A 144179-nucleotide genomic window follows, 5' to 3' on the forward strand; every position below is an offset into this window, starting at 1 on the left:
GAAGGAAAAGTTTCCACACGTTAGGAAGCCCCTTCACTGGTGGAGACTGCGGGGTGGCGGCGGGGAAGCTTCGGAGCCATGGAGGGGAGCGCGGCAACAGGGGTGTAAAGGGCAAAGCGGAGAGATTCCTGCACAGAGGATCAGTGCCAACCAGCACTCACCAGCCAGAGACGCTTGTCTGCTCACATGCTGGGGTGGGTGGGGGCTGGGAGCTGAGGCTCAGACTTTGGAGGTCAGATCCCAGGGAGAGGACTGGGGTTGGCTGCAGGGGGTTAGTGCGCCTGCAGGGGGTTAGTGCGCCACGGCTAGCTGGGAGGGAGGCCGAGAAAAAGTCTGTACCTGCCTAAGAGGCAAGATACCATTGTTTGAAGGGTGCGCGCGGAGAGGGGATTCAGAGCACTGCCTACACGAGCTCCAGAGACGGGCGTGAGCCAGAGCTATCAGCGCGGACACCAGAGATGGGCATGACACGCTAAGGCTGCTGCTACAGCCACCAAGAAGCCTGTGTGCGAGCACAGGTCACTCTCCACACCTCCCCTCCTGGGAGCCTGTGCAGTCCACCCTTGCCAGGGTCCTGTGATCCAGGGATAACTTCCCCGGGAGAAGATACGGCACACCTCAGCATGCAACATCACGCTGGCCTCTGCCGCTGCAGGCTTGCCCCACATTCTGTGCCCCTCCCTCCCCTCCGGCCTGAGTGAGCCAGAGCCCCCTAATCAGCTGCTACTTCAATCCCGTCCTGTCTGAGCAAAGAACAGACACCCTCAGGAAACCTACACACAGAGGCTGGGCCAAATCCAAAGCTGAACCCCAGGAGTTGTGCAAACAAAGAACAGAAAGGGAAATCTCTCCCAGAAGCCACAGAAGCAGCAGATTAAATTTCCACAATCAACTTGATGTACCCTGCACCTGTGGAATACCTGAATAGACAACGAATCATCCCAAAATTGAGGTGATGGACTTTGGGAGAACGATATATATATATTTTTCCTATTTCTCTTTTTGTAGTGTGTATGTGTATGCTTCTTTGTGTGATTTTGTCTGTATAGTTTTGCTTTTACCATTTGTCCTAGGGTTCTGTCTGTCCATTTTTTGTTTTTTTGTATACTTTTTAGTGCTTGTTATCATTGGTGGATTTGTTTTTTGGTTTGGTTGCTCTCTGTTTTAGTTCTTTCTTTATTTTCTTTTTTGTATTACTTTTTAATTTTTAAAATTTTTAATAATTATTTTTTATTTTAAAAACTTTATTTTATTTTTTTCTTTCCATCTTCTTTTCTCCCTTTTCTTCTCAGCTGTATGGCTGACAGGGTCCTGGGCCTCTGACGAGGTGTCACACCTGTGCCTCTTAGGTGGGAGAACCAAGTTCAGAACATTCCTCCACCAGAGACCTCCCAGCTCCACATAATATCAAATGGTGAATGCTCTCCCAGAGATCTCCATCTCAACGCTAAGAAGCAGCTGAACTCAAGGACCAGCAAGCTACAGTGCTGGACACCCTATGCCAAACAACTAGCAAGACAGGAGCACAACCCTACCCATTAACAGAGAGGTTGCCTAAAATTATAATAAGCCACAGACACCCCAAAACACACCACCAGACGTGGACCTGCCCACCAGAAAGACAAGACCCAGCCTCATCCACCAGAACACAGACACTAGTCTCCTCCACCAGGAAGCCTACACAACCCACTGAACCAAACTTACCAACTGGGGGCAGACTCCAAAAACAACGGAAACTACAAACCTGTAACCTGGGAAAAGAGGACGCGAAACACAGTAAGTTAAGCAAAATGAGAAGACAGAGAAACACACAGCAGATAAAGGAGCAAGGTAAAAACCCACCAGACCAAACAAATGAAGAGAAAATAGGCAGTCTACCTGAAAAAGAATTCAGAGTAACGATAGTAAAGATGATCCAAAATCCAGGAAATAGAATGGAGAAAATACAAGAAATGTTTAACAAGGACCTAGAAGAACTAAAGAGCAAACAAACAATGATGAACAACACAATAAATGAAATTAAAAATTCTCTGGAAGGAATCAATAGCAGAATAACTGAGGCAGAAGAACAGATAAGTGACCTGGAACATAAAATAGTGGAAATAATGACTGCAGAGCAGAATAAAGAAAAAAGAATGAAAAGAATTGAGGACAGCCTTAGAGACATCTGGGACATCATTAAATGCACCAACATTTGAATTATAAGGGTCCCATAAGAAGAAGAGAAAAAGAAAGGGACTGAGAAAATATTTGAAGAGATTATAGTTGAAAACTTCCCTACTATAGGAAAGCAAAGAGTCAGTCAACTCCAGGAAGCGCAGAGTCCCATACAGGATGATTCCAAGGAGAAACATGCCAAGAGACATATTACTCATACTATCAAAAATTAAATACAAAGAAAAAATATTAAAAGCAGCAAGGGAAAAACAATATAACATACAAGGGAATCCCCATAAGGTTAACAGCTAATCTTTCAACAGAAAGTCTGCAAGCCAGAAGGTTGTGGCAGGACATATTTTAAGTGATGAAAGGGAAAAACCTACAACCAAGATTACTCTACCCAGCAACGATCTCATTCAGATTCGATGGAGAAATTAAAACCTTTACAGATAAGCAAAAGCTAAGAGAATAAAGCACTACCCAATCAGCTTTACAACAAATGCTAAAGGAACTTCTCTAGGCAGGAAGGAAAAGACCTACAGTAACAGACTCAAAACAATTAAGAAAATGGTAATAGGAACATACATATCAATAATTACCTTAAATGTAAATGGATAAAATGCTCCCACCAAAAGACATAGACTGGATGAATGGATACAAAAAGTAGACCCATATATATGCTGTCTACAAGAGACCCACTTCAGAACTAGGGACACATACAGACTGAAAGTGAGGGAATGGAAAAAGATTTTCCATGCAAATGAAAATCAAACGAAAGCTGGAGTAGGAATTCTCATATCAGACAAAATAGACTTTAAAACAAAGACTATTAAAAGAGACAAAGAAGGACACTACATAATGATCAAGGGATCAAACCAAGAAGAAGATATAACAATTGTAAATATTTATACACCCAACATAGGAGTACCTCAATACATAAGGCGAACACTAACAGCCATAAAAGGGGAAATTGACAGTAACACAATCATAGTAGGGAACTTTAACACCCCACTTTCACCAATGGACAGATGATCCAAAATGAAAATAAATAAGGAAATGCATGCTTTAAATTACACAGTAAACAAGATGGACTTAATTGATATTTATAGGACATTCCATCTGAAAACAACAGAATACAGCTTCTTGTCAAGTGCTCATGGAACATTCTCCAGGATAGATCATATATTGGGTCACAAATCAAGCCTTGGTAAATATAGGAAAATTGAAATTGTATCACATATCTTTTCCGACAACAACGCTATGAGACTAGATATCAATTACAGGAAAAAAATCTGTAAAAAATACAAACACATGGAGGCTAAACAATACATTACTTAATAACCAAGAGATCACTGAAGAAACCAAAGGGGAAATCAAAAATACCTAGAAACAAATGACAGTGAAAACATGATGACCCAAAATCTACGGGACGCAGCAAAAGCAGTTCTAAGAGGGAAGTTTATAGCAATACAATCTTACGCTAAGAAACAAGAAACATCTCAAATAAACAACCTAACCTTACACCTAAATCAATTAGAGAAAGAAGACCAAAAAAACCCAAAGTTAGCAGATGGAAAGAAATCATAAAGATCAAATCAGAAATAAATGAAAAAGAAATGAAGGAAACAATTGCAAAGATCAGTAAAACTAAAAGCTGGTTCTTTGAGAAGATAAACAAAATTGATAAACCATTAGCCAGACTCATCAAGACAAAAAAGGGTGAAGACTCAAATCAATAGAATTAGAAATTAAAAAGGTGAAGTCACAACTGACACTGCAGAAATACAAAGGATCATGAGAGATTACTACAAGCAACTATATGCCAGTAAAATGGACAACCTGGAAGAGATGGACAAATTCTTAGAAAAGCACAACCTTCCGAGACTGAACAAGGAAGAAATAGAAAATATAAACAAACCAATCACAAGCACTGAAATTGAAACTGTGATTAAAAATCTTACAACAAGCAAAAGCCCAGGACAAGATGGCTTCACAGGCAAATTCTATCAAACATTTAGAGAAGAGCTAACACCTATCCTTCTCAGACTCTTCCAATATATAACAGAGGGAGGAACACTCCCAAACGCATACTACGAGGCCACCATCACCCTGATACCAAAACAGACAGAGATGTCACAAAGAAAGAAAACTACAGGCCAATATCACTGATGAATATAGATGCAAAAATCCTCAAGAAAATATTAGCAAACAGAATCCAGCAACACATTAAAAGGATCATACACCATGATGAAGTAGGGTTTATCCCAGGAATGCAAGGATTCTTCAATATATGCAAATCAATCAACATGATACATCATATTAACAAATTAAAGGTTAAAAACCATATGATCATCTCAATAGATGCAGAAAAAGCTTTTGACAAAATTCTCACCCATTTATGATAAAAAACCTCCAGAAAGTAGGCATAGAGGGAACTTACCTCAACATGATAAAGTCATGTGTGACAAACTCACACATGTCACATATGTGACAAACTCACAGCCAACATCATTCTCAATGGTGAAAAGCTGAAAGCATTTCCACTAAGATCAGGAACACAAGGTTGCCCACTCTCACCATTATTATTCAACATAGTTTTGGAAGTTTTAGCCACAGCAATCAGAGGAGAAAAAGAAATAAAAGGAATCCAAATGGGAAAAGAAGAAGTAAAGTTGTCACTGTTTGTAGATGACATGATACTATACATAGAGAATCCTAAAGACACAAGCAGAAAACTACTAGAGCTAATCAATGAATTTGGTTAAGTAGCAGGATACAAAATTAATGCACAGAAATCTCTTGCATTCCTGTACACTACTGATGAAAAATCTGAAAGAGAAATTAAGGAAACAGTCTCATTTACCACTGTAACAAAAAGAATAAGATACCCAGGTATCAACCTACCTAAGGAGACAAAAGACCTGTATGCAGAAAACTATAAGACACAAATGAAAGAAATTAAACATGATACAAACAGCTGGAGAGATATACCATGTTCTTGGATTGGAAGAATCAACATTGTGAAAATGACTATACTACCCGAAGCAATCAACAGATTCAATCCCATCCCTATCAAACTACCAATGCAATTTTTCACAGAACTAGAACAAACTATTTCACAATTTGTATGGAAACACAAAAGACCCCAAACAGCCAAAGCAAGCTTGAGAAAGAAAAACAGAGCTGGAGGGATCAGGCTCCATGACTTCACACTATACTACAAAGCTACAGTAATCAAGACAGTATGGGTCCGGCACAAAAACAGAAATATAGATCAATGCAACAGGATAGAAAGCCCAGAGATAAACCCATGCACATATGGTCAACTTATCTTTGATAAAGGAGGCAAGAATATACAATGGAGAAAAGACAGCCTCTTCAATAAGTGGTGCTGGGACAACTGGACAGCTACATGTAAAAGAATGAAATTAGAACACTACCTAACACTATACCCAAAAATAAACTCAAAATTGATTAAAGACCTAAATGTTAAGGCCAGACACTATAAAACTCTTAGAGGAAAACACAGGCAGAACACTCTAAGACATTGATCACAGCAAGATCCTTTTTGACCCACCTCCTAGAGAAATGGAAATAAAAACAAAAATAAACAAATGGGACCTAATGAAACTTAACAGCTTTTGCACAGCAAAGGAAAACATAAACAAGATGAAAAGACAACCCTCAGAATGGGAGAAAATATTTGCAAATGAAGCAAATGACAAGGGGTAAATCTCCAAAATTTACAAGGAGCTCATGCAGCTTAATATCAAAAAAACAAACAACCCAATCCAAAAATGGGCAGAAGACCTAAATCGACATTTCTCCAAAGAAGATATACAGATTGCACAAAAAGCACACGAAAGAATGCTCAACATCACTAATCATTAGAGAAATGCAAATCAAAGCTATAATGAGGTATCACATCATACCAGTCAGCATAGCCATCAGCAAAAAATCTACAAACAATAAATGCTGGAGAGGGTGTGGAGAAAAGGGAACCCTCTTGCACTGTTGGTGGGAATGTAAATTGATACAGCCACTATGGAGATCAGTATGGAGTTTCTTAAAAAACTAAAAATAGAACTACTATATGACCCAGCAATCCCACTACTGGGCATATACCCTGAGAAAATCATAATTCAAAAAGAGTCATGTACCACAATGTTCACTGCAGCTCTATTTACAATAGCCAGAACATGGAAGCAACCTAAGTGTCCATCAACAGATGAATGGATAAAGAAGATGTGGCACATGTATACAATGCAGTATTACTCAGCCATAAAAAGAAACAAAATTGAGTTATTTGTAGTGAGGTGGATGGACCTAGAGTCTGTCATACAGAGTGAAGTAAGTCAGAAAGAGAAAAACAAATACCGTTTGCTAACACATATATATGGAATCTGGAAAAAAAAATGGTTATGAAGTACCTAGGGGCAGGAAAGGAATAAAGACGCAGTCATAGAGAATGGACTTGAGGACACGGAGTGGGGAAGGGTAAGCTGGGACGAATTGAGAGAGTGGTATGGACTTACATATACTACCAAATATAAAATAGATAGCTAGTGGGAAGCAGCTGCGTAGCACAGGGAGATCAGCTCAGTGCTTTGTGACCACCTAGATGGGTGGGATAGGGAGGGTGGGAGTGAGATGCAAGAGGGAGGAGATATGGGGATATATGTATATGTACAGCTGATTCACTTTGTTATAAGGCAGAAAATAACCCCCCACTGTAAAGCAATTTTACTCCAATAAAGGCGTTAAAAAAAAAAAAAGAGACCCCACAACCTTGCTCTGTCCACTATTTTAGGACACAGGGAGAAGTTGGCTCTCTGTGAAACAGGAAACAGGTCCTAACCAGAGACTTGATCTTAGACTTCCTAGCCTCCTAGTTACTCGTAGCTCCCAGAACTGTGAGAAATAAATTTGTTTTTTATAAGCCACCCACTCTATGGTTCTTCAGTATATAGGCCCAAACAGGCTAAGGACTGGAATTCTTTCAAAACATAAACGAATAGATTATTTTTGTGCTCTTCGAATTTTTCAATAAAACAGAGATTGAAGGACTAATTCAAATACTTTTCTTCACTCCAAAAAACACAGTGACAGTAAAACCTGAAGGAAGAAGCAACCGCAATGGTAAAAGCCCTAAAATTGGGTCCCTGCAGCAAAGGACTGGGTAGAGTTCCACAAAATTCACTGCAACAAAGACATGAAAATGTTCACTCCACACCTCCTCTAGGTAATGAAAGTCTTAACGTATTCGAAGAAAAAAATAGACATCATTTCTCAGAGGGAATTCATGATAAGCCATTGCAGCTACAGGAAGAAAACGGAATACAACCAGTTGAAATAAAGTGTGTGTGGAAGACTCAATCTGAGGTGCAGTGAAAAAAGTGGAAAAACGCTGATTTTGGAAGAGACACTGAGAAATCTGTCGTACCAGATGCAGAGCAACCGGAAGCCCTACACGTTGCTTGTCGGAATATAGAATGGTACAGCCCTTGAGAAAAGTTTGTTTCTTATAAAGTTAAATATAGACTTATATGTGATTAGCAGAATAATGACACCTCCCTCACCACCCCTACCCGTCCCAAAAGTGCCTATTCCCTAAGCCCTGGAACCTGTCAATATGTTACACAGAAAGGAGGAATTAAGGTGGTAGATGCAATTGTTTGCTTATCAGTTGACCTTAAAGTAAGATTATTCTGGATTATATGGTGACCCAATATAATCCCAAAAGTCCTATAAAGTGGGAGACAGAGGCAGAAGAGTAGGTCAGGGTAAGAGAAAAATTTGAAGATGCTACAGTGTTGGTTTTGAAGAATGAGAAAGTGACCGATAGGATAAGGAATGCAGACAGCAAAAAAGAGAATTTTCCACTAGCAACCCCAGAAAGAATGCAGCCCTGTTCACATCTTTTATTTTTATTTTTATTTTTTTTTGCGGTATGCGGGCCTCTCACTGTTGTGGTATCTCCCGTTGCGGAGCACAGACTCCGAACGCGCAGGCTCCGAACGCGCAGGCTCAGCGGCCATGGCTCATGGGCCCAGCTGCTCTGCGGCATGTGGGATCCTCCCGCACCGGGGCACGAACCCGTGTCCCCTGCATCGGCAGGCGGACTCTCAACCACTGCGCCACCAGGGAAGCCCTGACATCTTGATTTTAGCCCAGTGAACCTTATTTTGGACCTCTGATCTCCAGAAATGTAAAATAATTTTTTGCTGTTTTACTAAATATATAATAATTTGTTGTAGCAGCAATAAAAAACTAATTCATCATATGGCCCAGTAATCCCACTCCTAGGTGTTTAGCCAAGATAAATAAAAGAATGTTCACACAAAAAACCTGTACATGATTCTTTATAGTAATGTTGTACATAATCACCAGAACTGGAAATAAACCAAATGTTCTTCAGTTAGGGAATGGATAAAAATTTGGTGTTGTATCTGTACAATGAAATATTACTCAGGAAAAAAAAAAGGAACAAATCATTGAGACATATAAAAACCTTGACTGAATGCCAAATGCATTTTGATAAGTTAGTTGCAAAAGACAAAACTATTGTATAATTCCATACACATAACTTGCTGAAAAAGGCAAAACTATGCAGGTGGGGAATAGATCAGGGGCTGCAATTAGATAAGAAACCAAAATGAGGTAAACCACTGAGCAAAGGAAGCAAAATAATTTTATGTGTACTTCCAAAACCAAAAATAAAAATCTAACAAACTCTTTAAAATAGTAAGAGAATATGTTTATTTCTGCATGTTATTACTTACTAAATTTATTTTAATATGTAATTATATACATATAGTACATCAAATATATGTGTATTATATGTAACGTGTATATATATATATATATATATATATATATATATATAAACCTTAAATTTAAAGTTCTATCTGGTCTTTGTTCTCTGTTTCTGGCTCATGCCTTGGAATTCCCTTGGAATTTCCTGAGTGATAGGTGTGTCTCCTTTATGATAATGAAGTGACTCATGATAGCTTTAGTATGGGAGTGGTCACTACAAAGACCAACTATATAATTAGAAGGTTGGAACTCTGGGCCCATCCAATATCTGGGGAGGGGAGGATGTCTGATGATTGAGTTCAATCACTTGGCCATTGAATAAATAAATCTTGCCTATGTAATGAGATCCCAATATAAACTATGGACACCAGCACTCTGTGGAGTTTCCTGGTTGGTGCCACTTATATGCTGTGAAGGTGATATGTCCTGACTCCATGGGAGAAGGTACGGAAGCTCCATGTCCAGAACCTCCCCAGACCTTGCTCTATGCACCTCTTCTGTCTGGCTGTTCCTGAGTTGCATCCTTCATAATAAAACTACAATCATGAAGATAGCATTTTCAGTGAGTTCTGTGAGTCATTCTGGTGAATCTGAAGAGAGTATTGGAAGCCCTCAATTTGTAAATGGCCAGGCAGAAGGTCAGAGGCTTGAGGAAACCCAAAATTAGCAGCTGGCATCTGAAATGGGGGCATTCTTGTGAAGGCCTTTGTGGGGTCTGCACTAACTCTGGGTAGTTGGTGTCAGAGAATTGGTGTCAGCACAGTAAACATAAAATGATTTTATTCATAACTTTTAGAATGGGATTATTAGAACTACCAGATTTTGCAAAAAGAAGTTAAGGTTTTGGAGAGTAAGAGGAAAACAAATGGATAAGTTGAATTTTTTTTACAAGTATTAAAACTAGACTACAATGCATGTGAATTTAACATATAACAAATGGTATTTCAAATTACTGGCAGAAAAACTTGTTAGTGGTATTTTTTATAGGTGTTTGGATGCCGAAAACAAACTTTACAGAAAAATAAATTATTGTTGGCTCAACTTTGAATATAAAAATAAAATTATAAAATTATTAGGAACATAAGTCTGAACTCATTCATAATCTCAGTGATGGAAACCTTTTTTCTTTCAAAAGAGGACATAAACTTCAAAAGCCAGAAATAGGGCTTCCGTGGTGCCGCAATGGTTGAGAGTCTGCCTGCCGATGCAGGGGACACGGGTTCGTGCCCCGGTGTGGGAAGATCCCACATGCCGCACAGCGGCTGGGCCCGTGAGCCATGGCCGCTGAGCCTACGCGTCCGGAGCCTGTGCTCCGCAACGGGAGAGGCCACAACAGTGAGAGGCCCGTGTACTGCAAAAAAAAAAAAAAAAAAAAAGCCAGAAATAAAAGAATTATTCAATTTTCTCCATAAATAAAATTTTAAATTTCTGTTTAACAAAAATTATTATAAAAGTGGGAAAATGATAAACTTAGTTTAAGATACTTTTCAAGTAGATCAAAGAAAGCTAATTAATTAAAACGGGAAAATCTTACAAATTAATAATAAAAAGGGATAAATAGCCAAAGTATATGGACAGCTCATCACATAAAAGAAATAAAAATATGCACAGAGTCCATGTTATTAGCCTCATCCTCCAAGATCACTAAAGTAAAGCAAACCAAATAACAACGGGAAAATATTTTTCTTCATAATAAGGGCAAAGGTTAAAACATTTGATAACGCTTAGCATTTGCAAATTCGTAGGCTAAAGTATGATCTCCTCTTCAACTTTTTAGAGCTACGCTCACGCATTTGGCAGCCATTAGACAAATGTGACCATTAAAAATTAATTAAAATTAAATAAAAATTAAAAATCAGTTCCTCAGTCATTACTAGCCATATTTCAAGCCACATGTGGGTAGAGTTTATCTTACCAGACAACACAGACTCATAGAACATTTTCATCAACACAGAGTGCTCTTTTGGAAAGCACTATTCTAGAGAATAATTTACTTGTATTAAAATTAAAAGCACACAGAGACAAACACAAAGACGTACACACAGGTTTTACTCAAGCAAATTCACTACTATTTCCTATATAGATACACTTTCAAAAGTGTACCTATACACTACATTAAGTGTATCTATAAATTACATTAAGCTCTATGAAAATGATCTTTATTATTATTATCACAATATTATTTGTGATAGTAAAACATGGAAAACAATTCAAAGAACATCACTGAGGGAGTAGTTAAATAAAGTATGGTATCCCAAAACAATGGATTATTTTTCAATTGTTAAAAAGAATGTACTTATGATAACTAGAAAATAGTAGTACATTTTTGGAGAAGGCCTTTGTGTTGAGACGACTTCTATTTTTCATTTTATACCTTCCTGTACAGTTTGAATTATTTACTTTGTATGCTGCTTTTACATAAATAAATTGATAGAAAATATACATGACTCTGCAAATACATAAACAAAGCCATATTGATCCAGCCAAAAGGATTATTGAGCTGATAAAGCAAACTTTATATTAAGCCAAAAATAATGTGATTATGAATTGTAAGACTGAATTATTCATATTATTGATCAAAACCTATCCTTCTGCTTGTTAGTAGAATGTATGTGTTGTTGGATATTGGTTATGAGATCACACCAAATTTACATGCATACTTGTGAACTCAAACATTTTAGTCCTCATTCAGCCTCTGAGAGCTAAGTTCATAGAAATTAGTACCCATGATAGTACCATTCTAGGGGGGAAAAGGGAGAAGAAAAGGGTATCCTATAGGGGACACCTCAGGTAAATGTTCTCAGTAAACTTAAATAATGTAATTTTCTTTCCTCAAAGACTGCTATAAAATGCACATTTGTAGATGGCTGGCTGGGTTTGACTGGGTTTTGTTTTAAAGGACTTACTTGTTTTATTTGAGCAGCAGCTTTGGTTCTTTGATCTTCAGGAAAAAGAAGGAGGGTAATACACTGGGGACTCCTGATCAATATCCCTATTACTTTATTCTGAAAGAAAGAAAATTGACAATTAGATTTGAAAAGAAACCTATTTCAGCAGTACAATTTTTTTTTTTTTCGGTACACGGGCCTCTCACTGTTGTGGCCTCTCCCATTGCGGAGCACAGGCTCCTGACGCACAGGCTCAGTGGCCATGGCTCACGGGCCCAGCCACTCTGCGGCATGTGGAATCCTCCCGGACCGGGGCACGAACCCGTGTCCCCTGCATCGGCAGGCGGACTCTCAACCACTGCGCCACCAGGGAAGCCCAGCAGTACAATTTTACATTCCCAGATTTAAATAGATTTTTCTTTGCTCTTCTGTCACCCAATAACACTTTAAACCCAGAAATAATTTTATGGATATGTTTGAATCATGATATATGGGATACCAGATTGAGGTTAATGTATTACTCTAGAGCTCTGCATGTCTGGAGAAGGCGATTTTATTTCATTTCATTCTGGTTATCCAAAAGCATTTTTTTTAGTGAAACTGACATTTAATGTTGTAATGTTATATCTGATCAATGAAGCTTTTATTTATATCAAGGGCTTTCATGCTGAGAAAATAAAAGTACAATCTACATCTCCTCCTCTCTTATCAGGGCATATTTTCCAGGAATGACTTTCCATATTAATCAATTTAAAAGTTTACTGGAATGAGTGAATGAATGAATGAATGAATATATAATGCCTTAGTACTTCGAACTTCTCAGGTTGACTGCAAAGTAAAAACGTCAGGATCAACTCCTATCCCTTCACCAATACTGTTCTTGCTAAATTTTTTCATGCTAAATCCATTCAAACAAACTTAGTCCTCAGTTTACTTAATCATTCCAACAGCATCACATAAAGGTGACATTTTTCTTAATCCTTGAAATTTATCCTTTCTTCGCTTCATGATATTAGCCATTTATCTGTTTGTCTGTTCTTTGTCTGTCACCTTTTTATACCGTCTTTGTAATACGGACATGTAAATACCTGTGGAACAAGGCTAATTTCAATACTCTTACCTAATCTCCCACTCTGCATTCTTCTTCAAATTGATTTTATCCCACTCGCTAACTGTAAATGTCCTCATTATGCTAATAACTCACTTCATTATATATACGCCTCCAAATTCTTTTCTGAAGTCCAAAATCGCAGATTCAAGATCTAATTACTTTGCATCGATACTGAGATTTCTCACAACCATCTTTAACTACACATCTTCAGAAATAAAAGTTTACCTTTCTCCATCAAAATTTTTCCTCCCCTATTAATACACGTATCTTTAAACTGTACACCTGTATCCTCATGTGCTCAAGAAAAAAAAACTGGCAATCATCCTAGAAATCTATTCTTCAAATCATATACACACATTTTATTCATTCCACACCTCTAACATGTCTGCGTTTTATTGCCTGTAATAAAACCTGTCATCTTTATTACCTGCAATCCTACACAACCACATCATCTTTTACCTAAATTCCAAAAATTCCTTCTAGTGACCTTTTTGCTGCTATTCAAATATTCTTGTTTTGGTTTGGTTTTTTGCGTTATGCGGGCCTCTCACTGTTGTGGCCTCTCCCATTGCGGAGCACAGGCTCCGGACGCTAAGGCCCAGTGGCCATGGCCCGCGGGCCTAGCCGCTCCACGGCACGTGGGATCCTCCCAGACCAGGGCACGAACCCGTGTCCCCTGCATCGGCAGGTGAACCCTCAACCACTGCACCACCAGGGAAGCCCTCAAATATTCTTTATAGTTCCCAATAAAAGCAAAGATCAATTAGATTTTTTAACCATTATAACTCAAGTACCTATTCTAAAACTTAAATATTTTTGATGGATGAATGAAGCCATCTAATTAAAACATTACTTAAAATTCCTTTTCATGAAATGTTGTTAGTGACAAAAAAGTGTTGTATTAGTGAGCATAATTCCATTTATACATGTACTTTTTTATTTCCTGCCCATGGGTGGCTTTCACTATTTAATATTTCTTTCAATTTGATGGCAATATACCTGCACCTTGCTTTGGATAAAAGAGAAGCACTCCTAGGAGTTTGATGCATTGGATGCTGAAGTCCTGCCATTCCCTGCTGCACAAAACAAGGTGAGCAGCTTACCCTCTACTGCCTCATCAGCAAGAAGTGGGTAGAAGGAGGCAAGAGGAAGGAAGCAACGGGAGTTACAGTCTCCGTGGTGGATTGGTTTCTTGTAAACAAGTCCTTATTTCTTCCTCGCCATAGTATTATACATGCTCAGTGGAGCCAGGGTATGCTCTCTCACCTCCTGGGTATCAGGTGCAGCCAGATGACTTCTTTTGGCCAAGCCAATGGTACGTGAGTGGAAGTGACAATGTGCCAGTGTCAAGACAAAGATTTAGGGATCTTTGCGTGTTTCTACACACCCTTTCTCGGCATTGCTGTGCCATGAGAAGAACCTTCTTGTGGTAGCTGAAGTGACAGATGAATGAACCAAACCTCTTGTTTAATGTGAGGACAATAAAATTGTGTACAAATATTTGCAAATCAATTCACATAACTTAATTTCTCTTGGTCCTGCCCACAGCTACCTACATTTTACCAGCTTGTCCCAAATGTAGTAATAACTCATTTTACTTTAGTTTTATATATGTGTATAATAGCTGTACCACTGGTACGCAACTAGCAGCAATGCATGACATAGTATATATTAAGAAAATCATAGTTATAGAAAAAAATAAGTTGTCTAATTTACTTACTTTGGTCTCTTTATGACTTTTATTTGTACATTTTATTACTGCAATACAGACAAAATTGAAGACCAGGATTGGACTGTGGTAAATTCAACAATGTAATGTCACTTATTGCCCATATGGTTTCTGGTGAGAATTATTCTCAACATCACGCTCTATCAAGCTATAACGTCAATTATTGTAAAAATCCTTTTTACACACATATGAAAATACAATATCATGAGTCTAAAATGTTTCTGACACAATTTCATAAGAGGCAGAAACTTTTATAATGTCACTCTCCCCTGCACTGTAAGTCACAGCATTAAAATTGGTGATTTTGCCATATTCTGCCTTCCTATGTTAAACAGTTTGTTTTCACATCCAAAAGGATTCTTGAGAAAAAATATTTTTTCTCTATTTTTTAATTTCGCTTTTAGTTCTAGAATGGCAACTAAGGCTCTGTATAGGAATGATGGGGTCTGGATATGATAAAGAATTTAAGAATAGAAGACATAGAGGAGTTTTGTTATAAATAAAGGAAAAAGGAAAAAAGGCTAAGTGGAACTTTGCTTTAAATGTGAGACAAGTGTAGGTTCAAAAACAAGCAACATGATAGGAAAGGAGTTGGAGGATCAAGCTACAGTAAAATCAGTGAGTGAAGTTTGTGAAGCGGTGTGAGATGAGTGCCGAATAATCTTCGACTACAGAATTATGGCAACATTTCATAAGTTAACTTTTTAAAATTTATTTGCCAGTGAAAAGCCTACCTTTTGCATATTCCTATCTATCACAAAGATTTTGTCCACTGATACTTTCTGAAATTTGTATTATTTAGAATTCTATTATAATATTGAATAAATTTTGACACTATATTTTCCCTTTCTCCCTTAGAGATTCTGGTAGTCCAGCACCGCACTTTCTAACCCCAGAGTGAGAACTGCTGATACTAGGAGCTTATCTCTTACTATATGCAGAAGAGGAGAGAGAGAGAAAGAGGGAGAGAGGAGTTTTTGAATCAAGAAGCAGGGGTACAATTTCTATTAACTTTAAGACTGTATTTTCTTGTCATTTTCTGGCAGCCATAAACTGTATATTCAAATCTAACCTGTATAGCTGAAATTAGTCAAAATTTCTTCTAAATTTTAGCAATAAATTTACTGCCAGATGTAATCTCTATTATTGAAAGAAGTTGTTTGGTTTTTTTTTTTTTTCTATTTCATGTATCTTAAAGAGACAGTAGAAATTATTTTGGTAATATTAGAAATACACCATTTTCAATATGATATATTATTTTTAAAGATACTTTAAAATACGACTTACACTTTAAAAGCAGACATAAAAGATGCTGTACAACAATTAATCTTCTTCTTTTCTCTGCCTTGTTAATTACTGGAAAAAGGTGATAAAGGATTAACAATAAATGTAGATTTTTAATTTTGTATTTTAAGGTAACATTCAATTTATAAATAATCATTTGTAAATTCATAAACATTTTTAATTGCATATATATTTAGGGCCAAAATAAATTTTAGAATAATTTTAAGAGAATATTTATATTTACATTTAGAATCTTGCATCAAAATCTAATTTAGAGGTAACTATACCTATTTTCCTCAATTTTTAATATTTACATATTTAAGCACTGTTATGGACTGAATTCTGAACTCCATTCCCCTTTACTCATATATTGAAACCCTTACCCCAATGCCTTAGAATGTGACTATATTTAGAGATAAGGCCTTAAAGAATTAATAAAGTGAAAATGAAGCCTTTAGGGTGGGACTTAATCCAATCTGGCCATACAGAGGGCCACCTGGGATGTAGCACACAGAGAGAAGAGAACATGTGAGGACACAGGAAGATGGTGGCCACCTCTAAGCCAAGGACAGAGGCCTCAGAGGAAAACAAACATGAAAACACCTTAATCCTGGACTTCTATTTTTCAGAGCTGTGGGAAAATAAATTTCTGTCCTGTAAGTCACACAGTCTGTGCCATTTTGTTATGGCTGCTCCTGTTAACTAATACAAGTATTATTCAGCAAATAAAGCTTCAGAAATCTACATAAAAATTCATTTTCCATTTGCTGCTAAAATTTCAACTTCAGAACATGGCAAAAAGGGGGCTATTTATAATATTTTATGATTATTAACTATATGAAATAAAAATAAGATAACAAAAGTTTTATCCACTAATGAGTATGTTACAGAGGAGTTATAATACAAAGAATATATTTGCCATACATAATTCAGAGAAGGTTATTTTATGTTAGGTGATTGTTCAGATAACCTATTTGACTTTTCCTAATTAAAATTAAACCATGTCCTCTTTTCAACAGTATTTACGACCTGCTTATTGCTATAGTCGTTGTGAAACGTTAGATACAGATGAACATATTATTGATAAAGTGAGCTGACAGAGTCCTAAAAAAAAGAGTCTCGGTCTTCAGCTCTCATTGATATTTCTGGTTATAATCATCTTATTTTATCATAATATTAATTCATGCATTAATTTATTTTTAATTGAACACTTTTCACAGATAGCAAGATAAATATTGCAGAAATAAGACATGGTCACTTATTTCAAGGGAACTCATAGTCACCTTGAGTATGAAGGACATATGAAGGAACAATAGCAAACAAGTTTTATAGTTGCTAAGTTATATTCAGAATGAAGGTACTAGGGACTGAAAGGTCAATTCTGGAAGAATTGGGCAGTAGACTATGATAGTTTGACTTGAAAATTAGCTAGGACATCTAAAAATTCACTTCTTCTGTTTGGAACAAGACAACTTGAATCAAGAATGAATACTTAAATGTAGCCCCAGAAATGGAACTAGCTATTAGTTGAACACTGACAATGGTTTGAACAGTGCAATTCAGATCTGGAAATCCTTTCTACAGAAAAATCTGTTTCAGCAGATTGGGGAGGATGGGATTTGTTTCTTGATCAATGGTGAAAAACATGTATGGTTACCACAGTTACCCTAGGAAATAGAAGACAAAAATAATAATATCGCGCAACTTGATGTAAAATTTTACTTAGTCTCCCACAATTGTATGAGTTTATAAACTCATAGCAATGTTGATTTTGTATATGGATATGGAACAGAAAGTTAAAACTAGAGGAAGACCAATGTAATTGTAAAAAATACATTTGGCTTTCCCCTCTAGGGAAAAGTACAAAATATTTCAACAAATACTTTCTTAAATATTCAGATTTAAAGTGATATAGATGCAAATATCTATGTGATGATTAAATGGAAAAATATAGTCAATTAATAGGAATTTTGTTATTATACATTATTTGTCCTGAATGTGATAATTTCCTCTGCTAGGAGAGATACAATAATTAATACAAAATAGCACCTATTTTACTTTCAATAATTTATTTTTTTACGTATTTCTCACATAATCTTAGACAAGTAAAATTTTCACAGGGCTAGCCACAAGTTTTTAGTTCCATTAACATAATAAGGAATAAAATGTTATTAAAGTCCTCATTTTTCTTTTAATTCCTCTTCTCAAAGGTGGAAAAAAGAAAATGTAATCCCCAGTGTCAACATTATGTACAACAAAAAATTTACGATGATTACAATGAGCAGCAAAACCAAAAGATTGATGCAAAACATAGGCTAGGTTTATTAAAGTTCTACCTTGAGGAAATGGAATTTTATCTACAGTTTCTTTTCACTAGCCACACTCAAAAGAACATACAGGGCTTCCCTGGTGGCGCAGTGGTTGAGAGTCCACTGCCGATGCAGGGGACACGGATTCGTGCCCCGGTCCCGGAAGTTCTCACATGCCGCGGAGCGGCTGGGCCCATGAGCCATGGCTACTGAGCCTGGGCGTACGGAGCCTGTGCTCGGCAACGGGAGAGGCCACAACAGTGAGAGGCCCGCGTACCGCAAAAACCAAAACCAAAACCAAAAAAAAAAAAAACAAAAAACAAAACAAAACAAAAAGAACATACACAGCAAAACACACACACACAAACTTACTGCATTTAAGCCCACACACTACACACAAATACACAGAAACACCTGCCAGCGACCACACACAATAGAAGCTACAACTCAGATACTATCCGTGAGCTTTCAAATTTGTATCAGGACACACAAATGCTTATATTTCAACAGGAAGGTAACAATTCCAAGGTCGATCGATCTAAAAGGTAATACTAGACTTCAGTATGATTCAGTTACAGCAACAAACAACACTGCAATACGAATACAATTTCAATAATGTCTTGTCCTTGAATATACACATATAAACAGATAATTAAATATAGTGCAGTAAATACTATCACAGAACAATGTATAAAATCCCATGGAAACAGAGAGAAAAGAAAAATTAATTTTGATTTATACTTTCAGAGAAAATGAAAAAAAAAAAACAAAGTATATATTTGAATTTTACCATGAAGATTGGGTTCATTTAATAAAAAACTAAAGAGAGGAATGGTAGTCAGAATAAACATCAAAATCAAAGCCACAGAGTGGGAAAGTTATGGGATTATGTAATGTGTTAACAGTGAGTAGAGTAATGGCTTGAAAGTACATAACTTAGCTCCACAGGAGTGTAGAGATAAAGAAGCTAAGAAATGAGATTTGAAAGGTAACCTAAGGTCAGATTTTGAAGGGTCTCATCTGACAAGTTCAGGGGTGTATGCCTTATCCTATAGAGTAGGAAATGAGAAAACATGGAAGGATGTCTTTTTATATACATAGAGTAGAATACATAAAACATACATGTCCATAAAGCAAAACATAGACCATCAAATTCACATTTGAAACTCCCGAAATTCCCCACCTATATAAATCAAATCTCTTTCTCTCCCCTGTTAAAGGCAATCTACTATGTTGGCATTAAAAAAAAAAAAGTACTAATACTTATATATGCAACCCTAAATGATATAGTTTAGGCTGTTTCTGATCTTTTATGACTTGCTTTTTGTTTTTCTCAAAATTATGTCTGTTGTGAGATTCATCATTTCTTTGTGTGTGTGTAGCTTTGGTTCATTCTTATGGATTGTTGTATGATAGTTCATGCATATATTCATACACACATCTTCTGGAGGTCGTACATGTAAAATTTTCTCTAGCTTATGTACCTAGGTGTAGAATGGCTGGTTAAATGTTTCTGCATTTTTAACTTACATAAACAATGCCAAAATCTTTCCAATGTGATCCTACCAATTTACACAACTCCCACTAGAGTATGAAAGTTATCATTGCCCCTTAACTTCACCAACATTTTGTAGAGTTTTTTGTTTTGTTTTGTTTTTTACATTTTTTGCCTGTTTTGTTGTGTGATGGTCCTAACTGAGTTTTAAATTTCCTCTCCACTTGTTATCAGTAAAGTCAATCATCATTTCATATATTTATTTTCCATTTGGATTGCAAAATACTTATTCAAATGTTCTGCCTATTTTTTTCACTGGGTTTCCTATTTTTCTTCCTTATACATATTCTTTGGTTAACTATTACTTTGTTGATTATATTTGTGACCTATATCTTCTCTGACTTTGGATTTTACCCCTGTTTTGAAATTTTCTGATGGCCATAGTCTAGTTTTATAGCACTCGATTTCTATACTTTCTACCTCCTTTTCTTTTGTTAGTAGGTTATCTAGGACTTCCAGTACAATGCTGAAAAGAGTGTTGAGAGACAACATCCTTGCCTTGTTCCTGAACTTACAGGATAGATTCAAATTTCTCAGTGGTAAGTATGCTGTTAGCTGTAGGGTTTCTGTACATATTATTTATCAAGTTCAGGAAGTTTCCCTCTATTCCTAGTTATTGAGAGTTTTTGCCATGAGTGGGTGCTGGATTTTGTCAAATGTTTTGCTGCATCTATTGATAGGATCATGTGATTTTCTTTGTTAGCTTTCTGATTTGATGGATTACATTAGTTGTTTTGTTTTGTTTTGTTTTGTATGCATTGGGTCTTTGCTGCTGTGCGTGGGCTTTCCTCTAGTTGTGGCGAGCAGGGGCTACTCTTCGTTGAGGTGCGCAGGCTTCTTGCGGCGGTGGCTTCTTTTGTTGCGGAGCATGGGCTCTAGGCGCACGGGCTTCAGTAGTTGCAACATGTGGGCTCAGTAGTTGCAGTACCTGGGCCCTAGAGCACATGGGCTTCAGTAGTTGCGGTGCATGGGCTTCAGTAGTTGTGGCACACAGGATTAATTGCTCCACTAAGCCTCCATGGGCATGTGGGATCTTCCTGGACCAGGGATTGAACCCGTGTCCCCTGCATTGGCAGGTGGATTCTTAACCACTGAGCCACCAGGGAAGTCCACATTAGTTGATTTTTGAATGCTAAACCAGCCTCACATACCTGGGATAAATCTCCTTTGGTCGTGATGTATAATTCTTCTTAAACTTTGTTTAGTTCTATTAGCTAATACTCTGTTGAGGAATTTTGCATCTATATTTGTGAAAGAGACTGGACTATAGTTTTCTTTTCTTTTAATGCCTTTATTTTGTTTTGGTGTTAGAGCAATGCAATGAAATATGGGGCATTTCCTCTGCTTGGTAGATTTTACCGCTGAACCCTCTTAGGTTTGGGACTTTCTGTTTTGAAATGTTATTAATTCAAGTTTTTAAGCAGATATAGGCCTATTCACATTATATATTTCTTCTTGTGTGATTTTTGGAAGAATTTCTTATTTCTCTTGTCCATTCGTTCTTGCACAATGTCTCATTTACCCATTAGAGTCCGTAGCACATGAATCATAGCTTGCTTTTTAATTCTGACTTAATGAACATTTTAAATTCCTGGTCCGATAGTGTCAAAATTCCTGCCCTAGCTGAGTCTGGCTCTCCTCCTTGCTCTATCTCTTCATACTTTTTGCCTTGTACTATGTCTTGTAACTTTTTAATTGATAGTTGAATGTGACCTACAAGAATTATTCTGAATAGGCCTTTTGTAATATGGTGTTAAGATGTAGTGGAAGGGGGGCATTCCATAGCCCTGAATTAGGTCTCAGCCTTTTTGTGAGCCTGTGCCTCTGGACTGTGAATTTCACACATGCTTTTCTGTTTTATCTCCCCCTCCTCCCTAGGTGGGGAGGATGGCTAATGTGGCTCAATTTAGATATTTTCCTCCTTTTAGATGAAAGTCTAGATGGGGCTGGAGTTGGGTATTTCCCTTCCCCAAGGTCAGTGAGTTCCGGTAACACAGATTTTGGAGGGCAGAACTTGTTATGAACAGAATGTTGTTATTTCAAAATGGCTGCTTTTCCCTGTCTCCTGCTGGAATCAGGAGGGGACTTTTCTTCAGTCTTCATAGTGAGAAGCCCATAGTAGGGCTACTGAATGTCAAAGTCACAAAGAAAGGTGTGGGGATCCACTAAGACTCGGCTCTCCTGAAATTTTTAATTCTTGAGCTGGTTCGCATTAAGCCTCCAGAAATTCATCAATTACAGTTCAGGTATTCTTACTTTGTTATTGGTTCCCTCAGAGGTTTTAGTTCTTGGATTTCTGCTCAGGTAAATTGTGATTCTCTGTACTCTCCCGTTGATGTCTCTAATTTTGTGAGTAACTGTTTGCCTGTGACCTCATTTCTCCTATGTAGCTAAGAGTTGTTGCTTTTTCAGTTTGTTAAGATCTTTACTTGTCCTTAGGTTGAAGTGGTAACTTTCAAGCTACTTAACAGAAGTCTCCTCTTTCTTCCATTTTTGCCATTGATTTAATTGACTGCTCCAACATCTGGCAGCTCAGCACACTCTCTCCAACTCAGCTGGGTTTCTGACAAATTGGTGCTGTGAGCAGGGAAGCTGATTAAACACAATGCCATTTGGAAAGAGCTAAAGCCTGAATATCCCTTTGGGATATCACCTTTGGGAGTTGTTAGTGGAGTCCATGGAGCATGCTAGAAGGGTGCTAGCAAATCATCTGCAAGAATCTGAGGGTTCCAGGGGGCACTTAATGAAGAGGCCTTGGGAAGTGCTAGCAGAGACTATGGGACACTCCACCAGCCATACCAGTGGGTCTTGGGGATTGCTAGCAGAAGCCATGGGGGCATTCTTGGAGGATGCTAGAGGATTGTTTTTATAAGCTTTTCAGTTCTGAGGGGGACCACTGGTCTTTCTCATTAGCCCCCGACTCTCCAGCTGAGCTTGTCCAGTTAGGTCTAATTAGAGATCCCACATAGGGGTTCAGCAAAAACAAGTGAAGCAGTTTCCTAACCACTGCTTAGACCCCTCCACCAATGTGGTCAGAGACAGTCAGAGGGGCTCTTACACGCTGAGCAACTCTAAGCAGTAGCTGTCGCTGCAGCTGATAAATACCTTGCAGTTTAGCAAGATGTTGAAACATCAGGAGAAAAACAAAAAAAGAGTGTATACAGCCTTTTGGTTTACTTTGCTTAGCATCCTGAAGAGACCTTAGAGCTTTAGTTAGATTTCTCTGGAGGCCTGTCTCTGCTCTAACCAGCCTGCCCTACACTGTTCAATGGGAGTCCCAGCTAAGAAACAGCCGTGCACCCAACAGGGCTGTTCTACTTCACTCTCCCTTCCACTCTCCTGCCCCCAAAAAGTTGTAGCCAAATCCTGTCAGATGACCTTAAAAATGGAAAAGTAATGAAAAGAAAATTGCACTTCTTGGGCCTCTTAGATACCAGGCCACAGGTGACTGCTTTCCCTGGCACCAAAAGGAGGGAAAAACAGATAATGGTCTCTGGGTCTGAGGCCACCACCACTGGGACCTTTACCAAGACTGACTATGGGTGGGCTCTTCTGGATGCTACAAATAATTGTCAAGGTCCCTATATCTAAATATATTATTGGTATGGATGTACTCTCTGTGTCCTCTTTGTCCCAGCCCTAACGTAAGCGCTACAGTTAGAACCATTATAAAGGGGCGTGTGGAAGACTGCGAACCTACCTGACTCACTGCCTATAGTCCACAGGCTGCATTTTACTGGAGCCACTGGCAAGCATCTGACTGACATATAATAGAAGCCCCCCCCCCCCCGCCCCGTGGAGATGAGGTATTTGAGTAAAAATCAGTTTGGCTCCTTGTAAGGTTTTTGTTCCCCATACAAATGCTCACCAGAGGGGCCCCCAAGCTGACAAGGAAAAACATAAGCAGTGAGCAGATCACGCTCGCCAAATAAATTCAGGGACTGAAGTGTTGTTCTCCACCCCAGAACAAACAGATATGCGAACAGACGGATTCATGAGAGGACAGCCCATGGAAATTCAGATAGCATCTTAGACTGGGCTTGCACACGTGGACTGCCACTGTCCTCAGAAACAGCATGGAGTAGCTATCCTGGCTGCCAGACCCCGGCCAGGCTAAATACACTGCCCAGAGGTAGATGCCACGAGACCATGCACCAGGATATTCTTGGCAGGTAGATCACATTGAGCCTCCTGCCCCATCCAAAAGGCTTCACTTGGTCCTGAGTGCAGTTGAGGACCAAATGGCCACGTTGTCCAAGCCCTACAAGACTTCATTTGTTTCCTGTTGGGGTTTCCTATGTATACTGCATCCAAAAGCAGGCCCAGATTTGCAGCCCAAGCTACAGATCAATGGGTTCAGTCATTGGACGTACCACAGACTCTCCATGATCCACATCACCCCCAAGCTACGGTGATTAAAGGACACGCTTTAATGGACAATTAAAGGATAGAGTTTAGTGCCGATGGGAGAGCTCGTTTCTGAGATTAGGTTATACAAAAGTTTCCGTCTGCTCTCCCTCTCTTGCTCTCTTGTTTGCTGGCTCTGTGGGAAAGCCAGCTGACATGTTGTGAGATATGCTATACAGAAAGGCTACATTGGCAAGGAATTGGAGGAGTTAATCAACAGTCAATGGAAGACTGAGGACCTCAGTCCAACAGACACTGAGAAATTGAATCTTGCCAAACCCACACGAATGAGGTTAGAGGATTATCCCCCCCATCAAGCCTCAGATAAACCCTTGTGCAAGAGTCCCCCAACTAAACTGCACCCAGTTTTCTAAGTCTCAGAAACTGTAACATAATACTGTTTGTTTTAGGTAACTAAATTTGGTGGTAATTCATTACACAGCAACAGGTAAAAAAATACAAACATAGGACTTCCCTGGTGGCACAGTGGTTAAGAATCCACCTGCCAGTGCAGGGGACACGGGTTTGATCCCTGGTCCAGGAAGATCCCACAGGCTGCGGAGCAACTAAGCCCGTGCACCACAACTACTGAGCCTGCGCTCTAGAGCCCGTGAGCCACAACTACTGAAGCCCGTGCACCCAGAGCCCGTGCTCTGCAACAAGAGAAGCCACCGCAATGAGAAGCCTGCACACCGCAACAAAGAGTAGCCCCTGCTTGCCGCAACTAGAGAAAGCCCGCACGCAGCAACGAAGACCCAATGCAGCCAAAAATAAATAAATAAACTTATTTTAAAAAAACCATAAAAGTACAAGAAAGAAAATTGCAGGAAATCTCAAATGTGCTAAATATAACAGCACATAGATGCAACAGTGCTAAATATAATAGTGAATAAGAGAAATTGTGCAGAAAAATACTGCAGCATAATCACAGTAATGTGTTTTACATTAGAGAACTGAACAACATGATTTACCATAAAAAAAGCAATTCAAAATGAAAAAAATGATCACTATGACATAGAAGTATCTAATAAAATTCAACAGCTGCTGTAGATAACATGATAAACTGCTAATCAACATTATTAAATTAACAGAGGAATTTACAAAAATCTTACAGCAAGCATTATATTGAATGGTAAAAGTATTTATTTTAAGAATGTTAAAGTATTTAAGATCAGAAACAAAACATATATGTCAATTAGCTAGTCAACATTTTACTTGAGGATTTAGCCAGCAAAGTAAAAGAAATTAAAAGTAATAAAATTAGTAGATGATTGGAAAGAAGAAATAAAAGTGTGATTATTTTCTAACTGCAAAAGATCGGTTTATTCAACTACATTGAATTTAAAAATATTCGTTTATAAAAATTACCAAAAAGTGAGTGAAATGCTTGAAGTCACAGACTAGAGAAATATACCAAACACATAATTAGCTAAAAGTATGTATGGATCATATACAGATTCAATTCAATAATAAAAAGGAAAATCAGAAGGAAAATTGGCAAAAATATACAAATAGGCACTTAGTAAAGGAAGACATACAAATGGCACATAATGTGCAATACCACTTACCTCACTGTTTTTCAGGAAAATGTAAATTAAACTCACAACAGTATGTCATTTCACACCAACCAGATTTACAAAAATTAAAAGTCAGACAATATTTTGGGTTGTAGATGACGTGAAGTAATACGAATGCCAAACTGTGATAGTATAAACTAGCAAAATTAACTTCGAAAATAAATTACATTACTACTAAAGTTGACAAATCAAGACAGCAATTGCATTCCATAGCACTAGGAAACAAACAGTAGAATATTCCTCAGAGCATTCTTCTTCATACCAAAGTATAGGAATCAGCCTATATGATTCCTAACACTAGTGTGGCTAAAATCATTATATGCACACAATGGAATATTCCACTCTAATCAAAAGGAATTCTGTGAGATACATCCACTTGGATGAATATCCTAATCATGTAATTGAATCACAGATGAATTCCTCCAGTAAAGTCCAAAAACAGGAAAAACTACGTAATGTATACCTGTGGACACAAATAGTTAAGACTTATTAGTAAAAACAAGAGAACACAAATTTCAGGGGTTAAGAAAAAGGTCTGCATTGAGGGGCACACTTGAAGTTCTTAAAATGCTGATAATATTTTGTCTCTTAGTCTAATAATGTATAGAAGGATATATATGTTATTATTATTCTTTAAACTATATGCATATATTTTAGTATATACATTTCACAATAAGAACTTTTACAAACTTTTAAGTGAGTTTTTAACTTTATGAGGTTTTGAAAGTATTTACCTCATTTTTATTCAAAATCATCTGTTGTCAGGCTCCAGAAAAGTATTTTCTAGCAAAAACATCTACTTTCAAATCGTTGCTTTTGAAATGAGTAACATCTTCACCATCTCTGATGAAACAGAAATGCCAAACTGAGATTTTATTGAAGGCATTCTTCACCTTATGAGATATGTCACATAGTATTTTTTAAACTATTTTTGAAGTTTTTTTGTGAACTCATTACTTCAAAGAAGATTATTCTCTATTCTTTACAGGATCCAGAGGGATCTAGATTTATTCTTTGTTAAAAAGGAAAATACAGGTATTCACATCATGTTAATATCACAAATGCAAGAAATACAGAATCAGAAAGAGAAGAAAAATGCAGTTTCTTTGGGTTTTCAACTTACCCCTCTGAAAGCCATGCCAAAATGTTCTGTCACCAACTAAACTCTGTGTGTGCATAAAGTTGAGATCTAGAAACTGCTCTAGTGTAATCAGAATGCTAACTCAGGAATTATGGAAGCAATAATTGTAATTATTTAGTAACATTTAAAAGCCAACTGATTTGTCTAAAATATTTTTGCCCAAATTATTAGTAAAAGAGTCTGTGTAAAAACAAACACACAAGGAATTTTAAATGAATTCATTTAAATCAGTTTACTCCATGTGAATTCATTCATAGCAATGTCTACAATTATTTCTCTCACTTTTCAGCTGAAAAACAGTATTTTGAAGTTAGTTATAAACATTTAGACAGACTTTCAAATATATACATCAACTATTTTCTTTAAAATAGTTCTTCATGTGGGTGGCATTTATTCACGTTTCTAAGTTCAATGCAAGATCATAGGTAAATTAAGAAAAGTGGTTATGCAAATATGCTTCTGAGTGATACATAGTAGAGTAATAGGTAATCGCTTATTGTTTTCTCAAATTATTTGAGGTATTTAATTACATTATAATGCTTTTACAGGTTTTAAAATAAAAACAAACAAACAAATAAGACAAATGTACATCCACGTCAAGATTAAGATGAGAAGTGGCTGCATCTCTTCTGAGAACCTAACAAACCATTTATTATTTTTAAGTGCCTTATCCAAATCTTTACACACTATGGCTAATTCCAAATGTTTCGATCTGACTGTGTTCAATTGGTTGGAGCATCGTGTTAAAAAAGATTCATGATTTTAACTCCATAAATGTGTCCTCTTTTTCTTACTATTCTTCATTCACATGGTGAAAACAACAAAGCAGCCAATTGATATGTGTGTGTGTGTGTGTGTGTGTGTGTGTGTGTGTTTATATATATATATGTAATCACGAGTGCAAACAAGTTCTAATGTTTCCGTGTTCCGCAAAACAATTACAAAAAGGTACGAATTATAAATGGTACCTGAAAATGCACCAAACCATTGTGGGGATGAGATTGGCAGGTCTTTGCTAAAAGATCAGAAAATGAAATGTACATAATAGGAATAACTTATTTTATTGACAAACTGCTAAAGAAGTCTATAATGTTTTCCTTAAATATATGAAAAAAAATGTAAGGTTGATGTCTGGTGTTTAATATTGAGTCTATCCCAAATTCTTAGCTATTTATTTACATAAAAATATGAGGAAATGGCAGACATACTTATTACCATGAGCCCAATGTTACAGGGATAATCTAATACTGTAGTTTGATAGGAAATGTCTATAACAATGAGGCAAATGTATCAGAATCAAGAAAAATTTTAAATGCTTCACCATGTAAAATTGTCAAGTCTAACTTTATAAAATAACAACTTGGCTCTGGACTGGGCATTTTTCTGAACACCTCATAAGGATCAGTGTTGAGGAAACAGCATTTGCTTGTTCCTGTCACCAATCTATTGGTTTTCAACATGCAATCAGAGACAAGACGGTTCAGAATAATTGGTATGGAAGTAATGGGGAGTAGAATTGTCATAGTGTATCTCTACTGTATTCTTCTTTATGATATCATGAAGAAGGTACTGATTGATAAATGAGAAAGTTAAAGCACAGAGAAGTCCGTAAATTGTCAAAGGCCACACAGGTACAAAATAAGAGACAGGATTCTAAGCCTGCAAGTCAGCCTCCAGAACTCACACTATTCTAAAGTCCTCAAATAAGTCTTTTGAAATAATTTGAAGAGTAGGGAAACCTCATTTTCATGTTTCAGTAGAAGAAGGAAGAATGTAACTTTGAAATGTATCCACTATATCAGCCATAAAATCTTCAGAAAACTAGAAGCTTCAAAAGGTAAGAAGACAGAGTGTTTATCAAACAGTAAAACAAAGGAAAAGGAAATAGAGTGAGAAAGGATGAAAGAATGAGATAATATTGTAAATAGATCATATAGGAAAAGTTTATGATGATAAAGATGCAATATAACATGAGTTAATATATGGAAAACATTTAGTAAAACACCTAGCACAAAGACAGTATGCCAGTAAACGTTAGCTATTATAATTTGTATAAATCCCGTGTCTCTAAAGAAAGCAAATCTGATCCAGACTTCGTTGTTGTTATTTGTTAGTTTATTTTTGTTTTCAAATTGGCAGAGTACAGATTGACAATTCTTGTCCTCTATGACAGCCAACACCACTTTTCCTATCTGAATCCTGAGAGCAGGTTTATGTTCGTGACTCCACTTTTAATAGTAATTTCTAACAGCCATTTTGTAATTAATAGATGGTGAATTTTTCTTTTCTAAACTGTCTTTTTCAATGATTCTTAAGTTAATGGAATCGTGACCACTTTGATTTAAAGATTCACTGCAAATATGATCTTATCTTTTTTCATTCCCTCATTTCCAGTTCTTTACTTGTAAATATCCCTCACTTTTTTTTTTTTTTTACTTATTTGATGCATATATATTGAGCACGTACCAAAAGCCAGGAATGTTGTGTTATTTTCCCTGCTATGTGTTCGACTATGTTCTGGCATTGGATATTGATGGAAAACAGTATATCTGAATTGAAAAGGAGATTCTGGATGCAAATGGAAAAATTCAGAATAATCTAAGGGAAGGAAAACTGAGAAAGATAATGAAACTCAGACATATCCTGTCAAATATTTTCATTTATAAGAAATAAAAATAAGGGAAGAAACAAACCACATTTTAATAAGAATAAATATCAAAATGGCCTCACAAGTGTCTTCACAAATAAATGAGAAATGTGAAGCAATATCTACAAAGTATGTTTGGGGAAAATTTTGTGACTTAAGAATACTCTGACTTGTCAAGTTGTCATTCACAAACACTTGTCATTTAAAATAAAGTCGTCTTAGATATTCAAGATTTCAAGAAAACACAATTCAAGTGACTTCTAAAAACTTTTGTTAACTGAATATTTTTCAATCTACTTGAGGGAAAAATCAAACTTAGTACCTTAAGAATGCAAAAGAAATCACTGTATAAAAGCAATTAAAAAGAAAACTAAATCTAGAAAAATATTTTTCATCTGGTTAGAAATCTGAATGTAAATGTCAATAAATACCACTGACTGAATTAATGTGAATGAAAAATCCACATTATAGTAATAATGATAGAGACATACTAAACAGGAGCAGAAAATGATATCACCAATGATAAAGTATTACTAACATATTCATGTAATATTGGCACCAATTAAATGATACATATTTTATCTTAATTTAAAAATTACAAAGCACAGTTAAAGGAAATTTTTCAAATTTTTAATCACTGATAAAAATTTAAATAGGTTAAATAATTTTCAAAACACTGGAAAAGAAAAGAGCAAAGCATATTATGATCCTTACACCAAAGGAGTAAAAAGAGAAAATGTGTAAAAATAAAATTTTAAATACGTTTCACAAGACTCATACATGAAGCAGAAACCAACACACCATTTTAAAGCAATTATACTCCAGTAAAGATGTTAAAAAAAAGACTCATATATGAGTTATATCAGTGAGTATAGATAGTTTAATATCTCCCATTTAAAATATTCACTTAGGAAATTAAGAAAACCACTGACAGAACAATTGAAAAAAATAAACTTAAAAATAACCAGAAAAGACCAGCAACATATGAGGAATTGTTAAATTCCCTACTAATTAAAGAAATGCAGGGCTTCCCTGGTGGTGCAGTGGTTGAGAGTCCGCCTGCCGATGGAGGGGATGTGGGTTCGTGCCCCGGTCTGGGACGGTCCCACATGCCGCGGAGCAGCTGGCCCCATGAGCCATGGCCGCTGAGCCTGCGCGTCCGGAGCCTGTGCTCCGCAGCGGAAGAGGCCACAACTGTGAGAGGCCCGTGTACCGCAAAAAAAAAAAAAAAGAAATGCAAATTACAGTAGCAAGGAAACACTATTTTCGATTGTCTAGTTGAAAGACTGTATGTTTAAATACTATCTAATTATTTGATGTGATGTTTTCTACATATTACATTATTACCTATTATAGACAGGTAACATTTTCTCTACAGAAAATAACTGTAATCTGTACAAAGAGCAGAATTGTATTCATGTGTTCAAAGAATGAAAACTTAAGCCATTTAGATCACACAGTTTCTAGGTGGTGGCATTTGTATGCTTTTCATTATCTTACTTGCATCCTTTTGATAATTTCCAGATTTTAAAAATAAATGTTTCTTTTGAATCAAAGTAGCTTATATTGATTGTTATAAAAAATAAGAAAATAACACCTTGAGATGATTAAAGTATAGTTTTCTAAGAAGCAGATGGCAAGGCTAATAGTAATTTATCTTTAGAACTTCATAACTAGCAACTTTCAGTCTATTATACAGAAGTGAATTTTATTTTTAATCTTTGATTCTCTAGATATACGGAAGAAAAAATGACCTTTACTTTTAAGGACATTATTAAACAGTATATTAATTCAATTTTACTGTAGCTCCAATTCTAACACTTCTACTTTGCATGTTTGTTATATGTCCCCTGTTTGTTCTACCACTTTGAAAAACAACCTGACAATCTCTTTTTCTCTTAAGAATATTATATCATGTTGAAAGTATTGCACAAAACTAAAATATTGCAAATGAGCTCAAACAAAGATCCCACTAAATTTAGAGCTTACTAAACGAAAGTTTTCAGTTGCAGGTGAATCAAACTCAAAACAAATGATCTTAAAGGCAAACAGTAAGAGAATGGGCTTATATAATCAAAACTATGGGTTTAGGCTGGTTTGAGATACAGCAGGGTCCAGCTTAGTTGATGTCACCCATTATCCACCTATTGCTCTCACATTCTGCCATCTTTTAGCTCTGTTTTGTAACATGTAAGTTTGATTCTCCAGCAGGTTCCCTGTAGATGCCCCCGCCCAACACACACACACACACACACACACACACACACATACACAGGGGTTGCACAGTTTTTATATCCCCTAATCAAAGAAAAGTAGAGGCCCTCTTGCCATTCATTTTATTCTCCCAAATGGAAATCTGAGCCTGCCTGGGAATGTGCCCAACAAACCAATCACTGTACCCAAGGGCTGACTTGGGTCAAGTAACTCTGTATAAAGTTGTAACCACTTAACTACCAGTCCTACCAGAGTTATAGGAAGGAAGAAATGCCAAAATACAATTATAGTAGGGAGAAATATCATCCTTGAGAAATTTAGTCTTTTACTTATTCTTAGTGGCCAATACTCTAAAACAGGGGTCCCGGCTATTGTAAATAGAGATGCAACGAACATTGTGGTACATGACTCTTTTTGAATTATGGTTTTCTCAGGCTATATGCCCAGTAGTGGGATTGCTGGGTCATATGGTAGTTCTATTTTTAGTTTTTTAAGGAACCTCCATACTGCTCTCCATAATGGCTGTACCAATTTACATTCCCACCAACAGTGTAGGAGGGTTCCCTTTTCTCCACACCCTCTCCAGCATTTATTGTTTGTAGGTTTTTTGATGATGGCCATTCTGACTGGTGTGAGGTTAAAAAATAAATTAAAAATAAAAAAATAATACAATACAACACAATACAATAAAACAGGGGTCCCCAACCTCCAGGCCGCAGACTGGTATCGTCTGTGGCCTGTTAGGAACCCGGCCACACAGCAAGAGGTGAGCGGCGAGTGAGCAAAGCTACACCTGCCGCTCCCCATTGCTTGCAGTACCGCCTGAACCGTCCTCCTCGCCCACACTCTCCGTTCGTGGAAAAACTGTCTTCCACGAAACCAGTCCCTGGTGCCAAAAAGGTTGGGGACTGCTGCCAGAAGGTCAAAACATGCATGTGACTTCATTTTTAAGACTGCCTTTGTCAAGAAACTTAGACTCTGCCTCTCGGACAGGGAGAGGAGATCAGTAGACACTTTTCTCCTAGCTCATCTTCCCCTTCCTATTGGATAAGTGTGGCAACATGTCCGAGGCGCACTTGTCGATTTTGCTGAAGTCACTACTTCATGATTATCCTGGATATTCCAGATGTTCTCTACCTCATTAACACACGTACTTCTCCCTGTTCCTCACCTAAGGACATGAGTTACTAAAGACAGGGACAAATAGTATCTTCTCTGATATATTTTGGTTTGGTGAGAAGAGATCTTATTGGTAAACTATGGATGGTTTATCACTAGTAGACCTTGTCTGTCGTCTATCATGAAGCATGAAGTTCCCACAAGGTCAGTTAGTAGCTCCCACCTGTGAGATCCCATGCCTAACCACCAAGAGGCACAGAGCCATAACTAAGTTAGTATATTTTGCTCTGTATACTTCACTTAGTGAATTATAATGGAAACTTAACCTAAGTTCTTACTAGTTTAGTGACTACTGTTCAGTGTCCAAAAAGCCCAAGAGATCATCAGTGTATACACAGTGATGCTTCTGGGTAATACTTCAGTTTCTAATCATTTCGTTTATCACATCCTCAGAGTCTGAGACAGTAAAAACAGTAACATAACCGTTCATTTTTAACACATACAGAAAATAATAATCTTATCAGTGGCAGATTCACTGATGATATCCTCTTTCTCTGAAGGACAGCTCAATATAGCTCTCCTTCAAGGGACCAACTTTTATCATTTACTGTTCATCTTGAAGTCCTAAAAACACATCCATTAGAATAGAAATTTCCCTTCACAATTCCTTCAGAATTGGGGAATATGTGTTACTAGTATTTAGGGATTAGGGAATTTAAGAAAAATAGAATCTCTGGTGATCTCACATGTCTCCTAGGGCTTATATTTCCATAGTTTTACAAGTTGAATAGATCACTGAATGAATATAATTTGATACAGCTCATGAAAAAGCTATGCAGGAAAATATATACATCAAGATTTCCAGGTCTGAAAGAAATAAGTGTAAGCAAGAAAACCGGAGCAAGCCAAACTTCTAATCTAATCATAAGGAGGTTTACCATTCTAACTTGGACAGGCAGTATATTTAAAACATGTGTCAGTCTTTTTAATTCTATCCAGTAGACAAAAAGTATTTTCTGATAAAGGTCATTAGATGAAGCATATTTTCCTAAGATGGAGCTCTAAAAATATTCTAGTTCATCAGTACAGTTGCTTTACACACCACTGATTGTTTCGGTTAAGCTACTGGCATTTTAAAATCATTGATTAAACACCCATGGTGTGTTAAACAATTATGAGATATACAACTCTGATCCAGATATATTTAATTGCTGTTGGCAAGCCTTACTTAAAAATAAACATACATTTAAGAAAATACAACACCAATAAAACCAATGAACATATTCTAGAACTAGAATTAAATAACAAATAATTAATACTGAAAATTCAACAGAAACAGGAAAAGGAAAAATCCCTAATCTTGCTGGAATCTCTGTCACTGCCTGTCAAAAACAAAAGTGCGAACGCTTTGATGAGTCCAGTCAGTGCAATGCATGGATCAAAGTGTCAGACTGATCTGATCAAAGCGAACAAAATGAAGTGGTAATGTCATGCACCAGATTTGAAACCTCGGCAATGATGAGAGGTTCTCACAGGATAGAAGAGGGAAGCTTGGATTAGTGCACCTTGTTTGTACTGTGAAGGCATCAAAGTGGCAAATGTGCCTGGATCAAATGGGGCAGAATGCAATGGGTAATGGAACACTCACAGCTCACTAGAATTTAAGCAGAGATGTTGATGATGTGGTGGAGGTCGATGCACACATCCATCTGGCAGCTGGAAAGTAGAAAAGCAAAGCAAAAGGGGAAAAACAGAAACAATTTTCATCACTTGGAAGTTAGCTGGTTATGGCACAACCGAAGGATCAAACAGCATTTTCAATTATTGCATACGATGTGAACATTACATCACTGTTTAAATCGGGCAATATGGTAATATTTTTTGTTTGTTTGTTGTTAATTGTGTTTCATGTATTCCTTATTCATTCTCAGTAGTTCTAGCCTGCTTGTTAATTTCCAAAGTAGATTACCTTTGAGCTTTCATACATGTAAATCTTTATTTGCTAGAAATATTTTTGTGTGTGTCTTATCTCCTTGGAGTATATTACATGGGTAAGATTCATTTTACTGTAAAATTTCACTTACTGTGTTTGCAGGGATTTTGCATTCCTTGGGAATCAATTCCATTTGCAAGCTAAGTCTTAAGGCATCTGTCTAACTCATTTGATTCAATCTCTTTTTTCCCTCATTTAGGAGTTACCGTCCTTGTAATTAACAAATAAGCTTATTACTGGAATACTGAAATATTTAAAATATTCTCTAATATAGAGCATGGTGATAATGTTTCAGATAAAAACATAGGAAGGTATTTAATTGTATTAACATTAAATTAAATTAAATATTATGTCTATCATTATTATGACTAATACTAATAACTATAGAATGCAACTTCTATGTTTGAAGATGTGTATTAGTTGCTTTATATTTTTTCTTACTCATCCTTACAACAGTTCCATAAGTGAGTATTGCCATAACAGGATAAGGTTTTCTGGTAATATGGAGAAGAAGTAAATATATTTTTTTAAATGGAAGGGAAATCAATAATTGCGACCAAGAGGGCAGAGTTGTGTTGCTTGCTTACAATCCACAATTTGTTCCTCACCTTTGCTGTGGCTGCCTCTCTACAGGAGGAGTAACCCAGCTGTTCCACTGAGTTTGGATGTGGCCCCGTGACTTGTTTTAGCCAATGGGATATTATCAGACATGACCAGCACATAGATGTTAAGTGGGGTCATACAGTTTGGCTTTCACTCTCGCCTTTTCACCCTTCACTTTGAGAACCGTATGCTCCAGATAGCCACTGCTCCAAGAGAATGAGCAGATGAAGCAGACAGGAATCAAATGAGAAGCCTCAGTCAAATGAACAAATAAGCTAATCTCTAAACTGAGCCCAACAGAGCCATGACCTACCCACTGAATGACAAGCAACACAAATTGTCTACTAAATATTATGCATTAGTTTGGCAATAGGTCTCTAAAACAGTATTATGCCCATCCGTATGTACTCATAAAGAGGTCACAGGTCAAATAGGCACAATTCATTAATTGAATGCATTTATTCTTTTAAGCAGAGATCATAGTTGCTACCTAGGTATTATTACTTCCTCCACTATTATCAGCTCTCCTATTTTCCCCAAAAGTGCTTTGCATGGGTTACTAACTTGACAAATCTCTGTAGAATTTATTTAGAGACTGGTTCTCACAAGAGCAACAGGGGGTGGAAAAACCTACTGCCTATACCTCTTGAGTATTGATACTCACAGAGTGATGCTGATTGTACATCTGTTCTCTCAGGTCTTTAGGAAATCTGTGTCTTGTTTTTTTAATCTTATATTTTTTCCTCTATTATTTCACATTGTTTTTGAAGGCAAATCTTTATAACAAAATTACCAAATAATTGTCTCTATATTACTTATTTTTTTTTTATCATTTACAGTGTAGAGCTCAAATGTGGGCAGATGAATAAAGAGGCAGATTTATGTTTTAAATATGCTATTGATGTGTTTCAGTAAGTGAGGAAAATCTCTACTCATGATGAAGATATAGGGTTCTAAAACCTGATCCAAACAATGGTTCAACCCATTGCAACAAATCTCCTTCTTCAGTGATTAAAACTGATATTTGGGGTATATGAAGAAAACCAGAAAAAATTTAAAAATTTTTCCTCAACAATGAGCTGATTAGGGGATTTATAAAAGTTAGACATCTTAGGTATATAAACATTGTAGCATAAAACCAAATAGTGGTAAACACTGAAGTGAGGGAAGAACAAATTCTGTTTATTCTTTTGGATACTGTTTTATATTAACCTTAAGACCGTAAATTATAAGATAACAATTAATTTTTTAAATTATTAATTCAAATGTCTGTCAATACTTGAAATGTATTATAATTTGTTTATTAATAAAGATGATGAAACTTCCTTTAACAAAAAGTGACAATATTAGCATACATAATACTTTAACTGATAAATTTATTAGTGTAAATTATTAAACTCCTCTGAATATGTCTACTGATATCCTGACTCATACATATAACTGCGCCAGGAAGTGCTCATAAAACTTAACCACACAATAAAGATCAGCAGTTTGTTAAGACTCTTTGAAATAAGAAAACTTATAGCCCATAATATTAGATTATAACATTTATTAATTTAGTCACTAAATTTTGTACTAATTGTCCTGAAGAGCATTGGGCATTTTGTTAGTAAAAAGATAGCTCATGTTGCATAAATTTGGACATACCACAAGTGAAATTATACTCTCAAACCCAAATGACTGAAGTAACATTTAAGATGATATAATAGGATTATATCAATTTATAATTCCCATTCCACAAGATCACAGTTATGTATAGTGTATTTCAATTTTCAAGTGTTTTTTTCTTCATAAGTAATTAAAAATCAGTGTTCAAACCAACTTCAATATTAGAAGGTTAGCTCATGATTAAAATTGACAAAATTTATAAGAAGGATTAAAAAAATCCATTATAATAAATTATATTTATTGTAATGTAAAATCTAACACATTAGATTTATCCTCAAATATAAGTGAAGATTTTAGAGTATATTAAAAAAAGAGTGGTATTTTCTGACTTATACCAGAGTATCTATACACGTGTCCATAAGTATATATCTTACATACTTTAACTTTGTTGCTGTAACTATAACTTTAAATGCAACTATTTCCAATAAAATATACTTTAAAACTCATACATAATAGATAATTAGTAAAATTTGAATGGAGGGCTTCCTTGGTGGCACAGTGGTTGAGAGTCCGCCTGCCGATGCAGAGGACACGGGTTCGTGCCCCCGTCCGGGAAGATCCCACATGCCGCGGAGCGGCTGGGCCTGTGAGCCATGGCCGCTGAGCCTGCACGTCCGGAGCCTGTGCTCCGCAACGGGAGAGGCCACACAGTGAGAGGCCCGCGTACCGCCAAAAAAAAAAAAAAAAAATTTGAATGGAACCTGAAATATTTGGGGCTATGTTCATAATGGTTTCTGTTTATGTTAGAAAAGAACCTTGTAATGTTAAAAAAAAAAAAAGTGTTTACCATGATTCATGATAAGTTAAGGCATGAATTTAGGAAAAAAACTTTTATTTTTCTATTTACATTTTGTTATTTCTTGGCATACACAGGGAATGTTTAAGCCACTATATTTAATTTATTTGAGGTTAATATTTTTTTCTTAAAACATTGGAATAAACATTTTCTAAAAATGTTATTATAGTTGGTTTAGTTAAAACTACTGAAATGAATGTTATATAAAATATAAAATTGATAGTATATATTATTTGATACAAATTATTTCAACAGCAGTCTTAACATGTAGTTTTTAAACTTCCAGAAACATGTAAAAATTGAATAAGTTATACCCTAGTAAATTTCTACACCCATTCCTTCACATATTTATTTCCCTCTCATCAATTTTGTATTGAGTGCCCATAATGAAATGTGTACTTATGAAATGAAAAGAGCATCTCTACAAAGCCAGATAGATGCTTTCAATTTGAACTTCAGTTTGATCATCTGTAAACATGTGAAATGTGAGAGCTCACTCTTTCCTCTAAAGATGAGATAAGTTATATCAAAGGATTTAGCAGAATACAAAACATGTGGTAGGCATCTGCAGGAATTTAGTATTTATTAATCATTATTATTTGTCTCTGCAAAGTCCCACTATTTTCTCTGGCCTAGTGGGCTTGCTTTTACAAGTGTACTTTCTGTAGAAAATGGCTTAATATTGTTAGCCCAGATTCCAATGGGAATTTAATTAAACTCATAGGCATTGGGCTTGGTTGAACTAGTCATATGAACACAAATTTTAAAAAAAGCTACTATGAAATTCAGACAAACATATGTTTGCCATTGAATCTGTTAAAATCCTTAGATATTCGAGGGCAACTTGTCTCAGTCTATTGAAGTAACTGTTGGGATTTATAAGTTTGATGTTTGGAGATGCTGGGCATTCACATCTATCACATTCACTGCCTCAGAGTAACATCGTAAGATAATGTAAGATAATACAGTGTTATATGTCAATTATATCTCAATAAAACTAGAAAATATTAAGAAGTAAAAATGAAAAAGTAAAAGAGGAAAAAAGGACTCTTGTAAAGCCAGATGTCAAGGGGAATAATAAAGCTTGCTCCATAATTCAGCTGGCTGTCTCTGATGATAATTTTATTCAAATACTTACACCATAGGGAATTACACTTTTGTGTATTATCTACAGCCTTGCTACTTAGAAACCTAAAGTTAGCTTTTCCTTCATTTATGTGTGATTACAAATATAAACTAGGCAGCCATGACCCTAAAAGCAAAAATTAAATCTAGTATTCATCCTCTTTGAAATTTACAGTGAAAATATTTTGGAGAGCACAGAGCTTTCTTTTCTTATTAATCTTTCAAAACTGAGCAGTATCTATGTCTATTAAATGATTTTCATTATACTTCTTTAAAATTTCAGTCCTGTATTTTATGCCTATGAGGGTTCAATCACCTGGTCAAGGCAATCATTTTGCTTTATGTCTGTTGTAGTTTTTACGTGTGGAAAGCTTCTGGTATTATTTGTTGAAGTGGCCATTTGTTGGAATGAATACCAAACTGTTGCTTTTACAGGATCAATTTCCTTTATAATTGCTACTAGCATTTACAGTCATCTCCGAAACTGCACCTAGAAAATTGGCTGATAGATTCGTATGCAGAATAATCAAAAGAGCTACTGGAGATAATGACATTTCTTTATAGGGAATTGCTTGAGAAGATTTTCCCTTTTAGCAAGATGACTACCACATATGGTTAGAAAGTTTAGAAAGGGTTTTCCTTCCCTTTTTGGCCTAAGGCAAAACTATAAGCTCAAATAGGCTCTGTCCCTTGTAAGAAGTTTGCTTTCTTCAGCAATTCTTAGTTTAATGGGCATAACAGAAGAACTGGATTCTATTGTGTAAAACAGCAGGTCAGCATTTACTCATGTACTGACTGTTCTTGAAAGAAAAAATTAGATTTTCTTGCACACAACAGTTAAAACACTTTCTTTTACTAAGTGTATTAGTTAGTGTTTTACAAGGCTGATGAGAAGTGACAAGATTAGGATTTTCTCTTTTTCACATGCACTGCCTTCAATTTCTTTTCACACATCCATGTGAGTGCAGTGTGACAGTAAAAAGAAGTCCATGTTCTTTTTACTAAACTGCGTGAACTTAAAACCCTCCCAGCTTTATCTTTTTCTCACATTATTAGCATTGTTTTATAGGCAATTTCTTTGGTTTTTAGGTCTAATTTGATAAAGAAATATGTCAGGAAAGTACAGAAATTAGATAGCTGTGAAATAAAATTCATATTTTATGGCAAGACAGGAAAAATTTAACTATAAAAATTTTCTCTGCCCTTTGGCCACCTCTCTCCCCGCACTGTGCATCGTGTATCTGTATCATGCATCAACCAAACCTCCCTCATTGGCGGAAATACCCGCTCCACCATAAAGAGCAACCTTCTCCTAGCACCAACAAGACAACTCCTTAAGAGATAACGTTCCTTCTTGATCTTGTAAGGGGTCACATGACCCACCACTTTGTACTTACAGATCTGGATTGTGCAAACTGTCTACATCATTTAATGCAGCGGTCCCCAACCTTTCTGGCACTAGGGACCGGTTTCGTGGAGGACAATTTTTCCACGGACGGGGCGGGGTAGTGGTTCAGGAGGTACTGTGAGCGATGGGGAGTGATGGTGAACGGCAGATGAAATTTTGCTCGCTCGCCCGCCGCTTACCTCCTGCTGTGTGGTCCGGTCCCTAACAGGCCGCTGACCGGTACCAGTCCACCGCCCGGGTGTTGGGGACCCCTGATTTAATGTACAGCTCTCTGTCTCAGAAACGTATATAACTGTGCCTTGACCTCTAATGGGCAGAACAGCTTTCATAGCTTTCTGAGAGGCTGTTCCCGGGTTATAATCCTCAATTTGGCTCAAATAAAATTTTCCATTTCTTTCTTAGATTGACTGATTAATTTTTTCATCGACACAGAAAACATTAAAATTTCCTAAGCTGAATATTGGTTAGTGTTCCATCTTAATACTGCCAAACAGAATTTCACTCCCCTCATCTCTTCTTTCCTGTAACTTTCCTGGGCTTATCTCCAGGAAAGATACGATACTATTTTATACTATACTATCTTAACCTCTTCTCATTTTCCCAGGGTGGAATCAGGGTTTTGGATCATGGTAAAACTGATGTTGGTTTGGGGAAAGAGAAGACAGCAATCCAATGCTATAGCCCATTGTTACTGTCAGTTTTCCCCCTGATTTCTGTCATTTTTGTCCTACAGACACAAAGACACACACACACACACACACACACACACACACACACACGTGCACGCACACATGCAAGACCCCAGCTTGCCTTCTACAATGGTGCTATCCAATAAAAATATAATACAAGACACAAATGCAAGTTGCATACCTAATTTCAAAATTTCTACTAGTCACATTAGAAACAATAAAAATAAACAGGAAAGGTTAATTTTAAAAGGTATATTATTTTAAACCAGTAGATCCCAAATATTATCATTTCAGCATGTAATCAATGTACCAATACTATATGATAACTGACATTGCTTTTTCTACCTGAAGTCTTCAAACTCCGGTTTACTTTATGCTTGAATTACTGCAGGGCACAGATGAGGGAAGGGCAGAGCTGGCAGTACTGAGCCAAAGGATGTCTGGAGAACACCTACACTTGGCTCCACCCATTTTCTGAATCCAGTTATCCAGTACAACTATAAATTCTATGAACTACCTGCTACCTATCCGACAAATTATTTTTTATCTTAAAGGTTTTTCTGTTTTGTTTTATTTACAGGTGTTTTGCCACCAGGAACCCTGATTGATATGAACTCCTATCTCTTTCAAGGGCTCCTTTTTCTCTACATACATTTAAACCATCCTTAATAAGCAAAACCATTATTAGTTTGTTATAAATAAACTGGAATTAGCCATGCTTATCAAATTAACAGCCTAATTAACTAGATATAATGCCACATGTATAATATATGGATTGAGCTGAAATGGAATGTTAAGGCTCTATTTTTAACCTTACTCTTCATTTCCCTCCTAAGCAGATTTCTTTTGATACTACCACATAAGTATTGCTCCTTTCCAGTGTCTTCTCTCTTTTATACTTACTTCAACTTAACTTTCACGTGCACGATGGCAAAAAAAGCACACTTAATTTCCCTTTTCCAACACATTCTTTATGTGATATTGGGTATTTATCTGAAAAGTAAAAAGGTGATTCTGATATACCTTGTCTACAATACTTCAAAGCCAATATCCTCCTGGCCCCTATACAATAGGATAATATCCAAATTCCTTAGATTGACTTTTAAGGGGTATCAATATTGGACCTCTTACCTTTATATACAGAATCATTTCTAGATGACCATTGTCTCAAAAATGAGTCATATGATCTTTTGTGACACATTTTTGTCACAGAACAAGACACATGCTTCCCACTGTTACCACTGAGTTAAACACTGTTTACAAACTTCTACCATATTTGACTGTAGCATTATAGTATTCATTTTATTGTATTACAATTCTTTGCTCATTTTTATGTCTTCCCCCTGTATACTCTAAAATTTCTGGAGAATGCTCAATAAATAGTTATTAGATAAATTGAAAGATAAATAAGCAAGAAAATGTAAGCAAGAAAATGGGTCTAATAAAGATGTATATATGTGTTTTAAACTTAATTGTAATTGTTAACATAATTGCTCTACTCTGTGGTATTTGTTGGAGAAAAAACATTTGCACTTTGAATTGGACCTGAATCTGAATAATTGTTCTACCACTTAGGAGTCCTGAGACTTCAGGGAATTTCCATGACCTATCAGAGGCTGAATCCTTTCACCTCTATAATGGAGCTAATAATAGCTATTATAGACACTGTATAGATTAAAGGAGGTATAACAAAATAAATATACAAACTGCTCAATGTAGCACCCAACTTTTAGTAAGCACTCATTCAATTTCACTCATTATTTATTATAATATTTGTTGAAAAAATTTAATATTTTGATTGCTCGATAAATCTTATTAAGGCTACTAAGTACAAAGCAATATTGTTATCCCTTTTCTACAAATTCTAACCCAGTTAGAAAAAATTTTTAAATCACAAGAGGTTAGCTATCCCTTACTGATAATGCATTTATGTGTGAATGTGGTGTGTGTGTGTGTGTGTGTGTGTGTGTGTGTGTGTGTGTATGTGTGTGTAGAGATGGAGAGCAAAACTGTTTTTATTTCCCAAAGTTAATGAAGTTATATAAATATGAATTCTAAAACCAATGACCTCTTGCTTCAGCATCATAAGTTTTGTGAAACAGGGAACCATTCACTAAATTTGTATTTCCTTTGTATTATCTTTGACTGGAAATAATAAGGCTCAATTTACTCAGTTGTAACAAATTTGCTATTTAGGTCTTTTTGATAATTCTTTCCACTTGGGCATCTGATATTCTTGTTGAAAATTTTTCTTATATATATATATATATATATATATATATATATATATATATATATATATATATATACACACACACACACACATATGTTTATGTATACATACATATCTTGGTGTATATATATATATATATATATATATATATCGATAGATATACATATATATGTATGTTTCTTTGTCTAATGTAAAGGAACCCACATTCCTATCTCAGTATTCAGTGCTGCTACCTTTTGTTTACTCAAATGAGTAAGTGTTAGGAGTGCATCTCCAGAAGCACCTATTTGAATAAGGAATAAAAACCAATCATTACAGGACCTTTGGTCTTAATGATATTTTCTAGAACAATGAGAATCACACTATATCTCCTGGATTTAGATGAATTTTTAAAATTTTAAAAATTTTTAAAATTTTGTGTGGATATATATGATATATATATATATATGTGATATATATTCATTTAGATGCCAATTTGTGATGAGCAGGAGAGCCTAATCACTTATTTCCTTTCATAATTTCCAAACATCTTTAATAAATTTCTCTAAATTTTTAATGTCCTTAAAGAATACAAACAAAGAAAAAGGTGCTGTTTAATATTCTAATAAGATATTTCTCTGGTGGGGCAAAGAGCTATTGTCCTGACTGACGTCTCTTAATTCATTAAGATTTCAGCCATTTTGAGTATATGTTGTCTATTATTCAAACATGAACGAATCTGCAATAATTCTTCTGGTTAACAAATTTAGTACTAAGATCACTCTGAATTGTTATTATACATTATCTTGGATTCTCCATGACATCTGATATAGGAAGTACTCAGAAGTTTAAATTTGATCCCACATTTGATTTCCTTAAAGATATTTTGAAACACATGGCTTCAAAAGAGGATAAATTATACCTCTTATTTTCATTACACAAAATGATACATGAGAAGAGGTTAAACATGTTTAATTTTAAAAATAGGGAACACATTTGTAATTTAATGATAAATTATGCCTGATGTTAAGGAGTAAATTATTTCAAAGCATCCATTCATTATAGATGTTATTTATATTTCAATATTATCATTTTATATCTCTAATTCTTATTAAATTTTATAAAATTCATTGATTTTAATGTCATTTCAAAAACTAGTCCCTATGACTTGACATTGCTGGGAAGTAGTATCATCAAATTAACCATATGCAGCTGCCAGGTATTGACATTTTGACTGAAAGCAGCCCCTTTTATGACAGTACTACTGGGACTCATGAAAAACAAGAGCCTGAGTTCATTTAGTTGAGGGATATTCTGTAGTAGGATGAGAGATGAAAAGAAATTCCATTATGTTCATGGACTTCTGAACATGTTTGACATAAGATAATTGCATTTCTTGAAATAGTCACTTCAATTTTATCCATTACCTATAAAACCAAAGTCTATTGCTTTTAGCATTTTGTCATATAGTTAACTTATAGAGTTGACCTTGAAATTGCAGAAATATAATAACTATATGTATAAAAACTCAGTTTTTGAGGAATATTTTAAGGACTCACATTGATACTATTTTTCTTAATATGACTCTATTGCACACTAAAAAAACAGGAGTAACACCATAAGATTCAGAATTATATTTGCAGTCAAAGAAATGTACAAAGATTATTTGGGTTAATTAATAAACAAACATCGATCTAATATCTTCTAGCCTGAAACATGAAGGCCTTTAAATCAAACTTTCTTGGGCCAATATTTCTTTCTTTGGTGTTTTCAAATTAAACACAGTTAAAGCCCATTTACTCATTGAGCAAATATTTATCGACCAATCAAAAGTGCTTGATGCTGGGGATACAACAGCAAGCAAACACAGACTCTTTTTTTTTCCCAGTAATGATTACTTCCAATGCCAAAAACTTGTATCAAATAAATAATCACTCAAGTAATAATATGTTCACAAATAGAATTATACTAGGATATAAATTATGGTGCTATAAAAGTATAAAACAGAGAAGTATGACCTAAGCTTGCCCTGAGAAATCACTCCTACACTGAAATATAAAATGTATGTGTGCTAACTAGGTGAGCAGGGTAAGGAACAAAACAAACACAAGGACAGCACGTGAAAAGCACCTGTATTTGGAGAGACCAGTTGGGATGGCATACCATTTACAAAGTGGATAGCAGTGGGAGATACAGCTGGAGAAAAAGGCAGAAATTAGAACATGCAATAGTGAATATACCACGTTAAAGACTGCACATTGTATCCAAAGAGAAAGGCGAAGCTATTGAAAGTTTTGCCTGTTTTTTTAAAATTTAAATAGTGGGGATTTGACATGGTCAATTTGAATTTTGAAAACATCATTTTGGCTGAAACACAGAGAAGTACTGGAAACGAATGTAAGAGGAGATCCATCATTTTCCTGTCTTTCATGGATTTATCTACTTATCATCTGTATGCTTGTTTTCCTAGAACTCTTTCTTCTTAATGTTCTAGAAATGAAATATAACACTGATGTAATATTTATCTTTGTATAATCTAGTGATTCTAGACATGGGGAGAGTACATATGAATCTGTTATCTTACTGCCAGTATATAAGGAGAGGAGAGATAGATCTGGGTACATTTTCCGGAGTTCGTAGGTTGATGATATTGATCCCAAGTTGCCAAAGTCTATAGAAACTGTAGGTGGTTACCAGATGCCTAAGTGTGCAATTACTTCAGAGTTGAGAGTGAAGGTCATTATTGGCAGGTTTTCTTGTCCAACATACTCACCTAATTACAGTATGGGTTGTCATGAGAGATGTATTATTGTGTTGAAAAATCACAAGCGCAAAACTTTTTCAAATATTTCTCATAATATATTCATATAACTGGGCTTGTGTCACCACACTGCCTGACCCTCTCCCCAAGTACTGGAACTTTCATTCTGTCAAGCCAGACTTTGCCCATTTTACATTCTTCTAATGATACCAGAAAGATCAAAACTACTAAGGAGATGATATATCACACTGGAAAATTAACTTTAGCTTCTTAAATGTCATCAAGACAAATAAATACTCCTTCATTTCCTCTAAAAAATAAAATTTTGTCAGTATATTCTATTTGATAACTGAATCATATGTGTGTGCATGTATGTGTGTTTTCTCTAACCATATATTTATTTTGTTTGAAAGTTAACATTCATTAATGTAAATAGGAATAGAAGTAATTATTACATATAACTGAAACCATAAGAAGATTGAGGAGAAAAATCTCAATAAATCTCTTCAGTCTCTTCAATAAATTATTTTGAGAAAACTGGATAGGCAAAGAAAAGATTGAAACTGGACCACTGCCTTACACCATACACAATATTAACTCAAAAAGATAAGAGACTTGAGCGTAAGACCTGAAATCATAAAACTCCTAGAAGAAAACATAGGCAATAAGCTCCTGACAATAATTTTTTGAATCTGATACCAAAAGCAAAAGTAACAAGAGCAAAAATAAACAAGTGGGACTATCTCAAACTAAAAAGCTTCTGCTCAGCAAAAGAAACCATCAACAAAATGAAAAGGCAACCTATTAAATAGGAGAAAATATTTGCAAATCATATGTCTGATAATGAGCTAATATCCAAAATATAAGGAACTCATACAACTCAATAGCAAAAAACCCAAACAATCTGATTGAAAAATGGGCAGAAGATCTGAATAGATATTTTTCAAAGAAGACATAAAAATGGTCAGCAGGTACATGACAAGATGCTCTACACCATTAGTCATCAGGAAAATGCAAATAGAAACCACAGTGAGATATCACCTCATCCCTGTTAGAATGGCTATTCTCAAAAACACAAGAAATAACAAGTGTTGGAAAGATGTGGAGAAAAGGAAACCTTCATGCATTGTTGGAGGGAGTGTAAATTGATACAGCCACTATGGAAAACAGTATGGTGGTTCCTCAAAAAATTAAAACTAGAACTATCATATGATCCAGCAATTCCACTTCTGGGTATTTACCTACAGAAAACAAAAACACTAACGCAAAAAGATATATGCATTCTCATGTTCATGGCAGCATTATTTACAATAGCCAAGATATGGAAACAACCTAAATGTCCATCAGTGGATGAGTGGATATATTGCAATACAGATAGATAGATATCAATCTATATATATATATCTATCTCCATATAATGGAATATTATTCAGCCATAAAAAAGAATGCAATCTTGCCATCTGTAACAGCAATGGATGGACCTCAAGAGCATTATTAAAAGTGAAATAAGTCAGGCAGAGAAAGACAAATACCATATAATTTTTCCTTCATGTGGAATCTATAAATGAATGAATGAATGAATGAATAAATAAATAAAACTAAGCTCACAGATACAGAGAAGAGATCATTGGTGGTTGCCAGAGGTGAGGGGTGGAGGGTGGGAGAAATGGGTAACTGCTTTTGGTTGTGTTTTTAGCTTAAATAAATTGATTTTTTTAATATGGTTATATTAACATTTAAAAGAGCAATCTGAATAACTTTGATAAAAGGTCAGTAAAAAAAAATTGGTATAGAGCAGTTAATGAGGTAGGAAAAAGACTAGGAGTCATTGTCAAAGAACACAGAGAAATACATTTTCATGGAAAGAGATTATTTTATGTAATTGTATACTAAGTCATGGAGAGTAGAAAGAGTGAGAGAGGAAGGAGAGGGAGAGAGAGAGAGAGAGATAGAGAGAGAGAGAAAGGGAGAGAGAGAATGCAATTTTATTTAATGTTTCTGTTTTAGAAAATAGACATTTGATCCATCCATAAGAGTGGGCCTTTGGTCCTTCCAGATAACGCAAGGAGGGAATGAAATCATTTCAACAGCTCTCTGGGAGGGCAGACCATCCATTGTATTTCAATAGACAAAAACTTTTTTTTTTTTTCAGTAGGATAAAGAGTTCCTGTGTTCTTAGGGACTGGTGCTCATTCTTTCATTTAGGACCACTATCTTGCGGCAGGCTACATCTTAGATTTTGGATCTAAAATGAGCTAAAAATGGACAAAGTCTCTGTTTTTATGAAACTTAGAGAATACTAATTGCAGAAGCAGGTATAAAATTGCTACTGTGGTAAGTTCCATAAAAAGAAGTTATGACAGATAAAATGAGAAAATTTTCTTTTATGAGAAAGTTAAAGTATTGATAAGAAGGTATAGATTGAGCTATGAAAAGTAAGAAAGATCAGATGATTCAAATCTAAGTCACAGTATATACAAATGCCCTTGAGGAGGAGAAAGGATTGTGACCACATGGACTAGTGTTCCTGGACTGAAAGATTTAAACTGAGTGTCAAATGATATTAGGCTAAGAAGAGGGTAGGGAGAAAAAGTAATTTCATATAAACCCTATGGTAGCTAAGTCTTTCTTATCATCTCTTTCAAATGAGTAATCAGGCTTCAATGTATGAATGAACACAATTAAATGAAAAACTCTTGAGTGAGGGTATCGGTAGGGGATTGTAATAGGGAAGAAGAAGAAGGGGTAGATGGGAAGGGCCTTATAACTGAGGTATGGCTGCTGGGGCCCATATTTAGCAGTTCTTGCCTATAGAGTGCCAGATCTAGTGGCCTGGAAGAAAGACTCCTTGAGGACCACCATTTCAAGTGACTGGCCTGCAACTCACCCACAGAACCCAGCATAGAAGTACTCACACAATTTATTATGGCAGTTTCTCTGTGGGATCAAAAAAATTTAATAATTATAATAATAATTAATAATAATAATACAACTTTGCCTCAGTACATTGCAACCAAATTTCCATTTAATTTTGGATATGATTAACAAGGTGGGATTTCATGTCCGAGCATTCCTTGCCACTTAATGACATTATGAGGAAACCTTCCCCTCTATACCCAAGTTACTCATAATCATTAACATAAGGTAAGGAGAAACTCTTGTATCTGGAATTTGAGGCTAAATTAAAGCATATTAAAAGGCCCAAATCAGGGACAGTGAGGAGAGACAATTCTTTTAAGATAATATTAGCTACTGCTTATGTAGTGTGTATTCTGCGTCACACACTGTGATAAAGCCTGTACATACTCTAATCGTATTCTCACAATAGCTTTATTTAGATTCATACCACTACCATCTTCAGGATGTTAGAGCTTACAAATTTGATCAAGATCACTTAGGTATGTGTGTTTTGAAAATCTACATCTTTGTTTATACTCATCAACAGTGCTGAGTGATGGAGGTAGGTTGAGCTATACGATGTCTGAAAAGACGTCATCAAATTTGACGTTTGGATGCCTTGGTGAGGCTGATGTACATACAGTGGTAGGAGAGGAAGTCAGGTACAGAGGGCGGAAGAGGAAAAGAAAGGTGAGAACGTAGAAAGTAGATGCTTGGCTTATTCATAAGAAAACTCACAGCAAGGAAAATTGTAGAAATTGAGGCCAAGACAAAGGAAATTATTTTATCCTGAAGAAATTGAGTAATACATTTTAGGAAGAAGGAAAAGAAGTAATAACAAGAAATAAATTGAAGAATACAGAGATGGAAGATGTAACTAATGTCAGACTGTTTCACAGATGACAGGCAGTGATGCAATGGACAATGTGTAGGTGTAGGGACTTGCCTTAGAAAGGAGAACAGGTAGCTCTTCCTTTAAGGCAGAAGGGAGTACAGCAAGACCAGCTGAAAACAAACACCGAAACAAAGAAGTGCAAAAGCTCTTATTTTCCTTCAGAACAACATAAACATTGCTTATTCTGGAATCCAAGTCCTCCATTAATTGGTACTAAATTGTCCTTCCTTCTCATCGTTTCACAAACCAATCCTTTATACAGGCTAAATCACTATATTCATTGCCATTGTCATCTGAATACAACTCCTGTTTTCCCACTTCAATGCCTCATTTAAGTGACCCTCCTAGCACAGATGTCTCTCCCTCCCCACCGCAGCCACTCTTATCGCGTGTGTCCAGTGCAAATCAGCCTCCTCTGTGAAACCTTCCTTAAAAGCACATTTTTAAATTATCAGTCATTCCTTCTTAGAAGGGATTGCATGTACAGAATATTAATCATTTGTCTTAATACTTTTGGATATTCTTTATTGCATTCTGTGGAGTTAGATATTGATTATCTATTTATCTATATATCTATTTATGGTTCACGATTAATGCATAATGTATGGTTTCACCTGGAATATTTCACTGATAAATTTAAATGACGAATTTTTTTTACAAATAAATTTTTACTTTTATTTCAAAACTAAGTGTATAAATGCTTAATTTTAGTTTTTAATATCGATATTATAAAAGCATAGGAAAGCTGGCATTATATTTAAAGTAATTACAAGCCTTGAGAAATGCTGACACACAATCTCTACAATCTACTGACCACTGACTATTAGCACAAGATTCTTCTTTTACATTCTCCACATAAACATGAAAAACAGCTGTACATCATTGAAAATATAGAAGAAAACTCTTCCTTGCATAAAACTGAACAGTATGTGCATTAAATATAAAACTATAATTTATGGAATTTGTAAGTTGCTATAAGGATCAATTGAATTTAGATTCAAAGCAAGCAAAAATCTGAACAGGTATATAAATAGTACTTTTTGTAAAGCAAAATATGGTTTTCTGAGGAAAAACCCAAACATTTAGATATACAATAGTTTTAAGAATCAATAGAACTGCAGCTTTGTTCAGTTATATCCAATTGAGCAAACATTTTAGTATAAGACATTGTGTGAAGCACTGTGCCTATAATCATAAATAAAGCTCAGAAAGATTTCCTTCAGGAATTATCTTAGGTTGGTACTTAATAGTTTCATTAACACATTCATTTATAGTCTCTTAGACTAAAAATACAAACTCATTTTACATATGAATAAGTAGCATGAGAACATATGATAATAACATAAAGATAATTTTGAAAATTTTCTATGTGCCAGGCACTGGGGCAAACACTTTATATCATTTATCATCTCTGATCCTCACAAATACCCATAAGGCTTTAGCTACTTTGGATACTCATCCTTTAATTTTTAGGAAAGTAAAAATTAGGAAACAAATTATTTGTATACTGTCACATAGCTAGAAAGTGAATTGGAATCTAGGCATTCCCAATTAAGAGACAAAGAAAATAAGACTTTTCACATAAAAAGCAAGCCCATATGAATAAACAATATTTCTATATAAGTCCTGACCTGGAGTTACAGTTATTAGAAAGTCTGTGGATAGTAAAAGGAATGATTTTTATCAATAATAAGAATCATCTTTCTCTCCACTACACATTTTTTTAAAATGTTTTAACCTAAACGCTAGATAAGACTTTAACACTACAGTATGCAAATTTAAGAATGAACATATATAATGATATAAAACGGTATATGCAGGAATTTTTTTGACATAGAATTCAAGTTCTTCATCTTTAAGAAACTGGTAAGACTCTGAAAATCAGTATTCTAAGTGAAAATGTCTCTATACTGGTCTGCTCTGAATTTTCTTATAATCTTACATTTCAAGTGCTGTACAAATTTTGTATTTTGTGCTGCTCTTCGTTCACAATATATGAACTGAATTTGACTACATCCTCTGCTCATGTTCCTTTCATTTTTTTGCAATAGGCTTTTTAGTCTTTGCAAGTATATGAAATGCTTAAATTTCAATCTTAATCATTCTTCATCTGGAAGGTTGCTATCATCAAACACTAAAAATACTGTTTGACTGTTTTACTTATTATCCCACAGTAATCTCCTTCTGATTGCTTTGCCCTTCATCTTTGTTTTCTTTGTATATCTATCAACATCTGTCATGTTAGATTCCCCAACAGTCAAACTAAGTTCAGGATACTAGCAAAGCCAGAGAGTATGCTGGCACACACACACACACACACACACACACACACACACACTCTCTCTCTCTCTCTCTCTCTCTCTCACACACACACACACACACTCATATATATATGCATTTTTTCAAAGTAAATTATATATCAAGTGCCCACATAATCAGGAAATACAGATAATATTTAAATTTTTACAGTTTATACTATAATTTCCAATGATATTGTGTACAGTAGTCTATATTTTCAGACTTTATGAAATCTCTCTATCCACACACATGCACACAGACATTCACACACACACACAAGCATAGATGTTGTTGTCTTGGGGTAAGTCAGAACACTCTTGAACCTTCCTAGATTTATTTAATAACTTATTTTATTTTGAATTATACATGAAGATGTTGCATAATACTTCAGTGTAAGAAAATCATTGTTTCAGTTTGAACCTGAAAATAAATCCACCTTTGATCAATAAAAATGAGAGCCATGCTAGTTTCCACATAACTCTGTAAGACATATACCCCATTTAAACACTGTACACCCAACAAAATATTAGATGTGGAAGCACTGGGAGCACAGGAAAGAATAGACCTTTAAGAAAAAGGGCTATGAAATCCTTCAGATAAGAGGTGACATTTAAGTTGGATTTTGAAAGTTGGGTAATACATGGGCAAGCCTGAAAGAGGAGCATTTTAGATAGAATTTAATATGGAGAGAAATATGGTGTCAAAGTCTAAGACAGTGGCCTATTTTGCAGTCTATCCTCTCTTCGAACAGTATTTGTAAAATATCTTCATAAAGCTAACTCCTCCTTGTCAGTCAATTCTCAGCTTAAATATTACCTTACATCCCAACCAGACAGTATCTCTTCACAGACTGAGAAAATCTTTATCTCAGCACCCACTGTTACTCATTTTCTTCTTACATAGACCACTACTGATTTTAGATAAGATGGCTGGGAAATACCTCTAGAAAAAGTGACATTTAAGCAGGGACCAAAATGAGGTGAGTTGATAAGCCACATAAGGCTACTGGAGAGGAATGATCCATCAGAAGAAGCAGAGAAGGCAAAACACATATTAGCTTGGTTTGCTCATGAGCCATAAGGAAGCCAACCTGGCTCATGTGGCAGAGTGAATGAGGTAGAAAGAGCTAGGACATGGGGTCAGAGTTGGATAATGAAGGGTTTTATAAAGCATGAAAAGTAATTTTGATTATAGTCTGAATATGATGAAAGGCCATTGAGGGGGTTTTAGTAAAAAGAAAAACAAACTTCATGTACATTTAAAAAAATCTGATTTGGAGAAAAAGGTCTCTAAGGTTGGCAACAGAGTTCAGCTGAGCATACAAAAGAAGAACAACATGTACTATACAGTCACAAACTCTGGGTAACAATAAAGAGAGTCTTGGTAAATTTATTCCCCCAAATGTTCTAGTCGTTCTTGTTCATCCGTCTAACAGACTGATATCTTGGATGCAGCAGGAAACAGGGTGACCAATGAGTAGACTATCATAGTAATCTAGGTGAGATGTCATGAAATCTTGGTCTTGTCAGCTCAGGGAGTGAAGAAACTCTTAGTGGCCCTAAGAAAGATATGATGAGAAGCCTTTCCAGGGGAATGAATATATCATACTATCACTGGTATTTTTAGTCCTAAAGCCCTAATCTCTTAAACTTGGTGATATGGATTGGGTGAAACTTGAGAGCTATATTACTTTAGAGTAAACGAGATCTAAACAAAGTGATAGTTGCCTGCATCATCGTTTATCTATTACTGCGTATGTACCTGGTTCCACTTTAGATATTTATGGGAATTTCTACCTTATTAGGCCAATGACAGATCAATAGAAATATCCCTATATTAGACCAAAAGGTGCCTTCACACTCACAAATACAATATATTGACAATACTGCTTGATTTTCATTAGAAGCAGCTGTAATTAGTAGACCGTGATGAATGTGTGTTATTTCTAGAAAATCATACCAATACCTTTGTAGCCTTCCCAGAAATGAGACTAGATACAACACCAGGATATAAGATGTAATTTTTCCATTTTATTATTAAATAATTCTATATGTTTATAAATTTGTTTGGCTTACTTCCTATGTTACCATAGGAGAATACTGAGAAACCTGTCATTGGAGTCCCAATAAATGTAAGAAAGATGTAACTGGATGTAATCAGGAGCCCACAGTTTCTTCCACAGAAACATGGTATCTAAAGTCTCTTGGTATCTTGAAACTTCAATCATGTCATTATTTTAAGAAATCAAAATAAGGTTTGGGAGAAGAAATAAATTTCATAAAAATAGTAAAAGGTTTTAAGACACTTCTCTTAGTAACTGATAAACCAAGGAAACATGAAATTCAAGCAGAGATATCAAAGATTTGAACTACATATATAACAAAATTGACTTAATTAAAACATACGTAGAATATATACTCCCAAACTACAGAACTCATATTTTTTCCAAGTGCACATAAAATACTTAGCAAGTTGACAGTATGCTGGACCATAAAGCAATTCTCAACCAATTTCAAAGCATGAAATAATAGTATGATCTGTGATCACAGAAGAATGAAACAGAAAGTCAATCACAGAAAGATCATCAGAAAATCCCAAAGTGTTTACAAATTAAGCAATATATTCTAAGAAACCAATGAGCTAAAGAAGAAACCACAATTGGAATCAGGAGATTTGGATTATGGAAATACAAAATAACAAAACTTATTAAGACACAGCTAAAACAGTGCTTAGGGAGAAAACAAGTCACAAATGCAAATCCTGCAAAAATTAAAAAGAAGGTAGTAGATCTTATGGATTCCCTTCAAAATTACTGGGTATCCTAGTAACTGTGAATGTGACCTTATTTCAAAATAGTGTCTTTGCAGATGCAATCAAGTTAAGAAGAGGTCATAGCGGATTACAATGAGCCCTAATGCAATATGACTGGTGGTCTTATAAGGAGGAGACTGGAAGACATGGATGAGACACAAAGAGGAAGACCATGTGACAATAGGGACAGATTGGAGTGATGCAGCTATAAGCCAATAAATTCCAAGGATTTCTAGCAACTACTAGAAGGTAAGAAGAGGCAAAGAAGAGTTCTCCTGTGGAGCCATCAAGGGAGCATGGTCCTGCCAACAACTTGATTTTGGAACTGACATCTTCAGAACTGTGAGAGAAATAATTTCTGTGGTTTTCTGCCAATATAAAGGTCAAATTTAATGTTTTTAAGAACTCTCAAAATTAACCAAAGATTTTCAACCGTCTACTGTAATGAGCTTTTTTTCTTCTAACATCTTTATTGGAGAATAATTGCTTTACAATGGTGTGTTACTTTCTGCTGTATAACAAAGTGAATCAGCTATACGTATACATATATCCCCATTACCCTCTGTCTTGTACCTCCCTCCCACCCCTCCAGGTGGACACAAAGCACGAGCTGATCTCACTGTGCTATACGGCTGCTTCCCACTAGCTATCTATTTTACATTTTGTAGTGTATATATGTCAATGCCACTCTGTCACTTCATCTCAACTTACCCTTCCCCTCCCCAGTTCCTGAAGTCCATTCTCCACGTCTGTGTCTTTATTCCTGTCCTGCCCCTAGGTTCTTCAGAACAGTTTTTTTTTTTCTTTAGATTCCATATATATGTGTTAGCATACGGTATTTGTTTTCCTCTTTCTGACTTACTTCACTCTGTATGACAGGCTCTAGGTCCACTACACTACAAATAACTCAATTTCATTTCTTTTAATGGCTGAGTAATATTCCATTGTATATATGTGCCACATCTTTTTTATCCATTCATCTCTTGATGGACACTTAGGTTGCTTCCATGTCCTGGCTATTGTAAATAGAGATGCAGTGAACATTGTGGTACATGACTTTTTTTGAATTATGGTTTTCTCAGGGTATATGCCCAGTAATGACATTGCTGGGTTGTATGGTAGTTCTATTTTTCGTTTTTCTCTTTTATGGTAGTTCTATTTTTAGTTTTTTATGGAACCTTCATATTAATCTCCATAGTGGCTGTATCAATTTACATTCCCACAAACAATGCAAGAGGATTCCCTTTTCTCCACACCCTCTCCAGCATTTATTGTTTGTAGATTTTTTGATGATGGCCATTCTGACAGCTGTGAGGTGATATCTCATGGTAGTTTTGCTGTGCATTTCTCTAATTATTAGTGATGTTGAGCATCCTTTCATATGCTTGTTGGCAATCTGTATATCTTCTTTGGAGAAATGTCTATTTAATTCTTCTGCCCATTTTTGGATTGAGTTGTTTGTTTTTTTGGTATTGAGCTACATGAGCTGTTTGTATATTTTGGAGATTAATCCTTTGTCAGTTTCTTTGTTTGAAAATATTTTCTCCCATTCTGAGGGTTGTGTTTTTGTCTTGTTTATGGTTGCCTTTGCTGTGCAAAGGCTTTTAAGTTTCATTAGTTCTCATTTGTTTATTATTGTTTTTCTTTCCATTTCTCTAGGAGGTGGGACAAAAAGGATCTTGCTGTGATTTATGTCATATAGTCTTCTGCCTATGTTTTCCTCTAAGAGTTTGATAGTTTCTGGCCTTACATTTAGGTCTTCAATCCATTTTGTGTTTATTTTTCTGTATGGTGTCAGGGAGTGTTCTAATTTCATTCTTTTACATGTAGCTGTCCAGTTTTCCCAGCACCACTTATTGAAGAGGCTGTCTTTTCTCCACTGTACATTCCTGCCTCCTTTATCAAAGATAAGGTGACCATATGTGTGTGGGTTTATCTCTGGGCTTTCTATCCTGTTCCATTGATCTATATTTCTGTTTTTGTGCCAGTACCATACCTGTCTTGATTACTGTAGCTTTGTAGTATAGTTTGAAGTTGGGGAGCCTGATTCTTCCAGCTCCAATTTTCTTTCTCAAGATTGCTTTGGCTATTCGGGACTTTTGTGTTTCCATACAAATTGTGCAATTTTTTGTTCTAATTCTGTGAAAAATGCCATTGGTAGTTTTATAGGGATTGCATTGAATCTGTAGATTGTTTTGGGTAGTAGAGTCATTTTCCCAATGTTGATTCTTCCAATCCAAGAACAAGGTATATCTCTCGATCTGTTTGTACCATCTTTAATTTCTTTCATTTGTGTCTTACAGTTTTCTGCATACAGTTCTTTTGTCTCCTTAGGTAGGAGACAATTCCTACCTAAAATTCCTGGGTATTTTATTCTTTTTGTTGCAATGGTAAATGGGAGTGTTTCCTTAATCTCTCTTTCAGATTTTTCATCATTAGTGTATAGGAATGCAAGAGATTTCTGTGCATTAATTTTGTATCCTGCTACTTTATCAAATTCATTGATTAGCTCTAGTAGTTTTCTGATAGTATCTTTAGGGTTCTTTATGTATAATATCACGTCATCTACAAACAGTGACAGTTTTACTTCTTCTTTTCTGATTTGGATTCCTTTTATTTCTTTTTCTTCTCTAATTGCTGTGGCTAAAACTTCCAAAACTATGTTGAATAATATTGGTGAGAGTGGGCCACCTTGTCTTATTCCTGATCTTAGTGGAAATGGTTTTAGTTTTTCACCATTGAGAGCAATGTTGGCTGTGGGTTTATTATATATGGCCTTTATTATGTTGAGGTAAGTTCCTTCTATGCCTACTTTCTAGAAGGTTTTTATCATAAATGGGTGTTGAATTCTGTTGAAAGCTTTTCTGCATCTATTGAGATGATAATATGCTTTTTACCCTTCAGTTTGTTAATATGGTGTATCACATTGATTTATTTGCATATATTGAAGAATCCTTGCATTCTTCTGATAAACCCCACTTGATCATGGTGTAGTATCCTTTTAATGTGTTGTTGGACTCTGTTTGCTAATATTTAGTTGAGGATTTTTGCATCTATGTTCATCAGTGATACTGGCCTGTAGTATTCTTTTTTTGTGATATCTTTGTCTGGTTTTGGTATCAGGGTGATGGTGGCCTCGTAGAATGAGTTTGGGAGTGTTCCTCCCTCTGCTATATTTTGGAAGCGTTTGAGAAGGATAGGTGTTAGCTCTTCTCTAAATGTTTGATAGAATTTGCCTGTGAAGCCATCTGATTGTGGGCTATTGTTTGTTGGAAAATTTTTAATCACAGTTTCAATTTCAGTGCTTATGACTGGTCTGTTTATATTTTCTATTTCTTCCTGGTTCAGTTGCGTAAGGTTGTGCTTTTCTAAGAATTTGTCCATTTCTTCCAGGTTGTCCATTTTATTGGCATATAGTTGCTTGTAGTAATCTCTCATGATCTACAATATTTCTGCAGTGTCAGTTGTTACTTCTCCTTTTTCATTTCTAATTCTGTTGATTTGAGTACCCTCCCTTTTTTCTTGATGAGTCTGGTTAATGGTTTATCAATTTTGTTTATCTTCTCAAAGAACCAACTTTTAGTTTTATTGATCTTTGCAATTGTTTCCTTCATTTATTTTTCATTTATTTTTGATCTGATCTTTATGATTTCTTTCCTTCTTCTAACTTTGGGGTTTTTTTGTTCTTCTTCCTCTAATTAATTTAGTTGTAAGGTTAGGTTGTTTGTTTGAGATTTTTCTTGTTTTTTGAGGTAGGATTGTATTGCTAGAAACTTTGCTCTTAGAATTGCTTTTGCTGCATCCCACAGGTTTTTGGGTGTTGTGTTTTCAGTCATTTGTTTCTAGGTATTTTTTAATTTCCTCTTTGATTTCTTCTCTTGATTATTTAGTGGTGTATTGTTTAGCCTCCATGTGTTTGTATTTTTCACAGTTTTTTCCTGTAATTGATATCTAGTCTCATAATGTTGTGGTTGGAAAAGATACTTGATATGATTTCAATTTTCTTAAATTTACCAAGCCTTGATTTGTGACCCAAGATATGATCTATCCTGGAGAATGTTCCACGAGCACTTGAGAAGAAAGTGTATTCTGTTGGTTTTGGATGGAACGTCCTATAAATATCAATTAAGTCCATCTTCTTTACTGTGTAATTTAAAGCATGTGTTTCCTTATTTATTTTCATTTAGGATGATCTGTCCATTGGTGAAAGTGGGGTTTTAAAGTCTGCTACTATTACTGTGTTACTGTTGATTTCCGCTTTTATGGCTGCTAGCATTTGCCTTATGTATTGAGGTACTCCTATGTTGGGTGTATAAATATTTACAATTGTTATCTTCTTCTTGGATTGATATAGTGTCCTTCTTTATCTCTTGTAATAGTCTTTATTTTAAAGTCATTTTGTCTGATATGAGAATTCCTACTCCAGCTTTCTTTTGATTTCCATTTGCATGGAATATATTTTTCCATCCCTCACTTTCAGTCTGTATGTGGCCCTAGGTCTGAAGTGGGTCTCTTGTAGACAGCATATATACAGGTCTTGTTTTTGTATCCATTCAACCAATCTACATCTTTTGGTGGGAGCATTTAATCCATTTACATTTAAGGTAGTTATTGATGTGTGTGCTCCCATTATCATTTTCTTAACTGTTTTGGGTTTATTTTTGTAGGTCTTTTCCTTCTCTTGTGTTTCCTGCCTAGAGAATTTCCTTTAGCATTTGTTGTAAAGCTGGTTTGGTGGTGCTGAATTCTCTTAGCTTTTGCTTGTCTGTAAAGGTTTTAATTTCTCCGGTGAATCTCAATGAGATACTTGCTGGGTAGAGTAATCTTGGTTGTAGGTTTTTCCCTTTCATCACTTTAAATATTTCCTGCCACTCTCTTCTGGCTTGCAGACTTTCTGCTGAAAGATCAGCTGTTAACCTTATGGGGATTCCTTTGTATATTATTTGTTGTTTTTCCCTTGCTGCTTTTAATATCTTTTCTTTGTATTTAATTTTTGATAGTTTGATGAATATGTGTCCTGCCATCTTTCTCCTTGGATTTATCCTGTATGGGACTCCCTGCACTTCCTGGACTTGATTGACTATTTCCTTTCCCATATTAGAGAAGTTTTCAACTATAATCTCTTCAAGTGTTTTCTCAGTCTGTTTCTTTTTCTCTTCTTCTCTGGGACCCCTATAATTCAAATGTTGGTGCATTTAATATTGTCTCAGATGTGTCTGAGACTGTGGTCAATTCTTTTCATTCTTTTTTCTCTATTCTTCTCTGCAGTAGTTATTTCCACTATTTTATCTTCCAGGTCACTTATCCGTTCTTCTGCTTCAGTTATTCTGCTATTGATTCCTTCTAGAGAATTTTTAATTTCATTTATTGTGTTGTTCATCATTGTTTGTTTGCTCTTTAGTTCTTCTAAGTCCTTGTTAAATGTTTCTTATATTTTCTCCATTCTGTTTCCAAGATTTTGGATCAACTTTACTATCATAACTCTGAATTCTTTTTCAGGTAGACTGCCTATTTCCTCTTCATTTGTTTAGTCTGTTGGGTTTTTGCCTTGCTCCTTCATCTGCTGCGTATTTCTCTCTCTTCTCATTTTGCTTAACTTATTGTGTTTGGGATCTCCTTTGAGAAGGCTGCAGGTTCATAGTTCCTGTTGTTTTTGGTGTCTGCCCCCAGTGGGTAAGGTTGGTTCAGTGAGTTGTGTAGGCGTCCTGGTGGAGGGGTCTGGTGCCTGTGTTCTGGTGGATGAGGTTGGATCTTGTCTTTCTGGTGGGCAAGACTGCATCTGGTGGTACGTTTTGGGGTGTCTGTGAACTTAGTATGATTTTAGGCAGCCTGTCTCCTAATGTGTGGACTTGTGTTTCCATGCTGCTAGTTGTTTGGCATGGGGTGTCCAGTATTAGAGCTTGCTGGTCATTGAGTGGACCTGGGTTTTAGCATTGAGACGGAGATCTCTGGGAGAGCTCTTGTTGATTAATATTACATGGAGCTGGGAGGTTTCTGGTGCTCCAATGTCCTGAACTCGGCTTTCCCACCTCACAGGCTCATGCCTGACACCCCACCGGAGCACCAAGACCCTGTCAGCCACATGGCTCAGAAGAAAAGGGAGAAAAAAAAAGAAAGAAAGAAAAATAAAATAAAATAAAGTTATTAAAATAAAAAAAGTATTAAAATAAAAAAATTTGTAAAATAGAAAAAGAGAAGAGAGCAACCAAACCAATAAACAAATCCACCAATGATAACAAGCACTAAAAACTATAGTAAGATAAACATAAAAATCAGAAACTAGTCAGTTGGATACAGCAAACCCAAGTCTGCAGTTGCTCCCAAAGTCCACCTCCTCAATTTTGGGATGATTCATTGTCTATTCAGGTAGTCCACAGATGCAGGGTACATCAAGTTGATTACAGAGATTCAATCCGCTGCTCTTGAGGCTGCCCAGCAAAATTTCCCTTTCTCTTCTTTGTTCACACAGCTCCTGGGGTTCACTTTTGGATTTGGCTCTGCCTCTGCGTGTAGGTCACCTGAGGGCATCTGTTCTTCACTCAGACAGGACGGGGTTAAACTAGCTGCTGATTAGGGGGCTCTGGCTCACTCAGGCTGGGGGGAGGGAGGGGTACGGATGCGGGGCAAGCCTGCGGCTACAGAGACCAGCGTGAAGTTGAAACAGCCTGAGTCGTGCCATGTGTTCTCCTGGGGAAGTTGTCCCTGTCACTGTCCCTGGCAGTGGCGGGCTGCACAGGTTCCTGGGAGGGGAGGTGTGGATAGTGACCTGTGCTGGTACACAGGCTTCTTGGTGGCTGCAGTAGCAGCCTTAGCATCTCATGTCCGTCTCTGGGGTCCACGCTGATAGCCACGGCTCGCGCCCATCTCTTGAGCTCATTTAGGCGGTGCTCTGAATCCCTTCTCCTTGCACACCCCGAAACAAGGGTCTCTTGCCTCTTAGGCAATTCCAGACTTTTTCCCAGTCTCCCTCCTGGCTAGCCGTGGCGCACTAGCCCCCTTCAGGCTGTGTTCACGCAGCCAACCCCAGTCCTCTCCCTGGGATTTGACCTCTGAAGACCGAGCCTCAGCTCCCAGCCCCTGCCCACCCTGGCAGGTGAGCAGACAAGCATCTCAGGCTGGTGAGTGCTGGTCAGCACTGATCCTCTGTGCAGGAATCTCTCCACTTTGCCCTCTGCACCCTTGCGGCTGCACTCTCCTCCATGGCCCCGAAGCTCCCCCGCCCCCCGCCTTCTCTGCCAGTGAAGAGGCTTCCTAGTGTGTGGAAACTTTTCCTCCTTTACAGTTCCCTCCCAGAGGTGCAGGTCCTATCCCTATTCTTTTGTCTCTGTTTTTTCTTTTTTCTTTTGCCCTACCCAGGTACATGCGGAGTTTCTTGCCTTTTGGGAAGTCTGAGGTCTTCTGCCAGCATTCAGTAGGTGTTCTGTAGGAGTTGTTCCATATGTAGATGTATTTTTGTTGTATTTGTGGGGAGGAATGTGATCTCCACGTCTTACTCCTCTGCCATCTTGAAGGTCTCCCCCATGAGCTTTTTTCTAATGTCTGAATCTTTGTAAGAACAGTGGACTCTGTGCAGTTTAATTTGCTCTAATACCATGTCCATCTTCTCAGTTCTATGTTATCGTCAAAAATCAGCTGCCTTGCAACCACAGTAACTGTTAAAAACAACAGTGGAGCAACCAATGAAGTGGGCAAAATGGATTTAAGTCTCTCCAAAAAGCCCCATTTTCAGTGAGTTTTCACTATTCAATGTATGTGTTAGCTCCATGGAAACACCCCAGTTGCCAGACTTGTCATTATTTGACCTGCCTTTATCTCCTTCAGTTGGAAAAGCTTTAACCCCAGGGCATTTGTCAAAAATAATGAGTCATGATTGTTCAAATCACATCTACCCAAGGTGGCAAAAATAGTAAAAAAAAAAAAAAGGTTGGCAAAAACCATAAATGAGGATCTCATGAATCAGGTGTCCTTAAGGAGTTTCAAAAGCTCCAACATATTCCTGGAGATCCTAGGAGGCCACCTGTGTATGCAGGGCTGTGAGCATGTCCAGAAAAGACTGGAAGAGGCTGGAATCTCTCCATTCTGGCTGATGCTGAGATCATGCAAGAACTAAAAGCTAAGAGAGAGTTACAAACTGCTAGAGGCTGGCAAGCAAGAGCCAACACTTACACAGAGCCCAGCAGTAAGGACAAAATAGGAGACTATTGATTCAGGGCTGAGTAGTGATTGAATGACCATACCTAGAGGGGAGTACACATTAGACAATTAGTCCAGGAAAGTCACTAAACAAACAAACACCAAGTAACAACAGCAAATGATCGGTGTATGGTTTATTTGAGATTAGATGAATTTTCCAAAGGAGTGAGTGAGTGTAAATTTTAATGAGAGAGAGAGAATCCTATAAATTAGGTAGACTAGGAGAAACCAAAAAAAGAGCAGATAGGAAGAGGCAGCCAGCAAGGTAAGAGTAAAGCTACATGTGTGCTGTCTTAGAAGCTAACTGAAGAAAGGATAACAAGGAAAAAGGAATTATCAAATATGGCAATTCCAGCTGACAATTCAAAAATGGGGTGGAAGATGAAGTCTGAAAAGGGAAAACTGGTGGCCTGAAAATCCTGAACTTCTTAAAATGACTGAAGATTCATAGGAGAGCATGGCAGTAATGGCAAGGCTTCACTGGGATGAGCACTAATTAAACTGACATTGACTTCTTTATAAATAATATACATAATTAAACTCATTTGAATCTCTACAATAGATTTTTTTCTAGAGTTTCATGCATCATAAAATAACGTTAATGATAATTCTAATATAGAATTAGAGCGAATTGATTATTGAAAATGATTTTTTAAAGTCATATGGAAGCATATTCATCTACACAGTGTGTCTAGTCAGGATAAAAGGGAATCATATAAGGTATTTCAACAGAGAGAAACTTATAGAGGGAGTTAGTTACAGAAGTGTTGGAAAGCTTAAAGCACAAAAATACAAATGAGATTGTCACAGAGATAATAATTGGAGAGAACAACAACTGCCTGAAGAACTAGAAGAACAAAGGGAATATGCTGGGATTATCAGACCCTAGAAGAGATTTTATAGAGTGGCTGTTCAGAACACTGGGTTGGGGCTTCAGCAAGCTGGCCCTGAAACACTAGCATGATTAGGCTGGCTCTGATGAAACAAGAAGCTAGAGGCTGCAACTAGTGGCTTCTGTTCAAAGGAGAGGTAGTGTAACCCTCCTGAAAGACAATAGCTTAATAATATAAACAATATGCAACTATGAAGCTTAAAAAAATATTTAAAATCATAAAGCATTACTAATTAATGAATAAAATGTTATAAAAATCTCTATTGTAAATCCTGTGTTTGCCAGAAGTCTGTATTTTGACTCTGAAGACACACATCATCAGAGGAAACTTTATCAAGAGACAGAGAGAATTCCAGGTCAGAGATCTTTAATTTTCATTAGGCATGGGTATATAAATAATAAAAGTTATATTTATGGCAACTATTATAGAAATTATTTTAGAAATTTTAGTAAGCATCCATTTATCCAAAAATAATCAGAAAATTGGGTCTTTTGGTTAATTGAACATTCCTGTTAATTGACATTTGTCAAATATATCATACATGGATTAACAGTGTTCAAAGAACTAGAATAAAATAACATGCACTTGACATCAGAATTATAACCCTAAGGCTCTTCTTTGCTATATAATTCTGACTCTCTTCAGAATACACACATGTTCATACATTCATTACCTAAAGTATGTCACTGATCTAAATTAATCAACAAATAATTGTGATTGTATAACATTTAGGAGTAGAAGGTGAAGCTAATAAAACTGAATTGTTATTGACTCGTGGACACAGCTTGGAGTTTGATTATATAAGTACATTTCTGAGGTAAAATTAAACTAGCTACAAAATGTTATGGGGTAAAATAATAATTCTATATTTTTAGTTGTTGTTTTTCTGGATTAATGGATGCATACTCTACCATGCCTTAATATAATGATAGAGAGCTGCCTCAGCAAGATACATTTTCAAATACAATTATTTTTTCTACATCTATATGCTCTCAGGATTATAACTTTATTTCTCCTTTGAATTTAATTATCTGTTAGTAATCTTGTAGGATGTAATGGAACTAAACAAGCAAGAGTTTCATATTTGTGCTATGAAAACTATTTTTATAGTAAGTTGATTAATGAGAGCGTGCCATTCTTTCTGTTTTCTATTGATTATCACTAACTACTGACTAGTTCACAGAGTTTTAAGAATTCTTAAAATATTATGACTGCGATAGGAAAATGTATTATAAATTTGTATGTTTAGGGAAAAAAAATAACCCTTTCCTTATTGGACCGATCACAATCTATTATATTAACCACAGGATCAACTGGTATAGGTAGAAAGAAAAGGTGGTATTTTAACAAACAAAAAGTCATTTGTCCTCTGACTTAAGTAAAAAAAGTATCTTGAAAATCATTACTATGTTTGAAGAAAAGAAGAGAATCCCACAATTCACTCTCATTAGACAAGTATAGACCAAAAAGAATAAAACTTATTATCTGTTAAACGGTGTTTGTACTGTAATATCACTGAATGAGTTTTGAAACCAATACGATTAAAATTAGCATGAATCATGCCCTTTGATTTTATTTAAAAAATTTAACAGCCTTATTGAGGTAAAATTGGCATACAGCATATAATCTATAGATATTTAAATAATATCTAAATTTAAATCTATAATTTGATATGCTTTGACATATGCATATACTTGTGAAACTACCAACAAAATCATAATGAACACATAAAACCCAACCAAAAGTTGCCTTACAATCCTTGATAATGTCTTCCTTCTGTATTTCCCAGCCCTCTTCTAATCCCTCGCAACTTCTGATCTACTTTCTGTCACTACATATTAATTTACATTTTCTAAAATTTTATACATATAATCATACAGTATGTACCTTTTTTGGTCTAGCATCTTTCACTCAGAATAATTATTTTGCAATTCATCCATATTGTTACCCTCATCAAAAGTTAATTCATTTTTATTGCTGAGTAGTATTCCATTGTATATACATGCAATTTGTTTATCAATTTACTTATAAACAGATTGCTTCCAGTTTTTGGCTACTACACATAAAATGGCTGTGAACATTCAGGTGTAAGTGTTTGCATGGAAGTTTATTTTTATATCTCTTGGGAGAGGAATGACTGAGTCATATAACAGGCGTATAATTAACATCTTAAGAAACTGCCACATTGTTTTCCAAAGTGGTTGTCCCATTTTCATTCCCAGTAGCTGTGTGTGAGAGTTGTAATTGCTCCAAATCTTCACCAACACTTGATATGATTAGATGTTTCAGTTTTAGACATTCTAATAAGTATGCTGTGATAGTTCATTGTGGATTTAATTTTCTTTACTCTAATGACTAAAAATATATTTTCATTTGTAACTCTTTGCTAAAGTGTCTGTTTAAAATTTTGTCTGCTTTTTAAAAATTCTATTGCTTATTTTCTAGTTGTTGAGTTCTTTCTATAGGCTAGATTCTAGTCCTTTGTTACATGTGTAGTTTGCAACTATTTTCTGCAAGTTTGAGGCCTGTCTTTTGATTCTCTTTAACAGTGTCTTTAACAGAGCAGAAGTTCTTAACTTTGATAAAGTCCAATATATCTGCAATGAAAATTCCACAGATGTATGCAGAATACTTACATGCAATTATAGTAGCATATCAAAATGACATAATTTTCCTCTTTTATGTACGTAAATTCTTATTCTGGATAATCATCATGATCATCATCATTATCATCAGTTTAAGCAGGCCTTCAGTCTTACAAAAGTGTTATTAGAAGTGGGTAAAATGACTGGAACAGTGTTTCTACTGGAAACACCCCGTCTACTGACTAACAGCGCCATCTCTGAGAAAAAAATGAGTATAGTGAAACATTCTTTCCTATTGGAAAAAAAAGATAACTAATAGCTAATAATAATAAATAAATAAAATAATAGCTAACCCCTATTGAGCACTTACTTACTAGATACCAGGAAAGAATCTGAATAATTTTCATGCATTAAGTCATTAATCTCTCAGAAATTATGTAGTATCTATTATTGTTATCTTCATTCTATAGATGTGGAATCTGTGGAACTTGCCCAAGGTCACACACCTACCACATGGTTAAGGGAGGACTCAACCCAAGGATGACTGACAGGTACTCAAGTGGCATTTGTTAATAGGAAATGGCTAACTGAAGAGAGAGTGCTTTCACTAGACGTAGCTCTACCTGTCATGTCATATATAACTTGATTTAAGTTTGCGTATTGAATATTTAAAAGGTTTTTTTTTTGAAGAAATTAGATATTTATTGAGTAGGTGCTTATTTAGTAACAACAACACAAATTTCTCAAGAAAAAGATGATCTGAACTTTCCCCAAAACAGAGCAAATCAACTTTCCATTATTCTCAGGTTACATCTGAATCTATAATCTTATACTCACCCTCTCTTTAATAAATTGTCAAGATACAAAAAATACTTGGAGGAAGATATCCAAATTATCCTAAAACCATAATATTTTCAGGTAAAAAAACAATTTAAGAGTAGTAATCTCTATATATCACAGTACACAAAAATGCCTTCCTGCGGCTTTAGAATCATTGCTACTCAAAATATTAACATATTTATTCAAAATGCTTGTGAAAAATAGAACCACCTTCCAGCCAGAAACTGACCTTTTTTACTCACTGTCTTAAAATATGTCTTAGTCTGTACTAACAATATATAAGGCGTTAATCAACTACCCCTATAACGATAGACTAAAAAGATTTTTATCTTAAATGTGTAATTCACAGCAACAGAGCTGGAAAATGTACCAAAATATTTCACTTTAGTCTGCATGTGGAAACCCAGGCTAAAACAAACCAAAAATATATATCTTTCTATTAAGAATACCACAATTCCACATCGCTTATGTAGTTTATATTTCTCCACACTGACAGGGAAAAGAAATATAACAATAACCCATGAACCACCTGCATTTCAGCACAATCATTTATTTTTTTTTTATAAACTGAAATAATTTCAATTTTGTCTTTGTTCAAAATTATAATTTCACATAAAGGATTTCTTCTCCCTCCCTGTTTGGTTAATTTAGAGGAAAATTATGCTTTTCCAATCAAGATCTGACATCAACCATTTTAACTGGCAAAATAAAGGATTTAAAATTAACTGTCTAGAACTGTAAATAGAAATAGAGGGTTTACAATTGACTGTAGGGATATAAATGAAGAATAACAAAGAAATATCAGCTCCCCTCAATGATGAGAGAAACCCAACCTACAGCAATTTTTTGTCCTGAATTATCCAGAGAAGTGCAGCACTCTAAAGCTGTTACAGATATGCTTGCAAAATAATTCTTTCAGAGCATAATAATTTGGGAACTACCCCCCACACACTGAGCTCTGCAACTGTCTACTGAATTCCAACTGTGAAGCCAACCAATTTAAATCATATCTCATTTTTTTTTTTTTTTTTTTTTGCTGAGTAGATAGCTCCTTCTTGTCTCCTAAATGAGCAAAACTCTATAATTCATAGTTTTTAACTTGCTTAATAAAGCTTTTAAAAAGGAAATTGCCTCAAACTGATAGGCCATGGATATTTGAAAAGCTGATACTAGGTGGATACTACCTTCTCAGTTACTTGCCGGCGCTGTATTTTGAGAAAATAATTGGATAACACTTTTCTTTCCTCCAAAAAGTGTCAGGATTTTACAGTGACATACCCAGTGTCAGAAGTGGCTTCATCAATAGCTACGTAGAACGTGAAGATGCCACCGGGAAGTCCTGTTTCGCACTTCAGAAAACTAATGTTAGTGGATGTGTGGGTGTGGAAAAAAAAAGCTGTGTATTGTAGCAAAATTTGTAATGGAATATTTAAGGAAAAAAAAACAAAGGATTCCCAGAATATCACTCTGTAGGCAGTGGGCAACCTAGTGATTCTGTGAAAAATGAACACTTTTGAGGAAGAAGGTTTGTTTTTGTATCTGTTTCAGGCAAAAAATGTCTTCTACTCCTAATGTGAAATACATGCAATGGAGAATAAAAATCATTTTACAGGTGGTAGATGACCTAATGGCAATTCCAGTCTTTCTGTGTCCCACAGGTAGAGCTTTCAGAGGGGATATATAAAGCTACAAATACCATCAATAAATAGAACACTATACTGACTCTAAATAATCATTCTAAGAAAAAGGCAAAGTAAATGTGCTAAAGTAAACGAGAGGTGAAATGTTACATTTAAAATTTTCTGCACACATCAGACAATTGAGTGAAGGAAACAGTAATAACTTAAAATGTATTTTTGATTAAAAACAATAAACATGACAGTACTGTCTTTGTTTCTGCATGGGCCCCACTACAAGTACACACAACAATGATATCTGATGTAAGACTGTCAAGTGAGACACGATCTTAATTATCTTACAAGTGCATGTTTTTGGCACATGATTTTGCAGAAAATCTCTTCCTAAACTCTTAGATGGGATATGACTTTATATTACTCCATCCACACTGCAAAAATGAAGTATTCTCCATAAAATATTTCAGTTGTACTTCAACAGGATGGCTCTATCTCTCAAAATATCATCTTACTGAATACTGGCTTTCATTTTCAAAGCAATTTCAAGTTGTAACCATAAATAAAAATTCTTACTTAGAACTTTTCTTTTCTTTCTTTTTTTTTTTGTTTTTGAGAGTAGTGTGCTGTAGGGAGAACCACACAGAGAATTCCAAGCCTGTGAGCATAGGGATGCTTCACTGTGGTAAGACCAGGAAGACCCGTAAACTACTGAATAACTGGGAGGTTGAGATTAAAAGTTGCTTTCCAGGATTAAGACTTTCTAAGCCACCTTGGAAAAAGAATCTATCCATAACTTGCTCCTCAAAACCCCTTCACAGGATACCAGGTAGGAAAGAAATTCGCCCTTAAGATACACTTGAAACGTTCTCATGTGGCTCCAAAAAAACAGTGGTAATAAGACTTCTAGTTTCAGCTCCAATGCAAAGAGCTTTGAAGTCTTCATTCCATTCCCTCCAAAGAAAACAACAAAAACTGAACAAACTAAAAATCGGTACCTTTCTGGGACTCATCAGAGAATTGAAGTCCCAGGATAAGTACCACCCTGAGACCTGGAGAAACAAGTGAACCTGGAGTCATAGTCTAGATCTCCTTACCTGGAGAAGAGGCCACTGGAGCCATAAACTGAGAGGAACAATTGAAAGGTAGTTTTGATGAATTGTTGGAACTGAGTGTGGCCTTAGATGAAAGTGAGGTACTTTTCAGGGCTGCAGTCTTTTTTTTTTTCTTTTTTAATTTTATTTATTTAAAGATTTATTATTTATTTATTTATTTTTGGCTGCGTGGGGTCTTAGTTACGGCACTTGGGATCTTCACTGAGGCATGCGGGATCTTCCGCTGTGGCATGTGGTGTCTTCATTGCGGCTCCCAGGCTTCTCTCTAGTTGTGGCGTGCAGTTTTTTTCTCTTCTCTAGTTGTGGTGCACAGGCTCCATGGCACGTGGGCTCTGTAGTTTGTGGCACACGGGCTCTAGACAAGGCGCAAGAGCTCAGTAGTTGTGGCGTGCGGGCTCACTTGTCCCATGGCATGTGGGATCATAGTTCCCTGACCAGGGATTGAACCCATGTCTCCTGCCTGGTAAAGTGGATTCTTTACCACTGGACCATCAGGAAGTCCCTACTTTTTTTTTTTTTTTGGCTGCGTTGGGTCTTTGTTGCTGTGTGCAGGCTTTCTCTACTTGCAGCAAGTGGGGGCTTCTGTTCATTGCAGTGTGTGGGCTTCTCATTGCGGTGGCTTCTCTTTTGCGGAGCAAGGGCTCCAGGCGCGGACTCCAGTAGTTGTGTCACGCAGGCTCCGTGGCTCACGGGCTGTAGAGCACAGGTTCAGTAGTTGTGGTGGATCCCCATACCTTCATGGGATTTATGTTCAAGAACCCCAGCAGGTTCTCATTGGTGAAGATGCAAGACGTAATCCTTGCTAATTATACCAGTAACCCATAAGCATTCCCTCTAACAAAGGCCTGCAATCCTGGGGAAGACTCTACCACAGTCTTGTCCCAGAGTCTTGAGAGAAGGTCATTCCTCCCACTTTAGCCCCTTCCAGACTTCCTGTCTCACATAAGGAGAGAAGAAAACTGTACAAGAAGAAAATATTATAAAGGTCAGAGGCCAGAGACACAGGTCCACTGAAAGACTGAGATAAACCAGAAAGTTATAGAAGCCTCCTTAACACCTAACACCACGCCAACAGGACTCAAATAAAGAACTGGATTACAGCTGAAAAAAGCTACAAGACACAGGCTCTGTTTGAGGAAGAGTACTAAGGATATTTGATAAGTCACCAGCAATCAAAGATGAAATAATAGACGCTAACATGTTGAGAAAGAGTGTGGTTCCTGACAGACTTAAGCACATATTACAAATCCAATATGGCTTGTTTGGAAGTTAACTTATATTTACTTTACTGTTACTGCTATCATGACACTAAGATATCTCTGGCTGATGGGGCCTAAAGAAATTCAGATTGTACCACAAGATTAATGCCATAGGCAAAATACACTACAACAAAACCAACAGCACAGTCAATATTGCAAAGGCCAATTCCCCATGTTTTATTAAAAAGCTACATCAATTAACACAAATAAAATTTCAAAAACTTTAAAGAATTCAAAGAAAAAAAATCTGTGTTCAACTATTTAAACAAACTCATTGATTAACTAAAGAGAACACTATTTAACTAATTTCATCTGGTTGTCAAAACCTTACAAAGACATTACTAAAAAAGAAAATTTTACATCAATATCCTCTAGGGATTTAGATGCAAAACTTCTCAAGAAATATTAGCAAATTGAATCTAATGATACATAAAAAAATTAATACAAAATGACTACAGGTATTATACCTAGGAATGAAATGTTGGTTTAACATTTGAAGATCAACTGATAGAAATCACCATATTACAAAACTAAAGGAAAAAAATGCATCATCTACATAAATGAAGAGGCATTTTCCACTTGCCAAAATTAAATATGTATTCTGAATAAAACCTCTCAACAAATCAGAAACAGAAGAGGACTTTCAAATCGTTAATGGTGAAATATTGAATATTTTTACCCTAAAAAGGGTACAACTGTCACTTCAGCATGTTCCTTGAGGATCTTGCTTGTGTAAAATCACAAAAAAAGACAGAGGGTATATAAAGATTTAAAAAGTATGTTTATTTGCAAATGACAGGATAGTTCACATTGTATGGAATGAACATTAACAATAATGAAAAAACTAATAGTAAGTGGATATAGTTGGTAACAGAATGTAAGGTCAATAAGATGGATCATCAATTTAAAAGTGAAAACTAATCTCCTAGAATAAAAGCTAGTAGAATACGTTCATAAGCCTGGGACAGTAAAAATTTCTTAGATATGACACAAATTGAACTTATCTACAAGGGAAAAATTAATTGGCCATCAGTCACCATTTGGGTAAGCCCACAAGCTAACCCTAGCCAAAATGAGTAAAAAACAAACATCGCTGGAGAGCTTCTTTGAAAAAGGGAAAGACCCAATGATGAGACAGCAGAAGACTCTAAGACTGCCAACAAAAGAAAGCTGCATTTAAAAGAAAATACCAAGAGTCCTACTTAAATTACGGGTTCATTGCAACATGTGATTCACATTCTCCAAGCCCACTTTTTATAACATATGGCGTCCAGCCATCCAGCGAAGCCATGAAACGTTCAAAACTGCTTCACCACATGGAGATGAAGCACGCTGAATTAAAAGACAAGACTTTGGAGTTTTTCAAAAGAAAAAAATGTTAACATGAAGAATAGAAGCAATTATTGAAGGCCACTACTTCATCAAATGTGTCTGCATTGAGAGTATCATTCTTAGTGGCTAACCACATTGCTAAAGCTAAGAAACCCTTTACTGTTGGTGAAGAGTTGATCCTGCCTGCTGCTAAGGATATTTGTCGTGAACTTTAAGGAGAGGCTGCTGTTCAAAAGGTGGCACTTGTTCCTCTTTCGGCTAGCACCATAACTAGATGAACTGATGAAACAGCAGAGGATATTGAGACACAACTATTCGAGAGGATTAATGAGTCACCGTGGTTACACAATCCAGGTTGACGAGTCTGCTGATGTTGACAACAAGGCAACAATGCTTGATTTTGTGTGATATATTTTTCAGAAGGATGTGCACGAGGACATGTTATGTGCACTTTTGTTGCCAACCAACACAACAGCTGCAGAACTATTCAAGTCTTCGAATGATTACATATCAGGAAAACTGAATTGGTCATTTTGTGTCAGTATATGCATGGACAGAGCGGCTGCCATGACTGGATGGCTTTCTGGTTTCACTACTCAGGTCAAAGAGGTCGCTTTTGAATGTGGGTCTTCGCACTGTGTCATCCATAGAGAAATGCTGACTAGCCAGAAAATGTCATGTGAACTCAACAACATTTTGCAGGATGTGATTAAACTTATCAACCACATTAAAGTACATGCCCTTAACTCACGTCTGTTTGCACAGCTCTGTGAGGAGATGGGTGCAGAGCACACATGTCTTCTCTTATACACAGAAGTGAGATGGCTTTCTAAAGGTAAATCACCAGCCAGAGTTTTTGAGTTACGAGAGCTGCTCCGGAGATTTCTTTTAGAAAAACAGTCACCACTGGCAGAACATTTCAGTGACACAGAATGGGTCGCAAAACTTGCTTACTTGTGTGACATATTCAACCTGCTCAATCTGTCACTTCAGGGGAGAATGACAACTGTGCTCAAGTCGGCTGATAAAGTGGCTGCATTCAAAGCCAAACTGGAATTATGGGGGCAACGAGTGAACATTGGGATTTTTGACATGTTTCAAACATTAGCAGAGATTTTGAAAGAGACTGAGCCAGGGCCTTCTTTCTCCCAGCTGCTGCATGATCACCTAGCTCAGCTTTCCAAAGGCTTTGAGCATTACTTCCCAACCACAAAAGTCCCCAGAACTGGGATGCAATGGATCCACGACCCATTTATGAATAAGCCAGGTGAATTGACTTTGTCCGTGCTAGAACAGGATTAATTGCTTGAGATCACAAATGATGGTGGCCTTAAAAGTATGTTTGAGACAACTTCAAATATCCGTATGTTCTGGATTAAAGTCATGGTGGAATATCCTGATGTTGCCACAAAAGCACTGAAAAGCCTGCTTCCATTTCCAACATCCTATCTCTGTGAAGCAGGGTTTTCTGCAGTGATAGCGACCAAAATGAGATCACAGAGTAGACTGGACATAAGCAACACACGTCGGTGACACTGTCTCCCATCCCCCCCAGATGGGAACATCTAGTTGCAGGAAAAGAAGCTCAGGGCTCCCACTGATTCTGCATTATGGTGAGTTGTATAATTATTTCATTATATATTACAATGTAATAATAGAAATAAAGTGCACAATAATTGTAATGCACATGAATCATATTGAAACCATTCCCCCACCACCACCTCAGTCTGTGGAAAAACTGTCTTCCACGAAACCGGTCCCTGGTGCCAAAAAGCTTGGGGACCGCTGTTTTATAGGAAACATATAAAGAACTCTTATTAATAAATATTCAAGGGGGTACTTCCCTGGTGGTCCAGTGGTAAAGAAACTGCCTTACAATGCAGGGGATGCAAGTTCGATCCAAGGTCAGGGAACTAAGAACCCAAATACCGCGGGGCAACTAAGCCCATGTGCCACAACTACTGAACTCGTGCACCTCAACTAGAGAGCCTGCGTGACGCAAACTATGCAGCCCACGTGCCCTGGAGCCTGGGCAACACAACTAGAGAAGAGAAAACCCACACGCCACAACTAGAGAGAAGCCCGCACACCGCAACGAAAAAGATCCCTCATGTCTCAACAAAGATCCTGTGTGCTGCAACTAAGACCTATTGCGGCCAAAAATAAATAAATAAATAATAAATAAATCTTAAAAAAAACAAAGTCAACTACTAATATTAAAATACATAAAAATAAATAATCAGTATTAAAGGGTAAATTCTGTAGTTGTAAAATGAGTAAACACTTGAGCAGACACTCCACAAAAGATGTGTCATCATTCCATAAAGAAATAAAAAGGTATTTAAGGCATCTACTTATCAGGAAAATGCAAACTAAAACCATAATGAGACACTATGTCACACTCACTAGGATAGCTGAAATAAAAAGACAACGTTAGGATGTGTAGCAATTGCAACTCCAATATACTACTAGTGGGTGTGTAAAATGATTCAAGTCCTTTAAAATACTGTTTATCAGTTACAAAGTAAAAATACACCTACCTATGACCCAGCAATTCCAGCTACCCAAAAGAAGTGAAAATATGTATACAATTACTGTTCATTTTATCTTTATTCATCTAACAAAAAAACTGGGGGAATAAAACAAAATTTCCATTAATAATTGAATGACTAAACAGATTATGATAAATTTATTTTATCAAAAAATAATCAATAAAAAGAAATAACTTATTAATTCATAAAACAAATGAATCAACATCAAAACATGATGTTGAATAAAAGAAGCCAAATACAACAATACATATTTTGTATTTTCATTTGTTTGATGATATCATAGATCAGTTAAACTAACCTACAGAGATAAAAATCTGAAAAGTGGTTGCCTTTGTTTGGCAAGGGGCCTTTGACTGGAGAACATGCATGAACTTTCTTGGATGATCGAAATATTCAAAATCTTGATTTGGGTATTAGTTACATGAAAAATTGAATTTTCAAAACTTACTGAACCTCATACAATTCATATTATTCTATTTAAATTTTATTTCAATCAAAAAGAGTTTGAAGAAGAAAAAAGGAACTGGCAAAAAATGAATACTTACCATATTGACTTAGAAATCTCATTTTTAGGAGCTTCCCATGTGAATTGGAAACTTATGTTGACACAAAGTCTATACAAAAGTTTATGTCAGCTTTATTTATAATCACTAAAGCCAGGAGACAAACTAAATATCTTTCAACAGATGAATGGATAAACAAACTTTCATATAAGTGAATGCTACTCAGCAATAAAAGAAAACTAAGCTATTGATTCATGCAACAATATGAATAAATCTTAAATGTATTTTTTTAAGTGAAAGAAGCCAGCTCCCAAAGGCTACATATTGTATGATTTCATTTATATGACATTCTGGAATAAGCAAAACAATAGGGATAGAAAATAGATCTATGGTTGTTCAGGTGAGGAGGTAGAGAGAGAGGTTATCTACAAAGTGGCAGCAGGTAGAAGGATCTGGAGATGATAGAATTGTTTTGTATAGTACTGTGTGGTGGATCCATGACTATGTACTTATCAAAACCCATCTGTACCCCCAGAGTGAACTTTCCTACTTGCACATTTAAAAATAATAACAACAACAACAACATGATGTCAGGGGGTCCCAGAATGGAATGTAAGCTATATGGGAATGAATTTAATTATAATACAAATAAATGATATAACCATATTGAAAGGAGTGAGTAAAGGAGCTGATGTACATACTTTGGAAAAGAGTGTTTTGACTGGATACTGCAAAGAGAAAGACAAAGAGAACTGTACCAAAACACTGTACACTAGTTAGTAAATTTCTTCCAGGTAGGGATTTGGATTAGCAATTCTGAAACTACATGTATATTAGGGTTGCAAAAATAAGTTCATTATAGATAATAAGAGCAAATTTTCTTACTGTTGGAGAAAGAATTTTCAAAGAAGGAAAGGAGTGAATAAAGAACCTTGTGGTGCTGTACTGTAGTGAGATAGCAGGATGAACTCATATTTTGTTTTGGTGTGTATATGCATTTGTGTGTATTACATATTATTCATATGCATGTGATATTTTATATATATTTTATATATATAGATACATATATATAGATACATATATATATATATAATATATATATACACACACACACATACACAAAGACTGGTGCATAAATAAATGTGGAAATCTATGTACACATGGATTAGTACACATACATACATTTCCTAGCTCTATCTACTGAGTAGGCCCAGAAGTGATGACACCCCAATAATAATGAGTATACCTAGCACCAAGATCATAGTTTCTAAGTACCACTCTCCAATAGCAAGAACAAAGGATCCTTGGGAAAACAGTTGACATTTCTTCCAAGGCTGGGGAAGGTAAACTACAAGATGAGTCTGGAACAACTTGTGGGAGATGTGAAAGAACAACAATCACAAAAAGATGGGGGTAAGTCAAAAGGAACACACAAGACAGTCAGAAAGCACTCCCAGGTGTGAAGCTTAAACAATTTGAAGAAAAATATAAAGATAGAAATGGTTTTGAGCTAAAGGATAAATATCCATGAGTCCCTACTGATATAAATAATTAATTGAATAAATAAATACATTTATTCAATTTAGAAATGTGGAATGAATGAGGAGATAGAAAATCATTATTAGAACACCACAGTCAGATCCACTGAGGAATGTTAAAATTAGTGACTAAAAGTTTCAGGCAAAGCAGAATATTTGCATGGTTTCAATGTAGCTCCTCACAATATTTGTGAATTACAAATGAGGAAGGGATTCCCAGTGTAGAAACCTGGCAGATACCTCCTCATTCACGTGATCAAGCTTAACATAATGGGTAGAAAGCTACAATAATATCCTGTTCCCCTCGATATAATGCAATGTAAAAGACAATTCACCTCTGTGATATTCTTCCCTAAAATTCACAACCTCAGTTGAATGAGAAAATAACCAAAGTTGCAAGACATTCTACAAAATTCTACAATATTCCTTAATAGCAATCTTCAATTTCCAAGTCATGAAGGACAAGAAAAGACTGAGAAGCCATCACAGATTGGAAGTATCTGAGCCAAGAAAACTGAACATAATGTAGGCTCTGACTGAATCATGCAACAAGAAAAAATATATATTAGTGGAAAAACTGGTAAAATCCAGATAAAGTCTGTAGTTTAGTTAATAATATACCAATGCTAATCTTAATTTTGACAAATGTGCCCTGGTTATACAAAATGTCATTATTAGGAGAAACTGAATAAAAAGTATACAGAACTTCTCTATACTATCTTTGGTACTCTTTTATGAATCTAAAATTATTTCAAAATTATAATTTAAAAGAATTAAAATTTTTGAGGCTTTGTATATGTTTCTAAAATGTGAAAAGACTATGGGGATTATCTGTTCTTCAAAAAATTTTGTGAGTTATCTTGCGAGGTAAGCTGCAGATGACACATATGTTAGAAATAACATTTAAATTAAAAATTCAACTTTTTATAGAATAAAAAATGGATATGAAAGATTGACATCCCACTATTAACCTACATTCTCACTTCCCATTCATTTTTAGACCTCTTTAAATGTTTTTACAGCTTTATTGCGATATAATTGATATATAATAAACCGCACATAATTAAAATGCACTGCTTGGTAAGATTTGATACATGTATAAACATATGGAATCATCATCATAATCAAGAAAATAAACACATGCATCATCTCCAAACATTTCTTCATATCTCTTGGTACTGTTTTTGCTCATACTCTCCCCTCTGCCTATAACATTCAAATCCTCATTTTGACTGGCTGGATCCTAGACCTTGAGGCCTTAGCTTATAGTTCCCTCATTCAAAATGCCATCCTTAATTAGTCTCACACCACAACCTGATTTATGCAAACCCCACGTTCACTTAACTTACTACATGAAATCAGAACTTCGTGTCTGTGGCAATTCTCCCCAGAGTAGAAGGTGATATTGATGGTGGAAGAAATTTTGTTTCACCACTATATCCACAGACAAGCTGCTAGATAGACATTCGTCAAATTACATTATCCCTCATTTTTGTACACTTTGCAGAAACACATACTATGCTTCTGTTAAAATATTTTATTTCAGAAAATATTATTGGATGAATAAAACCACCATGCTTGTTACGATTCAAGAGGTCTATGAAATAACATGATTGTCATTTTTAATTAAAAGCCAATGGTGTGTGTATTTAATTATTTTGGTTAATCAAAACGTTCTTAAAAATGTGAGTGTTATGAGTTCAGTGCCTCTACTATTCCAAAACTTTCATTATTTAATAAAATTACTGACTTCCAAATATAGTTTGAGTGTTTATTTTGTTACCTATGACTGCTTTATTGTATAATTATATGTTCTCCATCAGTGATTAAGAACTTTACATATGAATTTATATGAGATTAGATTAGATCATAATTATCATAAATGGACAGTTATAGCTATTAAATTTATCATTTGGTAATGAACATATCTTAGGCACTCTGCTGAGTACTTTGTATGTATTATCACAACTAATTTTTACCAAAAACTTATTAGGTTTTATTACTCCCTTTTATTGATAAGCTGAGAGTCAGAAAAGAAATTCAAGAGGAGTAGAAATGATTACATGGTACAAATGTCTTTTAAACTATGTGATAAATTAAGTCATTTTAACTCCTACCCACCTCACCAAGTAAGCATTTCCAGTTAGTGCAACATCTACTAGGCACAGGAGTCCAAACTATTTGAGTTATCTCATATAATAAAATAGTTCTAAAACAATAACTTACATTTTTGTAGCCCTTTACAATTTCCAATATGCTTTGACAATCATTACCACCTCACAACCCTGAAGTAGTTAAGGCAGATTTATGTCTCTATTGTGCAGTTAAGGAAACAGAAGCTCAGTGACTTGAAATGATTAGTCAAGGTCACAAGACAACCCATTCCTTCTGACTCTTGGACAGTGAATATCCTCTGTCTGGCCTTCCTGTTTCTTTAGAAAACAGTGTTTATTCTCACCTCATTTACACTTACATTTCCCGCTACGAGAAATTCTTTTATTCCATATATTTTAATGGCACACTTTCTTTCTTCATTGTAATCAGGTCTTCATGACTCCCCTTCCAAAATATTTACTCATATTTTTTCACCCCCTAAAATCTTACTATTTAATAGACGTTTTCTTCATAGAAGTTTTTGTCTATAGATTATAATTCAGAATATGACTGAGGCCTAGATCCTAAAACCATACCTATGAAAATTTATCTGTTTATGAAAAATTGGTAATTATAGTAACTAAATGATTTTTCTTCTGATTTATGGACTATTACATGTAGGTATAGTTTAAATCAAAGGAACAATTTTAAAATGCCCTGAATGTTATTATGGTACCTTTCAATTATCCATATCAAGACTTTGTGATTATATATTAAAATAAACTAGTGGCTCGTACACTAATTGATTAATGATATCAGTGTGATGGTAAAATACTGGCTGTTACCATCATTAAGAAATGTAAGTACATTTAATACTGTTTTTTAAACCAAAAAATAAATACTACTTATTTTTACTTTTTACTATTAGTTTAACATCTATTAAAATTTGTATTTCCTAAAATACCCTATGTATGTAATGTTTAAAATGTGTTGGAATGTCAATATGTCAATCTTGAAAAGTTAAATTGTTATACTAATATAAAACATTAGCATAAATCTAGTATGTTATTAATTTTGTCTATATTAATTACTTGACGGACTTTGAGCTATACAGTCTTTATAGCAATGACTAAGTGACAGTCAAATATTAGCTATTTCTCTTCAGAATTATGTGCCTCAATAATTCTTTACTAATTCTGATGAGACATTTCTTTAGATATATTATGTTATATCATTTTTAAATTAAAAACTTCATTAGAATGTCCTGGTATTTCGACTAAAAGTAAATTATATACAGCCTACTGAAAAATCACTACACTGCTCTGCTATATCAATTGTTTGTAACAAATTAATACAACCATTAAATCTTATAATGCAAAATGAATTTTGGTTTGGCTGAAAAAATATTTAAGAGTTTCATTTGATATACTTTTTAATAATTCTTAATTGTATAACATGTTATAATTGTAAAAGGCAAATCCAACAGAGCAAAAGAAGTCTGTTGTATAATTTCTAATTAGAAGTAAAAGATTATTTTCATCATGATTTTTAGTTCTTTGAAAAAATGTAGCTTGTAATACTTCTGATAACACAATAGATGTACAAAGTACTTTTATAATTTCCATGCTATAGTTATTAATATTTTTAACTTATTTACCTGTATGTATGTCTAAATGGCAAAGTTTTAATATGGAAACTAATTCACAATTCACAAGTTTCATATCAAGAATGATTGCTTTGGAAGAGAACAGATGTAATAAAATTTAATTAGTTATAAATTTGAAGAAAATAAGTGTTAATTTTATTCATTTTTTACTTCCTTTGACCTAGCACTTAAACAATGTGGACTTCTATTTCATTATTTGCACACAGAGGGTGACTCTAGGTTCAGGTTTTCCCAGGATAGTTACAGTTTATAATAGTATCCTTGGTCTGACTGTTTTCTGTACTCCCACTCACTTTCAAAATTGTCCAAATTCTATGGTCATTCCATACTCAGTGAAAACTATGCTGTTGCAGGAAATGTTAATTGATATAAATGACATCAATTTTCTTAATAATGATAAAAATTATTTGTTTACTTATAGATTTCATCTGTTATTATTCACTAAATTAAATATTGTGGAACACATATACACAATCATAATTAATGTGAGTATTGTAAGTAGTACAATGTGAGTATAGTCAAGACTGTATCTGTGCAGACTTGAGTTATTTAGACATATAATAAATTTTAATTTACACATTTTCTTTTTCTATTTTTAATTATGTTACATATATATAGCAGAATTTACCATCTTAGCCACTTTTAAATATACGGTTCAGTAATGTTAAGTATATTCACATTGTTGTGCTTAATTTACATTTAAATAATACATTAGTAATGAATCATCAACACACTCTGAAAATATAACTGAACAAAACCTAAGCAAAATTACAAAATAGGTAAAGGGTGGTCCTTGGGTGTTACAGACAAAACACAATCTACCAAGACAATGAAATCCAACATGCCTGGCACTGTGCCTGGAATCTGTTCAGGTAATAATAATCTATGAATCAGTACTTGGATCAGAATGGTTAAGTAATTTGGCTGTAGTCATACAATGAATAAAATGAAAGTTTGACCTAGTTTGCTCTGACTATAAATACCTGATATTTTTATCAAATTTTTCTGTTAAAGATCTGGGCGACAAAAGACAGTTCCATCTATAGCTAAGTCTCTGTAAACAAATGCTTCAGAATTGATTGCTTTTTTATTTTGCATAATAACTAAAGGTGCTATTTTTAAAGTCCATGATACAGAGCCAAACTCTGTTTGAATTCACATTCTCTATTTGAAACAACTGGCTGTGTGGATTTAGGGAAGCCCCTGAAACTCTTAGAGCCTCAGTTTCCTCATCTGAATAGTCACTCTTCACTTGGAAATGGAGATATGGAGATAACAATAATACTTACCAAAAACTTATTATGGGGCTCAAGCCACTTTTTATGATGTAGTTCTTTGCAGTTCAAAGCAGATCTTTAGAATCAGAATAGCTACGTTCAAAATTGAGTTCAAATGCTTTTAAGCTCATTAATTCTAGTATAATGCTCAACTTAGTGCTTTAGGGTCTTCACTTGTAAAAATGGAAATAATTATAACACCTATGTTATATGGTTATTGTGAGGATTAAGTGAATTACATACAAGGTATTTAGAACAATGTCTGGCACATAATTAGTGCTCAAAATGCAATAGCCATTATTGTGATAACTTTCTGTTATTTTTTGAGTTACAGTAATGTCAGCTGCAATTAAAAAATTCACAGTGTTCACTCATTCTTCTCCCCAGTTCAGTAAGCATTTTCTGATCATTACTTTGAACTCTTCATCAGGTAAATTACTTATCTCCATTTCATTAAGGTTTTTTTCCTGAGGCTTTATCTTGTTCTTTCATTTGCAACATATTTCTCTGTTTTTCATTTTGCTTGACTTTCTGTGTTGGTTTCTATATAGTAGATGGAAGAACCACCTCTCTCAGTCTTAAAGGAATGGCCTCAGGTAGCAGATGAACCTTTTCCTTCAGCCTTGCCTCAGCTCTTGGTCAGCTCGCAAACCTATCCAAGCAGATTATATTTTTATCTCCCAGTAGCTGAGGATGTGCCAAGACCTGCTACTGTCCCAAAGGGGAGAATCTCAGCACCCAGATTCAGGATGACTGGAAGCCAGACCTCAGGAAGTATGTAGTCCTGAGGGGCTGCAAGAGTAAGCCCTACTGGCCACCAGAGCCAGGTGATCGTGAGGTGTTCCCTGAATGGCAATCACAAAAATCAGGGCTCCAGGCAAGTGTATAAGCTCCCTTCTGGGAGATACCAGTGAGCCAAGCAAGGCAGAAGGGAAGCACCAAGATGGTGTCCATGACATACGATCCTTAAGAGGAACTCCATAGGCCACCAAATGTGTGCCAAACCTGATGCCTGCCCCTCAGGCTGACACTCCAGGACAAGCAAAGAGGCCTCCTTCACAGAAAGACTTGGGCTGTGCCTCAGTCTGCTGCCTGTGCAGTGCCCTAAAGGGGGTAGCCTGCCAGGAACTGTCTCTCCAATTGGCATAGTCCCATGGTACCCAGGAATGCAAGGTCTCCTGACCACCAGAGCCAGGTAACAAAGGGGTGTCTTTTGGGTGTCAACCCTCCAAAACAGGCACCAGACCATTTAAATCTCTCCTCCAGGAGACACTGGCTCTCTGGAGTGTGGCAGATATGAGTGGGAGAATAACACCTGCCCTCCAAGGTGTCTGGGAAGTCAGCCCTTAGATGCATGCTTAATTAGCAATCTGCCCCTCAGGTCACAGTCATGATGATTAGCTAACAGGTCTCCTTCACAGAAAGGCCAAGCTCCTGTGTCTGTTGCATCCTTCTGTGCGCTAAGGGTGGGAGCTGTTTAAGAGCTCTTTCTCCATTAATAATAGTCCTGTGGGACCCACAAGCATAAGCCCCATTTTCCACCAGAGCCAGGTGATGTAGAAGTGTCCCCAGCAGCAGTCACAAAAATCAGGGACCATACAGGGGTATGAATTCCTTTCTAGGTGACTGAAACTAATTACATGAAGAAATTTCAGAAAATTCAAAAATATATGCTGATTAAACAACATGCAACTGAACAACTAATGGATCAAAGAAGGGATCAAAAAAGAAGTTAAAAAAATACCTAGAGATAAATGAAAATGTAACACACCAGAATTTATAGGATGCAACAAAAGTAGTTCTAAGAGGGGAACTGTTAGTAATAGGTACCTACACCTCAAGAAACCAGAAAAGTCTCAAACAACTTAACTTTACCCCTCAAAGAGTGAAAAAGAAGAATAAACAAAGCCCAAAGTTATTGGAAGAAAGGAAATAACAAAGATTAGAGCAGAAATAAATGAAATGGAAACTGAAAAGACAATAGAGAAGATTAATGAAACTAAGAGCTAGTTCTTGGAGAAGATAAAATTCACTAACCTTTAGCTAGACTAACCAAGAAAAAAAGAAACAGGAGTTAAATAAATGAAATCAAATGAAAGAAAAGATATTACAACTGATACCACAGAAATACAAAGAACCATAAGAGACATGAACAATTATACACCAACGAATTGCATGACCTGGAAGAAATGGATAAATTCCTAGAAACATACAACCTATGAAGACTGAATCATGACTAAGTAGAAAATCTGAACAGATAGATTACTAAGAAGGAGATTGAATCAGTAATCCAAAACCTCTCAACAAACAAAAGTCCAGGACCAGATAGCTTCACTGGTGAATTTTACCAAACATTTGAAAAAGAATTAATACCAATTCTTCTCAAACTCTTCCAAAAAAAAAAAAAAGTAGAGGGAGGAACTTTTCCAAACACATTTAAAGAGACCAGCATTAACCTGATACCAAAACCAAATGAGGATGCCACAATAAAAGAAAATTACAGTCTGATATTCATATTGAACATAGATACGAATAACCTCAACAAAATATTAGCAAGTCAGATTCAATAATACACTGAAAAGATCATATACTATGATCTATTGGGATTTATTCCAGGGACACAAGGATGGTTCAACATCTGAAAATCAGTCAATGTGATACACCACATTAACAAAATGAAGGATAAAAATACTATGATCATCTCAATAGATGTAGAAAAAAGCATTTGACAAAATTCAACCTCCATTTATGATAAAAATGCTCAATAAAGTAGGTATAGAGGGAACGTACCTCAACATACTAAAGGCCATTTATGACAAGCCCACAGCTAACATAACACTCAACAATGAAAAGCTGAAAGCTTTTCCTCTAAGATCAGGAATAAGACAAAGGATGTCCACTTACTGCCACTGTTATGCAACATAGTATTGGAAGTACTAGCCAGAAAAATTATGCAAGAAAATGAAATAAAAGGCATCCATAATAGAAAGGAAGAAGAAAAACTGTCACTATTTAGAGATAACATGATATCATATATAAAAAACCCTAAAGACTCCATCAAAAAACTGTTAGAACTAATAAATGAATTCAGCAAGGTAGAATGCAACAAAAATCTGTTGCATTTCTTCACTAATAATGAACTATCAGAAAGAGAAATTAAGAAAACAATCTCATTTACATTTGCATCAAAAAAAAATTTAGGAATAAATTTAACCACAGAGGTGCAAGGCCTATTGACTACAAGACATTAATGAAAGAAATTAAAGATACAAATAAATGTAAAGATATTTCATGCTTATGGTTGGAAGAATTAATATTGTTACAAGTCTATACTACCCAAAACAATCTACAGAATCAGTACAGTCCCAATCAAAATCCCAAAAGCATTTTTCACAGAAATAGAACAAACAATCCTAAAATTTGTATGGAATCACAAAAGACCCCAAATAGCCAAGCAATCTTTAGAAAGAACAAAGCTGGTAACTTCATGTTCCTTGATTTCAAGCTATATTACAAAGCTACAGTAATTAATATTGTATGCTACAACAAAGAAGCCAAAAATATACAATTGGGAAAAGACAGCCTCTGCAATAAATGGTGTTGGGAAAACTGGACAGCCACAGGCAAAAGAATAAAATTGTACCAGTACCTTATACCATAGACAAAAATTAACTCAAAATGTATTAAAGACTTGAACATAAGACCTGAAACCATAAAACTCCTAGAAGAAAATATAGGCAGTAGGCTCCTTGACATAGGTCTTGGTGATAACTTTTTAAATCTGACACCAAAAACAAAAGCAACAAAAGAAAAAATAAACAAATGGAACTATGTCAAACAAAAAAGCTTCTGCAGAACAAAGGAATCCATCAACAAAATAAAAAGGCAACTTACTGAATGGGAGAAAATATTTTCAAAACTTATATCTAATAAGAAACTAATATTCAAAGTATATTAAGAAAACTCATAAAACTCAATAGCAAAAAATAAAAAATCCAATTTAAAAATGGGCAGAAGACCTGAATAGACATTTTCCCAAAGAACAGAAAAAGATGCTCTACATTATTAATCATTAGGGAAATATAAATCAAAACCACAATGAGATATTACCTCATCCCTGCTACAATGGCTAATATCAAAAAGATTAGAAATAACACATGTTGGCAAGGATATAGAGAATAAGGGACCCTTGTGCACTGTTGGTGGGAATGTGAATTGAGCAGCAACCAAGGAAAACAGTATGGAAGTTCCTCCAAAAAATTAAAATAAAATAACTGTATGATCCAGCAATCCTAATCCTGGGCATAATGTGGAGAAAACTCTAATTTGAAAAGATACATGCACCCCAATGTTCATAGCAGCACTATTTACAATAACCAAGACATGGAAGCAACCTAAGTGTCCATCGACAGATGAATGGATAAAGATGTGGTATATATACACAATGGAATATTACTCAGCCATAAAAAAGAATGAAATAATGCCATTTACAGCAACATGGACGGACCTAGAGATTATCATACTAAGTGAAGTAAGTCAGAAAGAGAAAGGCAAATACCATGTGATATCACTTATACGTGGAATCTAAAATATGACACAAATGAATTTATTTACAAAACAGAAACAGACTCACAGATGTAGAGAACAAACTTATGGTTACCAAAGGGGACAGCAGGAAGAGATAAATTAGGAGTTTGGGATTAACTACCATATATAAAATAGATAACCAACAAGGACCTACTGTATAGCACAGGGAACTATATTAAATATCTTATAATAACCTATAATGGAAAAGAATCTGAAAAATATATATATGTACACCTGAAACTAACACAACATTGTAAATTAACTATACTTCAATTTAAAAAATGGTTAAAATATTTCATTCAAATAAATGGGTATTATAAACATTAATTCCATGAAACATACCTGTTAGTAGGTGATGCTGAAAAGTAAAGGAAATAAAAGTATAATTTCCTTAAGCATTAAAAAAAAAATCCAGACAAACAAGTCACATTTAGGGAGCTAATCCAGGCTAGAATAATTATAGTCGTGCTACAGGAGCTAAAAGTCTTAACCAGTTAGATATTGGTACTGAAATGGAAATATCATATAAACTCAGGTTATGTGTAGAAAGTGCAGTAACCTGAGAAATCTATTTCCATGGAGAAAGAAGACTGTCCCTTCCACTCCCTCATTACAGCAGAAAATATACAGGAAGAAGCAGGAAGAACTGGAAGAGAGAGGGATGGAAAAAGCAGCCTCCCCTGATTACATGCTCCCAGATCTACAGCTCACATGCTGGTTCTTCATTTCCTGTCTTCCAAGACTGGAGAACCTCTGAACGCTGAAGCACTGACATTGCTAATACTCTGCCCCTCTTGGAGGAGCTCAGTGAGTCTCCAGTCTCTGTAACCAAAAGAATCTTGACTGGAACAAAAAACACTGAGCTCAAAGAACCTAATCTGTTGTAAAGTTTTTGTACTTTCTCATGCCCTTAAAAAGAAAACAAAACACAACAAAAAAAGCAAAAACAAAAAGAAGCTTCGTAAAACAATTACTAAGTGCTGAACACTTATTTCATGCTGTATGTCACACTTTGTATTATACCAAAACTATTTAAAGTGTTATCAAGTGATCTCTGAGAACACTTTTCTTGTAGAACTGTGAATGAATTCAACTGCACATGTGTTAAACATATTTTGTAATGATTCATGATATTGACACATAAATTTGTATTTCTGTTATTACTAAGTGCATAACACATATGAGGCTCCAAATTTATGATCTTTAACTCTGAAAGAAGAATATTTAATTCAAGGAAAGAAGTTTGCTTTGGTCTTACTAGTAATCAAAATGTCTTTGATTTATGGAGTAAATTATATTTCTTCCTGTCAAACTTCAACAAAATAGCCGCTGTTGTTAGCAATACTTCATTATAATTTTTTAAAATAACTGGGAGATCAAAAAGGGTAATGGGGTTGAGGGTAAAAATGGTCAATATTCTACTAGTTGATCTGAATGATTAAATTAAAAGTTTAAAGCCTAATATGTAGAGCAAAAACTTGTGTGAAATGGCTCTTTGTACTTTATGCTCTATGAGATGATATCCTAATACTAAGTTAAAATATTAGCTTAGATTAAATGTTCATGGTATAGTTTATTAATTATAGTGATCAACTTTAAAGCAATAAAATACCTTCTTAAAGAATAAAAAATATCTAACTGGATTTTGTATCTATAATAGAGAAATTTAGAGAAACAAATTGTACTGGTTTTTAGATTTTATTTTACAAAAGACTGTCATATATATACATATATATGTATACATACACACACACACACACACACATATATATATATATATATAGTTTTCTCTAGTGAGGTAGCAAGGTAAGCTCTAAGACATCCAAAGGGAAATCGAGGCATAAAAAGATTAAGTAATGTTCTAAGGTCATAATAAGAGGCAGTGCATTGCCTAGAACCAATGATCTTACCGTCCACCTAAGGCTTCATCTACTACACCAGGTTCTTCAAAGCCCAAAGACTGTTTAATTCTATTCTAATGGTAAGAAGAAAATTGAAGAGTGGAAGCACTTTCCTGAAAATCTGATTCTGTGTGTGTACACGTTTCATGTGCAGTCAAATACAAGCATTTTGCATAGAAAGAGCAGATATTTGATGGTGTTTCATAAAAAGAGAAGACAATTTGCAAATTCTACATAGTTTGAATAAAAAGCTGTTGAACTGCTGTTTTGGTAAAGGCCTTCTCTAGAAACTATACTTGCTTTGGGCCCCAAGTCCAGTTTCTGTATCAGAGAATATACAAGAAACACATACTACGGCGAGATAGTGTATTGAGAACTACAGGAAATGACTAAGTCAGGACACTAAAAGGATACAGTTTCTTTGGATGAGACATCAGGAGAGACAAGCACGAACTGGGCATCTCCAGTACTTAAAAAAAATTCTAGCGTAGAGTCGGTACTCAATAAATATATATTTTAAACAACGAAAGGACAAAGCTTTTAAGAATAGCCAGGTATACACTACCAAAAGTAAAACAGATAACTAGTAGTAAGCAGCCACATAGCACAGGGAGATCAGCTCGGTGCTTTGTGACCACCTAGAGGGGTGGGATAGGGAGGGTGGGAGGGAGACGCAAGAGGGAGGAGATATGGGGATATAGGTATATGTATAGCTGATTCACCTTGTTATACAGCAGCAACTAACACACCATTGTAAAGCAATTATACTCCAATAAAAATGTTAAAAAAAAAGAATAGCCTGGTTAAAAAAATTGTGTTGGAAAAAGATTTTTAATTGAAATGGAGAATAAAAAGTAGTAAAATTCATCTCAATAGATTCCTTGTTCCCATATAAGATATATAGGAACCACTTCCTGAAACATTTTGTTTATTTTTGTTTCTTTCTATCTTCATAGATTAATCAGTATATATCCACACTCTATTGAGATAATCAAGTGCTTTTAAAATTCTTCATTAGTTAGTGAGATGTATTACCTGATTTTATTTATAAACTTAAAATTCTATGCTATCTAAATAGACCACCTTAACATTTGTGAATTATGTATTATTATCTTACTTATAATAATGAATAAGACTTTTTCAGTGATTTAGTATAGACAGTATTTTCCAAGGAAAAAAGGACAATAGAATGGATTGGTTATAATCTGCCTTCATCATCTCCATCACTCACAAATGCATATGCTATGGGCCTATTTACACATGATGCTTTGCCAGGTGCTTCTTCAAATACCGTATTCAGTGAATAAATCAGCAGCTAGATGACAGCAGTCTTCCCCCAAACAATCAAACTTAATATTGAAATATACAGTTATGCGAGAAAAAATGCTTGCCTTAAAAATTCAGGACACTATGGGAAGTCAATGTCGATATTCAAGATTAAGTTCCATATAAAAGCATGCCCTACTTTTTTGAGAGTGATATTTATCTTACTCTCCTAAAATGCTTTTGCATTTACTAGAAACAAATTAGAGCAGAAGGGTAACCGTTTTTTTAAAAATATTCCATTCACTGAACTTTTATTTATACAGAGCTTTGAATTTGGCAAGAGTTCAATACAAATCTTTCAAGTAGCATGTCCTTTTGTAGAGCTCTAGGATTTACTTCTAATTTTTCCTCAAACAAGTCCTGTCCTTTGCTCTCTCAGTTTTCTATTTCAGTATGTCAAATAGCAAATCTCAAAATAGAAAGGAAATAGCATGGATTTTTCATGACATTAAATCCCAGCCCCAATTCTATTTTCCCTAATCTTAAGTGGAAAACAAGTGTCTGGGTGGACAGTATTTTTCCCTGTCCTCTAGTATAATCGTTTTGTCTAGTCAGCCATAAATCAGTCCCAGACTTAGACTTTTAAAAAATTTTGTTACCCAGGTTCCATTCTACTCATATTTTGTAGCTTCATTATTTTTTCCTGAGAACTGCACAAAACTAGAGATTATACAATAGAAAAACAAGCCCTATCAATTCTGTTTATTACTGATAAAAAATTTACTCTACAAATATCAGTTATTCAAAATTATGACACAAATTTTCTAGACAGGTGTCAAACTGATATAGTTTGTCACCAAGGGTATTCAAATGCAATTATCTTCTACATCAAGGAGACTACTTTCTTATCTTTGTGATTTTCCAGTTATTCACTGACTACAAAATTTGAAAGCTGACATTCCTGCATTTCTAGTTTCCAGGATTACCAGCCCACATGTAAGTCAAATAGGGTGGCTCTCTCACTCCATCTCTATATATATAAGGATTTTAAAATGTCCTTTCTTGTGGTAAGTATAGTGAGTGTGACAGACATTGCTTATCCTCAACCAGCAAAATTTGTTTCTCCTCTTTCTTCCTTACCAGGATATTACTCCTCAGCACTTTTCCAGCTAGAGTTTTGTACAGAGAGATGAAACAGGAAGAGGAATGACTTTCTTCCTGATAAAAAAAAAAAAAGAGAGAGAGGTGTGAGAAGACCTTCCTCACTGTTTGTTTTGAATGTTCATTCAGTGAAGTGTAACTTGATGGTTGGAGTTGCTGCACCATCTTGTGACCACTTGGGATGTGAAGACAGCTAAAATTTGAAATATACATATAAAGCATACACAAAACACACCCTAAAATACATGTTCATAAGCTAATGAGTTTTCAAATAAAATATGAGGATAATTAAGGCAAATGCTAAATTTGTCTTTTTTTCCCCTAGAATTAGTTACGTGTGAACTCTGCATAAATTATTATTTCCACAGATCCAGGTAAGAGAATTGTTTGAACCAAATTATAAAATTAGTGCTAAGACTCCATTTCCTTTTGTATTATACAGATATAAATGTAAAATCATGTTTTCCACAACCTAAGTAACACTTTACTTACTTTATAAATTTTTTGGATGTGGTTTTCTTTCTGTGCTGTAGTTATAAACATATCTATATACCCATATAGATAAAACGTTTTCTCAAAAAGATTGTGCTAGAATTAACTACTTTGACAGTAACTATACAGCATCTTATGATAAGAAATGAATTAAGGGTTGGCTACAAGTGTGACATGAATTTCATTAATTTTATATCACAATATTAATTTAATATTAATATCACAATATTAATTTAATATTAATATCACAATATTAATTTCATATCACTTTCTGAAATATTCCCTTGCTTTCTATGTATTTCTGACTACATTCTAATAATTAGATAACTTCAGGTATACAAAACTTATTCTCTGCTACTGCTACCCCTGCCTTCTAAAAGCTCAGAATCTAAAACAAATCTAAAAAAAATTGAAACATTTTAAGATATAATTTAAATTAAATAATTAACCAAAATGAATAGACTGTATACCTGCCAAAATCTTTAAATTGCAAAATTGTGATTATACAATTATTTATATTAAACAGTTATTTCCAAATGTTCTTCACTACTGAAGAACACTGAAAAGAAGAAACTCACCACCAAGTTTACTGTTATTATTTTAGGAAATAGTTACAGTGTAAACATTTAACGTATTCCTTTCCATTCTCCCTTTTCCTAATGATCATTTTCAACTTACAGGAAAGTTGCCATTGGACTCGGGTTAACCTGTTTAAATATACTAAGCTATACCATATGGGTTTTAAAAGGAAACTCAATTCACTGTGTTGAGAGATCAGTCTGATCTCTGATCTCACTAAGACATTTGGACAGATGATTATGGCTGTTCAGTCAATGCAAGAGTCGATCACTGCCAAGACTTCCTCTCTCCAGTCATGGATTAGTGACCTTTGGGCAACTGCCTATGCAAGAATGAAAAAATGCATGTGTCTGTCTGAAATCCTCTGCAGTCATTCTAACTGACCGCAGTGATATCTACTGGTGACAGAGGAGAAAGCTGACAGCTGCAGGCCCTGTTGTTGCAGCCAAAAAGCCACTCTTGTGGGGATCTTAGATGAGCATATTAAGTCCTTTTACTAGCTCAGCTGGTGAAGTTACTTTAGCTCACTTGGCATGAACACTGGCCTGAGAATAGTAAATCAGCTCTTAAAAGTATCTTCTTGTCATCTGAATTGTAAATGTTCAGTGAGCTAATACTAAACCCCTTTTGTAAATAGAACTGACCCTTCAGTGCTATAGTGTCATCCAGAAACATTTTTTCTCATTTTGCTAACTTTTCTTTTCCTTTGCTTAACCCCACTTGCCCTTCTACGCACAGTAAGCGGAAATCTTAGAATAGCTCAAGATTAGATATCATAAAAAGAAGACCACAGGTGAACAATCCAATACTTTAGTGTGATGGGCTTCCAACAGTAAAATACAGGCAGGAGCTCAACTTTAAATTGTTTGTAGAGAAGAGTAGGGAAAAGAATATCTGCTGTCACAAAATGAAACATACCGTTAGGTAACCCACAAAGTGCCACTTTTTTAAAGTAACATGTACTGTCAAACTTTGCCCCAAATTATCTGAAGCTGTTGGTGATGCTCTAGTTTAGATGGCTTAAGCAAATAATAGAAGTTCACCACTTTCAATATACAGTAAGTCCCCTACATAGGAACGAGTTCCTTTCCAAGAGCGCGTTCATAAGTCTAATTTCTTCGTAAGTCCAACAAAGTTAGCCTAGGTACCCAGCTAACACAATCGGCTATGTAGTACTGTACTGTAATAGGTTTATAATACTTTTCACACAAATAATACATAAAAAACAAACATGAAAAATGAGGACAACATTTTTAATCTTACAGTACAGGACCTTGAAAAGTACAGTGGTACAGTACAACAGCTGCATACAGGGGCTGGCATCGAGTGAACAGGCAAGAAGAGTTACTGATTGGAGGAAGGAGAGGAGGTGGGAGATGGCAGAGCTGAAGGATCGACAGCAATAGGAGAGGAGGGCAAGCTGCAATTTCACTCATGCCTGACGCTGATGGCACAGGTTCTGGTTCCTTGCTGGATTCAATTCTATCTACCCTCTTGAAAAAATGATCCAGTGATGTCTGGGTAGTAGCTCTTTTTTTCTCACCATAGATGACACGGTAGCACTGGATTGCATTCTGAACGGCTGCTGCAACCTTCGAGTACTGTTCTACGTTCAGGTCCTGTGCCTCAAAAACTCACAGTGCCGCCTCAAATAAAGAAAATCCCCTTCCTTTTCCTGTGTTGTGAATCTCTTCGGTTCTTCAGTTACTTCTTATTCTTCTTGTCTCTTTTCATCCTTTCTCTGGGCCTCCAATTCCTGGCGCTTCTTAGCAGTACCAGCTACATCACTGCTGCTTTTACACTTGCTTCTGGACATCCTGGGCTTGAAATAAAGATACTGCACTACTGTACTCTATAAAGTACTGTACAGTAAAGCACACAAAATACAACTACTTGTAGAGGATGCACGCACGTGACTATGTACGCCAGACACGTGAACTAACTTTCGTGACTGGACATGTGAATGTCCACTTCATCACTGGGAATAAACTGTTCCACTAAATTACAATGATTTAGTCCTGCTTTAGGCGTGACAGAATCTATGTTTACGCATTTCCTTTATCTAACAATACATAAAATACTCCTCCATACACAATCACAACAATGACAAAAATATCTGAAGACTCTAGAGTCCTACCTTTAACACAGACAAATAATGACTAGAGGCACAAAACAAGTTTTCCAGCAAAGAAAGTATGCAATTAACAGAGAAGCTAACTGATTTTTTTCTTACTTGAAATACTTGAGAGAATGGGCTATGTTTTATTTCCTTTTATGCACTCAATGCTTTGAACATAGGAGAGCAGAAATAGTAGATGCTTAATAATTCATTGCTAACTTTAAAAAATGAAGAAATGACATTTATAAGCAACAACGCATTCTTGCCATTTCTGAACTTAATTGGAAAGTAAAATGGGCAAAATCAAATTTAGACGGTGCAGTGAAAGCTACAAAAAATAAAATAATTTATCTATCCTTCCTAGGATGCCCTTATAGGTGAACTTAATTGCTTGCTTTATCTAATTAGAAAACCTCTAAATATCCCAAAGATTATAAAGTTTCGCTCATTCACCACATTTTTTTTTTTTTTTTTTTTTTTGCAGTACGCGGGCCTCACTGTTGCGGCCTCTCCCGTTGCGGAGCACAGGCTCCGGACGCGCAGGCTCAGCGGCCATGGCCCACGGGCCCAGCCGCTCCGCGGCATGCGGGATCCTCCCAGACCGGGGCACGAACCCGCGTCCCCTGCATCGGCAGGCGGACTCCCAACCACTGCGCCACCAGGGAAGCCCCATTCACCACATTTTAATATGATCAAAGTGTTACAAATTACATGGTTTAAGCATTTTACTAACATGTTCTGTTTAAGATAAGTAATATTTTCTCATTGAAACCTTCTTTGTAATTTTTCCCCGAAACTGGGAATCCCACTTTTCAGAAGTAGATCTTGTTATCTGGCTTAATTTAAAATTAATATGTTTATAATACTTTCTCTTTATAGGAAAATCAGAGCAAGTCACTTTCTACACTGATACAGGTTTACAGAAGGATAAATCAAATCCCTTAAAGCATATAATTATACACAGTTTCAACCTAAGGAACAAGCTGGTCTTTAAACTGGGTTTTAATTTTATGTTCCCAAAACCAGTATTGCTCATTTTTAAATATGTTCATTTAAAATATTTTAAATATTGCTCACTTTAAAATGCTCATTTAATTTGCCAAGCTCAAGTGCCCTCAGGAACACCTTTCCCTGCAGACGCTAAAGATCACAAATGGTATGATTAGGATAAAAATAAGAAACAATGGCTGCAAGACAGAGAGGGCTGCTTGGTCTGCTCTTGGAAGCACAAATTCCTTCACATACCCAAGATGCCATCTATATGGCTAAGGCCATTTACAATGTAAACAACAAGAAATGTCTATAGATCATAATGAAACATGTTTAAAAACTATTTGTTTGGGGCTCCAGATCTGCTGAATTGCTTAATTACTCAAATTTAACTCTCCAGAATGGCTTCTTATTATATTGGCTTATATAGACACTAAAATAGAAATTAAAATGCAGAAAAGCATCCAGGCAATAAACTGAATAAAACTCAAAGGAATAATATGTATGGACACGCACTTTTTAGAATCCTGGCTACAGCTGGATTTCATCTATCCTATTATTTGCTTATTGTTATAATGGTAAGAGAAGTTCAAAACTAAAAGTTTATGTGAGAATTTTATTAGTTCTACAATTCCTGCCAATATTATTCATTTTCTAATACCACAATTATCTGTAGTTAATCCAAACACGTGCCTTATTTTTCTTAAAGGTGGTACAATGTGTGTTTGTTTATAATTTCAATTTTCTCATCAGAGAGACCCAGCTTGAATCTACTGTTTTCTTAGTTACTTTGCTCAACTGCTAAATCCTCTGAATCTGTTACTCATCTACAGATATAGATAACACCTTTAACTGAGCATCTGTATACTTCCTTTAATTGAACATTTGTATACTTCCTTTAATTGAACATTTATTCAATATACTGTATAATTTATATTAGTAATAAATGTATTAAATTAATAACAACAATAATAATAGTTATGCTTATTTAATGAAAAGACCTGTTTGGGAATTGATAAAGAAAATCAGTGCTAATGTTGAGGTCTACAAAGTATTTCATCAATCTTTCATTTGATCATTTAGGAAAGTTATAATTGAGAATGTCATTTAAAAAATTGTGTTGTCCCTCTTGCACTGTTGGTGGGAATGAAAATTGATACAGCCACTATGGAGAACAGTAGGGAGGTTCCTTAAAAACTAAAAATAGAACTACCATACGACCCAGCAATCCCAGTACTGGGCATATACCCTGAGAAAACCATAATTCAAAAAGAGTCATGTACCACAATGTTCGTTGCATCACTATTTACAATAGCCAGGACATGGAAGCAACCTAAATGTCCATCAACAGATGAATGGATAAAGAAGATGTGGCACATATATACAATGGAATATTAGTCATAAAAAGAAATGAAGTTGCGTTATTTGTAGTGAGGTGGATGGACCTAGAGTCTGTCATACAGAGTGAAGGAAGTCAGAAAGAGACAAACAAATACTGTATGCTAACACATATATATGGAATCTAAGAAAAAAAATGTCATGAAGAACCTAGGGGTAAGACGGGAATAAAGACACAGACCTACTAGAGCATGGACTTGAGGATATGGAGAGGGGGAAGGGTAAGCTGGGACAAAATGAGAGAGTGGCATGGACATATATACACTACCAAACGTAAGGTAGACAGCTAGTGGGAAGCAGCCGCATAGCACAGGGAGATCAGCTCAGTGCTTTGTGACCATCTAGAGGGGTGGGATAGGGAGGGTGGGAGGGAGGTTCAAGAGGGAGGGGATATGGGGATATATGTATACATACAGCTGATTCACTTTGTTGTACAGCAGAAACTAACACACCATTGTAAAGCAATTATACTCCAATAAAGATGTTAAAAAAAACCCCAAAAACCTCAGCTTTAGTATGTCAGAGAGGTTCACAAGGCTGTCTTAAAGAGTGTAGACCAGGGCTTCCCTGGTGGTGCAGTGGTTGAGAGTCCGCCTGCCGATTCAGGGGACGTGGGTTTGTGCCCTTGTCCAGGAAGATCCCACATGCTGCGGTGCAGCTGGGCCCGTGAGCCATAGCCGCTGAGCCTGCGCGTCCGGAGCCTGTGCTCCGCAACGGGAGAGGCCACAACAGAGAGAGGCCCGTGTACCGCAAAAAAAAAAAAAAAAAACAAGCATGATCAACAAGGTGGGCATTTAGGGAAAGGATCAGGTTGGAGACATTATGGTAGATTGAATTAATGCTCCTAGCTGCTCACTCTTTCTCTCTGTAGTAGGGTCATCATGCATTTCCACTCACTGTTTTATCATTTGCCCAGGGGTAGAAATATAAGACCAATTTTATTGACTTTGAGCTTAGCCAAATGACAAGTTTTGGTCAAGGAAATGTGAGTGGACATGATTTTACCATGATCTCATCCAAGCAAGTTTTAAATGTTACTGTGAAATATGGTTTGAGGTCTTGCATTCCTACCATCTGCAATTACAACACCCAGATAGTGGTCTCAGAGTTAGAAGACATGCAGACTCCAGTCAAGCTTAGCAGAGACACAATTGATGTATGCCCTTTATGTAACGTAAACACGAAATATTAGTTTTTATAATCCAATGTGGAAATGGGGTAGTTTGTTATCACAAAATGTAACTAATAAACAAATGTGTTTGGTTCAGTTTAACATGTCAGGTTTGAATTACTTACTGAGAAATCTAAAGAAAATATCTAATATAAAGTCATTTGGGTACAGAAAGTACAGAAATATTAAGAGGCAAAGGATGAAGATTACAAAAAGAAAAATGTATCTCTCAAAATATATTGTCAATGGTAAGGAGAATTATTAAATAATTGCCTTTTCCTTGGCAATAAGAAGATAAGAAGTCATCTGCAAGACCTCTCTCTAAAGAAGAGGGTGTCAGAGGACAGGCCTAAATTTCAGCTCTCAAAGTAAAACACTTTTTTGGTTCCAAGAAAAGCAAGAGCAAAAATGTATGTAATTGAGATGATGAGTAGACCTGTGCTCATGGCATGAGCACTGTACAATAATGATGTTTTGGAAATCCCACTTTACATCATTAAACCTACAATTTCCCTAGAAATATAGGCATCTTGGGAATTTTCTTTTCCCTTTGAAGAGTAATCTAAGAGTGCCATCAGAAAAGTAGTTGACTCAGTTTTATTAATGACATAAAGTGTTAAGATGCTTGGTTCTAAGACATTCTTACATTTGACTTCAATCTACTGCAGTCTTAAGCATGAGATGGATAGCAGCTCTCTGAAACTTTTCTGAGTTCACAACATGAAAGTGTTCCAGTGTCTTATGATTAAGCAAGTTAAGCTCTTATTTTATCAGTAATGTGGATTAATTTTATCTTTTACCAACCCTCTGACCTTCTAGAATTAATTCAGCTGTACAAGAATGAACCATTTATGGAATGAGAACTGTGCGAAAAGTATAGCTCATCTCGGTTCCTGGGTTATTTATGCAAATCATTTTCTTCTATTGTAAATATCCAAGTTAATAGGCAATTTCTAGAGGATACATGGCCTGTCTTTTTTATAAAAGTCATAAGTATGTCTGAACATATGGTTTTTATACCCAAACACTTAAGGAATCAAAAAATGAAGATAAAAAGTCTTTAAGAGTTTGTTATTCATTAGCACATTCAGGAAAGAACAATGTCTTTATTTCTGTATCTCCAATGTCTAGCCAGTACATGCCACATAATTATAAGTATTAAAGAAGAGACTGAAGAATGACTTTCTCAGCCAAGGCAGTTCAATAATGTATGCAAGGATGTATATATAGCATATAAGAAGTGCTTGAAGATACATGGCAAAGATTAGATCTAGTCAGTACTATTAACAAGTTGATTAATAAAATTAAGTTTGAGATGGAGACATATTTGAGAGGTAGACAATTTTTGAGTCTGGCACTAGGTACCCAACCAGGGATTTTTGCAAGGGTATGTTCAATCTGTACAAGCTAAACAATGCTGTGCAGAAAACCAAGTCACCCTCAAGAGGTGAGGCAAGATACTTCTTACACAACACAAGCTGGAGGTTAGCTTTCAGAAATCTGAACCAGAAAGTAAATCACCAGGAAAAGATTTCAACTGTTCAGCATGGGTCTGAGTCTGATATTCAATCTGTGTTTAAGTATACAGGTAAAAAATAATTGGATAAGAAGGCTCAAGCAAGGGAATAGGATTCTTGAAATGTAGCAGTGGTCTTTCTATATAAACTATCAAATATGTCTGCCTCCCAGAATAAGATATGTTTCAGTAAATGCTAGTGATGATGGAAGAGGAACACATTTTCTGGAGAGGTTTCAATAGTCCTCCAGTTGGATCTTAGGGGGGAAATACCTCTGCAGTTTATTTTCTCTTGTGATTGTCTCCAATTCCATTTTAAGAATATGACTATTGTGTGGAATATGAAGTTTTATGTGGTTGCTAAATAGGTCAATTTTTTTAAATGGATTTTAAATTTAATTAAGACACTAAGCTTTAGACTTAATTTGTCATAGCCATTTCATCCATTTGTTTAATGGATATTAAAACAAATAAATATGTACAATCTGCATAAATGTAAATGTAGACACATTTTACTACCAAATGTTCCACATTTTGTCTTCACTTTGAAGGTGATAAGTAACACAATTTGCAGAGATTAAAAAAAAAAGAGGGCTTCCCTGGTGGCGCAGTGGTTGAGAGTCCGCCTGCCGATGCAGGGGACACGGGTTCGTGCCCCGGTCCGGGAGGATCCCACATGCCACGGAGCGGCTGGGCCCGTAAGCCATGGCCACTAAGCCTGCGCATCCGGAGCCTGTGCTCCGCAACAGGAGAGGCCCGTGTACTGCAAAAAAAAAAAAAAAAAAAAAAAAATAGAATGTAGTAGAGAAGAAAAATGCCTGGTTTAGGTAAAGGATAGACTCCAGAATTCCATGGATTTTCTATGTCCTGGAATGCTAAAAACTATGACTCTAGATTAAAGAGGAAGAAAGCTAAATTAACTGACATACTGTTAATTATGTCATATATGCTATTCTATTTCATGATCACAGTAATTCTTTTAAAAAGAAACTATTATTTTCAATTTTCAGACATTTGAGGTTCAGAATACTCAAGGAAATTGTGCAAAATCACATAGCTAGCAAGCAAGAGTTTGATATAAACCTACTCCTGCCTTATTATTTTATACATGCAGCAAGCATTTATTAATAATCTGAAGTAGACCAGGAACTGTTCTAGGTAAATACAGCTCCAATAAACTTTGAAATTTCCTGTTTTATTTTCTTAGGTAAATCATCTAAACTTTTCATTGTCAGTTTCTCCATCCATAAAATGCAGATAATTCTATCTGCCATACAAAGTTAAAATAATATACATGAAATTGTTTTATAAGTTTTAAGGTGCTATTCAAATATTAGTTTTAAGTAAATAATTGGTTTCATGTTTTTGTATTAGCATAGGCAAATATTTGTACCCACAATGGCTAAGATAAAGAATAGAACTTAGGGAAAGCATTAAACAATTGTATCTGATTGTTTGTGTCCATTCATGCTGCCTTAGCAAAATACCATAGACTGGGTGGCTTATAAACAAGAAAAACTGAATGCTCACAGTTCTTGAAGATAGGAGGTCCAAGATCAAAATGCTGGCAGATTCAGTAACTGGTGAGAGATTGCTTTCATGTTCACAGTTGGCACTTTTTTGCTGTGCCCTCACATGATGGAGTGAACAAGAAAATCTCTGTGAGGTCCCTTTTGTAAGGGCACTAACCCCAATCATGGAGACCCCACCCTCTTGACCCAGTCACTTTCCAAAGGCCCCACCTCCTAATATCATCACTTTGGGCAATGGGTTTTTTCAACATATGAATCTGAGGAGGACACAAACATTCAGACAATAGTGCCAATAATAATATAAAGCACCTCTATGGAAATAGGGCTTGGATAGAGGAAACAAAGAAAAACATTGTTCGGAATATACTTTTTGAATTCAAGACAGATGAGTTTTCAAAGTTAGGGTTAGAAGTATGTAATTTTTATGGGGATACGAGTAGGCTTGTAACATTAAATTATGAAAAGTTTAATGTTACCTTGAAGTGTTGCTGGCCCCTTTTTTGCAATGATTTGTAAAGGTGGAAAATAAATATTGGCAGTTCAGAAAAAAGAATTTGAAGTGGGCAGGGCATTAGGTAACAAGTGATGATACTAAGATAAAGCAACAGAGAAAGAGAAAAAAAATGACAGAGAGATGGAAGAAGGAAGAGTAGGGACAAATAGAAAGAAGAGAAAATAAGATATTAAAAAAAAACAACTGGTGGAGATCTTAGTATCATATACACTATTCTGACTTGCTGTACAGGCAATTTCTTCAACTATGAATACTGATATTCTTTGGACAATATATAAAAATGTAATATTATAAAGCCATCATAAATATCATTAATACTGTATACAATTCAATTGAGTTTAATATAAGGATCAATAGTTAAGATCACCTAAATTAATACATTGACCATTTGGTAGCCTTTTTATTAAAGTTCACATAATGCCTTAAAATTTTCCATATACTATGTATTTTCCATATACTATGTTTTACTTTCCTCAGAAAGTAGTTAAATTTGCACATTAACAAAGTAAAAATTGAATATTATTATCAATTATAAGGATTTTCATGTTTATAGTTCAGACATCAAGTTAAGGAGTTATTGCACTATTTGAGAATTATTTTGTATCATAGAGCCAAAAGTATAAGGCATTCTTCCAGAATAAGAAAAACCCATAATTGTTTTTAGGGTTAAGGTGGGTAAAGATGAGGGAAACAAATATTTATAGTGAATGAATCCACATATTAATAATTTAGGCTGCCTTGAATGGACTTGGTATTTGTTTTTCTATTTATGTATACTTGGATTCTTAAAGTATTTATTTTATACCATAAACAATTAATTATATATTAATGACTGGTTACAAAAAGTGAAAGCATCATAAATTGCAGGGGATTAGAACGGACGTTGAAATTATATATTCCAGTGCTATTAAAAATGTTATAGCATCAACACTATTCAGATGAGGTCTGATGTGAAAACCTAATCATGGCAAATATAAAATGCTAGGTAAAATAATTTAATATGCTTTCAGATATATATAGGTCTGAAGAAAATTAACAGAGGCCAGGGAAGATAATGGAATGTGGTTCTAGAAATGTTGTAAGCAATGAAGTTGCCAGATGCCATCACAGAATAGAAAAAACCCAGGTATTAGCTCTTTTCCACATAAAGATCAGGAGCTTATGAAAGGTAGGGATATGGACTAGAGAATACCACACACAAAGCTAATCTTAGGATGAAATAAATGCCTGAAAAAAGGTAAGAAAGAAATAAAACTGCACCAAAGAAAAGCAGACCATAAAGAAAATTCTAAACCTGCTTTGGTATTTGGAGATGTTAAATAAATAAATAAATCCTTTTTGAGATATAATTGGCACTTTAACAATGCTTTAGTAACAGGTTTCAGTCCGAATGTACAGTGCCAACTCAAGGTTTTAAAATTTAAGAGGAACTGGGCTTGCAGTGCTCCCAGAAACCTGATAAGATCAAACACAATTTCTTCTGTAAGAACAGCCATGCAATTCATCCTCAAGAATTACCACAGACAGAATGACAACAGTGATGAACTCACAATCCAAAATTACAAAATAAATAAGGAAAAAGCTTCCATTAGTAAGAGTCATCTGTAATAACTAACAACAGAACCAACTCCACAGGTACTCCCAAACTTAAATATGTTTTTCTAAAAATGCAAAACTATTATATTTCTATGTTTAAAGAAGTAAAGTAAGGAAAGCAAAGTAAAAACTGACAACCCTAAACTATCATGAATGGTTAGGCACCTTGACATTTAGTAAAATGGAAATTTTAGAGACAATGAACAAACACATATAAACACACAAATTCTATGTAATGGTGATGTTAAACTTCAGATTAGACAAGAGCTAAAATAGGAATTAATAAAACTGAAACTAGAAACAAAGAAAGTATACAGAATGGAGCACAGAGAAACCACTATATGAAAAACACATAATACAGAGTGAGATAAATTGAAAAAGAATATCCAAGGTCTTTGTCATAGAGTTTATAGGAATAGATTAAAAAAAATTAGCAGAGTCAATTAATGAAGGTCACCATTCTTCAAATTCAGAAAGTCTAAAGAACCTGAAGCAGAATAAAAAAAATAAATCCATTCCTAGTCACTTAAATGTTAAACCACAGTTAAACAGTGAAGGTAAAGAGAAAGTCACAAAGCAGCCATATAGAAAAAACGTTTTCTACAATTGGAAGAAGAATTAAATGATAACTGATTTCTCCAGAACAACAATGGAAGTCAAAAGAAAATGGAATAAAAATGTTGAGAGGAAACCACTTTAAACCATAGAAATGTAACTGCACTGAGCTATTTTTCAAAATGAGGGCAATTAAAGATTTTTTATATAAACAAACATAGAGCATGCCTAAACACAGTTCATTAGAGACACTAGAGCTAAATTACTAGACATAGTAAAATGTAAATTGGGGAGGCAGTAATTATAATTTCTTGATTTTTTTTTTTGTTTTTTGCATGGCATGTGAAAAAATTAACTGACTATAGATTTTAACTCAAGTATACATGATTAAAGTATTAATGACTAACTTTTAACCTAGAAGAGATGCAGAAAATATATATTTTAAACCAGGAGGAGAAAAATTTAATGAAGAGAAGAGCTTTAATCAGATCTAAAGAAAGCTAGAAAAGAGTAAAATAAAGCAAAATAAAATAAAATGGGATGAAGAAAACAAACAAAAAAAAGTTAAAAAGTAATCTAAATATATTAGTAGCTGCAATACATGGGAATGGAAATGGACTAGATGAGTCTGAGTCGAATGTATGCAGTTTAAAACAATACCTCCAAAAACAGAGCCACATAAACAGTATATAAAGGACTGCAATAATAACTAAGAAAAAAGGAGCTGGTAAATTTTAAAAACCATTTATATATGTTATAACACATAATTAGTACATTATAAATTTGTATTTATGATTTTTACTTTATAAATGATTTAATTCTTTATTATATAATGTATAATTAACATATTATATATTAATATTTATATGATTTTTAAGTATCAGTTCCTATATATGAATGAAAATATCAGTGTGAACTTGCGAACTGTGAATGCAAAGATGTCTAAACAAACCAAATTCATAGAAAGAAGAGCATACCTCAGTTTGCAGGTATCAGTGCTTCTTTCCTCAAAGAGGTGGGTACTTTTTCATTCTGTGCATGGGGATCAGATCAGGCTTCAAGACTCTCCAAGACTTGGGCCTTTCAGGAGCAACATTAAACTGAGTTAAACATGTAAGTGGTATGGACTGAATGTTTGTGCCCTGCCCCACAAATTCAATGTTGAATCCCCAAACCTCATCGTGGCTGTATTTGGAGATGGTGAACTCTAACGAAGTAATCAAGGTTGAATGAGGTCATAAGTGGCACTGATCTCATAGAACTGGTATCTTTTGATGCCTTCCACGTTTGCCACTGCCCACGCCTTGTACTACTCAGATCCATTTGTCCATACATGTTCAGGGACTGGGTCCTCCAATGTACCAGGGATCCTCCTATTCAGGGAAAACTCAGTAGATAAATGTTAGTGAAATTAACTACAGTCCACTATGCAATTGGTCTAGGGCTGCAACTGGAATTCACAGCCTCTCCATGCTAATTTTTGTGGTTTATCTGGTGCTGTGGTTTAATTCCTCATTTGTGGTGTTTCTGAGCCTACAGTAGTCATACTATCCTCAAGATACGGTTGCTACACTTGTCCATTCACAGCCACAACTGGGAACAAAACTACCAGGAGGCTCATGTAGATCACTTGAGTTCCGCACGTACTCCTCTCTCTGCCATTGTGTAAGAGTAGTTCTACCTCCTTCTTCTGATTGGAGTGAAGTACTATTGTCAAGATGATGATTCTTCTTTCCTTCTGGTACCTGGACACATGGCTTCAAATGTACCTTGGTGTCAACTTTAGCTTGAAGATTAATTGGCCCATGGCTGTGTCTCCTGGCAAGAGTTCACCCTCTTTGGGACAAAGACCTCTAAATACTTAGAGCCAAAGTTAAGGAGATAAGAACTCAGATTCTTCCAGTGGACATTTGGGTGATGGTAATTAGGCCTATGCTTACTATATTAGGCAGAATTCTCCAGAGAAACAAAACCAATAGGATGTGTGTATGTAGAGAAAGAGATTTATTTTAAAGAGTTGACTCAATTGTGGAGGCTTGACAAGTCCAAAATCTGATGGGGGAAGCTGGCAGCCCAAAGAGTGAGGAAGGACTTGCAGTTTGAGTTCAAAGGCAGTCTGCTGGTGAACCAGGAAGAGCTGATGTTGCAGATAAAGACCAAAGGCAGTCTTTCAGGAAAATTTCCTCTTACTCCAGGGAGGTCAGCCTTTTGTTCTATTCAGACCTTCAACTGATTGAATAAGGCCCAGCTACATTCTGCAGAGCAATTTGCTTTACTCAAGGTCCACTGATTTAAATGTAAATCTCACCCAAAAATACACTCACAGAAACACCTAGAATAATGTTTAATCAAATATCTGGACACCCTGGCTCAGTCAAGTTGACATATAAAATTCACTATCACGCTTGCTTCTACTTCCTGGTTCCCTGGTTTTTATTGCAGACACAGCATCAAATGGGGGTGTCTAAGTCAGTATAAATACTACCATCCTGGATGGCGTACAGCTTCTGAGATGACACAACAGCTGTGCTTTAGCTGGCCATCTATTTTCTCAGGCCATCAGCTTCTGTATGATACAAAAAGAAATGTAATTAGTGGCTTCCATGGTCATTGGCCCACTTTTGTATCTTCTTTGCTGTGAACTAGGACCTTCTGTCAGATTATGTACTATGTGGGATCTCATACCTATGGATTTAGCATGCTGTAAACTCCAGATAATGATGCTGACTGAGGCTTTATGTGCAGGAAAGGCAGACTCATAACTGCAGTAGGTATCTATTCCTATAAGAATAAATCACTTGCCCTTCCAGGATAGAAGGTTCCCAATGTAGCTAATGTGCCACCATGTGTCTGGTAATGCAACAAATTGAGTCTACTTGGTCATTCAATAGTTTTTCACAATGGATACTTCCTGGTGGTCATTAAAATGAGATACAAAGATCTTCACACTCATGCCACTTCTGATATATCCATTTACATGTCTACCTCAGGCCCCACTGTCTTCTCTTTTCCAGGTTTTTCCTTTCATGTACTTAAATAGCCAGCCAGGCCATCTGCCACTGTCCATAAGTCCACAAACATCCTTACCTTGATCAGTAAGTATTCCATTGTAAGTGGAAGACCAGGTGCATCCCTCACTGTTTGGTCCATTTAAAAGATTTTATCTTGCTACTGTCTTTCAAGGCCACCCCTAAATGGCTGGAAAGCAGCTGCTGTCAATTTTTTGGCTTGTAGCAAAATACTGAGCCAACCCATTCAAATAGGAAGCTCAGTTATTTTCCTTTTCCTTCTCTGTGACACTCCCCCTCAACATAGTATCCCCCAATATGGCCATTGGAGCCAACTGAGAGAGGGGTGCTACTGCAACCACATGGGTGACACACGAGTTTGGGCATACACTAAGGATAATAAGGCTGTTATCGATGTATTAATATCAAAGTAAGCCGTAATACAAAGAACATTACCAGAGATGAATAAAGACATTTTATAATAATAAAAGAGCCAACTCAACAACCTTAAATATGAATGTATCTAATAATATAGCATCGGTATATGTGAAGAAGTAAGACTAAATGGAGAAGTCAAATTCACAATCATATTTGAAGATGATAACAGTCCTCATTCAATAATTGATAGATCCAAGTAGAGGGAAAAAATTAGTGAAGTTATGGAAGATTTAACAAGACTTGAGGTTATAGAAGATTTGAACAAATTTGAATAAACTTGAGTTAATTTGTATATATAGAACACCATTTCCAACAACTTCAGAAAACATACTGTGCTCAAGTATATGTGAAACAGTCACCAATGTAGACAGTATACTGACTCATTAAGCAATTCTCAATAAAATCCAAAACCTTTGGCTGGAATGATAATCACTGAATGATACAACCAGTTGAGTTTGTGGTAAGCATCTAAAGCACTGCTCTTAGTGATCTGCCACTTTAAATTACGTATTACAAAAGAAGTCAGGTTAAAATCAATGATAAGAACTATCTCAGAAAACCAGACCAAAAAGAGCAAATTCATCTCACAAATATTAGAAGGTACAAAATTATAAATATAAGGGAAGAATTCAATAGAATAGAAAGCATTTAAAATAGATGAAATCAGTAAATCAAAAGTTCATTTTTTTTGAAAAAGTAATGAAAGTGTAACTCCCTGGCAAGACTGATCAGGAAAATAAAATAGGATAAAAAAAATTATGAATTAGTAAAAAAAAGGCAAACATCATTACAAATTCTAAAAAGATTAAAATGATATTATAAGCATCACTATACCAATGTATTTGACAATTTAAATAAAATAACCATGTCTGGAAAAAGGCAAATTAATGAAACTCGCAAAAAGAAAAAAAAGACGATTTGAATAATTCAGTATACATTTAGATCTATATGAACATGGACACTATGTCACTTGAAAAATTACTATATAGTTACATTAATTAAGACTGTGTAGTATTCACATGAGTAAACAGAGAGCACAGAAGTAGACCCTCACCACTACAGCCACTGGATAAAGGCATCCAAACGATTTAATGGGGGAAAGAACATACTCTCAACAAATGGTGCTGCAGCAACTGGAAATCCAGAATGAAACACATTTACCTGACCCTTAACTCCTAACATTCTAAGATTAATTCAAGATGAATCATAAACCTAAATATGAAGTTAAACTATAAAGATTCCAGGAGGAAATATTTGAGAATATATTCACGATATTGTGTTAGGCAAAGATGTCCTAAACAGAACACGAAAAGGTAACTAGGAAAGAATGACAAATTTGACTTTACCAAAATTATTAAAAATCTACTTATTAAAGACACTACTAAGACAGTAAAATAGTAAGCCAAACAATGAAAGAAAATATCTGCAATTGAAATATCTGCCAAGGATTTCATATTAAAAATATATAATTGTATTAATAAGAAAAAACAAACATAAGTAAAAGATTTAAATTATTTCCTAAAGTAGAATATTCAAATAGGTTTTAAGCTTATGAAGAGTTGTTAAACATCATTACTCCTCAGAAAAAATGCAAATTAAACCAGTCAAAAACAACTACACACTCACCCAAATAGGATAATCAGAACTATTTACAGGGGCTTCCCTGGTGGCACAGCTGTTGAGAGTCCGCTTGCCAATGCAAGGGACACGGGTTCGTACCCCAGTCAGGGAAGATCCCACATGCCGCGGAGCAGCTGGGCCTGTGAGCCAGGGCCGCTGAGCCTGTGCGTCCGGAGCCTGTGCTCCGCAACGGGAGAGGCCGCAACAGTGAGAGGCCCGCGTATCGCAAAAACACAAACAAAAAAAAAAAACTATTTACAATCCCAAATAAAATTCTTACACATTACTGGTATAAAATACTAAAATAAATATTAAAACCATAAAATACCGAAATACTAAAACCATACTGGAATTAGTCATTAGGGAAACACAAATTAAAATCACAAGATACTACTGTAAAACTATTAGCATGTCTAAAATTTAAAAGTTTGATCATACCAGTATTATCAAAAATGTGGAGCAACTGTAACTCTCAAATACTTCTGTTAAGAATTTAAAATAGTACACTCACCTTGCAAAACAATTCTATTGTTTCTTAAAAAGTTAAACATACACCTACCATATAACACAGACATTCCACTATTATCTATTTACCCAAGGGAAATGAAAGCATAAGTCTGCACAAATACTTTCACACGAATATACATAACAGCCTTATTTGCTATAGCCCAAAACTGGAAACAACCCAAATGCTCGTCTACAGTTAAATGGATAAACAAATTGTGTTTCCCTGTAATGGAACTTTACTCAGGAATACAAAGGAGTGAACCACGGACAAACACAATGATGTGTATGTATCTCAAAACAATTATGCTGGTGAAAGAAACAAGATTTTTTTAAAAATACATATTGTATTACTCTATGTAAAATTAAAAATAAAACAGAAACTTTTGTATAATAGAGTGTGATTGGGTGGGGCAAGGTTGTGGAAATGAGATTGCAAAACAGTCAAGAAAACATTTTTGAGGGGAAGAAAGTGAGATAGAGATGTCTATTCTCTTGATTGTGGTTATAGTTTCATATTTCAAATCATTAAATTATACACAATAAAAATGAATATTGTATATAAAATATATCTTAAAGTTGTTAAACAGACACGTACACATTTGAAACTTTTTGGAAGTTGCTACTAAAGTTAAATATACATATACACCATGATCCAGCAATTCTACTTCTATAGAAAGGAAGAATGATGACCAGAAAAATGCTTGTACAACAAGGTTTACAGCCCTATTATTCATTGTAGCCAAAGTCTAGGAGCAACACAAATGTCCACAACATGGAAAATGGAGAAAGAAACCTATTGGGTTATATTCCTACAAAGCAATACCAAGCAGTAATAATAATAAAAAAAAAGAGCAACTTACTGATACATGTAATAACATTCTGCAATAAAAGAAACATTCTGTCTTTATTTGGTTGGTTGTTACATACAATACATATGTAAAAATTTACATGTATTTAAGCCATACCCTTAAAGAGGTGTTTATTTCATTGTATAAAATTATACCTCAATAAAATACCCATATGTATATGTATGTACACATATGCATATATATGTATGTGTGTGTCTCTGTGAGTATATGTATGTACCTCTTTTTCTATATAAATATAAATATGTAGATACATGTATATACATACATGTCTAGAAACAGAGGTGTGGGGAGGGACAAAAATATAGAAGGACAATGTGAATCAAATTAAAGCTGGTATATATTTGTCAAAAATAGTCAAAAATAGAAGAGTTTTGTTACATAGTGATAGAAGGCTCAATTCCACGAGAGGATATAAAACTTCTGTATTTGTAATCTAATAACATAGAATCTATTAATAATCAATTCAAACAAAAATAAGAAAATTTAAAATTAAAATATATTCCACAATTCCACAAAGTATACATTTATGTTAAAATCATCCATTTATAAATATTAAATATATCAAGAAGATATATTATTTGTAGATTATCAATATTGTAATATGTGGGAGATTTTAAGAAAACAATTAGCATACTTTATTAATCTGTTTGTGTATTTTTTTCATGCATCTAAATAGAAAACATACCAGTGCTACAGTATATAAGACAGTTGAGAAAATCAACGATGTGTTGTGTCATAAATTTCAAAAATGCTGCATCAAACACATTTTCTGAGCACTGTGCAACTATGTAATTATGTTGAAAAATAATGATGTAAACTTTAAAAAATTCCCATCTACTGGCCAAAGAAGAAATCAAAAGTGTCAATAATATTTATGAAAACTTGGAGAATGCACATAAATTTAGACATAGAAGGAAATTTATATAATCTTCTTATATTAAATACATAAAATTAAAGTTAGAAAGTTAGAAAACAAATCAGAGGAAATACAAATGAAGCACAAAGAAGAATAGAACAAATATAAGAATACTACTTAATGAAATAAAAATAAAGACTAAAATATAAATAATATTTTAAAATAAGATAATACACAGTAAAGATATTCAGCAGGAAAAAATTGAATCATATTTAAAACCAAATAAATTTGACAAGTCTCTGACAATATCAATGAAGAACATAAAGAGAACATATCTTTATCATACATATGAACATACATATCATAAATTAAAATACAGATATAGCTACAGACACTGCAGATATTAAATAGAAAAAACTGCATAAATCTTTGTTGAAATTTTAAATAGAATTTTAAAATGTTAAAATAACTTGCCAAAAGTGACTTAAGAAAAAATAAAAACCTGAATAGTATTAAACAAACAAAAAAATTATCAATAATTTTAATTATTTTTACACTCACACATAGAAAAAAGCCTAGATGGGTTTTTACAAGTGAGTAAATTCAAGCAATTGGTCATTTCTACCAAGTATAACATTTATATCTTTTCTGATTGAATCTGAAGCTTGGGGTTCTGAAACTTAACTACTTGGGCCTATTACCTGCTCCCCTCTGAGTTACACTCAGAACCCAGGTCCTGTGAGCAGATTCAGTTGCCAGTGGCACCCATCTGCATTTACACAGAACACAACAATGTGCAGTGGCCCTGAATTGAAAGAGCATAGTCTGAAAATACAAATTTGGTCTAACCCTTTTGTTTTATGTGAAAGGATATTGAGAAGTGCTTTGTGGGTAAAGAATTCAGACAGAACTGGGTCATAAATATCAATGAGGTTAAATGATTCCAAACACAGTGCCTTTTCAAAATATTGCACCAAAAGTCTTGCCGATTAAGTTTATCTCACCCATATTTAGTCTTCATCTATTTTTGCTGAGAAAATAAATAAATAGATAAAAGCAACAGCACCTTTTCCCCAACAGAGAAAGGTTTATTTGTTGATAAAGGAACTCCAGATCTCTCTCAACACCCAACACAGAGGAGGGTCATCTCCATTTTACAGAAAATAAATTGTGAAATCGGATGCTAAAATACCACTTAAAACTTCAAACAACAAGAAAAATGCATTATTAAAGAAAAAAGAAAGTTACAAATGTTTACTACTAGAAAAATGGTGTAAAATGCTTTTTAAAGTTAAGTAAATAAATATTAATGGGGTGTCTTATTCTTTCAAAACATTTATAAGTAACTTTCAGCTAACACAAATAACAGAAGCTACGTGGCAAGACTTACATGACTAAAATGACAGAAAATAAAGCACATGGAATTATGCATGTTCATATCCAAAATGAGAACATACATAAAAAATAATTTTATAAGAATTCCTTCACATTTTTCCAATGTGATATAATACAACTATAGCTTAGAATCAATGACAGATTTCTAACTTATGTTAAAAACATTTTATTTAATTATGCTCTTTATACTATAAATAATCCAATAAATATAGATCATGTGCTTTTTACAGCACTGCTTCAAGCTATAAGAAGGATTTTCGTTTTTCAGTATTTAAATATTCATTAACATCACCTATAGAACATGTAGATGCGAAAACAAATTATACTTATTATTAAAATTTTATTGTGCATTGTTATTGATGGCTAATATTATGGAAATTATTTTTATAGAAAAGTAAAATATTAAAGCATTTAATATGGAAAAATAACCTTACTTAAAATATTTGGCATGTTGAAGATGCTTAACAAATTTGTATAGGAACTAGATGCATATTTTCTCATTTCAGATAATTAAAAGGCATGTATACTCATCTTCCAATTATAATTTGATACTCATATTTCAATTTGAAAACTACCTTTTTTAAATAGATAAAACTAAGTGTCTTAAAGTGTTAATGTATTGACTTAAATAATCATTGTATATTTAAGTTATGATCTATTTAAATAACGTCCATGTATATATATAAAAATGTCTATATAAACTTCCTATAAAAGAGTAGTCAAAATTAGCTTCCCTATGATTTCAAAGTTTGCTGTTTTATTATAATAATAATTAGTACCACAACAGAAACAGCAGCATTTAATGGCACTATTAACTCAAGAACCTAAAACATCAACCGCATTAATTATATTCATTATACTTAATTGAACATAATCATCTAACCTAACAATTACTTGTACACTAATTAATAAAACAGCAAGTCTTCTGGATCAGAAATGTATAAAAATAGTCTTTCTTCTGGAGTAGATCATTTTGGGGAAAAATGTGTGAACCACAATGTATTGTATACAGAAGATACTGAATTACATTCAATTTTAATGTACCTTAATGTCATATTCTTACTGTTAATGACTTAAGAATATAGTGCCAGATATATTTTTTTTTAATGTAAACAAACATTTTCCAATAGTCCTTTAGGATTTCTACTGCTCTTGTTAGCATGTGATTTTGGAGAAGTTGTTACGCTCAGAAGTCATTCCAACTATCGTCTCTTTTATCACGTACCCTACCCTAATCCTTTCACCCCCATTGCAAGTACACGATTTTGTGTCCTACCTAAGGAAATATTTATTTCAACTTTGTCTCTACAAATAACAAGCTAAACTAAATACGTTCGTACTATTATATTTTTACACCTCTCTGAATGGAAAAATGTCCCCCCTCCTCCAAGGTTTCTGTACCCAGTGAAACAACTCTTGACAAGATCTATAATGACCACCATTATTATTATATCCCACTGATACTTTTCTACTCCTTTCTTACCTTCTCTGCAACAACTGACTGCAGTTTCCTTCCCAAATGCCCCTCTCTCATTTCCCCTTCTTTCTGGTTTCTTTCCCTGCTTCTCCTTCACAAGATTCCTTTCCTATTCAGCATCAACTTTACCAACATCATTTAGTTGCCCTTTTGGATATGTGTCTTTCCTTCCATCATACGATTTCCCCCTTAGTTTTTATATTATATCTCATTCAAATCCATAGGTTTTTTAAAAAAGAAAACTATATGCCAATATCTCCCCAAATGACATAACTTTTCTCCCACTGTCCAGACCACATATGATAATGATCATGATAAAACAACTTCCAAATGCCAACTACGGGTAAAGCACTGTATAATCCAAATCAACTCAATATTTTGGTATTAATAATTTGCTCTAATGGGAAAAAATGTTGAGGATCAGATAATTTGAGTTGCTTAAGTTTTCACAGCTTGTAAACTACAAAGCCATGATTGAAATCTTAGTCTGATTACAAATACATGTTTTTCTATCAAGGCAGGTCACTTCTTTATATCCAAATGACCAAGGGATGTCTTAGATGTCCAATTAAACCACCCAATTCCAAAAGTAATTCTATCATCTCTATTACTCTCCTTCTCAAATGAGTGTAAACTTCCTCCTCATGTTTTCTCTATCACAGGGAAGGGTGTTGCATTTCACCCAATCATTCAAGCCAAAAATCGGAGAATCGTATGGAGTCTTCCACATATAATCTGTACACAATTCCTATGGATTCTCTTCAGTATTTTTTCAAACCGTCTTTCTTCTACTGTGAAGAAAATCATTGATACTGCTTCATTTTAAGCTCTTATCATTTCTAGTCAGAAGCAGACTAAACACTAGTCTCTCTGCTTCCAAACTTTCTTCCCTACAATTCATTTTCCACCTAAGAGTGAGTGATTTTTTTTTCCATCACAAATTAAATCTGGATACTTGTCTGCTTGAAACAATCCATGTAATTGGAACGAACACTAAATTTCTTAAGACAGTCTACAGAGGACTACATGAAGTGGTCCTAGAACACCTCTCAACCTGTACTCTCTCCCCCAGCTCCCCACAAGCCAGCACTCTGGTTCTCTATCTAATCCTCTAGAACAGTCAGCTTCAGGGCTTTCTACTTCCTTTAAGATATTCACTTCTTTAGCTCTTCTTTGCCGTTCAGCTCACAAATTGCATAATTCACCCATTATAATCTAGACTTTTCCTCTAGTCATTTTCTATTAAAATGCCCTGATTACTTTTCTACAAAGCATTTTTTTACTACAGTAATCCTCCCCTACCCTCAGTTTCACTTTCCCATGGTTAACTGTGGTCTGAAACTATTACGTGAAAAATTCTAGAAATAAATAACTCATAATTTCTAAACTGAGCATTGTTCTGAGTGGCAGGTTGAAATCTCACTCCATCCTGCTCCATCGACCCAGGTCTTGAATCATCTCTTTGGCCAGCGTGTCCCACCCTTTAGTCACTTAGTACCCAACTCGGTTATCAAATGCACTGTCCCTGTATCGCAGGGCTTGTGTTCTAGAAACCCTTTATTTTACTTAATAATGGCCCCAGAGCACAAGAGTGGTGATGCTGGCAATTTGGATATGCCAAGAGGAGCTGTAAAGTGCTTCCTTTAAGTGAAAAGATGAAAGTCCTTGACTTAATAAGGAAAGGGAAAAACCTATAAAAAACTATTTTAAAAAAACCCTAAACTATAAAAAAGCTAAGGATGCTGAAATCTATGGTAAGAATGAATCTCCTATCCTTAAAATTGTGAAGGAGGAAAAAGCAATCCATGCTAGTTTTGGTGTCCCAGCTCAAACATGAAATGTTAGGGCCACAGCGAATGATATGTACTTAGTTAACATGGAAAAGGCATTAAATTTGTCCAAGACATTGTGAGAGAGAGGAGGACCACATTCACATAACTTTTATTACAGTATATTGCTGTAAGTGTTCTATTTTATTATAGTTATTATTGCTCGTCTCTTACTGTGCCTAATTTATAAATTAAACTTCATCATACGTATGTATGTATAAGAAAAACATATCGTACATATAGGGTTTGGTACTACCCTTGGGTTTCAGGCATCCACTGGGGGTCTTGGAATATGGAGAGACTACTGTACCTAAAAATAATGGACATATTAAATAACATATTTGTTTACTTGTTTATAATCTCCTCAAAATACAATGTAATGTTTAGGAGATCAGGTATCTTATTCACCACCTATTCTGAATTCCTAAAGCATTATGTGAAGCAATACAAACATTTATTGAACATATGAAAATACTTTAGTGTCATTCCAATTCTTAATTTTAAAAAGTAGGCCGATTTATGATTAGATCATTTAAGGTACTAATTGTTTCTAATTCCCCAAAACATTTTATTGAAATATACCTTTGACTTCAAAGTTACTATTCCCTCTGGCATTTCCTACTTCTTCACCTATTTAATGCATGGTTTTCATTCCATACAGAGTTCACACATTACTTAATATATGGAGTATTATCTGGCTTAACCTAATCTGTTATACATATTCTATACTATAAAATATGAGCTCATGCAGAATTCTCAAAGCACTTTTGTTATTTTTGGAATATAAGATAAAAGTTAAAACATACACAGAAACTTCCATTTCCAGGAATATGGCTGAGAGGTAGCTTTCTTTATGGTCAATGGAATATGGCTGGTTAGGTATTAGGACTCCCTCTTTCATTGAAAATCACTAAAAAATGAATTTAAGAGATGATAAAATAGAATTTTTTGGCTCAAATCCAAGTGAAAGCAAAACCCAAAGAATTGATTATTCCTGAAGTTGCATTTGCCATGACAGCATTTCCTAACCCTGGGAACTTGAACTCCAGGTTTTTCTCTTATGGCAGCACGAAACCAAATGCCGGATATGTTCCACATGGGCTGTGGAAGGGAGATCCCACCATACATGCAGGATCCTGAAAGCACCCTTTAATGTTAACAATAAACCAAATTAATCAGCTCCACCACTCATTGCCAGAAGCCTGGCAGGAATTGCATTACCTTCAGCAAATCTGTAGGAGGAAGAAGCTCCACAGAAGTTGTAACCAACAGACCTAAACTGCTTATGATTCATTATTTTAGCATATTAATTTGACATTTGTAATAAACTAGTAACTAAGGTTCATTGAGCAATTGTAGTTATTGCTCATTTTACAAATAGGAAATGTAGAGCAAGAGAGGATGAAGTTCATAGCACAATGTCACAAAGCTAGCAAATGGTAGAGGTGAAACCATCCAAGGCAGCAATCTTTCGGAACTATCAAACTGCCTCCCTGTTTCATGTGGCTGCCACAAATATCACTTGAAAATTCTGATTGCCAAAGTCATACTCAAAAGGTTGTATTCCTACACTACAGATTTTATGGAATTAAAATGTCATGGCAAGGGTGTATGTGAGTGTTGAGTTTCTTTCAGATTTCTATGGTGATTTTCTGCTGCTAAATATACATATTTATACATTTTATACATTTTTATATTCATAAAATGTTTTAATTAAGATAACTGAATAAAAAAAGGTTAAAGATAGAGTTTATATATTTTCCATTATAGGTAGATATAGATGGTACATAATAACATATGTAACAGATGTGTACATATATGTATATATGAGAAGATTTGCTGAGTTTCTTTATAATACTTTAAGGATTTCATTCCTTTTCTTTTTTCCATGCTTTTTTTAAATCCTAAATCTGTTTGAAAAGAATCTATAATATCATGGAAACATTCCAATAAGGACACGTTCCTAAAAGAGGGAAACAAAAAGATATTCTCTTAGATGCAGAGACTAAACAATGATATCACCCCTACTAACGAAAAGGTATGTCCAAAATGGAAATCAAGTTAGGAGAGTTTGAGTATAATGGAATTAACAGTGAGAAATAAAACCAGTTAAGAGAGTTTAGTCAAAATGCTTGCTGTTGATAAATTTATATCATCCTGGTCTAAAATTATGAATTAGCCTAGATCCAATAGGAAGTAAAACACAGGAGTAATAGAAGAGAGAAAATCCCTAACTCCTCTGGATTGTAACCTATCTGTTTGCAAAACCTAAATCAACCTCTCCCCCTCAACATGTAGTTTATTTGACCTGTCAGCAGTCTTTTGTCCATTTGTAAATTAATCAAAAATTAAGGAAATGTCTCATATTCTGAAATACCTTACTTCTTCTACAACAGACATTTAAGAGCAGGGTAGTATAACTATAACATCTGAGATACATCAAATGGATTGTTGACTATCTGTCATACAATGACCTCTCTCTATGTGGTAATTATCTTCCCTTTACTCTGACTTCTCCTTGAAACAACCATGTGGCAGCAATCCAATGATTCTAAAACCACTCTCTCTTTAACTTCTCATATGTATAAACATTTTCTCATAGGACCATGTATATTTCTTTGTCTTGAGTTTGTCTATTAAGAAAAATGCATGTACTTGATTTATCTTTCTGTGTGGCTGCAAGCCACTTTCAATCTTCACAGACTACCTGATAATATATTTCTGGTAATAAATACAACCAGATATCAAAAGAGAATTTTTTAAATTAAATTCAATTATTTATTTACCTTATTCATAAATGTATACTGTTCATTCACTATGTCCCAAGTACTGAGCTAGCTGCCTTGGATAAAACTGCAGAAAGGAAAGACAAGATTTCTTGTGCAATTCATAGTCACGTAAAGAACACAGATATTAAGCCTGTAACAGATACTCTGATGAGGAAGTGCAGGGTGCTATGACAGTAAATAGTAGGGGTTCTTCACCAGTCTAAGACTCCATGAAATGATTCCTAAAAGGTAATATATAAGATACAATTTGAAGAATGAGTAACAATTAAGTGCTAAAGAAGAGGGACTGGAGAGAAATGGAAACAACTTATGGAAAATCTCAAAATGAAATATCAGCAGGTCTGTTCAAGGAAATACAAGAAAAGTTAGGTATATGTGCAGCACAGAATAAAGGAGGCAGAAATCAAACTGGACAGGGAATCTTGGCCTCTGTAGGCTATGTTAATGCTCTGAAGTTTTATGTTAGCATAATGAAAACTCTTTGAATCATTTTGATTCAAGGATATGATCAGTTTGCATTTTTCAAAGATCACTGGAGTTTAATGTCACAAATTAATTGGAAAGGAGATATATTGGAGACTGATGGACTAGCTTTGAAGCTATCATAATAGTCAAGTTGAGATATGGGTCTTGACATTGGAGGTAGATAAAACTGGAATGGTTTCAGGACTATTGTGAAGCAAGAATAAATCAGATTTGATGGCCAGTTGGAGGTATGGTTGAGAGGGGCATGAGAAGCCAACCCAGACTGTAAGTGAAGGGATTAGCTTTGGATAAGAAGTGATTCCTCTTCTATTCTTAGTAAAAGATGATAGAGACGGGAGAGGTGGAAATTCAGTCCTGTTGGCAAAAAGTGTAATGAGTTTGTTAGATAGTTTCTATTTTTCAGGGAAGTAGAGGGAGGGCAGTATGGCAGTTAAGAGGCATAAAGTATAGGACACTGATGAAAGTTAATTATTTACTACAACAAGCCAAGAAAAGTGTTGTTGACATAAATAATATTGGATTCTCAGCTAGTGTTAAGGGAAGAACTATGCTTTTATGGTAGAGCTGATCTAACCAGCTGAGAGGTTTTCTCCAGTGGATTAGGTTATGGTTTTACCAGCCTGGTAGAACCAGAGCTAGGATAGTTAATATAGGGGTTACAGTAATTGAAGTAAAATGACCAATTGCCCTGATCCTGCTGGGACTGTCCTGGTTTTAGCACTGCAAGTACTGAAACCACAGAAACCCCTCAGTCCAGAGTAGACTATGACAGCTGGTCACCCTCAGTGTTACAAAGATCTATCAAAAAAGAGTATAGAAAGCTAGATGAAATTAGAGGAATAAGACAGACTTGAACACCCAACATGGTGGAGGGAAAAAAACTAGGGGAGTAAATCAGTTGTTAGGAAAAGAAGTTCCGTTTGAAGAGGGATGTACCAATGTATTAGTTCACTAGTCCAGCAGTCGCAGGGGCTAAATTCTAGGGTACAGGTAACTAGAAGCAGTTATGGAAGATACGTTGTTAGAGGCAAGAAAGACAAGGAACTGAGGAATCAGATTGATGGATCGGTTGACAAGAACAGTATTAATACTGTAACCCACAGGGCAAAATTTCTAATAAAATGGTAGGTACCATTGGTGCATAGGGGTAAAAGGCATTTTACTCTAATAATGTGGGTCTTAAATGGGCAAGAATTTTCAAAAATTAGATCAAGGAATAGTAGCAGGGAAGCTGCTGAGGAACTGAAAAAAGCATTTACCAGATGTCTGGACAGTGATGTACCCAGAGTGTGGCAGAAAGCACAAACCACCAGGAAGAGATGTGGAGAAGTAGTGTCCTCAGCAGAGTGTTAGGTTTTTGTTAATCAGAAATGTGAAGAAGGTTAGATGAAGAGGTAAGAGCCTTCGTTAACCTTGAAAAGTGAGTTCTAGAGGCAAATAAAAATGCTATCCAACTTTGTAAGCAGATGATGAATTTTCCTAAACATTTTTACCACAATTACAGATGGACACTAAACTTTATCAGGAAGAATATAACCCTCCAGACATCATTTTTAGTTTGTTCGTTTTTCTTAGTGCTTACCCCAGTGAAAACTTGGACCAAGTGTATAGAATTATCTGTAGGTGCTGTATAAACCATGAAATTAGACGCATATAATATAACCTATGCTCAGGGTGTGAACATTTTTTAATGAAAATGAACCCTGTATTTCTTTGTTTTTAAAAATTAAAATCAAATTCCATGTCAACCACTATATTAGGTAATGTATGAGAAAGCTAGTTTTAGGGCCAAGTACCACAACTTATAACATGTATGCTTGTCACAAGTCTGATGGTGATACAATTGACAGAACGATGCTAAGAGACACAGGTAAAACATAAAACTTAGCTCTGTAAACCACAAACAAAGCAGCCTTCTAGCCAGAGGTACAAGCTTCCTTGAAATTCATATCTTCACAAATTCTGTCAACTGTTGAAAATAATTCTGACTCTCCTGGTGTATGTATGTGTTACCTCAGCACATTCCTGGGTGTTTACTGTAAGGCAGAGTGCATCAAAGCTCAAGTTTTTCCTTGCCACCCAGGATTCAGGCCTGCCTGAGGTATCTTATTGCCGAAATTAAAAATATATTATTTATCATTATAAACATATCTAACATGCTATAGTAAAATAAGTGATCGACATGAAATGTGATATACCTTGCTTTTAGTTAAACAACAAGAAATATTACAGCTTTTTTTTTTTTTGCGGTACGCGGGCCTCTCACTGCTGTGGTCTCTCCCATTGTCGAGCACAGGCTCCGGACGCGCAGGCTCAGCGGCCATGGTTCACGGGCTTAGCCGCTCCGTGGCGTGTGGGATCTTCCCGGACTGGGGCACGAACCCATGTCCCCTGCATCGGCAGGCAGACTCTCAACCACTGCGCCACCAGGGAAGCCCAATGTTAGAGCTTTGACTTTAGAGTTGAGTGTGAAAGTAAGATTCAAAGGTAAATTATGATTGTGACATTCTAATTTTAAATAGTTCAACTTTCTACTAATAGTTTAAGTTTCTAAAATTTGATATATACATCTTGAACGTGATAAAATCTAACTTTTAAATATATGTATTCCTTTAACAAAGAAATCTTTAGGAGTTTGGCATTTCTCTAATTTGCAAACAAAATATCCTGATAGAAAAAAAAAATAATGTTAAACGTTTAATGTGCAATGTACCTAGCTTCTAGTCTTATAAATTGAAGATCATTATAGAGATATAAATTCACTTAGCATATTTGTCTAATATATTTAGTATATTTTCTTATAAGTTTTTAATATTTCTATGCATTTTAGAAATAGCATTAAAAAGAAGTTCTAGGAACAATACTCAGTCATGGTCACAGTTACTGAAAACAAAAAAACAAAAAGCAATCCTAAATTCAAAAACCTTTCATGAGATTCTTCTATGTGCAAGGCACTGTGAAAGGTACTGGGTAAACAAAGAATTGAAAGCAGATAAATTGTAGTTTCTGAATCCTGGGAGTTTATACTCAAGCAAAGGAGATCTACATAAACAATAAAATAATATTCTGATAAGGACGATAGTAAAGGTATATACACATGAATTAATAGCTAAGAGTAAGGAGTGGTAGAGATACAGACATAAATTAAAGAACTGAAGTGATAAACAGGGATTAACCATTGAAAAGTCCAACTAGTAAAGTGCGAGCAAAGGAATAAAGATAAGAGGATATAAGTAATTAAAATGAAATAATAAAATGTATCAGTTTCCTGTGGCCGCCATAACAAAGTACCACGAACTGGGTGGCTTAAAACAACAGAAATTTATTCTCTCAGTTCTGGAGTCTAGAAGTCTAATGCCAATGTTCTGGTACTGCTGTATCTTTCTGACAACTCTGAGAGAGAACCTTCCATACCCCTCTCCAAGCTCCTGGTGACAGCCAGCCATCTTTGGCATTCCATGGGTTGTAGACCAGCACTCCATTCTCTGCCTGTCTTCATATGGTGTTACCCATGTATCTCTGCATCTCCACGTGATCCTCTTGTAAGGACACCAGTCATGTTGGATTAGAAATGCACCCTACTCCAATGTGACCTCATCTTAAATAATTACATCTGCAACAAGTCTATTTCCAAATAAACTCATACTCTGAAGTGCTGAGGGTGAGGACTTCAATACATCTTTTTGGAGAGACACAATGCAACCCAAAATTTAAAAGCTAACACATATTAAGCGGTCATCAAGCATGCTTTACACATTAAACATTTTACTCTCACAATAGCAATCACTATGCTTATAGTTAATAGTATAATTTTGATTCTATAGATGTAATTTTACCAAAGTCACAGAGAAAGTAGAGTTACGAAGTCAGCCCTCAGCCACCAAAATTAATTTAAAAGTCCACATTTTAATCACTACGTTATTTTGCCTCCCAAATAGCCCTATGAAATTAGATCCACGTATGGCACCTGACAAAAGAGGAGCTGGGAATTGAAAGAATGATAGATCTGAAATGGATGGAATTTGTATTTTATTTGGAGACAGTTACAAATGTTTGCTGATTAAGGAGGAGTTAATAATCAGATCTATGTTTTATTTTAAAAAGTTACAACTGGTAGAAATAAGGATCCCAGTTGTTTGGGGAGATATTGGAGTTTAGAGGCTAGTGTAATAGTATGTGAGGAATCATGGATGCCTGGACTTTGGGGCTGGGAGAGGTATAAGCCTAAAACTGAAAAGAGGAACAAAATTCAAGAAAAATGGAACTTGGATATAATTTAATGTGAGGCTAAGAAAGATGAATGATTCAAAGACAGCACTATGATCTCTAACTTGTATAATACAAAACAATACTGTACCACTAACTAAGACCAATGGGGAGAAGGTGATAACTTTACTGATTTAATCCAATTTATGTAAATGATATTTTAAAATTTAATTTTCCTTATTGTCGTATTGGACAATATTTGTTTTGTGCCTATTTTTTTTTTTTTAATTTTTGGCTGTGTTGGGTCTTGGTTGCTATGCACGGGCTTTCTCTAGTTGTGGCGAACAGGGTCTACTCTTCGTTGTGGTGCACGGGCTTCTCATTGCAGTGGCTTCTCTTGTTGTGGAGCATGGGCTCTAGGCACATGGGCTTCAGTAGTTGCAGCACGCAGGCTCAGTAGTTGCGGCACGCAGGCCCTAGAGTGCATGGGCTTCAGTAGTTGTGGCACACGGGCTCAGTAGCTGTGGCTTGCGGGCTCTAGAGCTCAGGCTCAGTAGTTGTGGTGCACAGGCTTAGTTGTTCCACAGCATGTGGGGTCTCCCCAGTCCAGGGATCAAACCCAGGTTCACTGCATTGGCAGGCAGATTCTTAACCACTGCACCACCAGGGAAGTCCCGCTTTGTGTCTATTGTTTAAGTAATTTTGGTAGGAGACTGGGTCACATTTTAGATAGAGGCTAGGCTCTTAGGATCTCCACTATGTGGCCCTCATAGGTTCTCAGCTGCTCACCAGTGGACTTCCCAGATGAATTAACAGTAAAAACCATTTGTCAAAGGAGACTCATCTTATGATGGATCATATCACAGGACATATCTCAAAGAATAAATGAGATAACATTTCTGAAGTGTCTAGTATGCAATGCCTGAAACAGAAAAGAATCTCAATAATTGGATCTTCCCTCATCTTTAGTTGAATTAATAGAAAAAACCAAATACACAAACAAAAAACAAACTAAATCCTAAGGCCTATGTACTTATAGAAATAACATTAATTTTTTTAAAAAAGTGAGGTCTTAAAATATTATCTACTGGGCTTCCCTGGTGGCGCAGTTGTTGAGAGTCCACCTGCCAATGCAGGGGACACGGGTTCGTGCCCCGGTCCAGGAAGATCCCACATGCTGCGGAGCGGTTGGGCCCGTGAGCCATGGCCGCTGGGCCTGCGCGTCCGGAACCTGTGCTCCGCAATGGGAGAGGCCACAACAGTGAGAGGCCCACGTACCGCAAAAAAAAAAAAAAAAAATATATATATATATATATATATTATCTACTAATTATATCCTATAGGATTTTTAAAAATAACAATTCTGTATTATTACTGAATTGTACAGAACCTCCTGACAGCCTAATCAATTTTATGCACATTCTAAGTTAAATAGGAGCTATTGCTACACCTAAAATCTAAAACCCAGGCAGATTATTGGATTAATATAACTACTACTGAGCCAAAAAATTGAACACAATTGTATAAAATTCCATAAAAATATCACATGCAATGTCTCATTTATATATCTATTTATTGTAAGATATGTATTAATGTTATTTATGCTTATAAGGTACTTTGATTATCACTCTAGAATGCTGCTGTCCAATAGAACATAATGTGAGCAAAAAACAATTTTATATTCTCTATCAGCCACATTTAAAAAGTGAAAAATACTTAAAATTTAATATTAATGTTTAATATATGACACATATTACAATTTCAACATGAAATCAGAATAAAAAATAAGAAATATTTTATTCTTTTTTCAAACTAAGTCTTCAAAATTCACTGTACACTTTACACATAAAGCATATCTCAAATCAGATATGCCACATTTCAAATGTTCAAGTGGCTACTGTATGGATGACACCATTCTGGAAAACACTGTTGCTCATCATATAATAATGTTTATATATAATTTCAACAACAATAAAAGTAATCCCCGTATAATATCAAAATTTTAACCTCAGATTTACCACCATATCTAAAATAAGGAGAATTAATTTGTCAATTTTACCTTCTGGACAGTTTTACTAAAATTATACGTTAAAGATGCAAGGAACTACTCGAAACTAGATTCTTCAAGGGCAGAGATCACAGGAAAAGAAGTTACCTTAACTATTCAAGAGTATTTAACTTAATTAAATATATAAATAAATGTGCTCCTGATTTGCCATCTCTAAGGAAGGAGAAGCCCCATATGATGAGAACATGCCTTGTTCTGTTTTGTTTTAAATTATCTTTTCTTCTAAAAAGCTCAGCTCCCTGTATTTTGGGAGCAAATGATGGGGAAAGGGGGCATTGTGAGAGTTCAGACATCCCTGCCCGTCATTTATTAGCTTTGTTGACTTAGTCAAAGTACTTACCTTATTCTTATGTAGTCACTCTGAGGTGATTTTATGTTTATTAAATCCCAATATAAGAACTGGGACTACTAGAATGTTTTTCCCTAGATATACCTTTTAAAAATGGTATATGTGAAGTAGAAATCATCTGAAAAATAGTACTTCATCTGACTGTGTATCAGATGATGTTTAGTAGTCTTATGGAAAATATCCAATACAGAAATTCAGAAATACTACTGCTTTCTCCACTCTCCCTTAAGCAAAAGGCAATGTAGAAAAAGATTTAATTCACTGTACTTAGAGGAATGCCAAGTTCAGTTGTCTAATTCTCCATGGCTCTATCTTTTATAGTTAAATCTAAAGAAAATAAGACCCCTGCTATGAATTATAGCTAAAGCGGAAAAAGAAAAATATGTATCTTACCCACTCAACATTTTTTCAGTAACAACCACTCAAAGACTGTAGCAAGGTGTGATCCAGTAAAGTCCTTATTGGCATGAAACAGGAAGAGGCTTGACTGGAGTTAACTATAGATGTTATAAGTAAGAAGGTAAGGTCAATAGCGAATGCTAAATTTAAGAATCCAAAAGATGTTATTAAGATTGTTTTTATACAATTAAGCCCTGCAGAGCATAGAACGATTCTGGGACAAGATCTTGTAGTAGAAGTAACTTAAAATCTAGATCAGAATATAAGGGGCATATCTATTATAATACATTAAATAATAAATGGGTCTGGCATTACAAAATATTGGACTAAATGCATAGTTCAAGTTAAGAAGTCATTTGAGAAAGAGGTAGTTGTCAAGGTGAAAAAGTCTTGAACTTAAATCTAAATACATGGCCCCTATTCCTACCTCTGACATTAAGTAGCTCTAGGCACTGATCAAGTTTGCATATCTTTAGGCTTTTTAGTATTTTGTTTTTAACATTAGCAAAAGACAGAGGATGAGAGTGAATTATCCTGTATAACATTTCCAAAGGAACTGAAAAATATTATGACTGATATGGCACAGCTCGAAGAAGCCCTCCATAACTACCACTTCATTTACCATAACGTAGAAAGCTGATCTGATCATATCTGATCTACCGAAATTAAAAATTTTGATGATGTCTGTATGCAAAGCATATTCTGGGTTTTCGGTTACAGGATAAAAAAAAAAAGAGTTACATGCTCTTTGAGGATCTCAAAACTAGTTTTAATGTCTTCTCCAAACAAAATTATGTGGTTATACAGTGAAATTATTGGAAGAAGATGTTGATTATTCTGGTTTAAATTTGGGTTTTTAGAACATTACAAAATAAGTTTGCTTATAAATTACATAACCACCCTATGGATAACACAATTAAATTACATAATACTTTAATTTAAAAGTATACATTGGAAGTAGGCTTACTTCTCATACCTGCTTAAAATATAGATAGAAGAGTATATAACTGACTCATATGTATAAATGGCGTCAACTCATCTTAAAGTAAAGACTCAAGCAATCAGACACCTCACAATTGATTTGCATCATTACTATCAGAGAATTGAAGATTCCCTGGTATATATACTTGACTAACACATACAACTCTGGGAATTAAGCTTAAATTAGAAAGTAATTGAAGTGAACGGCATGCTATTCTTTAAATAGCATAATTTCAGGTTTATAGATGAATATGTTAACTGCTTTAACATCTTCCGGTTTAACATTGATGTTAACATTAATGTTCAGAGAAAAATCTTTTGAGTTTTCATTTCTAAAGCTCTAAAATTGAGAAAAGTATTTTACAACTTTATCAAAAGGATCAGCTACATGGAATGCATAGTAACATGACTCATCAGTCATTGTCCATTTGTTCAACACAAAGAGATCAAGCAGAAAAAATAAATGACAAATACTTCTTCAGACACCATTTGACCCAGCAAGTGTTAGACTCTGCTGTCAAATCACAGTGGCTGTAAATAATAGAGTTAATTGTAGGCCTTTTTCTGTTTCAAACACTCAGTTGTGCTCATCTAGAGGAAAAAAAAAGTTCAGCAATGATATTACATTAATAAGCAATTTCAATATTTTCCATCATTACTGTTGTTTGACAAAACTAAGCATGCTGCTCCAAAGGGTGTAAAATATATATTCTAAAATATATATTTTAAAATTTTAAAACACATATATATTCTAAATTTTAAAACACATATATATTCTAAATTTTAAAACACATATTCTAAATTTATATTCTAAATATATTCTAAATTTTAAAACACATATATATTCTAAAATTCATTGAGTTGTACACTAAAGTGGGTGAATTTTATGGTATGTAAATTATATCAGAATAAAGCTGCTATATATATGCATATATATATATCAAAAAATAAGAAATAAAAAATAATAAATTTTAAAAAACCCTAAATAGCCCCAGACAATTCTTATGTGTATCCAGGTTGACAACCAATGGTCTATAATACTCTCTTCTTTCTTAAAACAGTCTAATAGAGATCCTTGAGGCTGTGTGGACATTAAAACATTATCAATGTATTCTTTATTATAAAGCACTCGGCTAGATCTATTCTAAATCAAAAGTGCCAACAGGGCTTCCCTGGTGGTGCAGTGGTTGAGAGTCCGCCTGCCGATGCAGGGTACATGGGTTCGTGCCCCGGTCCAGGAAGATCCCGCGTGCCGTGGAGCGGCTGGGCCTGTGGGCCATGGCTTCTGGGCCTGCGCGTCTGGAGCATGTGCTCCGCAACGGGACAGGCCACAGCAGTGAGAGGCCCGCGTACCGCAAAAAAAAAAAAAAAAAAGTGCCAACAGTCCGCTGGAGGTGCATACCGACTGCATGGTGAAACCAAGAATCCTATGACAGGTAAGAGCTGCCAAAAGGCAAAAGTTTATTATTTCAAGTTACCATGAATCCCGAAGGCTCATCTTTCGAAGAATAAAAAGATAATGATGTGCTGTCTTCCCATATTCGCAGCAGTATTGAGGAAATCCTAATTATTTTATTACATGAGTGATCACAAAAGTATCCTTGATACAAAAACACTGAAACTTCTTTTTTTCTTTATCAACGAGCAATGATTAAAAAAATAGAGTTCATCTCCTAACCCGTGTGTTGGTTGTCAATAAGTATTGACAGTAGAGAAAAGCCCACCTACAAAAGTCTGAATCACTATCCCCAACTTCTGCAGTTTCTTTCATTTTAGGGAGTTGCCTGCTGAGCAGACTTTGCAAAACCAATAAGAAACAAACATGACATCTGAAAAGAAAAAAGAGTCAGTAAGAGATATCTAATTACAGAGAAGAAAGATATGGAAAGTAGGAACTTATAAACCCAACAATGAGAAAATAATAACTTAAATACAAATGGCATATAAAACACTGCTAAGAATAAGACTTCTGATAAAATAACATAGAAATTAATCAAAAAGCCATTTCCAGTCTAGGCTGTAATGACATGAAACATATCTAATTATCACCTGATATGTTTTGCCTTTCCTACTATGTATTCTGAATCTATCCTAGTAAGAGTTAAAAATGAACCATTTTGTAATTTGAGTCTCTCTAGTAAGCAAAAATATCAGGGGAATATGGTTCATATTTTGATTGATGAATATTTTAATTTCTACTTCAAGTAGAAAATATCAAGATTTTGTCATATTTCTAAAAATAAGATGTGGATAAAAGAAAGGGCTGAATTGGAAAACTGATTAATTTTCTTGTTCATGCAGTGACTTCCAATACTGGTTTTGACATGTCCTAAAAGAAGATTGCTGTATTACAACCATTTATTTTTAACGATCCAAACCAGTTCTCTGGAAATCTTTGTAAATAAACTATGATGTAATTTTTTTTTTTTTTTTGCGGTACGCAGGCCTCTCACTGCTGTGGCCTCTCCCGTTGCAGAGCACAGACTCCGGATGCGCAGGCTCAGCGGCCATGGCTCGCAGGCCCAGCCGCTCCGCGGCATGTGGGATCCTCCCGGACCGGGGCACGAACCCGTGTCCCCTGCATCGGCAGGTGGACTCTCAACCACTGCGCCACCAGGGAAGCCCTATGATGTAAATTTGATAGTATGTTTTGTGAATTATTACAGCAAAACCTTAACAATACTAGTAAACACTTATGTATGGACAATGTTCACAATGTTCAAATCACTTTATATATGAATCCAACCCTTACAAAAGTCAAAAAGTAATATTTTTTTAACTTTAAAATGACACAGAACGATTGAGTAACTTGCCCAAAGTCTCAAAGCTAAGTAATAGTCGGGATTCAAACTCAGACATCTCAAATCATGAATACTGCAGAGCAAGTGTGCAAATAGTTTGGACCTTAAAATCCCTTTTCTGTTTTGTTGTGGTTGGAAAAATCAAATCCAGTAAAGACAAATTCTTTTTGACATTGTTAAAGCCCAGCTCTATATTCAGAGGATATATTGCGGGTATTTGGGAAGGCAGAGGAAGAAGGTACTGTCATTTTCCTAGCTTCCTTGCCTCTACCAGCTCCCATACCTGATCGTTAGATATGTAGTCACTTTGCTTCACACAGATCTCTAATTATCACAAGGAGTTTCACAGAATTCTAAAATAACTGTACTTTGAATTTTAAACACTTAAAATAATTATGTGTCATACAGCTCTTGGGGACAGAAAGGGGTTTCATGCTATCAGCTCGAAAGTTGGAGGTTTCAGCCCATCCAAAATGCCAGAAATAATTATTACAGAATTTCAGGCTGAAATTAACCAAGAGCAACATATCTTCTCTTAGATTTGACAGAGCACTCTGAGAGAATCAAATCCAGGTTTCCATTTAGTGCATAAATCTGCTTAAAAAAATTCATACAAGAAGTGTTTATAACTGAATTGAAGTCCCTTGGCAAGATGCTTAAATGGAGTGCACCGTTTTAGTCAGTGTTCATTCATTCTGATGGGATCTCTATCTGATATGTACTTTGCCAACCACTTTGAAACTGAAAATATCAAAATGGTGAATTTACCATGCATGACAATATTCAAAGAACATTTATTACTTTCTGCTAATAGCAACGCATCTTGAAAGGATAGAAACAGACTTCACTCCAACGTTTTCAATATAAAATGCAGTATTAATCCAGTACTAAGTTTCTTACACTTAGAATATATTATATAGGCTCAAAATATTTAAATTTACAACGATCTCTTAACTTTAGCTTTTTCTTCAACTATGAAGGTCTCTATAATATAGGGAAGAACATACTTGTAGATTGAAATATACTTCTATATTGAAATATGTTAAAGTAAGTTAAAGATTGAAATAATCACGCCACAGGACTTCTGGCTTCAGTGGTGACATGTAAAGGCAGGAAGGCAGGAAAGCGTGTGAAGGCAGGAGTGACAGCTTGGAAGTTGTCACTCCTGCCCCCGCAACAACAATGATGGAGAAACTGAAAAACAATGACTTTTCTAGGACACCTCAGAGAACTGAAGTAGCAGGGCAAGAAGCACTGAGAAATCTGGAGAGAGAGACAGATCCAGAGAGTCACAGCTAAGATCTGCTCTCCTGGACATAAATTGATACAGTATCTAATGACAATTTTAATAGCATGCTGGAAGCTGACTATTGATAGCATGACAACGAGAAAATCCTGGGGGACAAAGTCTTAGAGAAGCCCACATATTTTTGTGGGTTTCCCCTCCAGGAACCCCCCCCCCCAAGTTCTCACGGTGGAGAGCCAAGAAATGTGCTCCCATGGCTCTGGCAAGGGCAGGGGAAATGTAAATATTTTGGAATAATCCAAGTGTGTTCTCCATAACCAAGATCTATACTCCAGAGGAAAAGACTTTACTAGAGTTTTATCCTAAATAGGGGAAAATTATTTCCCCAATTCCAGAATCCTCTTTGCTTCCTACCTCACCTAAATGGGGTGAAGAGAAAGAAAACTACATAAACACATTAGAGAACATTCCCCTCCCTCGCCTTTTACTACCACACCAACAGGGCTTCCGTGTAATAACAGTGGGATTAGAGCTCAAAGAGGTGCATGACACAAACTCTATGGAAGGAGGCGTTATTAAGAAAGCCCAAGGACAACAGGGAAACAAAAACAAGGACAGTAGAGGAATCTGAAGGCCCTGAATCTACAGCTACAGAAAAAGTTAAAAATCGCCCAACTTCTCCAACTTCTAGCCAGATGAACATAAATTCTCACCATGCCCAGATATTTTTGACAATGAATGCCACCAAAAATTTAAAGAGGGGAGAGAAAACTCCGTAACTCTTTTTATGAGAACAGCATTACCCTACTACCAAAATCAGTTAAATATATTACATGAAAGAAAACCTACAGAACAATATCTCTCATGAACATAGGTATAATATACATATAATGAAATATTAAGGTATCATCCAACAATGTGCAAAAAGAATTACATACCACTAAGAAGTAGGAATTATTTCTGCCAAACAAGGCTGTTTCAACATTCAAAGCTAAAGCAGTATAAACTCTCACATCTGCAAGCCAAGGGAAAAAATTATATAAACATATTAATTAATACAGAAAAAGCATTTAACAAAATCTAATACCCATTCAAGATAAAAATCTCTCGTTATGACTTCACTTATACATGGAATCTAAAAAACAAAACAAACAAGGAAATTAGGAATTATTTTTTAACTGAATGGAAATAAAAATATAGCATATCAGAATGTGTAGAATGCCACTAAAGAAGTACTCAGGGGAAATTTTTAATTTAAATGCCTGTCATAAAAGAAGAGAGGTTTCAAATAAAAAGCCTCAGCTTCTCCCTTAAGGATCTACAAATACAAGAGGAAAATAAGCCCATAGTAAGCAGGAGAAATAATAAAGATCAAGAGATGATTAACAATACAGTGTTGTATATTTGAAAGTTGCTGAGAGTGAATCTTAAAAGTTCTCATTGCAAAAAAAAAAAAAAAAAAGTTCTCATTGCAAGAAAAAAATTGTAACTATGTGAAGTGATGGGTAACTAAATTTATTACGGTAATTATTCTGCAAAATATACATGTATCAAATCATTATGTTGTATACCTTAAACTAAGACAATGTTATGTTTCAATTATATCTACAGTTATTATTTATAACTGTAAAAAAATAGAATCCTACCCAAACTGGTTTAATTCCTAAAGATTTAAAAGAAAAATCCCTATGATGCAAGATGGGACCCAGAGTATTCCTAAATTATGTCTTTTTTTAAAACTAGTACATAAATAAAAGTGAACATTCAAACAAAAATAAGAAATGAATGGAAGGGAAAAAAAAACCACACTAGAAAAAGTCAATGTAACCCAAATTTGGTTCTTTGAGAAGATGAATAAAATCAATTAATTTCAAATGTATCAGGAAAAATGAGAGAAGACACCAGTTACTAATATCAGAACTGAGAGAGGTAACATCACTTTAGATTCTACACAGATTAAAAGATAAGAAAATATTGTCAACAATCCTGTGCCATTTAATTCAACAACTTAGATTAAGTGGAAAAATTCCTTGAAAGGTATATAATACCAAAGCTCAGTCAATAAGAAATAAATAAGATGAATACATCTGTATTTATTAAACAAATTGAATCTGTAGTTAAAAATCTTCCCACAGAGAAAATCCCAGGACCAGGTGGCATTACTGGAAAATTTTACCAAATATTTAAGAAGAAATAACACCAACACAGTGTGGTACTCTCACTCAGTTATAAAAATAGATCGATGGAATAGAATAGAGAGACCATAAACAGACCCACATATAAGGTCAACTGATTTTTGAAAAAGTTACAAAGACATCTCAAAGGAAAGAGGTTAATCTTTTCACCACATGTTACTGGAAAAGCTTAAATCCATACCTCACATCATACACAAAGTTAAATTAAAATGAATCTTATACGTAAATATAAAACCCCAAACTCAAATTTCTAGAAAAAACACTGGAGAAAATATTTGTGAATTTGAGTTAGGCCAAGATTTCCTTAATATGCCATCAAAAAAATCATAATTTGTTCTTTATGAAAATTAAAAACTTCTGCTCTTCATACAACACTGATAAGAGAATGAAAAGACAAGGTACAGTATGGAAAAAACTATTTGCAACTATATATCTAATAAAAAACTTGTGTCCAAGATATATAAAGAACTCACACTAATTAATAAGAAAGCAAACAATTCTAGAAATAAATGGGCAAAATATTTTTTTTTTTTTTTTGCGGTACGGGGGCCTCTCACTGTTGTGGCCTCTCCCGTTGCGGAGCATAGGCTCCGGACGCGCAGGCCCAGCGGCCATGGCTCACGGGCCCAGCCGCTCCGCGGCATGTGGGATCTTCCCGGACCGGGGCACGAACCTGCGTCCCCTGCATCGGCAGGCGGACTCTCAACCACTGCGCCACCAGGGAAGCCCTGGGCAAAATATTTGAATGGACACTTTACCAAAGAAGATATAGGAATGAAAAATAAGCTCATAGGGGCTTCCCTGGTGGCGCAGTGGTTGAGAGTCCGCCTGCCGATGCAGGGGACGCAGGTTCGTGCCCCGGTCCGGGAAGATCCCACATGCCGCGGAGCGGCTGGGCCCGTGAGCCATGGCCGCTGGGCCTGTGTGCCGTGGCCGCTGGGCCCGTGTGTCCGGAGCCTGTGCTCCGCAACGGGAGAGGCCGCAGTGGTGAGAGGCCCACGTACCGCAAAAGAAATAAAAAATAAGCTCATAAAAAGATGTTCAACATAATTAGAAAAATGAAGATTCAAACCACAATGAAATATCACTACACATCTATTAGAAAGGCTATCCATTCCAAGTATTGGTAAAGATGTGGAGCAGCTAGAACCCTCATACACTGGTAGTGGAAATGGAAAATGGTACCACCAGTTTGGAAAGTTTGGCAGTTTCTCCAAGACAAAGAAAGCATGTGTCTATACACAGATTTGTATATGCATATTCATAGAATGTATGTGACATGACCAAAAGGAAATGGTCCAAATGCACATCAATAGGTGAGTGAAAAAATGAATTGTGGTATATCCACGTAATGGAATACTACCCAGGAATAAATGCAATGAACTCATGATACACACAGAACCAGAACTTTCAAAATAACTATGTGAAATGAAACAGACCAGATAAACAAGAGGACAGATAAACAATATAAACATACTCTATGTCTTCATTTATATAAAATTTTAGAATATGAAAAGGAATTATCGATGGCTGAAAGCAGGTAAGCACCTGCCTTGAGGTATAGCAAAGGGTTGGGAAGGGCAGGAGGAAGGTACTAAAAAGCAGCATCAGGAAATTTGAGGACTGATGGCTGTATTTATCATCTTGTGATAATTTCACAAGATATACGTATTTTAAAACTTATCAAATAATACACTGTATTTCTGGGGGGATACATACATCCCAACGTTCAAAACTGCAGTGCTGTTTACAATAGCCAAAACACGGAAGCAACCTAAATGTCCATCAACAGATGAATGGATAAAGAAGATTTGGTATATATACAATGGAATATTACTGAGCCATTAAAAAGAATGAAATAATGCCATTTGCAGCAACATGGACGGACCTGGAGATTATCATACTAAGTAAAGTAAGTCAGAAAGAGAAAACAAATATCATATGATATCACTTATATGTGGAATCTAAAAAAAAATGACACAAATGAACTTATTTACAAAACAGAAACACAGACTTAGAGAACGAACTTATTGTTACTAGTGGGGAAGGGTGGAGGGGAGAGATAGATTGGGAGTTTGGGACTGACATGTACACACTGCTATATTTAAAACAGATAACCAACAAGGTCCTACTGTATAGCACAGGGAACACTGCTCAATATTCTGTAATAACCTAAATGGGAAAAGAATTTGAAAAAGAATAGATACAGGTATATGTACAACTGAATCACTTTGTTGTACACCTGAAACTAACACAACATTGTTAATCAATTATGCTCCAATATAAAATGAAAATTAAAAAAATACACTTTAAATATGAACAGTTTAATGTGAGTCAATTATATCTCTATAGATCTTTAAAAAAATCTTTGCCAGGGCATGTTCTTTTACCTACAAGTCTACTTTCCCTATCCTCTTCTTAAGATTTGTATCTTGGAAGAGTTGGTCTTTTCTTCCTGTATTTCTTTCCTCACCTTGTGTTCACTTCTCAATCCATGCCAATCTGGCTTCCACCCCAAGCTTCTGTCAAAATTGTGCCTACCAAAGTAACCAATGGCCTCTCTATTATTCAATCCAAATTACTTTTTCATTTCCTGTCTCACTGAACTCCTCAACAGCATTCAACATTCTTAACCTTCTCTGTTTCTTCAAACACTCTTTCTGCTTCGCTACTAAACAAAAATTGCACCAGGGGATTCATCTGCACTGTGGCCATTCTCATTCTCCAAAATTGGCTCAGTCTTCTTAACCCATTCATTAAATGTCCATGTTCCTATGAATTAGACAAAGCCCCCCAACTTTTTTCTGCTTTTAATCTTCAACCCTCTTTATATTAGTCAGCCAGCATCTCTACACTCCAAATTATTTCAAAATATAATACTTTTTCATAGCCTAGAGCTCTCCTCTGAATTCTAGTCCTGTACATCCATATGTCTACTTGAACATATAAAAATACCTCAAACTTTTTAATCATCTGTTTTTACTTCTTTTGTTCTATACAATGGAGCCAGTGTGATGTTTTAACATGCCAGTCTCATTTGCCAACTCATTCCTGAAAACACATCAATGGCTTCTCAATGATCTTAGGTTAAAATTTAAATTTTAGCAGGATTTAAAACATCATCTTACCCTTCCTTACTTGTGGACCATTTATAGACCCTGCTTCTTTGAATTCCAGATATACTGACCATTTTTAAATTACTTGAACATTGCTTTCTGTCAAGTAAGGGTTTAATATGCTTTTCTCACTGGTTGGCACTCATCCCAAACCATCCCTGCTTTTCATCTTTTTAAACTCTCTTCCTCAGATCTCTACTCAAATGAACTTTCATATGGAAAGACTTTCGATTTCCTGTTATCATATCTATTTTGCTCTTTACAGTTTCCTCATTGCGATGAACAATGCCTGACACATAGAAGATAAGTGAATAAAATTAATATTGTGTGTGCTGCAGAAAGAATTATCATAGTTAACTCTTTTAATTACATATATAGGACACCATATTATAGTTTAAAAAGGACAGGCTTAAAGACAGGAAGTTAGAGGATCAAATTTAGCCTCCATCACTTCTTATTTGTGTGACTTTAGGTAATTTATTCAACTCTCTAGGCCTAAGTTTCCTAATCTCTATAATGGGTATAATTAATAACAGCTCTCCCTTGAGGTTTTTGTGTATATTAAATGATCAATACAAAACTCCCAACAGATAGCCAGTAAAACTGCATGCCCAGTACATTTTAAATATTATTATATGCTTTAACACATTTTAAGTGGAAGTTGCAGACAGTCATTTCTTGCATAAATTTCTGGGAAGAATTAAATAAACAAAAATTGGTTATGCCTCAATATGATAGACTTTCAAAGATAATATTTTGCTTAAGAATTTGAATGCACTAAGCCCAGTTTAGAAAATTACCAGTCCATGTTATGACAGGATGCTTGCCTAACATCAATTTGATTATTTTACGCTCTAATTACAAGTATTTTAATTCTCCAAATATGTTTTCAATAATACTTAGATCAAGGGCGTGATTTTTTGATACTGATTACAGTTTTATATAACTATATATTTACACTTTTTATCATACTAATTACCAACGAATAATTTCATTAGCTCCCAAATTTACTGGAATGCCTTCAATGATTTAAGAGCACTATCATGAAATAATAAAGTCATAAATAATAATATACAATAATTAAATAAAATTTAATGTCATAATGAAATTGCAGATTAAAGTCCTATCATTAATTTCACAACTACTAAATAACTATTCATGCATATTTTCAGCCATCGTTTTGATGGATACAATCAGACAAATGTGTGAAACAAAAATGTAGTCAATTTTTTTCTTTTTCATGGAAAAGTAATACGACTATATTTCCTTAGCCCTAGGAATGGAAGCTGTGTGAAACTTCAATTGCCAGAGGACTCCAAAATATAACATGAAAATCATTAGTAAAGAAAAAAACTATAAAGTAGTGGTTTAATATAAATAATATATTATATTAGAAAAACAATTCTAAAAGTAAAGAACATGATGCCAAAAAAAATGGTTTTTAGTATCTCTATTTCCCAGAAACAAAAATGTTTCATCCCCACAGCCAACATCGTTCTCAACGGTGAAAAACTGAAACCATTTCCACTAAGATCAGGAACAAGACAAGGTGGCCCACTCTCACCAATATTATTCAACATAGTTTTGGAAGTTTTAGCCACAGTAATCAGAGAAGAAAAAGAAATAAAAGGAATCCAAATTAGAAAAGAATAGGTAAAACTGTCACTGTTTGCAGATGACATGATACTATACATAGAGAATCCTAAAGATGATACCAGAAAACTACTAGTGCTAATCAATGAATTTGGTAAAGTAGCAGGATACAAAATTAATGCACAGAAATCTCTTGCATTACTATACACTAATGATGAAAAATCTGAAAGAGAAATTAAGGAAACACTCTCATTTATCACTGCAACAAAAAGAATAAAATACCTAGGAATAAACCTACCTAAGGAGACAAAAGACCTGTATGCAGAAAACTATAAGACACTGACGAAAGAAATTAAAGATCATACAAACAGATGGAGATATATACCATGTTCTTGGATTGGAAGAATCAACATTGTGAAAGTGATGATACTACCCAAAGCAATCTATAGAGTCAATGGAATCCCTATCAAACTACCAATGGCGTTTTCCACAGAACTAGAACAAAAAATTTCACAATTTGTAAGGAAACACAAAACAATCCCCAATAGCCAAAGCAATCTTGAGAAAGAAAAACCGAGCTGGACAAGTCAGGCTCCATGACTTCAGACTACACGACAAAGCTACAGTAATCAAGACAGTATGGTACTAGCACAAAAACAGAAATATAGATCAATGGAACAGGATAGAAAGCCCAGAGATAAGCCCACGCACATATGGTCACCTAATCTTTGATAAAGGAGGCAAGAATATACAATGGAGAAAAGACAGCCTGTTCAATAAGTGGTGCTGGGAAAACTGGACAGCTACATGTAAAAGAATGAAATTAGAACACTCCCTAACACCATACACAAAAATAAACTCAAAATGGATTAAAGACCTAAATGTAAGGCCACACACTATAAAACTCTTAGAGGAAAACATAGGCAGAACACACTATGACATAAATCACAGCAAGATCTTTTTTGACCCACTTCCTAGACTAATGGAAATAAAAACAAAAATAAACAAATGGGACCTAATGAAACTTAAAAGCTTTTGCACATCAAAGGAAACCATAAATAAGATGAAAAGACAACTCTCAGAATGGGAGAAAATATTTGCAAACTAAGCAACTGGCAGAGGATTAATCTCCAAAATATACAAGCAGCTCATGCAGCTCAATATAAAAAAAACAAACAACTCAATCCAAAAATAGGCAGAAGACCTAAATTGACATTTCTCCAAGGAAGATATACAGATTGCCAACAAACACATGAAAGCATGCTCAACATCACTAATCATTAGAGAAATGCACAGCAAAACTACCATGAGATATCACCTCACACCAGTCAGAATGGCCATCATCAAAAAATCTACAAACAATAAATGCTGGAGAGGGTGTGGAGAAAAGGGAACCCTCTTGCACTGTTGGTGGGAATGAAAATTGACACAGCCACTATGGAGAACAGTAAGGAGGTTCCTTAAAAAACTAAAAATAGAACTTCCATATGACCCAGCAATCCCACTACTGAGCATATACCCTGAGAAAACCATAATTCAAAAAGAGTCATGTACCACAATGTTCACTGCAGCTCTATTTACAATAGCCAGGACATGGAAGCAACCTAAGTGTCCATCAGAAGATGAATGGATAAAGAAGATGTGGCACATATATACAATGGAATATTACTCAGCCATAAAAAGAAACGAAATTGAGTTATTTGTGGTGAGGTGGATGGACCTAGAGGCTGTCATACAGAGTGAAGTAAGTCAGAAAGTGAAAAACAAATACCACGTGCTAACACATATATATGGAATCTAAAAAAAGAAAAGAAAATGGTTCTGAAGAACCTAGGGGCAGGACAGGAATAAAGACGCAGAGAATGGACATGAGGACACGGGGAGGGGGAAGGGTAAGCTGGTACGAAGTGGGAGAGTGGCATGGACATACACTACCAAATGTAAAATAGATAGCTAGTGGGAAGCAGCCGCATAGCACAGGGAGATCAGCTCGGTGCTTTGTGACCACCTAGAGGGGTGGGATAGGGAGGGTGGGAGGGAGACGCAAGAAGGAGGGGATATTGGGATATATGTATACGTATAGCTGTTTCACTTTATTATAAAACAGAAACTAACACACCATTGTAAAGCAATTATACTCCAATAAAGATGTTAAAAAAAAAGTAAGCCCCCAAAATCTTATAATCAATAGAGATATCACACACTGAAAAGAAAAAAAACGTTTCATTCCATAGGCTAACAAAGCATCCCATTAAATACAGTCATAGAAAGCTTAATTAATACACTAATGTTATATACCTTCAGAATTTGTGATTCAAATAGTACACAGGAAAACAGAAGTTAATGATTTAAAATATACCTATAAGGGAATTTTAAACTAATTATATTGAAATATAAATACTAAGTTCATTTTTATTGAAATCAACATGACCTACAGGACAATAAATTAGTAGCATGGTAGATTAAGATGGCCACGTATTTTGGCCACATCTCCCAAAAAGAGATGGAGTCTATTTCTCTTCCCCTTGATTCTGGTCTGGACCCACAAGTTTCCTTGACCACTAGAACACAACAGAAGTAACCATATAACTTATGAGGTCGGGCCTTAAGAGATCTATAGTTCTTGCTTTCATACGTTTAGGAAGTTTCCTCTTGGAAGTCACCCACTACACAGAGAGAACTCCAAAGCAGATAGGGAGGCAATGTGGAGGACAGTTAAGGTGCCCCCATTGACAACCTCAGCTAAGTGTCCAGACAACAGCCAGCACCCACTACCAGCCATGGTGAATGAGCCATCTTAGATGTTCTAGTCTAGTTCAGCTTCTGGGTGATTAGAGTCTCAGCTGACACCGTGTGAAGCAGAAGATCTGCCTAACTAGTCCACTGTCTTAGGATGCTCAGGCTACTATAGCAAAATACCACAGACTAGGTGGCTTAAAAACAACAGAATTTCTCTCTCACAATTATGGAGACTAGGAAGTCTGAGATCAAGCCACTGGCAAATTCAAGGTCTGGTGAAAGCCTGCTTCCTGGTTCATAGAAGGCCATCTTCTTCTTGTGTCCTTACTTGGTGGAAGAGGAAAAGGAACTCTCTAGGGCACCAATTCCATTCATGAGGGCTCCATCCTCATGACCTAAACCCCTCCCTAAATCCCAACTTCCTAATACCATCACATTGGGATTAGGTTTCAACATATAAATTTGTGGAAAACATGAAAATTTAGCCTATAGTACCAGTCAATCCACAAAATTAAGAGAAATAATAAATCATACTGTTTTTAGAACCACTAAATTTAGGGATAGTGTGCTATGCAGATATCGAGACTGAAATAGAGGGTAAAAGTTCAACTGTGATTGAAAATGAACAGGACTCTGGAGTCAGGCTTCCTGCTTTTACTCCTTGGACCTACGGTAGTATGACCTTGGTCAACTCACAATTCATTCCATTTCTGAGTCTCAGTTGCAACAGAAATCACTTTGTGGAATTGTTGGGAGAAGTGAAGAGAAGAGTTCCTATAAAGCACTTACGCAGAGACTGGAACTTGGTAAAAAGTTCAACACATATTGCCTGTTGTTGTGTTGTTGCTACTGATGTTGATGTTAACTTGGTCTGTATGAAATATTACACATGAGATTTCACTCTGTTGAGGGCTTGTAGTGTTAAGGAAGGAACGGAGAAATTAAGAAAGCATAAACTCAGAGAGCATATGTTCAATATACATATTTCAAAGGATACTAAGCTGTTATTTAAAATAACAGCATTGTTGGACAGTAAAGTAATTTTCACATTGAGTGAATAAAGCTATGATTTATTTTTCTTAAATTGTTTCAAAGTACATTACCCTTTGCCATTTTTTTTCAAGACATATTCAAATTGGTGCATTGATTACATGTTATTGTGAAGCTTAAATACCTAAACTTAGTTGACTATCTATAGTTTTGCATGATGATAGAATTGATGTCATTGCTTATCTAATAAAATAATTGATTTGGCTATTTAATATGAAACTGAAGTTATCTCATCCCAGCAATATGCCATACATATGTCTCAATATTATTTCATTACATGCTCCATTTGTTCTTTATTTATCTGATTAAATTTCAGTTTCTGACAAGAACTCTCATTTATGCTGGGCATTCAGAAAATCCTTCTCCCCTTTGTTTATATTTTTTTAATTTCCCAGTGGTATTCTCTAATTACCTCTAAATTTTGACTTCGCATTTAAAATGGCTTTTCTTTGTCCTTAAGAGAAAATTAACATTGGATTGATACTAATAACTAGTATCTATTTGTGTTACCCAAACAGCAAGTATTTTTATCTTTATGTTTGACCAACTTCACATTGTAAACCACTAATTTCACTTGCAAGGAGTCAAACTCTTTATTTCCTCTGCATTTACCCTTCTCAGCTCAGCAGGACATGTCTCTTTTCTCAAGGCTCCACTATAGACTTAATTTATCCTATAGAGAAAGGCAGTCATTCTGATACATAGTTATGAAAAACTGCTACTGCTTCCTACTGATCTGTCTACCAAATCCCATGGGCATCTCCCTGAAATTTACCCTTTAGATTAGAGTTCTCTTATGCTTGAAAACTTTCTATACGTTTAATATATTAACATAAATCTAGAGTGGTTCCAACAAATAATAGGAGAAATGTAAAAGGGAAATAAATTAAGGGAAAATTGTATCTCTGAAGAAAATAAAATTGTACTTATAGAATTGACTAAAGAGAATACATATTTAAAAATCATCAAGCAGTTCCTAAAGCCTCCATTTTCTTCACTGTAGATTTAAGGAAGCACCTCAAGATAAGTCAACCTAGTTTGTTCGCTTTGTGCTCTTACTCAGAGTTGTCTTTCTCAGAAATGTCTTGATCAATATAAAAGCTGTGTTCAAATAACTATTTTCTCTAATTACCTGAGTCAACAGGGGGAAAAAATGACAGTAAAAAAGAACAGAACTGCACAATAGTTTCCAATGATTAAACAGAATTTCTGGGACTTCCCTGCTGGAACATTGGTTAAGAATCCTCCTGCCAATGCAGGGGACATGGGTTCGAGCCCTGGTCTGGGAAGATCCAGCATGCTGCGGAGCAACTAAGCCCGTGTGCCACAACTACTGAGTCCGCGTGCCACAACTACTGAAGCCTGTGCTCCTAGAGCCCATGCTCCGCAACAAGAGAAGCCACCGCAGCGAGAAGCCCGTGCGCCACAACAAAGAGTAGCCCCCACTGGCTGTAACTACAGAAAGCCTGCGTGCAGCAACGAAGACCCAATGCAGCCAAAAATAAATAAATAAATGTATAAAAAAAAAACAAAAAAAAATACAGAAAATCCTGCTAGAGCCAGAAATATGATAAGAAAACTCACTTTAATGATAAAGCTATAGGGACAAGTTAATTGGCCAATGTCAGTTAGCAAATTAATAACTAATGACTAAAAAAAACATGCTTTAGATTTTTTGACTAAACTTGTGCTTAGGTCTTTTAATGATATTACTTTTAAAAAACCTTAATTGACATAATATGGGTTATATTATTTGGAAAGTATTAGGAGGATCCTAAAGAAAGAGGAGCTTCTTCAGTCATCCAGGCTGTGATGGAAGCAGAACTCACACTTAGTCCTTGCTACATATTTGTAATTTCACAGTGGATATCTGTACCTAAATACAAAACCAGACATGCAAGAAAGAATCATGACAAATGCAACTTAGTTGTCAGAGCAAAGCCACATCCCTACGACAAATAATTTTGATTTAATTATCAGTTCTTGAGTTCCTTGTTCCATAGAGATGCGACAAAGGGCTATGTGAGCAAAGCTATCCATCATCAGTTAGATTCACCTACCATACAGATAGGCATGTCCAGCAATACTTCAACACCAAGTGACATAGTACGTATAGTACAGAACCCAAGCAGGTTCTGCAGGCACAGCTAAGTTGCACGATGAGCTGGCCCACAGTTTCAGTTCCATCTGTTC

Source organism: Grampus griseus, assembly GCF_964374135.1.
Source record: "Grampus griseus genome assembly, chromosome: 4".
In the NCBI taxonomy this organism is placed as follows: domain Eukaryota; kingdom Metazoa; phylum Chordata; class Mammalia; order Artiodactyla; family Delphinidae; genus Grampus; species Grampus griseus.